Below are 143,316 nucleotides of genomic sequence, written 5' to 3' on the forward strand. Positions count from 1 at the left end.
GGCCCCTAGAGGATCTGGCGACACCTGGGGACTGTCTAACTGGCTGATTCCCACGTGGTAAGTGCTCCCAACCTTGCCCCCACGTGGTGCCAAGGGCCGGGAAGACGGAGAGCAAGCAGAAGGGAGCCGCATCAGGGGCATTTAAAGTGGCTTGACGTCACGCACTGCCAGGAACTCAGCTGAGTTTTCAGCAGGACATTCCAGTCATCTTCCCTCCCTCCCCCCGGGCTCCTCTGCCCAGGGCCTCGGTTCTTCCTTAGTTGTTGCGGAGGGAGGAGTCCTAAGAGTCGGAACAGCCAGAACGGGGGCGTTCCCAGCGTTGTATTGGCTCCGCCCTTTCTCCCAGAGGCTCTCTTCATTGGCCAGTGAGTGGGGCTTCGGATGTAGAGTAAGCTCAGCAGGGCCTCTGGGTGGCCGAGAAAACTGGTCATGTTATGAATTATACATGAGCGGCGTGCCCAGGCCAAGCCGGGGCTGGGCGGGGATTGGCTGGAGGGGCTGTAATTCAGCGGTTTCCGGAGCTGCGGCGGCGTAGACGGGGAGGGGGAGCCTGGGGTTCCGACGTCGCCGCTGAGGGAGAGAGCCCGAACCGGATCCCTGACGAGCACCCCAGCTTCGCGCTCTCCCCACTTCTGCCAAGGGAGACTCCGCGGCCTGAGGGAGTTCCGCGGCCCGCACCCCGGCGCAAACGCAGCCCCGGCCAGTCGGGCCTCAGCCCGAGCAGCAGGTGAAGGGGGTTAAGGGTGGGGCTGCCCCCCGACGGCCTTCAGGCCTGGGCATCCCGGGGGAGGAGGGGCGCGCTGGGAGCTTCTGGGGTGTTTGGGGGAGTAGTGAATGGAAACTTCAGTGGGGTCTGGGGGATACGAGGAGACACGGAGGGTCTCTCTGAAGGGACAGTTCCCCGGGATGACAGGAGCCGACCTCTGAAGGGACGGGGTGCGCTGGAAGGAAGTTTCGTTCTTTGGAAAAAGGGGAGACGCAGAGGAAGAGAGAGAATGGACTGGAGCGGGAGGACCGTGGGGCGAGGGTACTCTAGGGTGGGGGGGGGGCAGGAGCGAGGGACAGCCCCCCGACTTCCTGCTCCCTGGGGCTCTGGGGACGTTCCGGCCACGGGAGCGACTGTCACGCCGGCGGAGATCACGGAGTGGGGTGGTTGGCAAGCGCCTCCTCGCCGCCCCCCGGCGGGGCCCGGCGTCTCCCGGCTGAGCCATTTCCTCCGCCTTGCCCTGTTCCTGCTCCTTTAGGAGCCAGCTGTGCCCCCCTGGAGGAGGTAGGAATAGGTGTCTTCCCTTTACAGCCTTGCGGGCTGTTTGGTTATGGGTAGGATTATTGCATAAGATTCAAGTTTCCTGTAGGGAAATTGACAGTCTTGTACTCTTTCTAAACTCCCCCCAGCCTTTTTCTGGGGGTAAAGTCGTGTTTCCCTTCTCCCTCTTCCAAAAAAAAAATCAAAATAAAACCCCCATCAACCGAGCTCTAAAGAGAAATAAACCTTTTTCCTCCTTGACATTGTTCTTTTATAACCACCTGGTAAACTTGGCCAGAAGATAAATAATTGAGCCCTTGCGTTTACTGGATTGTGGTGTTGCTTAATTGCATAGGACAGAATGAACCAATCCAGAGTGGGAGTTCTCTGTCTCAGAGCCAAGATCTTGGGTAAATGCAGAGAGGGAAACAAAGACAGGCTGGCCTTGGCAAAGCCATGTGTGCAAACTTTACCTGTGTTTGGGGGTGTGGTTGCACTTCAGTTAGCTTAATTCAAACCGTCACCTGAGTGGTTTTTTCCATGTTTAGTCCACATCTTTCTATGTTATATCAAGTGGATGCATGGTATTGACACACTTATTCTTATTAAAAATGTATATAACGTGTCCCTGCTGGTTGGTTAAATAAATAAAGGGCATATTTATTCTATGTGTGGGTTGTAGTTTTTTGGCTGGCTGAGCTGATACAGCATTGGTTTAAATAAATCAGAACCGTAAATTATCTCAATCTTCTATATGTGCATTTAGACTGTTAGGACTTGATTTAGCCAATTTTATGTTTTATATTAAATGTATGTATTCCCTGAGTCAGCACATTTATTTCCTTATTACATGTGCCAGGCTGAGCTACTAGTAGAATTTTTGCAGTGACATTTGCACAGTGGGATGGAGGAAAGAAGTCTTTAATACAAAAAAAATAAAGAAATTGTAGATGCTAGAGGCTTTTTCTGTGTGTATTTATTATTTATTTATGGCTGCATAGGGTCTTAGTTGTGGTGCGTGGGTTCAGTTGCCCCAAGGCATGTGGGATCTTAGTTCCCCCACCAGGGATTGAACCTGACTCCCCTGTATTGAATGCGTAGATTCTTAACCACTGGACCACAAGGGGAGTCCCTGAGGCTTGACCTTAATCTCTGTATTTGCTAGCATATCTACCACAAAGAACCACTAGAAAATTCATAAATCTTCTATCTTTATATGTCGTTCTTTTGGGAAGAATAGCCATCTAGAAATATGCATAATTATGACTTGACCCACAAAGGGTAGATAGTTCATGTAACTTTAACTCTGTTTTGAAGATAAGGAAATTGAGGTGTGAGGAACAAGACATTTGCCCCGGGGCAGCAACATACCATAGTGGTGGAGCTTGTACCTTCTGTATATTTTGTTTGCTTTTGACTATCTATGCTTAAGTATTAGGTCGTAATTTAGAGTGACTGTAGGCCCTACTGGGAAAAGTGTCAGTGAAATTCTAACATATACCTAGACAATGAAATACCATCAATATCCTATAAGACTCCAAAGGAGATATTTAAAATAAACAGGTGAGTCCCATTTAGGTTATTACAGAATATTGAGCAGCATTACCTGTGCTATACAAAAGGTCCTTTTTGATTATCTGTTGTAAGATAGCAGTGTGTACATGTCAATCCCAAACTCTCAATCTCCTTCCCCTCAGGTAACTAACTTTTTAGTCTGCATAATTTACCATCAGAATTTAGCTATTTGCTAATGGAAAGAGAGATTTACTGAGGCAGGTTTGTAGGTGAAGGACAGTCATGACCTAAATGTCATTTAAACCAAAGTGTCTTGTGGCTTGATCGGTGGTCATTTGTATCTCCAAATACCAATTGCTCTTTCCTCCTGCCTCTGCACGTCATGACTTTCAGATGGTGAGATGGGGCAGAGGTGGTGGCCATCATTCCAGAGGCCGAGTCCAGCACCTTTTAACTTTATGGCTTTCTCAGAGGTTATATACAGATCAACAAATATTTACTTTTTACACCTTTGTGAAAGTTGCTATGAGGAACAAGATGCCTTGTTGACAGACCTTGCAGTCTACTGTGACAACTTCATAAATTTCTTATCCATGTAATGCAACTTGATTTCCTCAAAGAGATGGTGAGACTGTAAGCCCATGCTGTCCAGCAAGGTAGCTGTTATAGATATATAACATAGATATATAGATATGCACAGATATAGAACATTTCCATTATCATAGAGTGGAATGCTTCGCTGTTGGACAGTGCTTCACTAAGCACTACAGGTCTTCAGAAGGAGGAGAGGTTATGAGTCTTGCAGTTGTCTAGAAGTCTTCTTGCCAGAGGAGAGATTTGATCTGAGACCCACATAATGGTTGGCATTTAACTGATGTAAAGAATTCGGGGCGAGGAGGTATGGTGATATGGCACAGACCCAATTCTAGTAGATTAGCAAAGTAAATAGAGGAGTAAGAGGTCTTGAATGCAAGGTCAAGGAGTTTAAAGATTTTTGAAGCCAAATATTGATGTTTAATTATGGAGTGCCTACTACATGCCTGACGTTGGTTAATTTGTATAAAGTAAATGGGTATGTGTGGCTTCCACCCCAGGGAAGTTGTCATTGAAGATGACCATATAAACTGGACCAGCACCCAAAAAGAGGGGTCCTGACTTTGCAGATTTGTGTGGTTAAGTGCGAAGTGGGTTTGTTTTCTTTTTTTTTTTAATGAGGATTTTAACTGGCTACACATGTCCACTCACATTTTCTGTCTTCCGTATTTAAAAAAATTTTACCTTAACTTTTGGGTCATGTGTGACAACTAGCCAAAGAACACTTGAAGGACATGTCCAGATCCTGGAGAACTCCTGGTGTCCTGGAGCAGCCTTGGTGAGGTCCAGCAGAATGACATCCCTGGGCTACCTCAATCTGTGATGGTTAGGGTGAAATTAATATTGTGGTTACACACTTGTTGCAAGGAACCTTGGGTTACAGTGGGGCCCTTTTGTCAGGATGGTTTTATGGTACTTCGGTAGTGAGTTGTTTGAAATATCTCCAGATTTTGAAAGGAATAGCATATGCAAGAAAGGATTTCTATTATGTTCAGTTTTCCTATATCATATTATTAATATCACAACTCTAGTTCAGATCAACAAGCATGTTATGTAATGAGAGTCGGTTATCATGCTAGGCAGGATCCAAGGATAATGCAATATGGTCCCTGTTTCATGGAACCGGAAGTGGTATTATAGGGGCCAGGGTATGTGCTTCGTCAGTAGGGACTTAGGAGTGGGAAGATGACAGCACAGTGGTTCAAAGGTCAGACTCTGGAGTCCAACACATTCTGGAATTGGATCCTATATCTGCCACTTCTTTGTCAGAATCTGAACCTCAGTTTTCTTATCTTGGAAAGGAGAGGCTAACAGTGTATATCTCCTAGTGCTATTGAAGACTCCAGGAGATGATGCTGGTAAAATACTTAGCATAATGCCTGGTGTAGTAAGAACTTGATAAATCTAAGTTTTTATTAAATGTCTAAGAAAAGAAATTAATTTTTTTAGGGATGAGAGAGAAAGGCTTTATTATAGAAGGGTATTCACATGGGAACACATGATTAGGGTTTTATAGGATGATTAGGAATTCTCCCAACAAAGTTGAGTTGGTGAATAGCTGTATTCAAGGCTGAGGGAACATGAGCGTGCAAAGACTTAAAACAGTGTAGTGTGTTCAGGGAGCTATAAGTGGAAGTTCTTAATTTAGGAGAACTGAGGAGAAAGGAAGCTGACTCTCAGCCCTTCTGTTAATAATTGGGTTCAGCTGTTATTAAGTTGTTTTTTTCTTGTTTATAAAAGTAATGCATGCTCTTGTAAAGAAATTTAAATTTGTCGAAATAGAAACTATAATTTTTTATACGTGTCTTATTTGGTGTGTGTTTCTCCAGCTATTTTGCAGCTGCTTCTACCTACCGATTTATCTTGGACAAATGTATTGCAAATTCCTTTCTAATAGCCTAATAAAAAAGTAATAAAAAGGCAGACCTGCCCCCAAAATAAAGTTTAGATTGCCTAGTTTCCTTTCTGCTAAAACCTCCCCCCTCCATCCTTAAGAATAAATGACTTTCCTAATCACTGAACTTTCCCCTGACCTTTGACTTTTTAACTATATCAAACACGAGCTTTCCTAAGGTAACTGTTACTGTAGTGTTGAAATGTTTGGGTGAGGTGAGTTTGAGGATTTCATGATCCACAGCTGTGATAGGAGTCAAAAGAATGGCAATGAGCTCAAACTTCCTGGGCTTTCACCCCAGATCCAACACCCCTTAGATCTTGGGTCAGTTGCTTAACTTCTCCCGGTTTCACTTTCTCTGTCCAGAAAGTGCAGATACCAGATCCAATTGTAAGGGATTTGTGAGGATTGAGCAAGATAAGGTATGTGAAGTACTTTGCACAGAACCTGGGAGATAGCTAAAAGTGGAGTGCTAATAATTGCTATTATTAAAAACCACAGTATCTAACTATAAAGTCACACCAGTTATGATTTGCGGTAGCCTTTCATGACCCAAAGGAAAGAAGGAGTAATCAGGAGCTTCTAACCTAATAGGAAAAAAACTAAATGAATAGGGAGCAGGGGGATTTACACTGTGGTGGAGGAGACAGAGGCTATCACGCAAAAGGAACAGGGCATGTTTACACGGATGCCTTTGTCAGACGTATGTGTCTCTACATCTTCTGATGGTGGCCCATTTATTTGAAGTAATATTCAACACATTAGATTTTTATGGCCACTTAGGAATGTAAACAGTCCCTTGGAGTTCTTCTTGATACAAAAAGTACAGATAATACGAAAGGTTTGAGGGGTAGGGGACTCAAGCAAGGAAGGTGGGCCAGCACACAGCTTGGGGGTGAGGTCACAGCTTGGGGGTGAGGCTGCACCCTAAGTAGAGTGAATAATCGTATGAGGCCAGGAAGGGATTTGTTCTTTCACATCTGTGCTATGTGAGTGCGTGTGTTTTCATTGGAGAAGTCGAGCTTTACTTTCCTGTCCTGTAACTTTCCTTTGCAAACGAAAACTCAAAACAGCCTTGTGGTTTAAGAACAGCCACTCAGCACCTCCATGAAACAGATTCTCTTGCACCAGCTCTCCGGTTTGGGGTCAGAGAAGGCCGAAGAGAAAAGGCCTGCCACTGTTTCTTGGCTGAATGTGGGGCGGGAGGAAGCCAGCAGAGTTTGAAAGAGAAAGTAAACCTTCTGGTAAATAAATGGCTTCCCTATTGTGGAGGAGGAGTGCAAATTATTAGGGGGATGTTTGGGTAGTTTTTGTAGAAGCCATTTCTGAAAACTGATTGAGATGATTGAGGGTGAGCCCGATTTAGGGAAATCCTGCCTGGCCTGCTGTGAACCCACTGTTATTCCCACTTTGTTGATTGATTTTATTCGTTTGTGGCAGCCTGACTTCCCGTTCTTGTTAGAATTGGAGGATCTGAGTGTGACTTTGAGCACCTGCTTAGTAAAAACTTCTTGAAATGCTTGTTTTTTGCTTCTTTTCTAATGTTCATTTTGTCTTTACTTTTAAGCAAACACTTTTTCTGACAGAAGCTAAAATCATGAGACTTTCCCTTTGTTCTTTCCTCCCCCTCCCACCTCCAGTCCACCCAAATGTCATCCTCAAAACCTCAAAACCCAGATGTTAGCTGTGTAATTACCTCTCCTCTAAACCAAGCAAAGTGCAATCTTGCATTGAGTTGGCATTAAAATCGTCAGCCTTTGAATTTCTTTCTACTTGTGGTTTAGATACGATAAATATTTAATCTCAGACTGAATTTGCCTGACAAATCAGTCTTGTATTTGGGCCTTTTTTTATCAATAGGTTTAGAGAAAGCAAATTTATTGAAACATTAACCAAAATAAAATGTAATTAGAGTGGTCACTGTCTTATGCATTGGAGCAGGTGGAATAATCAAAGCCAAATCTCAATATTTATTCTTTTTTATTATCTCATATTTAATTTGAACATGCATATATATCAATATTTATTCTTAATTCCGTGTGTTATTACCCTTTCCACTCGAGTACGTAAATAAGTAGATAGAAGCACCTGGGACGCTTTAGGGGCTTGATTACGATGTTGAATCCTAGGTTCATGGAGCCGTCTAAGATTCCTGTTTCTCAAGTGTACTTGCGGTGCTGGATGTTAATAGGGTGGGAGTGGCAAGGGCAGGCTGTCCCTACAGGGGGAAAGGGGTGGGGGATAGGTGAACTCTGTACTTCCCACTTAATTTTAATTTGAACCTAAAATGGCTCTTAAAAGTAATTTATTAATTTCAAAACAATCCTGCAGAAATGACTGTGTCCTGGGTCAGAAGTGCCCTCTATACAGCTGTGTGATTCCAATGACTTCTACCACTGGATTCCCTAAACTTGGCAAAGAGAGTGACTTTCTTTTACCATTATCTCCCAAGTAATGGAGAATGCGACTAGAAGTGGGGCATCCAGAAAACCCGTATAGTCTCTGGATGAACCTGCTTCCCCTTTCCTTAGGAGAGATGAATGCTAGTCTGAACTACAGATTTTCAGCAAGAATGTATCAGTTTTGTTTTTCAGTTCCAAGCTAGTTTTTTTTATTTTAGGGGGGAGGGGAAGTTTAATCTGTACAGTAAATGGAAAGCCTCCCCTTCATCTTATCCTCTGAACTTTCTCTCCCAGGGACGCTAGGTACCTATTTCTTTATCTTTCCAGAATGATCATGTGTGATATATAGGCAAACATGTTATTCTTTCTCTTTTTTTCTTCCTTCCACAGACAGTAGCAAATTATACCTGTAACTCAGTATCTTTTTGAAGACACTTTGTTTATCTTAGAAGATACTCCGTGTGAATATGTTTGGCACCCCACTCCAGTACTCTTGCCTGGAAAATCCCATGGATGGAGGAGCCTGGTGGGCTGCAGTCCATGGGGTCCCTAAGAGTGGGACACGACTGAGCGACTTCACTTTCACTTTTTCACTTTCCTGCATTGGAGAAGGAAATGGCAACCCACTCCAGTGTTCTTGCCTGGAGAATCCCAGGGACGGGGGAGCCTGGTGGGCTGTCTCTGGGGTCGCACAGAGTCGGACACGACTGAAGCGACTTAGCAGCAGCAGCAGCAGCATGTTTTTAAGATCTGTATAGTGTGGACTTAGGGTGGGATGAAATATTCAGTTTTGTGATCTCACATAGAAGAACTTGGAGGAAGAAAAAAAATTACAATTTATTTATTTATTTTTAAATCATTTTTGAATCATCGTAGTCTTCTAGGCTACGGATGTCATAATTCATCAGATGATAGGCAGAGATTGCAGAATCTAAAGACAAAATGATGTTGTGGTAAGTATCATCATGTTTGTCTTTAGACACAGATAAATAAATCTGTACCTGTTTACTTTTAGTGGGCTTCCCTGGCAGCTTAGCTGGTAAAGAATCCATCTGCAATGCAAGAGACCTGGGTTCAATCCCTAGGATGGGAAGATCCCTTGGAGAAGAGAAAGGCTACCCACTCTAGTATTCTGGGCAGGAGAATTCCATGGGCTGTATAGTCCAAGGGGTCGCAAAGAGTTGGACACGACTGAGCGACTTTCACTTTCGCTTTCATAATTTTAATGTTTTAATCATAACGTGCATACTGCTTATTTATTTTTTTGGTTGCGCCAAGTGGCTTGCAGGATCTTAGTTCTCCAAGCAGGAATCGAACCAGCACCCTCAGCAGGAAAGCTTGGAGTCATAACTGCTGGGCAGACAGGAAACTCCTATACATACTGTTTAGAAATGTAGCTTTTCAGTTGACAGAGTGAACATTTTCCCCTTTAAATGTAAACTTTGTTTTGTTTCTGGCCGCATTGTGTGGCTTGCAGCATCTCAGTTCCCCTGACCAGGGGTTGAATCCGGGTCACGGAAATCCTCACCACTGGATTAGGAATCCTAATCACTGAAATCTTAACCACTAGGCTACCAGGGAACTCCCTAAACGTAAACTTTAATTCTGGGGAGAAGTCTAGCTACATCATTAAATATGAAACTCCAGTGTGTGCCTGTCACTTGCACAGGTAGAAATTGTTGCACACTTTCACTCCCCAGATTTTTAAAACTTGCTGTTCATATACCTATGATACCAGGACCCAGCTTCCATTACTCTCAATCACTCCATCCCTAAATCACAGCAGACTTTTGTCTAAGTTCCCCTTGTTCCTTTGTCAAGTGAAGACATAGTTTTTGTTTTTGTATTGTTCCTGGATGGGTCAGGAATATTCCCTGGAGGAGGGCATGGCGACCCATTCCCTTATTCTTGCCCACAGAATCCCATGAACAGAGGAGCCTGGCAGGCTACGTCCATAGGGTTGCAAAGAGTTGGACGTAATTGAAGTGACGTAGCCCACACACATGGATGGGTTGCTCCCTGATCCTTCTGTTTGAGTTGCCTAGCAGCAATTTGCAGAGTGTGGTCCACAGTGGGTCTCTGAAATCTTTTCAGAGTGGGTCTTTGAGATTAAAACTATTTTTATAACATTATTTTTATTTTTTAAATTAGTTGGCATTTGTACTTATACTATTAGTCCTTGTACTCACTGCACTTTCAGGGGGAAAAAATGTCTGATTTCACTTAATGCCCATGATAAAACAGTAAACAATATTAATTTCGTTCTCTCTCAGCTCTTGATGACTTTTTTTTTTTAATGGCTTTTTGATACTCTGTAGTGAAATGGCCCAGAGAAGGCAATGGCAACCCACTCTGGTACTCTTGCCTGGAAAATCCCATGGATGGAGGAGCCTGGTAGGCTGCAGTCCATGGGGTCGTGAAGAGTAGGACACGACTTCACTTTCATGTTTCACTTTCATGCATAGGAGAAGGAAATGGCAACCCACTCCAGTGTTCTTGCCTGGAAGATCCCAGGGGTGGAGGAGCCTGGTGGGCTGCCATCTGTGGGGTCACACAGAGTCAGACACGACTGAAGCGACTTAGCAGCAGCAGTGAAATGGCAGGGCTGCAGAAAGCACTTCTGCTGCCAAGAAGTCTGGTGGAAAAGCACTTGTGGAATTGTTTGAGTTGTGATCTCAAACTAGCTGCTTTTTTCACGAAGCACCATTCTTACTTGAAAGAATGATTGACAGACCAACAGGGATATTGATATTTTCTCAAAAATGAAAGGAGGGAAGCTTTTTCTTCAAGGAAAACAACTGGCATTATTTGTTGCCGATGCTTTAGAGTGGAAATTAGAGTTTGAGAAACTTATATCCACTACTGTGTGTTTGACAGCTTCTCAGTATTAATGTGATTTTTTGATAATGTGGTTTTGTGATAGTTTATAATAAATTATGTTGGTATTTGAAGGTCTGCATGTCTCTGAAATAGTGTTTTACAGATACTTGATGCATGGCATTACAAAATCATGCATGAAAACATTCCATTCAAAATGCAAGATAGACTAATGGATTTTAATGTAACTGTGTATGAAGAGTTCATTGCTATGGTTTCAGAATCTACACTGCCTCTAACCTTGAAGAAACTAGTACTTGTCAAGTTTTGATGTAGTATTTAATAATATCCAAAGTTATCTGCAAAGATTCTTCATATACTGTCCTTTCTTTTCCAGTGAGTGTGAGGCCAAAATTTCTTCCTACATTTCAACCAGAACAACATACTGCAACAGGTTGAATGCAAAAACAGAGCTGTGAGAATCCAGCTGTGTTCTAAGCTAGAGATTAGAGAAATCGTTAGAGAAGCTTCCAAAACTTTAACAATGTCACTCTTTCCACTAAATTTTTTTTAAAATAAGTTGTTTTTCATAGAGATGTTATTTATGTAATAGGTTTATTTTTAAAATAAATTAATATAAATGTCTCAGTTTTAGTTTGTAATACAGTAAAATTGATATATGTCCATAAACAAATGCTCCTTAGGATCCTCAATTTTTAAGGGGGTCCTGACAATAAAAAGTTTGAGAACTGCTGATTGACAAGTTTTAGCATAAGAACTCCTTGAATAGCTGTTGAAGAAAGAAAAAAAAAGAGTCTATGGTTCTGTTCCAGAGAGTCTGGGTTAGTAGATCTAGGGTTATTTTTAACAAACAGCCAGTGTTCTGTTATTGGTGGTCCTTGGTGTGAGAACGCTGCTCTGAAGGATCATAAGCTATAAGTCTTCAGATTCATGAAGTCATATCCACAGGTTTTAGAAATCATTGTTTTGGGGATAAAAGTAAATGGTAGCCATGTGGTCTTCCAAGGAAAAATGCTTTGTAGATTTCTTTTTATCCTGTTTGTTCCTAGTATTTATGGATCTGAATATTAATCAAGGGGGGATTACAGTCATAATAAATAGTCATAAAGAATCACTTTGCCAAATTAGAGTTCAATTTGGTTTTATTGATAGGCCACCCATGAACATATTAAGATACTTTCTGAAGACTCGGGTTAATTTCTAAAGACATTTCTGGCTAAGAATTGTCCTTAAATTCTATAAGAAGTGTTCTATTTCAGACAGGTCTTTAACTTTAGTGTATACGTGTAACATAAGTAAAGCTGTCATTTTCCTTCTTATAATTGCTTGTATTACAAATTCAAAGAGAAGTTTACTTGTCAGAGATAATACAGCAGAGATAAAACTTCAAAACATATAATATGACTCCATTCAGTTCAGTTCAGTTCAGCCGCTCAGTCGTGTCTGACTCTTTGCGACCCCATGAATCGCAGCACGCCAGGCCTCCCTGTCCATCACCAACTCCCAGAGTTCACTCAAACTCATGTCCATCGAGTCGGTGATGCCATCCAGCCATCTCATCCTCTGTCATCCCCTTCTCCTCTTGCCCCCAGTCCCTCCCAGCATCAGAGTCTTTTCCAATGAGTCAACTCTTTGCATGAGGTGGCCAAAGTAATGGAGTTTCAGCTTTAGCATCAGTCCTTCCAATGAACACCCAGGACTGATCTTCTTTAGGATGGACTGGTTGGATCTCTTGCAGTCCAAGGGACTCTCAAGAGTCTTCTCCAACACCACAGTTCAAAAGCATCAATTCTTCAGTGCTCAGCTTTCTTCACAGTCCAACTCTCACATCCATACATGACCACTGGAAAAACCATAGCCTTGACTAGAACAGACCTTTGTTGGCAAAGTAATGTCTCTGCTTTTCAATATGCTATCTAGGTTGGTCATAAGTTTCCTTCCAAGGAGTAAGTGTCTTTTAATTTCATGGCTGCAATCACCATCTGCAGTGATTGTGGAGCCCCCCAAAATAAAGTCTGACACTGTTTCCACTGTTTCCCCATCTATTTCCCACGAAGTGATGGGACCAGATGCCATGATGTAGTCTGAATGTTGAGCTTTAAGCCAACTTTTTCAAACTCGCCTCTTTCACTTTCATCAAGAGGGTTTTGAGTTCCTCTTCACTTTCTGCCATATGGGTGGTGTCATCTGCATATCTGAGGTTATTGATATTTCTCCCGGCAATCTTGATTCCAGCTTGTGCTTCTTCCAGCCCAGCATTTCTCATGATGTACTCTGCATATAAGTTAAATAAGCAGGATGACAATATACAGCCTTGACGTACTCCTTTTCCTATTTGGAAGCAGTCTGTAGTTCCATGTCCAGTTCTAACTGTTGCTTCCTGACCTGCATATGGGTTTCTCAAGAGGCAGGTCAGGTGGTCTGGTATTCCCATTTCTTTCAGAACTTTCCACAGTTTATTGTGATCCACACAGTCAAAGGCTTTGGCATAGTCAATAAAGCAGAAATAGATACTTTTCTGGAACTCTCTTGCTTTTTCCATGATCCAGTGGATGTTGGCAGTTTGGTCTCTGGTTCCTCTGCCTTTTCTAAAACCAGCTTGAACATCTGGAAGTTCATGGTTCATGTATTGCTGAAGCCTGGCTTGGAGAATTTTGAGCATTACTTTACTAGCATGTGAGATGAGTGCAATTGTGCAGTAGTTTGAGTATTCTTTGGCATTGCCTTTCTTTGGGATTGGAATGAAAACTGACCTTTTCCAGTCCTGTGGCCACTGCTGAGTTTTCCAAATTTGCTGGCATATTGAGTGCAGCACTTTCACAGCATCATCTTTCAGGATTTGAAATAGCTCCACTGGAATTCCATCACCTCCATTAGCTTTGTTCATAGTGATGCTTTCTAAGGCCCACTTGACTTCACATTCCAGGATGTCTGGCTCTAGGTGAGTGATCACACCATCGTGATTATCTGGGTCGTGAAGATCTTTTTTGTATAGTTCCTCTGTGTATTCTTGCCACCTCTTCTTAATATCTTCTGCTTCTGTTAGGTCCATACCATTTCTGTCCTTTATTGAGTCCATCTTTGCATGAAATGTTCCCTTGGTATCTCTAAATTTTCTTGAAGAGATCTCTTGTCTTTCCCATTCTGTTGTTTTCCTCTATTTCTTTGCATTGATTGCTGAGGAAGGCTTTCTTATCTCTCCTTGCTGTTCTTTGGAACTCTGCATTTAGATGCTTATATCTTTCCTTTTCTCCTTTGCTTTTTGCTTCTCTTCTTTTCACAGCTATTTGTTAGGCCTCCTCAGACAGCCATTTTGCTTTTTTGCATTTCTTTTCCATGGGGATGGTCTTGATTCCTGTCTCCTGTACAATGTCACGAACCTCTGTGCACAGTTCATCAGGCACTCTGTCTATCAGATCTAGTCCCTTAAATCTATTTCTCACTTCCACTGTATAATCATAAGGGATTTGATTTAGGTCATACCTGAATGGTCTAGTGGTTTTCCCCACTTTCTTCAATTTAAGTCTGAATTTGGCAATAAGGAGTTCATGATCTGAGCCACAGTCAGCTCCTGGTCTTGTTTTTGCTGACTGTATAGAGCTTCTCCATCTTTGGCTGCAAAGAATATAATCAATCTGATTTTGGTGTTGACCATCTGGTGATGTCTATGTGTAGAGTCTTCTCTTATGTTGTTGGGGGGGGGGGGGGGGGGGTGTTTGCTATGACCAGTGCGTTCTGTCGGCAAAGCTCTATTAGCCTTTGCCCTGCTTCATTCCGTACTCCAAGGCCAAATTTGCCTGTTACTCCAGGTGTTCCTTGACTTCCTACTTTTGCATTCCAGTCCCCTATAATGAAAAGGACATCTTTTTTGGGTGTTAGCTCTAAAAGGTCTTGTAGGTCTTCATAGAACCATTCAGCTTCTTCAGTGTTACTGGTTGGGGCATAGGCTTGGATTACCGTGATACTGAATGGTTTGCCTTGGAAACGAACGGAGATCATTCTGTCGTTTTTGAGATTGCATCCAAGTACTACATTTCGGACTCTTGTTGACCATGATGGCTACTCCATGACTCCACTAGCCTGGGAGTTTCAAGACTCCAAGTTTGTGTTCTGGTTTTATCTCTGTCTTTTGTGATCACTTAACATTTTGATAGAGTTGTTACATTATCTTGGAACCTCAGGGTTCTCTTTGGCTGAGTGGTTGACTGGAAAGTCCAATGTAAATTTATGCTTCAGGCCAGGTTCTGTTTGAGTGTAATTTTTAGGATTTAGATCATAAGCTACTTCCAAGGCAAGCTTCAATAGGGTTTCTAAATTATATGTTACTATGTTCTAAGTATTTATTCTTTTTCTTTCTAAGCCATGTCCACTCTCTCACTTACATTGTGAGATGTAAGCCATGTCTCTCAAATTGTCAGATTTTAATTTCATGAGTAATTGAGACTTTTTCTTAACCTTCTCTTGTGTAGATGCTAATGGATAAGATCAGCTGCTCTCTGAAGATTGCCCACATTATGCTAAACTATGGTGTACAATGAGGTCACCTATTTTTCCAAGTATGCTATTCATTTTGATAAGAATTTCATAGAAAAGCTTGTCTAATTTGGGGAGATAGCTCATCTTCCTTCTTAAATATAATTGAAACTCTGTGGGGTCAGCTTATCTTTTAAAATATTTTTCATAAAGCTCAATACATTTTAAACATTAGTAGATTATATATTTAAGAGCAGTCTTAGGATGCATAAAAATTGAGCAGAAAGTACAGAGAACCCCTCTATACCATCTTGTCTCTGCTTCCAAGTTTGTCCAATTATTGACATCTTGTCTTAGTGTGACACATTTATTACCATGGATGAGCCAATATTGACACATTATTATTAACATTAGAGTTCACTGTGTTATATTCTACGAATTTTGACAAATGTATAACAACATGTATCTACTGTTACAGCAACATACAAAATAGCTTCACTGCCCTGGAGATGCCCTGTACTCTACCTATTCATCCCTCCCCCGAACCCTGGCAACCACTGATCTTTTTTATTATCTGCATAGTTTTGTCTTTTTCCAGAATATCGTATGGTTGGAAGTGGTCATTTCAGTTTGCCTTTGTTCACTTGGCAGCAGTGATTCAGATTGCCCCATGTCTTTTCAGCGCTTGATAGTGCATTTCTTTTTATTGCTGAGTAATATCCCATTGTCTGTGTGAACCACATTGTTTATGCATTCACCTATTGAAGGACATAATAATTGTTCCTCAGTTTGAGCACTTATGAATGAAGTTGCTATAAATAATTTGTGTGCAGGGTTTTATGTAGATGTACGTTTTCAACTCATTTGGGTAAATACCAAGAAGTGGGTTTGCTAGACCCTAAAGGAAGGAGTGCCCCCAGGGATCTCTACGTTACCAGGCGGCATGGGTGTCACTGTGTCGCCATTGCTCACAGTTTTAGTGGTGTTGGCGTAGCTGAAAATCTTCTTTTAAAAAAATTCTCTCCTCTTGGCTTTTGTGATATGTTCCCCTGGTTTTCCATCAGTCTTGCTTGTCTTTCCCCGTTGCCTTTCCTGGTTCATCCTCTCCCTGAACACTAGTGGTGAAGTGCTTCAGACCACTGTCTGGGCTCTTTTTTATCTTCTTCTATAATCTCTCCCTAATTTATGTTATCCATTACTTTGGCTTTAACTCTCATCTCCATCCTGATGACTGCTGTATCTCCAACCCAAGTGTCTCCAGGCTCCCAGTTTCTGTGTCCTGATGCTTAATTGACATTTCTTCTTAGATGGTTGTACCATCCAAGGATAAATGTCAATTAATAGAATAGGAAAGACTAGAGATCTCTTCAAGAAAATTAGAGATACCAAGGGAACATTTCATGCAAAGATGGACTCAATAAAGGACAGAAATGGTATGGACCTAACAGAAGCAGAAGATATTAAGAAGAGGTGGCAAGAATACACAGAAGAACTATACAAAAAAGATCTTCACGACCAAGATAATCACAATGGTGTGATCACTCACCTAGAGCCAGACATCCTGGAATGTGAAGTCAAGTGGGCCTTAGAAAGCATCACTATGAACAAAGCTAGTAGAGGTGATGAAATTCCAGTGGAGCTATTTCAAATCCTGAAAGATGATGCTGTGAAAGTGCTGCACTCAATATGCCAGCAAATTTGGAAAACTCAGCAGTGGCCACAGGACTGGAAAAGGTCAGTTTTCATTCCAATCCCAAAGAAAGGCAATGCCAAAGAATACTCAAACTACTGCACAATTGCACTCATCTCACATGCTAGTAAAGTAATGCTCAAAATTCTCCAAGCCAGGCTTCAGCAACATGTGAACCGTAAACTTCCAGATGTTCAAGCTGGTTTTAGAAAAGGCAGAGGAACCAGAGACCAAACTGCCAACATCCACTGGATCATGGAAAAAGCAAGAGAGTTCCAGAAAAGTATCTATTTCTGTTTTATTGACTATGCCAAAGCCTTTGGATGTGTGGATCACAATAAACTGTGGAAAATTCTGAAAGAGATGTGACTACCAGACCACCTGACCTGCTTCTTGAGAAACCTATATGCAGATCAGGAAGCAACAGTTAGAACTGGACATGGAACAACAGACTGGTTCCAAATAGGAAAAGGAGTACGTCAAGGCTGTATATTGTCACCCGGCTTATTTAACTTCTATGCAGAGTACATCATGAGAAATGCTGGGCTGGAAGAAGCACAAGCTGGAATCAAGATTGCCGGGAGAAATATCAATAACCTCAGATATGCAGATGACACCACCCATATGGCAGAAAGTGAAGAAGAACTAAAGAGCCTCTTGATGAAAGTGAAAGAGGAGAGTGAAAGTGAAAGAGGAGAGTGAATGTTTTTAACATTCAGAAAACTAAGATCATGGCATCCAGTCCCATCACTTCATGGCAAATAGATGGGGAAACAGTGTCAGACTTTATTTTTTGGGGCTCCAAAATCACTGCAGATGGTGATTGCAGCCATGAAATTAAAAAACGCTTACTCCTTGGAAGGAAACTTATGACCAACCTAGATAGCATATTGAAAAGCAGAGACATTACTTTGCCAACAAAGATCCATCTAGTCAAGGCTATGGTTTTTCCAGTGGTCATGTATGGACTGTGAAGAAAGCTGAGTGAAGAAAAATTGATGGATTTGAACTGTGGTGTTGCAGAAGACTCTTGAGAGTCCCTTGGACTGCAAGGAGATCCAACCAGTCCATCCTGAAGGAAAGTGGTCCTGGGTGTTCATTGGAAGGACTGATGTTGAAGCTGAAACTCCAGAACTTTGTACACCTGATGCAAAGAGCTGACTCATTTGAAAAGACCCTGATGTTGGGAAATATTGAAGGCAGGAGGAGAAGGGGACGACAAAGGATGAGATGGTTAGATGGCATCACTGACTCAATGGACATGAGTTTGGGTAAATTCTGGGAGTTGGTGATGGACAGGGAGGCCTGGAGTACTGCAGTACATGGGGTTGCAAAGAGTCGGACACAACTGAGCGAGTGAACTGATACTGATCTATTTATCTGTCAAAAAAAAAAACCCTCTTTAAAAAAATATATTTATTTATTGGAGTATAGTTGTTTTATGCTAGTATGTCAGTTTCTGCTGTACAGCAAAGTGAATCAGCCATATGTATACATATAACCCCCCCTTTTTTGGATTTCTTTCCCAGTTAGGGTACCTCAGAGCACCAAGTGGAGTTCCTTGTTCTATACTGTAGGTTCTTAGGATCTTTTTTCTTATATTGAAGTAGTTGATTTACAATATTGTGTTAGTTTCAGGAATACAGCAAAAAAATATATGTAGATAGATAGATGCTTCCCAGATGGCTCAGTGGTAAAGAATCTTCCTGCCAGTGCAGGAGAAGCAGGAGATGCAGGTTCCATCCCTGGGGTTGGGAGGATCCCCTGGAGGAGGAAATTTCAACCCACTCCAGTATTCTTGCCTGGAATATCCCTTGGACAGAGGAGCCTGACGGGCTGCAGTCCATGGGGTCCCAAAGGGTCAAACACGACTGAGCTTGCAACAACAACAACAACATGTATGTATGTGTGTGTGTATTTTCCAGATTCTTTACCATTACAGGTTATTACAAGGTATTGAGTATGGTTTCCTATGCTATACAGTAAACCTTATTGTTTATTTTATATTTAGTGGTGTGTATCTGTTAATCCCATAATCCTAATTTATCCCTTCTTCCAAAAAACATAACTCTTAAGCTTTCTCACCACAAGCTTGTGCCCTTCTCCCTGCCTAGCTTTCCTCATCTAAGAAAACGGCATCCCCATCTAACCCGTGGTAAAAGCCGAAAACTTAGGAATAACATTAATTCCCCCTTTCTCTCAGGCTTCCCTGGTAGCTCAGTTGGTAAAGAATCGCCTGCAATGCGGGAGACCTGGGTTTGATCCCTGGGTTGGGAAGATCTCCTGGAGAAGGGAACGCCTACCCACTCCAGTATTCTGGCCTAGAGAATCCCATGAACTATACAGTCCTGGGGGTTGCAAAGAGTCAGACACGACTGAGCAACTTTCACTTTCTACTTTCCCTTTTCTCTCCTGCCTCTGTTTCTCTTCAAATCATCAATTCCTGCTGTTCCACCTCGCAAGTTTTAAAAAATTCTTTATTTGTCTTGTCCTGACTTCCATTCCTGCTCTATGGTAGGCTAGATACCCTGAAAATCTTCCCTCAAAACACCAAGAGGGGACTTCCCTGGTGGCCCAAAGGTTAAGACTTCATACTTCCAATGCCAGAAGGCACAGGTTTGCTCTCTGGTCAGTGACCTGGGGAACTAAGATCCTACCTGCAGTGCGGCTGAAAAATAAGCCAAAAAACAAACAAACAAAAAAACCACCAAGGAATATTGGATACCCTGAGCTCTCCAGGAAATTAGGGAAATCTTCAGAGGCAAAAATCAAACAGAATCTCCCAAAATAAGGGAGAGGAAGTCAGCCTATAGTAGGGGTGCAGGGGTGGGGGTGTGCATTTCCATATCCCTGTTACTGAAGACTATTTGTTTTACAGCCACTCTAGGCAGCAACCAGGTCTTGCTCTAGGCGAGGAATCTGCCAAGTCGAAAAGAATTCCTCAGCATAGGGCTGTTGATTTTAGAGATTTGAATTTGCACTCCTTTTTGTCCCAGAAACTCCTATCTGAGATTTTTAACAGAGTCTGAACAAATAGCTTATTTCCTTCCAGGTGTGGTATCTAAATTGTAACTCCCAGTCACTCACTATCCTACATCTTTATTGCTCTTATCGCAAGAGGTAATTATCATCCCATTGACTTGTCTGTCTTTATCTCCAGGGCAGAGACCTGTCTGTCTTGTTCCACACCCTATACTCTGCCTTTGCTTCCAGACCCAGGGATTTTTTTTTTTTTTTTTTTTTTAAATGAATGAATGGGTGAGTGATTTGAGTAAGTAGCTTCCTTCTGAGAGAAGATAAAATGATGTTATGTCAGTTTTGTTTTGGTACTAAGCATTTCCCTTTTAACACATTATTGACCAGAGACATATTAATACGTCTTTAGTCAGCAAACATTATTGACTGAAGAGGTATCAGTATGTTTTTAGAGAGTGATACAATTAACATCAGACTTCTCAAGTGGCGCTAGTGGTAAAGAATCTGCCTGCTAATGCAGGAGATGCCGGTTCGATCCCTGGGTTGGAAAGATACCTGGGAGTAGGAAATGGCAACCCACTCTCGTATTCTTGCCTGGAAAATTCCATGGACAGAGGAACCTGGTGGGTTACAGTCCATTGGATTGCGAAAAGTTGGACACGACTGAGCGCGGGTGCGCACGCACACACACGCAATTAACATCACCGTGCAAAGTTGTTAGAACTTAAAATTGATCAAAGCTTCATTATACAACTTTTGATTGTTATCACTCACATTTTGCTCTGTTAGATTTTTGTCCCAAACTTCTGTATATTACAAAGGCAAGTTTATTACTGTAAAAAATTTTTAAATGACACATCACAAAATTTTGAGTGAAGAATTTTTTGGTGAATTTTATGCAGATACTTTCTCTGATTATCCAAGTAACATATATACTGGACTCTCAGAATATGGTAGTTCTTCAGAATATAGTTCTGATTCAGACAGTGTGATTATTAGACCCACAAAAAGACAAAAAGTCTGAGTGATTCTGATACGGAAAGTGAAAATGAAACTCATGGTGCTGGTGAAGACTTTACAGGTGTGTCAGGTGTAACTATTGAATGTAATAACCCGCAAAGTGTTAGTGAAATGATAGAATTAATTTTGACTGGTCAAAAGAAAAATTACCAGCCACAGGTGTTAGTTTCTGCAAAAATCCCCTGGTCTGTAATGAGTTAGAACAGAATTTTAATTTTTATGCAGAGTAATGCACACAAATAAGTTAGAAATCAAAGACTAATGCAAGACATATTAAAAATCATGGTTTTCTGTTCCACCCTTTTTTCCAAGTATTGCTTCCCAGAAAAGTCTTATTTATTTTAAAAGTTATTTATATTTATTTATTTATTAGACTGTTCTGGGTCTTAGTTGCGGGACGTGGGACCTAGTTCCCACCAGGGACTGAACCCCGACTCCTTCCTTGGGAGCGCGGAGTCTTAGCCACTTGGAAGGACCACAAGGGAAGTCCCATCGTCATAATTTTTAAACCATTTTAGTTAAACCACTAAATCATGCATTTTAAGTAAATAAGTATTGTTTACTGATAAGCTGCATAGTATACTGTTACATGATTACATTTTCTTTCACATGCAGATTTTTCTCCCTGGAGTAAATATTTTTATCTTAAAAAAGAATTTTTATAAAATAAAAAAAATTCAAAATTATTTTCATAAAAAATCGATTTAATTTTCTTATACCTATTGCTAACTTTCCCCAAATATTCCAACAGGTCTATCAAATGCCTGGCACTCTTACTGCAGATACTTAAACACATTCACAATCTGTTCGTTATTTTCTGGGCAACTCTCTCCCCTCTCCAGATAGTCATCCTGCAATCTGAGTCTCCTTTCACCTGTCTTCCATATTGGATTCCCCTTTCCCTAGATCTTATGTCTTCCTCTTTCTATCTTGATTGCTTTATTTGCTGAACCACAAATTCTAGTAAAATACTATCAAGAAAAGGTGCCTGGGAAATAACTTTTTTGAATTTTTGAGTATCTGAAATCTCTTTATTCTTTCTTTGCCTCCAATGATGGTTTGGGTGGGCACTGGAAGGCATTGCTGGCTCAATTGGCTTTGAATCCTTCAGTGCTTGTGTTGAAAGGCTTATGCTGTTCTGATTTTTTATCCTCTCCAAGAGGCCTGGTTCTTTTCTCTGGAAGTGTGTATGACTTTCTTCATTCCCACTGTTCTGAAATGTCACAGAATATGCCTTTGTGCGAGCCTATTTTCATTCATTGGATTGAGTTCTAGATGGGTCCCTTTCAACCAGCAAAGGGGAATTCTTATTTTTTTGATAATTCTCACCTTCCCGTTTTCCCCTTGTTTTTTTCTGAGAATGCTCTTGGTCAGATATTGGATCTTTTGGACAGATCATCTAAGTTGTGTTGTGTTTTGTTTCCCTTCTGCTTCTATTTTCCATCTTTCTTGTTATGGATTATTTTCCATCTTTTTTGTTGTGGGTTTATTCCAGGAAGTTTTCTTGGTTGTTTCAACCCATCTATTTGATTTTAAATTCTGGCTGTCATTTTCAAGAGTCCTTTCTCAGTTGCCATTTTCATCTTGATCTTCATTTTTTTAATTGAAAAATATTTTTTTATTTATTTGACTGCACCAGGTCTTAGTTGCAACACATGGGAATCTTCATTGTGGCATCTGGGATCTCGTTCCCTGACCAGGGATTGAACTCAGGCCCCCTGCACTGAGAGCTTGGAGTCTTAGTCACTGGTTCACCAGGAAGTCGTTCATCTTAATTTTTATCCTATTCCTGATTAACGTATATAACTTGTCTCTTTGAGGATATTATTTATAGTTTTGTGAAGTTTTTGTATACTGCTAGTAATTCTCTGGAACCAGTGACAGACTTTATTTTCTTGGGCTCCAGAATCACTGCAGATGGTGACTGCAACCATGAAATTAAAAGATGCTTGCTCTTTGGAAGAAAAGCTATGATCAGCTTAGACAGCATATTAAAAAGCAGAGACATTACTTTGCCGACAAAGGTCTGTCCAGTCAAAGCTATGGTTTTTCCAGTAGTCATGTATGGATGTGAGAGTTGGACCATAAAGAAAGCTGAGCACCGAAGAATTGATGCTTTTGAACTGTGGTGTTGGAGAAGACTCTTGAGAGTTCCTTGGACTGCAGGGAGATGCAACCAGTCCATCCTAAAGAAAATCAGTCCTGAGTATTCATTGGAAGGACTATGCTGAAGCTGAAACTCCAATACTTTGGCCACCTGATGCAAAGAACTGACTCATTTGAAAAGACCCTGATGCTGGGAAAGATTGAAGGCGGAAGGAGAAGGGGACAACAGAGGATGAGGTGGTTAGATGGCATCACTGACTCGATGAACAGGAGTCTGAGTGAACTCTGGAAGTTGGTGATGGACAGGGAGGCCTGGCATGCTGCAGTCAATGGGGTTGCTAAGAGTTGGACACGACTGAGTGACTGAACTGAACTGAGTATTCTCTGATTCCTGAGTTCCTCTTTTCTTTTGTTCATCTCTCTCATATTGAAAGTTTTCTTCAAAAGTCTAATAAGTGAAGTTGAATGGTCTTATTTGCTTGTTAGGCTTCCCTGTGGGGTGGCTGGGGGAGGCCCTGACTGCCAGGCTTCTTGGAGCTGATGTATGTGGCTTCTCACCTTATTCCCATTATTTCAGTTTAGTGCATCTTCAGCCGTGCCTGGTATCCCCAAGTCTGGAGTTAGCTTTCTCCAGGCAATAAGTGTTCTTTCTGGGTTTGGAGAAAGATAGTTATCTGGGGGTCTAGATGCTCTTTATACAGGTTTTCAACCAGTTCTCCTGTTTTTATCCAAACTTTTCACCCCTCCCTTCAACCATATCTCCCATCTCCAACTTTGAGCTTTTGGGGTGTTACACAGCAGACACTTACTGTTCAGTTTTCTCGGCTGTACTAGGTCAGTTAACATCACTCTACTTTCTGAATTCTAGAATTTTATTGACATATTTTGTCCATGGTCATCTCATTTCCCATTCTTTGTCCTTGTGGGTTTGTACCCATTGCCCCGTCACTTAAGTAGGTCTGTGGGTCATGTTTAACCAGAAGATCTGCATTATGTTCTCTTAGCACCCCTGTGTTTGCACATGCTGGTCCCTCTATGTGGACTGGTTATCCCTTCCTTTCTAGCATTACCAGCTCTCCTGCAGACCCACTGTACCTTGTGAAGTAATCTCCAAGAAATGGAGAGAGGAGGAGATAGAAAAGAAGAAAGAAGAGGAATTAAAGGAGGAAAGAGGAGAGGGATTGGAGTCGAGGCTTATATTCAAGGTTTTTAGTGTGAGCACGTGCAGGAGTGGAGGTGTCATTTGCTAAAATAGGGGAGATTGAAGGAGAAGTTGGCTGGGAGAGGTTTTTAATGAAAGGGTTAGTTCAGGGTATATTAAATTTGGGATGCTTGTTAGACATCCAAGTGGAGATGTTGAGTAGACAGGGTTCTGGAGTTCATGGGAGAGGCTAGGGTTGGACAGAGGGTTCTGGAGTTCATGGGAGAGGCTAGGGCTGGAGATGTAAATTTGCGGATTGTCAGATGTTATTTTGAAGAAATTGGGACTGGATGACTCATTTAGAAAGTGAGTGCATAGGGGAAAGAAGAGATTAACTAGCGAAGTAGTTTTAACAGCAAAGCCTTTCCTTTTAAAACTACAAATTCCTTTCTCATGGAAGTTGGGCTCTATCAAGATGACATTCCATCAGTGTGTTAGTAGAAGTGTTGTTCTGGTCACCAAGGGCCATAACCCAACTGAAATTTTAGTAGCACAAATCCCCCACTATCTTGTGCTCACAGATTCTGTGGGCAGGGAATCTGTAAGGCAGAGGTGGCTGGTCTTAGCTCCGCAGTGTTGGGGGCCTCAGCTGGGAAGACTGGAACATCTGGGGGCCGTTACCATTGGGAGGCTGCTTCACTCACACATCGCCTGGGATGAATCAGCGGCTGACCTCAGCCGGGACTGTACGCCAGCTGTCTCTACGGGGCCTCTCCCGCCTTGGGCTTGTCACAGGGTGTTGGTTGGGTTCTGGAAAATGAGCCTTCTGAGGGAATCAGCACTTCTGTTATAACTCTCTTGGTTGGAGCAGTCATGGACTTAGCCAGATTCAAGGGCAAGGGACAAAGACTCCTCCTCTCAAAGGGAGGAGTATCAGAGAATTTGGAGCCATTTTTTATACCCACCCCAATGCCCTTTTGGATTTGAGGTTCTGACCCCAAACCACAGTCACTTTGAAGGAAGAGGTTCTAAGACAGGATCCACAGATAAGGATTCCCAGCCCCAGTTATCTGGTGCTCCAGGCTAAGTGTCCAGGATCAACTTATTATCTCTTTTAGGGACAGTAACCTGAATAAATTAAAGAAAAACTTCTTCCTTCTCTTTAGAAAGTGTTGAACTATATTGTGAGTCAGTGACATTGAGATTCAGAAATTTAGGTACTCTTTCTCTGTTTTATTTCAGTTGCCTATCTTAAAAGAATATTACTAACTTACACAGCATTCGAATCAGTGGATGCTTTTTGACTCTTTTCATTTGGGCTTTGGCCAAAGATAATAGTATCTGCAGGCTTCCCCCAACCCCAACCCTGCCCCGCCCCAGCAACTTGACCTTCTCCCTTTGCTGCTTCAAGCCTGGGAACTATGACATGATGATTTGCTTGCCCAATGTACAGTGTGTTTCTTGAAGGCTATACTCCTGTTTTGTTTTAAAAATATTTATTTGGCTGTGGAGGCTCTTTAGCTGCAGCATACAAACTCTTGGTTGTGGCATATGGGATCTTCCCCAATTAGGGATCGAACCCAGGCCTCCTGCATTGGGAGCTTAGAGTCTTAGCCACTGAACTACCAGGGAAGTCCCTATACACCTGTTTCTAAAAGTTGGCAGCTTGCCTCTGATTCCTGTGAGGGTGAGTCCCTCCGCATTCATTGGAAGGATGCTTTGCTTCCCTCTAGAAAAACCTCCAAATTCTAGGTAACCGGTCGTACGGGATGCAGTTGCTGTATTGTTGGCATGCTTTTCAGCACTGTAGCCAGTAGTGACTGTTAGTAGGAACTTTTGCAGTGGAGGTGGTGTTTATGTGTGTGTGTGCAAATGTGAGTAAAGGAGACTATAAAGGCACTACTCATTTGGTGTCTTAAATATGATATCAGAATGATATGTAAGGGTCAAATGGAGGAGATGGAATCAAAACAAGAAAAAGCCTCAGCCGCATTTGTAGGTGCTGTGGGCATTCAGATTTGAAGCAGTGATTGGACCCTAGGTAGGGTTAGGAACCAGGGCTAAGTTCTCCAGAGGAGACAAAGGGACGTACAATGCCGCCAAGGGGAAAACCACCTTAGGCAAGAGCACCAGCGAAGAAGGAACACAGTCTGGAGGGCGGAGGTGAGGTTGAGGGGGAGATAAGTTGACATTTTGAAAGTCATCTTGAGACCCGAGAGAGAGGAGCTGGAGGGGCCAAAGTTGGCTGAGGAGTTGGGGAACCTTAGCGGGTGTAAAGATTTTGAGTGGGACAATGTTTTTGAACTGGGGGAGTTGCTGTAATTTTATTCTTATTGAAAGGTCACTGAAGGCTCATCCTCGAATTTTTCAAACAGCAAATCTGAAAGAGCTGGTCTGCTCCTCAGAATACTTCTTACTGGATACAGGGTCCTTGCCTGGGAGAATATGTTTCAGTCCACTGACTGAGCTGTAATTCATACCAGTGGTTTATTTGTTCTATATGTCTCTCTGAGTATCTGTTGTGAGCTGGGCACCCTGCTGGATGCTGCAGGGCGAAGGGAGGAGCACACTGGTGAGCAAAAGCCCAGGCTCTTCCTGTCCTCAGGCTGGCAGCCCGGCAAGAGGTTACCAGTTCAAGTTAGGGAGTCTACAGTGCTCACTCAGGCCCAGGTATGGAGAACACCAGGGATCCTTCCCAAAGCGATGTCTTCCCAACAGCAAAACTGGGGGATTTGTAAGCTAAGGGTACATGCATATTCATGAAGGGGCTTGTGCAGAGGTGATTTCAGCATACAACTGGGGCAAAGGTCAACCATCAACCGAGACCGGGCTTTAGTTGATTGAAGTCAGGAGTGTCAACATCTTCCTCCCGTCCTTCGCCTGGGTGGGGGCCTTGTATATTGTTATGTGTGTCCCTTATGGAGGAACTAGGACTCTGCTTTATCACTTTGTTATTGTTTGCCTTTTCTCTGTTGGACTCCTCTGTTCCCTTAAGACCTTAAGTCCCTTACTGAGACCTGTTCAGGGGCAAACATTGCAACCAGGATTAGGCCAAAATGGCTTCTCTTATGTGAAGAAAATCATTCCTGGTTCTCCTTCTTTAGAGGCATGTTAAGAAAACCATTCATGGTTCTCCTTCTTTAGAGACCTCCTAAAATTTCATGCAAAGATGGGCTCAATAAAGGACAGAAATGGTATGGACCTAACAGAAGCAGAAGATATTAAGAACAGGTGGCAAGAATACACAGAAGAACTGTACAAAAAAGAGCTTCACGACCCAGATAATCACGATGGTGTGATCACTCACCTAGAGCCAGACATCCTGGAATGTGAAGTCAAGTGGGCCTTAGAAAGCATCACTATGAACAAAGTTAGTGGGGGTGATGGAATTCCAGTGGAGCTATTTCAAATCCTGAAAGATGATGCTGTGAAAGTGCTGCACTCAATATGCCAGCAAATTTGGAAAACTCAGCAGTGGCCACAGGACTGGAAAAGGTCAGTTTTCATTCCAGTCTCTAAAAAGGTAATGCCAAAGAATGCTCAAACTACCGCACAATTGCACTCATCTCACATGCTAGTAAAGTATTCTCCAATCCAGGCTTCAGCAATACATGAACCGTGAACTTCCAGATGTTCAAGATGGTTTTAGAAAAGACAGAGGAACCAGAGATCAAACTGCCAACATCCACTGGATCATGGAAAAAGCAAGAGAGCTCCAGAAAAGCGTCTATTTCTGCTTTATTGACTATGCCAAAGTCTTTGGATGTGTGGATCACAATAAACTGTGGAAAATTCTGAAAGAGATGTGAATACCAGACCACCTGACCTGCCTCTTGAGAAACCTATATGCAGGTCAGGAAGCAACAGTTAGAACTGGACATGGAACAACAGACTGGTTCCAAATAGGAAAAGGAGTACGTCAAGGCTGTATATTGTCATCCTGCTTATTTAACTTCTATGCAGAGTACATTATGAGAAACGCTGGGCTGGAAGAAGCACAAGCTGGAATCAAGATTGCCAGGAGAAATATCAATAACCTCAGATATGCAGATGACACCACCCTTATGGCAGAAAGTGAAGAGGAACTCAAAAGCCTCTTGATGAAAGTGAAAGAGGAGAGTGAAAAAGTTGGCTTAAAGCCCAACGTTCAGAAAACGAAGATCATGGCATCTGGTCCCATCACTTCATGGGAAGTAGATGGGGCAACAGTGGAACAGTGTCAGACTTTATTTTTTTGGGCTCCAAAATCACTGCAGATGGTGATTGCAGCCATGAAATTAAAAGACGCTTACTCCTTGGAAGGAAACTTATGACCAACCTAGATAGCGTATTGAAAAGCAGAGACATTATTTTGCCAACAAAGGTCCGTATAGTCAAGGCTGTGGTTTTTCCAGTAGTCATGTATGGATGTGAGAGTTGGACTGTGAAGAAAGTTGAGCGCTGAAGAATTGATGCTTTTGAACTGTGGTGTTGGAGAAGACTCTTGAGAGTCCCTTGGACTGCAAGGAGGTCCAACCAGTGCATTCTAAAGGAGATCAGCCCTGGGTGTTCTTTGGAAGAAATGATGCTAAAGCTGAAACTCCAGTACTTTGGCCACCTCATGCGAAGAGTTGACTCATTTGAAAAGACTCTGATGCTGGGAGGGATTGGGGGCAGGAGGAGAAGGGGACGACAGAGGATGAGATGGCTGGATGGCATCACCGACTCGATGGACGTGAGTTTGAGTGAACTCCGGGAGTTGGTGATGGACAGGGAGGCCTGGAGTGCTGCAATTCATGGGGTCGCAAAGAGTCGGACATGACTGAGCAACTGAACTGAACTGAACTGAACCTGTCTGCTTACAGAATTGTTTACTTCTCTTTCTAAAATCCTTCTGACCTCCCCACTCCCGTCGGGCAACCTGCCCATTCCCCTCGGGCAAGAGTTCCTGTTCTTTGTATGGCTTAGCCAAGAGCCTCTCCAGCCTCATCTCTTGCTATAGTTTCCTTATGTGGTCTCCACAGGGTTCTGCTTCATTACAGCTGCCTGGAGCCCATCCTTGGAGTTGATTATTCAGTACGGGTAGAGTAAGGACCAGCCTCTAGTGTCTCAGAGCCCTTCAGGTGACTGAGATGTGCTTGCTGGGTGAGCCCTGATCTGTGCTTTTGTTCTGAGGTTCTCAATCTGGCCACACCTTAGCATCATCTTAGGAGCTTTCATGTATTGAAACCTGGCTCCTTCCCATCCTCAACAATTCCCATTTGGCTTCTGGTTTGGTTGCCAGGCATCTCTCTTTTATTTTTTATTTTTACAAAAATATCTGCCCTCGTAATTCTGCTCTGCAGCTAGTGTGGGAGAAGGAAATGGCAACCCACTCCAGTATTCTTGCCTGGAGAATTCCATGGACAGAGGATCCTGGTGGGCTACAAGTCCATGGGGTTGCAAAGAGTCTGACACAACTAAGTGACTAAACGACCACTAACACACCACCAGCAGCGTTCTTGCCCAGAGAATCCCGTAGACAGAGGAGCCTGATGGGCTGCAGTCCATGGGGTCGCAAAGAGTCAGATACGACTGAGCAGCTGAACACAGAGCTAGGGTGGGGAACCTCTGCACACCAAGGGCAGAATCAGGGAGTAGATGTTACAGGAAAACAGATCCTGATTCTGGAGTGACTTATCCTTTTATGTACAGATCTCCAAGTATTTGAAAAGCTACTATTCCATAAGTTATCCTTTTCTCTCCTGACCTTATTTCCTGCTCCCCAAGTCTTCTTCCCGGGTGAAACGTTGATGTTCTTGGACTGCTCACACCCTGATTGCCCCTCCTCAAATATGTTTGTTTTCTAGTGCACCATTAAATTGTGATACAGTCAGAATATCACTATGGGCCAACTGGACTAATCCTTTTATTCAGACAACGTATATGTCTGTTAAAATATCATTAGATCACATTGACTTTGTATTATGATTGACTCATGGTTGACTTAAAATCAATGAAACTCCCACTGTAGCATAGTGGTTAAGAACTGGAATTCTGAAAATGGACTTAGTAGGGTTGGGGTTCCAGTTTCATACCTTTACTACCTGTCTGAACTTGGGTGAATCACTTAAAATTCTGTACCTTATTTTCCTCCTCTGTAAAATGGGTATAAAAATAGTGTCTATCTCACAGGATTATGAGGATGAAATGAGTAAATAAATATATGTCAAAGAGTGCCTGGCACACAGTGAAAGTTAAAGTTAGTCACACAGTCGTGTCTGACTCTTTGCGATCCCATGGACTGTAGCCCACCAGGCTCCTCCGTCCATGGAATTCTCCAGGCAAGAGTACTGGAGAGGGTTGCCATTTCCTTCTCCAGGGGATCTTCCTGATACAGGGATCAAACCTGGGTCTCCTGCATAGCAGGTGGTGCTATATAAATATTAGCAATAATCATTAGTTCTTTGGACTGCTCTTAAACCAAGGTTCTTATTTTTCATCTTTGTCTTTCATTTGGATATCACTTAGTGTTTCCACCTTTAGTCTTTTTAGGGCCTGGAGTTGTCCTTGGGTGAACTGTGTATGGAGATATTTGATCAGGGTGCCACCCAACCCTCTCTTCTCGATTCTTCCCCTTCACTTACACCAAATCACTACATTACTAACTCCCTCCCTCAGGCTACGTTACAAAGACCCATTAAAATGCATGTATTTTATGTAGAAGGGAAAGTTAGCTTATCATTTAACAGGACTAATCTGATGACAGAGGATGAAATCTGATCACACAGGCCACAGTATTGTCTAACTCAATGAAACAAAGCCATGCCCTGTGGGGCCACCCAAGACCGGAGGGTCATGGTGGAGAGGTCTGACAGACTGTGGTCCACTGGAGAAGGGAATGGCAAACCACTTCAGTTTTCTTGCCTTGAGAACCCCATGAACAGTATGAAAAGGCAAAATGATAGGATACTGAAAGAGGAACTCCCCAGGTCAGTAGGTGTGCAGTATGCTACTGGAGATCAGTGGAGAAATAACTCCAGAAAGAATGAAGGGATGGAGCCAAAGCAAAAGCAATACCCAGTTGTGGATGTAACTGGTGATAGAAGCAAGGTCTGATGCTATAAAGAGCAATATTGCATAGGAACCTGGAATGTCAGGTCCATGAATCAAGGCAAATTGGAAATGGTCAAACAGGAGATGGCAAGAGTGAACGTTGACATTCTAGGAATCAGCAAAATAAAATGGACTGGAATGGGTGAATTTAATTCAGATGACCATTATATCTACTACTGCGGGCAGGAATCCCTCAGAAGAAATGGAGTAGCCATCATGGTCAACAAAAGAGTCCGAAATGCAGTACTTGGATGCAATCTCAAAAACAACAGAATGATCTCTGTTCATTTCCAAGGCAAACCATTCAGTATCACGGTAATCCAAGCCTATGCCCCAACCAGTAACACTGAAGAAGCTGAACGGTTCTATGAAGACCTACAAAACCTTTTCATTATAGGGGACTGGAATGCAAAAGTAGGAAGTCAAGGAACACCTGGAGTAACAGGCAAATTTGGCCTTGGAGTACGGAATGAAGCAGGGCAAAGGCTAATAGAGCTTTGCCGACAGAACGCACTGGTCATAGCAAACACCCCCTCCAACAACATAAGAGAAGACTCTACACATAGACATCACCAGATGGTCAACACCAAAATCAGATTGATTATATTCTTTGCAGCCAAAGATGGAGAAGCTCTATACAGTCAGCAAAAACAAGACCAGGAGCTGACTGTGGCTCAGATCATGAACTCCTTATTGCCAAATTCAGACTTAAATTGAAGAAAAGTAGGGAAAACCACTAGACCATTCAGGTATGACCTAAATCAAATCCCTTATGATTATACAGTGGAAGTGAGAAATAGATTTAAGGGACTAGATCTGATAGACAGAGTGCCTGATGAACTGTGCACAGAGGTTCGTGACATTGTAAGGAGACAGGAATCAAGACCATCCCCATGGAAAAGAAATGCAAAAAAGCAAAATGGCTGTCTGAGGAGGCCTTACAAATAGCTGTGAAAAGAAGAGAAGCAAAAAGCAAAGGAGAAAAGGAAAGATATAAGCATCTGAATGCAGAGTTCCAAAGAATAGCAAGGAGAGATAAGAAAGCCTTCCTCAGCAATCAATGCAAAGAAATAGAGGAAAACAACAGAATGGGAAAGACAAGAGATCTCTTCAAGAAAATTAGAGGTACCAAGGGAACATTTCATGCAAAGATGGGCTCGATAAAGGACAGAAATGGTATGGACCTAACAGAAGCAGAAGATATTAAGAACAGGTGGCAAGAATACACAGAAGAACTGTACAAAAAAGAGCTTCACGACCCAGATAATCACGATGGTGTGATCACTCACCTAGAGCCAGACATCCTGGAATGTGAAGTCAAGTGGGCCTTAGAAGGCATCACTATGAACAAAGTTAGTGGGGGTGATGGAATTCCAGTGGAGCTATTTCAAATCCTGAAAGATGATGCTGTGGAAGTGCTGCACTCAATATGCCAGCAAATTTGGAAAACTCAGCAGTGGCCACAGGACTGGAAAAGGTCAGTTTTCATTCCAATCCCTAAAAAGGCAATGCCAAAGAATACTCAAACTACTGCACAATTGCACTCATCTCACATGCTAGTAAAGTAATGCTCAAAATTCTCCAAGCCAGGCTTCAGCAACATGTGAACCGTAAACTTCCAGATGTTCAAGCTGGTTTTAGAAAAGGCAGAGGAACCAGAGACCAAACTGCCAACATCTACTGGATCATGGAAAAAGCAAGAGAGTTCCAGAAGAACGTCTATTTCTGCTTTATTGACTTTGTCACAATAAACTTTGGAAAGTTCTGAAAGAGATGTGAATACCAGACCACCTGACCTGCCTCTTGAGAAACCTATATGCAGGTCAGGAAGCAACAGTTAGAACTGGACATGGAACTACGGACTGCTTCCAAATAGGAAAAGCAGTACGTCAAGGCTGAATACTGTCACCCTGCTTATTTAACTTCTATGCAGAGTACATCATGAGAAACGCTGGGCTGGAGGAAGCACAAGCTGGAATCAAGATTGCTGGGAGAAATATCAATAACCTCAGATATGCAGGTGACACCACCCTTATGGCAGAAAGTGAAGAAGAACTAAAGAGCCTCTTGATGGAAGTGAAAGAGGAGAGTGAAAAAGTTGGCTTAAAGCCCAACATTCAGAAAACTAAGATCATGGTATCTGGTCCCATCACTTCATGGCAGATAGATGGGGAAACAGCGGAAACAGTGTCAGACTTTACTTTTTTGGGCTCCAAAGTCACTGCAGATGGTGATTGCAGCCATGGAATTAAAAGATGCTTACTCCTTGGAAGGAAAGTTATGACCAACCTAGATAGCATATTGAAAAGCAGAGGCATTACTTTGCCAACAAAGGTCTGTTTAGTCAAGGCTTTGGTTTTTCCAGTGGTCATGTATGGATGTGAGAGTTTGACTGTGAAGCTGAGCGCCGAAGAATTGATGCTTTTGAACTGTGGTGTTGGAGAAGACTCTTGAGAGTCCCTTGGACTGCAAGGAGATCCAACCAGTCCATCCTAAAGGAGATCAGTCCTGAGTGTTCATTGGAAGGACTGATGCTGAACTGAAGCTGAAACTCCAATACTTTGGCCACTTCATGCGAAGAGTTGAGTCATTGGAAAAGACTCTGATGCTGGGAGGGATTGGGGGCAGGAGGAGAAGGGGACAACAGGGAATGAGATGGCTGGATGGCATCACCGACTCGATGGACATGAATTTGGGTGAAGTCCAGGAGTTGGTGATGGACAGGGAGGCCTGGCGTGCTGTGATTCATGGGGTCGCAAAGAGTCGGACACAACTGAGCGACTGAACTGAATCTGATGACAGAGGATGAAATGGTTAGATAGCATCCCCAACTCAAAGGACAGGAGTTTAAGCAAACTCTGAGAGATAGTGAAGGACAGGAAGCCTGGTGTGTTGCAGTCCATGGGGTCCCAAAGAGTGGGACACGACTTAACAATGAAACAACAATCTGATGATTTAATCTCTTTTTCCCAGGGCATTGAGGAAATGGATTTAGCACAGGAAATGCTGATGAAAGGGATGCCATGAGGGGAAGGAAAAATACAGCTGTGAGGTACACCCAACACAGACAAGAGGGATGCAATACAATTTTTTTTTTAAAGGCGAGAGTGGCCCCTGAAATATAAGGTGGTTAATTTTTTGTTGTTGTTTGTTTTGTCTTTTAATTAATTAATTTTTGGCTGTGCTGGATCTTCGTTGCTATGTAGGACTTTTCTGTAGTTGCAGTGAGCAGGGGCTATTTGCTAGCTGTGGTGTATGGGCTACTCATTGCGGTCACTTTTTTAGTTGCGACACACAGGCTTAGTTGCTCCGAGGCATGTGGAATCTTCCCCAGCCAGGAATCAAACCTGTGTTCCCTGCATTGATTGGCAGGCGGACTCTGAACCACTGAACCACCAGGGAAGTCCCCATTATTTTCTTATTACTTACATAACAGTCCTTCAAAAGAGGGCTACTTCCCTATTTTACTAAAGGAGAAGCCTGTTCAGTAGTCAAATTATGTTCCCCTCCTCCCAAATAGCTGATAAATGACTGTCAGGGCTTGCACCCAGGCCCATCCAAGGTCAAGTCTCTTGGTCTTTGGCTTCACACCACACAGCTTCAGGGGAGGGTGTCTGGTTGGGGGAGGGGTCATGTGACAGTGGGAAGGCCATGTGACACTCAAATTTGGTCTCTGTTGTGGTTTTTATCTGGAGCTCAGACCTGTTCTCAGGCAACTTTAACCATAAACTTCACATTGAGTAATTGACAAAGCATGTCTAGTTGTGTTACTTTCAGTTTAGAGAGAATTTATTTGTTCTGCTCTTGTTTAATCTGAAATAGTTGTGATCACATGTGGTGCCTATCCCAAATGCAGTATGGGGAATACATTGCGTTAAAAAAAAAAAAATTACTTCCATAGCACTATTAGATTTGAAATAATAAGAGGCCCTGGTAATTCATAGTTTTCAGAATCTTTTTCTCAAAGGTAGCTGTTTGAGCACTAGATGTTCGTTAGTGCTTTTGGTTTTGCTTTTAACATCCTGATTGTCCTTCATGGACCAGGGCACTAGGTTTTCCTTCCTTTTTGCTGTTCACATTCCTGGTCGTCTCCACCTCTTACATTTAACTGTAAACCTGATACATTTTATTCTCTAAGTTTCTGGATTTAAATTAGATAACTACATCAAAGTAGTGCTAGTGATAAGACCTTACACATGTCAGGATTTGGAATGGAAAAAAAAATCATGTGCTCAGCACAAGAGTCTTGAACTTTTCCAAGAATTAAAATGGGATAATGGACTTCCCTGGAGACTGCCTGCCAATGCAGGGGACACAGGTTCGATGCCTGGTCCAGGAAGATCCTACATGCTGAGCAGCAACTAAGCTTAGTTGCTGAGTGGCAATTGAGCCCATGCATTGCAACTACTGAAGCCCACTTTCTAGAGCCCAAGAACCACAATGAGAGAAGCCACCACAATGAGAAGCCCATACACCACAGCCCCCACTTGCTTGAGCTAGAGAAAGCCCTGTTGCAGCAAGGAAGGCCCAGCACAGCCAAAATAAATAAAGTTGGATAAGAAGAATGAGGGATAATAGAATTTGGGGGGTTGCATGTACTTTAGAGTGTCATTAAAACTTATTTCCCTCACTTCTCCAAGCTCTGCTGCTGCTGCTAAGTCGCTTCAGTCGTGTCCAACTCTGTGTGACCCCACGGACGGCAGCCCACCAGGCTCCCCCATCACTCCATCACTGGGATTGTTCAGGCAAGAACACTGGAGTGGGTTGCCATTTCCTTCTCCAGTGCATGAAAGTGAAAAGTGCAAGTGAAGTCACTCAGTCATGTCCATCTCCAAGCTCTGCTCCCCAATAATTTAGTAGTACTTCTTTCTTATAATCAGTTTTGCCCACATTAGTAGGGAACTATAATTCAAATTCTCTTATATCTCAATGTCCATTTTTTTTTCAAGGAAGTGTTGGTTTCTAACTTTAAAACAAATATTTTATTGTTATCTATAATTGAATGTATTTGATTATTACAGTGAGGTTAGTTCAGATTGGGCACTCAAGTGTTTAATATTTTGTCTTTTTAGGAAACCAAAACTGGGTGTCTGTATAGACATCTTATTGTGAAGGCAAATGTCTAGTCTTTTTTTTAAAAAAAAATTAGTTTATTATTCTTGGTTGTGCTGGGTCGTTGCTGCTCACAGGCTTTCTCTAGTTACAACAAGTGGGGGCTACTCTTCCTTGCAATGCTTGGGCTTCTCGTTGCAGAGCACGGGCTCGAGGGCTCACAGACTTCAGTATTTGCAGCACACAGGCTCAGCAGTTTCAGCTCCCAGGCTGTAGACTGCAGGCTTGGTAATTATGACACACAGGCTTAGTTGCTCTGCAGCATGTGGGATCTTCCTGGGTCGGGGATCGAACCCATGTTCTCTGCATTGGCAGGCAGATTCTTATCCATTGTGCCACTGAGGAAGTCCTCAACATCTAGTCTTAAACTTTATAAAGGAACTGTTTGGATTTGTAAGCAACGAAATCACATATTTACTATCCAACTGTACTTATTTTGAATTATTTTTATTTTATTTTTTTGGTCACACCGTGCAGCACGTGGAATCTTAGTTCCCTAGTCAGAGGTCGAACCCATGCTGCCTGCATTGCAAGTATAGAGTCTTAACTATTGATCCGCCAGGAAAGTCCCAACATGATTACTTTTATAGTCTTGTAAAAATGTCTTCTCAAAAGGACTGGTTTCTGTAGACCTTAGTACCATTTGCTGCTGCTGCTAAGTCACTTCAGTTGTGTCCGACTCTTCGCGACCCCATGGACTGCAGCCCACCAGGCTCCTCTGTTCATGGGACTTCCCAGGCAAGAGTACTGGAGTGGGTTGCCATTGCCTTCTCCATAGTACCGTTTATATGTTACTTTTTACTTGGGTTGCCTTAGTCACTGGGCCTTTCCTGACAGCAAAGAGGAGCTTAGTGTAGACAACAGATAAAGTACAAGTATGAATAAATATGTTGTTTTAAAGGTAGGTATTTCTACTACAGAGTATGGCTAACATCCAAATAAAAATCTTGTGACGCACTGCAAAGTGGAACAGAAACTATCTTTAGATCTCTTTATGTTCGTGGACACCTGGTTTTCCTCCCTCTCCTCACTTTCACCCCGATTCACTCACCCTTTGTCGTAAATCCACTGGTGCATGGATGCAAAGAACAGGTGTTAATTTTAAAAATATATTTTATGAAATGATGTAATGAAGCCTTTTTTAAGTGGTCTTGACTCGTGGTTCTCAGTACATCCCTTGGTTTCTTTAGATCAAAGTACGTAAATGAAAACTGTGACTTAGTGGATGAATCTTTTCAGCGATCTTTACAGTAATAAGTTCCCCATTAGACACTAGTTGTTTGCCTTTTGACTTGTTGTTGGTAAATTATCCCCAAGAGGCTGAGAAATTCCTGTTCTGAAAAGTCCAGAAAGTCTTTGGTGACTTGCTGTTTCATTTTTATTGTTCTTTTCTCTTCAGTTATAGAAAACAGGATCAAACTTACCTTTCCTTTATCTGCTAACATTTGATATATGTGAACCTTAAACAGAGTTAAGTCCTGGAGAGGGGCTTCCCTGGTGGTCCCATGGCTAAGACTCCATCCTCTCAGTGCTGGAGGGCCTGGGTTTGATTCCTGGCCAGGGAACTAGACCCCACATGCCCCTGCAACTAATGATCCCTTGTGCCACAACTGAGACCCAGCGCAGCCAAATAAATAAATGCTTTTTTTTTTTAAACACACCTGAAGAGAATTAGAGACTGTATTGCCCTAAGCCAGCCACTGTATGGAATGAATTGCCTTCTCTCCTCTGCCTGGAGTGGTACTGGGCACTCACATTGTTGTGCAAATTTCTGTCTCTGTTTGGGGTTCAGTGAAAGTGGTTTTTAAGTCACGTTTAGAATTAGATTTAGAATCATTCCATAGATAAATACTTTAGCTAAAATTTAGCGAAGTCCTTCAGATTAACTTGCAATTCAAAAAGCAGAATTGAAATTGTGAAATAAAGTGGACCTGAAAAAACTTTTTTTGCAGTTAAGACAGTTACCATAAAGCTAATTGGCCATGGTTTCCTAGACAATTTGGCTAATGATCTCTGTCTTTATATAACATTTATTTGGTTGCATCAGGTCTTTGTTATGGCACGTGGTTGTCTTGTTGAGGTGTGTGGGCTTCTCTCGAGTTGCAGCTCATGCGCTCAGTTGCCCCAGGGCTCAAACCCAAGTGCCCTGCATTAGAAGGCAGATTCTTAACCACTGGACCGCCAGGAAAGTCCCAGCTAATGATCCATTGAGGATCCACAGTTCTTATGAAGAGCAGTTGGCCTGTGGCTCCTGTTAGTTAAATATGGTTAGTAGCTAAGCAGCTGGTAAGGAAATCACTGTTTGACCCTTAGCTGAAAATACTACCTGTTCTTTGGCTTTCATTTAGAATGATTTTTTTTTTTAATATAAGAGAGCTAATACACTATTACCTACAGTGATTAGACTGAGACATAGAACATAACATTAGTCATTTTTGGTCTTTTAATTTTATGGAAAATAAAATATTGTTAGCTCGTGTCTGGTTTAAGAAATAGCCCAATTATTGTACTAACTAGCACTAAAATCACTGCAAATGGTGACTGCAGCCATGAAATTAAAAGACGCTTACTCCTTAGACGGAAAGTTATGACCAACCTAGACAGCATATTAAAAGCAGAGACATTACTTTGCCAACAAAGGTCTGTTCTAGTCAAGGCTATGGTTTTTCCAGTAGTCATGTATGGATGTGAGAATTGGACTATAAAGAGAGCTGAGCGCCGAAGAAATGATGCTTTTGAACTGTGGTGTTGGAGAAGACTCGTCAGAGTCCCTTGGACTGCAAGGAGATCCAACCAGTCCATCCTAAAGGAAATCTGTCCTGGATGTTCATTAGAAGGACTGATGTTGAAGCTGAAACGCCAGTACTTTGGTCACCTGATGTGAAGAGCTGACTCATTTGAAAAGACCCTGATGCTGGGAAAGATTGAAAGCGGGAGAAGGGGATGACAGAATGAGATGGTTGGATGGCATTACTGACTCAATAGACATGAGCTGTAGTAAACTCTGGGAGTTGGTGATGGACAGGGAGGCCTGGCGTGGGGCAGTCCATGGGGTTGCAAAGAGTCAGACATGACTGAGCAATTGAACTGAACTGAACTGAGCACTAACTAAAACCCAAACAACAACAGCAACAAAAACCTCTGAGTAATGAATTAGAAATGAATCGGCAAACTTTCAACAATTTGAAATTTTTTAATGATGTAAGAGTTTGAAAATGCAACTATTCAGGCATGAAAGTGAAAAAGTGAAACGTAGTCAACTCTGACTGTTTGCAACCCCATGGACTGTAACCCGCCAGGCTCCTTCCTCTGTCCACGGAATTCTCCAGGCAAGAATATCTGAGTGGGTAGCCATTCCCTTCCTCAGGGGATCTTCCTAACTCAAGGATCAAACCCCAGTCTCCTGCATTGCATGCAGATTCTTTACTGTCAGAGCCACCAGGGAAGCCCATGACTCCATGGTTAATCCAGAAGCGAGCAGGGATAGTGGGATGCTGCTTCATAGTTTTAATTTGGACCTTCAAGGATCAGACTGTAATGGTTCTGTATTTGTATCCACGATCAGCAGTTAGTCTATTTTTTAATTGACTTATAATACAGGAGTTTATTATGAAAAGATGTCTATTTCTTTAAGTACTTTATTAGAACCACAGCTTTTGGATTACATAATCTGCAGTAGTGTCCAGCAAAAATAGAATACAAGTCACATATGTAGTGTTAAAGTTTCTAGTAGCCACAGTAAAAGAAGTAAGAAGAAATAAATAAAATTCATCTTAACGGTGTATTTTATTTAGGGACTTCCCTGGTGGTCCCATAGTTAGGACTCAGCACTTTCACTGAAGGGAACTTGGGTTTGATCTGGGAACTAAGATCCTGCAAGCCATGCAGAGCAACCAAAAAGAAAAAAAAAAGATAGTAAAACTTAATCCAGTATATCTAGAATATTAACATTTCTATATTAATGAGATATTTTACTTTTATTTTTGTACTGAGTCTTCAAAATTTGGTGTGTATTTTACAGCCTATCTGGTTTGAAATGAGCCACATTTTCAAGTGCTCAGTAACCACATACGGCTACTGGCTGCTATATTGAATTATGTAGATCTACAGTTTTGACATTCACATGAGACAGAAATCGATATAAATTGGCATATTACACAGATTTCTATGCAAATCATGTCCTGAGAAACACAGGGCAGATCCTGATGGTTTTAGCCTAGGAGGCATGACTGAGTGACTTCACTTCCATGCATTGGAGAGGGAAATGGCAACCCACTCCAGTGTTCTTGCCTGGAGAATCCCAGGGACGGCGGAGCCTGGGCTGCCGTCTAGGGGGTCGCACAGAGTCGGACACGACTGAAGCGACTTAGCAGCAGCAGCAGCAGCAGCAGGCAGATTTTAATTTGGTCCTAATGTGACTATTGTAAGAGTGTTCTAATGGCCTTTGATTTTTTTTTCTTTTTTTAATTTTATTGGAGTATAGTTGACTTATAACTGTGTGTTAGCTTCAGCTCAGTGATTCAGTTATACATATATATATTCATTCTTTTTCAGATCCTTTTCCCATATAGGTTATTACAGAATATTGAGTAGAGTTCCCTGTGCTATGCAGTAGGTCCTTGTTGGTTATCTGTTTTATATATAGTAGTGTGTGTGTGTTAATCATAAACTCCTAATTTATCCCTCTCATCCACATTTGCTTTTTGGTAACCATGTTTGTTTTTGAAATCTGTGAGTCTTTCTGTTTTGTGAATAAGCTCATTTGTATCATTGTTTTAAAGGTAAATTCCACATGAGTGATATCATATGATATTTGTCTTTTCTGTCTGACTTACTTCACTTGGTATGGTAATCTCTAGGTCCCTCCATGTTACTGCAAATGGCATTATTTCATCCTTTTTATGGCTGAGTTGTTCTCCATTGTGTGTGTGTGCGCGCACGTGTATTGCACACAAATGCTACATTTTCTTTATCCATTCCTCTGTTGATGGACATTTAGGTTGCTTCCATGTCTTGGCTGTTGTAAATAGTGCAGCAGTGAACACTGGGGTGTGTGTATCTTTTTGAAGTAAAGATTTTCTCTGGGTATATGGCCAGGAGTGAGATTACTGGATCATATGATAGTTCTATTTTTAGTTTTTTAGGGAACCTGCATACTGTTGTCCATAGTGGTTGTAGGCCTTTGATTTCCTATTGAGAGTAAAACTCAGCATGGTCACAATGCTTCAGCAGTAGCATGCGCTTCCTTGCTGTTTCGCACACACGTATTACTGCCCAGGTAGCATTGCACTGGTACTGTGGCAGGTAGTCTTGGGAGTGAGCAATGCTTGGACAGGGGGTAGCGGTGGGGGAGACTGCAAAGGAGTGGTAGCTCAAAATGTTCAAGACATGCCTCAGATATTGTTTTTTTTTTTTAAATCCCAAGCAATGAGAAAACTTAACTTATTCCCCTCTAACATTGTTGGAAGATTTAGCTTATTTATTAAAAAGAACTAGCCTGATTGGGGCAAGTACCTCATTCCGACGTTCTCATTTCTTTGCTTTACCGAAGTTTTCACTAGTGGAACTTAAGCCTTTGGTACTTAAGCGGGGAAATACCTTAGATCTGTGGTGTAAGTGTAAAGCACACATTGGGTTTAGAAAACTGTGTGTGAAAAGAAGAATGTAATGTATCTCATGAAAAATTTTTGTATGATCACACGTTAAGGTGCTAACATTTTGGATGACTTAGGTTAAGGAAAATGTATTTTTAAAGTTAATTTTACCTGTTTCTTTTTACTTTTTAAAATATGGCCCCTAGAATATTTAAGATCACCTATGTGGCTTGCATTACATTTCATTGGATAATGCTGCCTTAGATAGTTATTTGTTCAATGTAAAGACTGCTGGGTGGGGCCAGCCTCTGCTCTCCTGAATATATGCTTGAAAGTTTGATCCATTGACATTATCTTTGTAGTAGCAAGGGGGTCTGCTGCATCTGTCCCCCCAAGAGAGGGGAGGAGAACAGCAGCACAGCTCTCTGGAATTCTATAATTTGGATTTGTTCAGCTTGAGTTGCTCCTTGGCATGTGAATATTCCCAGACCAGAGATCGAACCCGTGTCGACTGCATTGGCAGGCAGACCCTTAACCACTGGCCCACTAGCGAAGTCCCGCCCAGTTCTTTTTATGAAAGGACCAGTAATTAGGTGCTTCTTCATGCCTTCTCTGAGAAATCAAACACTCTATATATGTATTTGTATATATTCTATCTCTCAGTAAATGTTCTCACTGTCCCAGAGAACCATGTCAATATACTCTGACCTATACATAGCTTAGTCTTTGGCTACTGCTTGTAGTTAGCCTTTACAGCTTCTTAAGATTGTTGTTGTTACGTTAGTCGCTCAGTCGTGTCCAGCTCTTTGCAACCCCATGGACTGTAGCCCACCAGGCTCCTCTGTCCTTGGAATTCTCCAGGCAAGAATACTGGAGTGGCTAGCCATTCCCTTCTCCAGGGAATCTTCCCAACCCAGGGGTCAAACCCAGATCTCCTGCATTGCAGGCTGATTCTTTACCGTCTGAGCCACCAGGGAACCCCAGTTCTTAAGATTACTTGGTCTCTATTGCTATTTCAATGACCCAGGCTATTCAGAAAGAGGATTTAAGGTGGTTAGCTGGCTTGCCTTCTCCTTCCTGAACATTTCTCTGGGGTATTCATGAACCTGGGGACAACTCGAATGCCTTGTCTTTAGCTTCTCTTCTTTCTCACCCCAGACTGAGAAATTTTAAAAACAAAATTACTCTTTTTTGAGTGGGAGAACCCCAGGCAGATCCTTGTTTGTAGGTTAAAATCTGTAGTCCTTCTTAACATTTTATTTTATGTTGGCGTATAACCGATTAACAGTGTGGTAGTTTCTAAATCCGTAGCCTTGGAATTAGCTCTCTGTCCTCCCTGAACACCCACATCCCACATTTTGGTCTTAGTTCAGGTTTACTGTATTCATATTTCCCAGTCCACCTAAAAGGAGTGGCAAGTGGAAAGAAAGGAACTCATATCTGTTGAGCATCTGTTGTGTGCTGAGCACTGAGCTGGATGCTTTAGAAATATTATTTCAGTAGCCCAGAGAGCTGGGAATTATAATCTCTGTGTAATAAGAGGAAGAAATGAAATCTGGAAGTGAAGTAGTTTCTCAACTTCACATACCTCTGGGAGATAATGGATTCTAGAACTTGGCACCATGCCCACATTGTCATCTTGGTTTAGAAGAAAGAAGCTGTGATGTGGCCCCAAGGGTAGAGATTTGAATGCATATGTATTGTTCTAAACTGGGTGGAACAAGTGAGAGCCTTTCCACAGCACCTTTTATCCCTAATCATAGACCTGATCCCTGTGTTGGATAGACCATTTCCTCTTACTGGGGCTGGTAGTGACCATATGAACCTTTGGTTTGCAGTTGTGACCCCTGATTCCAGCAGAATGGCCCAATGGAATCAGCTCCAGCAGCTGGACACACGGTACTTGGAGCAGCTCCATCAGCTGTACAGTGACAGCTTCCCCATGGAGCTGCGGCAGTTTCTGGCCCCTTGGATCGAGAGTCAAGATTGGTAAGTCCTTCTCAATAAACTCCCCAAATTGCTAGGTGTTAGTTTGAGTCAAGAGACATGATCTGCTCTAACTTAACTCTTTGCTAACTATTTCATCTTAAAGCTTATAGTTGCAGGTGACGGGGCAAAAGAGATTGGAAAGTAAAGAGGTCTTTTTAGTCCTGAAAGAGATTTTTACATTAGAAGGGCATCTGGACAGCTGTCTTTTGGCACACTGAAACATCCTGCTTGATGGTTCAGTTCAGTCCCTCAGTCATGTCCAACTCTTTGTGATCCCATGGACTACATCACCGCAGGCCTCCCTGTCCATCAGCAACTCCTGGAGTTTACTCAAACTCATGTCTATTGAGTCGGTGATTGCATCCAACCATCTCATCCTCTGTTGTCCCCTTCTCCTCCTGCCTTCAATCTTTCCCAGCATCAGGGTCTTTTCAAATGAGTCAGTTCTTCGCAAGATGTGAAATTGAAAGTAAAAAGTGTTACTGGTTCAGTCATGTCTGACCCTCTGACCACATGGGCTGTAGCCCGCCAGGCTCCTCTGTCCATGGAATTCTCCAGGCAAGAATACTGGAGTGGGTTACCATTCCCTTCTCCAGGGGATCTTCCCTACCCAGGGGTTGAACTCAAGCCTCCCGCATTCCAGGCAGATTCTCTACCATCTGAGCCACCAGGGAAGCCCATTTTAATTTCATTTGCTTGATGAGATTCTCTGTGTGTTCTGATGCTTCAGGGACATGCTACAGATACATTTTTTTAATCTGAATGAGAATTTTGTCATGGATAAAAAAAGGTTTGGGTTTGTACTTCTGATTCCTCTTTCATTAAAGAAAAGAGATACAGAGTTAGAGAAACAGACTCAGTCATAGAGGAGATAGGGGTTCCCTGGTGGCTTAGATGGTAAAGAAACCGCCTGCAATGCAGGAGACCTGGGTTCGTATCCCTGGTTCAGGAGTATCACCTGGAGAAGGAAATGGCAACCCACTCTAGTATTCCCGCCTGGAGAATTCCATGGACAGAGGAGCCTAGAAGGCTACAGTCTGCAGGATCGCAAGAGTTGGACACAACTGAAAGACTAACACTTGGTCATAGAGAAGATAATGGTACAGAAGCCCAGCAACTTTTTCCTTCACTTGAAAGTATTCAGATCCACCTTTTAATTTTGGTTTAATTCAGGCCCATGACCTAATTTTTCCAGTATTTGATGAGGGGCCAGGGAGGTAATTCAGAGATGTTGGAAATAGGCCATCCTAACCTGGGATTGGTTATTTGCTTCTGAAAATCTGACCATTGAGTTGACTGAGAATTTAAAGGAAAACAGCATATCTGATCATTCAAAATTTGATAAATATAGAACTATGACAGTCACTTAATAGTATCCAAAATAATTGTTGGTAATTTTAAAATCAATGACATTTATGATTGCTGAGTAAGATGCATCTAAAAAGGTGGGTGGGTTAAAGCATCAGATTTGCCTTGTTTTTCCCTCCTTCTTGATGGTGATTTCGAGTGCATGCCTGTGCGTGTGTGAGCGTGTGTGTGTGTGTAGGTTTCAGAATCATTCTTTGCCTTTATCTTCCTTTTTCTAGGGCATATGCGGCCAGCAAAGAATCACATGCGACTTTAGTGTTTCATAATCTCTTGGGAGAAATTGACCAACAGTATAGCCGCTTCCTGCAAGAGTCCAATGTTCTCTATCAGCACAATTTGCGAAGAATCAAGCAGTTCCTTCAGGTGTGATGAGAAACTGAACCTGCAGAGAAGGGTTTTAGCTTTCTTTCCTGAAAATGTTTCTTTATTGCTTGATTAATTAATAACCTATCTTGTACTTTAAATCCAAGGAGAAATTACCAGCCCTTTGAGTATTATTGCTTGAAATTTACTTGGTTGGTTCATTGAAATAATAATGTGATTTTTATGTTAATTATATTATGTTAGTATGCTAATAACATGATTGTAACAAGTTCAGATGACTAGGAAGATGGCTCTTACTTTTCAGTGTCAAAGGCTTGGACACCATAGTTGGATACTCCTTGACAAAGTCAGTCACCCCCCTGTAAGACCAGGATAACTCACTGTCCAAAGACAGGCAACCAAGCCTACTCTCACTGCAGTACTGCTCATCGTGACTGCCTTTCTTCTTCTCTTCGTCACTTCTCCTACTGACTGTAGCCAGGCTCTGATGCTCTGTGGTTCCATGTAGTAAATATAACACTTTCCCTAGTTTATGAGGAAGTTAGCTTTAAGTTAGCAAAGTTCAGTCCACATCTCCTGAGTCTGCTGCTGCCTTTCATTCTCTTTGTCTCCCCACTTACAGAGCAGATACCTTGAGAAGCCAATGGAGATTGCCCGAATTGTGGCCCGTTGCCTGTGGGAGGAGTCCCGCCTCCTCCAAACTGCAGCCACTGCAGCCCAGGTGAGGCCTGGGAAGAAACGAGCGCTGTTGACATGTGCTTCCTTCGTGTGTACGAAGATGTCCTTGCTTTTTGACCTCCAGAGTAGTGGGTGTTTGGGGGTTTTGTACAGTAAAAATAACTTTCTCAGCATATAAAATGCATTCTCCTTTTTCAGAAAGACTTTATTTAATAAAACATTACAGAAAATTACAAGGAAGAAAGTTTTAAGAAGAACTGAAAGGTCACTGGCTCCTCTGTCCATTTTGTCTTCCCAGGAAACCAACATTAATAGTCGGGAATATATCCTTTCATAACTGTCTCCAGGCTCCTATAAACTATAGAAAACACATGCACACACAGGATATTTAAATTGGTTTACTTCTCCACATCTTGCATTCTTTTAATTACATCATGTAAATCCTTCTAAGTCAAGCAGTTTAAAGCTAACTCACTTTATTTGCTGCATAATATTCTGTAGTACATATTTGCTACATATTCTGTAGTATGTAATTTATTATTGTCCCTTCAATAGACTTCATTTCATTCTGTTTTTTTTTTCTCCTCCATGAAAAACACTAGTGCAGTACCTCCCTATATATCTTAATATATTTATGCAGTGTTTTCTCTACTATAGATTTCTAGGTGTGGGATTGTTAGATCAAGGGGGGTGTGTGTGTGTGTAAAATATATAAAATTTTACAGATAGTTCTGGGTTGCTTTCCCCAAACGCTGTGACTGTTCACACTTGCACCAGGAAGAATGAAAATGGACTATTCTTGGGAGCCACCTTGGTGGTGGTTTAGGATTGAGTCATTCAGGTTCATATGTATTTCTCTTTGTGGTTAAGTTTGAGGATAACCTCCCTAGAGCTAAAGATACAGTTAATTTAGGGAATAGAGATTATATGACCCTACAGGCCCATTGAGGGACCACATATTGATATATGATAGTCATATCCATCTCTCTAGATCATCTAATCTATTATATATCTATGTGTGTCCTACTGTGTGCTAATTGTTATGACCCCCTGCTCTAGAGGAGGTTGTGGTGTGAAACAGAAAATCAAACTTTATAATGCAGTGGATTTTCCAGGCAAGAATACTAGAGTAGGTTGCTATGCCCCCCTCCAGGGGATCATCCTGACCCAGGGGTCGAGTTCTCTCCTATGCCTCCTTCATTGGAGGCGGGTTCTTTACCACTAGCGCCACATGGGAAGCTAATGAAAGATATACAAATTATTAAAATATATTAAAAAAAGATGAAAAAAGTTGATTTAGCCATAAAAAATATATTGACAAAGACTTAAAAAATTACACTCTGTATCCCAGCAAAAAAGCCAAAAGGCCAGATAGTTTAGAAGTTTTAACAAACTTTTTTGGTACAAATTGTTCCATTATCATTTAACTTCTCCAAAGTGCAGGAGAAAAAGAGATAAGATTGAAATAATGCTAATATCAAGACCTAAACTACAGTGTAAATAAAGCTTATTTTATGAGGTTGAAATAATGCTAATATCAAGACCTAAAAGAGTAAATTTAAAATGGTTAGGATTTTTTAGGGAGTCTGTTAATGTAATTCATTAAATTAGTAAATTAAAGAAGAAAAATTGTATTTTTGTTAGATGACAAAATTTAGTGTCCATTCTAGATTTTTAAAAGTAAAGAAATAAAAGAAAAAAGAAAATTTATCAGAAATGTGATACACAATGGTGAAACACTAAAGTAATATTGTTAAAATAGTTACAAGATTGAGGGTGCCTCTTGCCATTGATATTTTTCTGAAAGATCAAGCCAATGTAATAAGACAGAAAAAGAGAGAGTAAATGTTGGAAAGTAAGAGACAAACTTTAAATGAAACAAAACAACACAACTATTAGAACTAACGAGAGTTCAGAAAGGTTATTATGTTCAAGGTAAATATTTTAAGAATCAGTGGGTCTCATAAATAGTAACAGTAACGTTTCATTACATGAAGATGTAATGGAAGATCAGCTTCATAACAGGAAAAATAAATTATATGCATATATTATTGATACATGTGAAAAAATGTCTGGAAGGATATATGTGTTATTATAACCCCATGGACTGTAGCCCCGACAGGTTCCTCTGTCCATGGGATTTCCTAGGCAAGAAAACTGGAGTGTGTTGCCATTTCTTTCTCTAGAGGATCATCCTGACCCAGGGATCAAACCCGCCTCTCCTACATTGACAGACAGATTCTTTACCGCTGAGCCACCTGGGAAACCCCAGAAAGATATGTGCCAAAGCATTGATATTGTTGGTTACAGGAGACTTTCTTATTTTCCCCGAGGGTTTTTTTGTTTATTTGGCTGATTGTTTGGTTTTTTTGGCCATGCTGCCTGTGGGATTTTATTTCCCCAACCAGGGATTGAACCCACACCCTCTGCAGAGAAAGCACAGAGTCCTAACCACTGGACTACCAGGAAATTCCCCTGAGGTGTTTTCTTTAATAACCTCTAATTGGGGAATTTTTTTTTTCTTTATCCCTTCTTTAAAAAAAATTATGGTAGCATACACACAACATGAAATTTACCTTCTTAACCATTTTTAAATATATAGTTTCATTAGTGTTAAGTTCATCACATTGTTGTACTTCTCCAGAAATTTGTTCATCTTGCAAAATTAAAACTCTGTACCTATTAAACAATAACAGCTCATCCCCCTGGCATCACCATTCTACTTTCTGTCTCTATGAATTTGACTGTTCTTTGTTGTTGTTGTTCAGCTGCTAAGTCGTGTCCGACTCTTTACGACCCCGTGGACTGCAGCATGCCAGGCTTCTGTGTCCTTCTCTGCCTCCCGGAATTTGCTCAAACTCATGTCCATTGAGTTGGTGATACCATCCAGCCATCTCATCCTCTGCTGCCCTCTTCTCCTCCCGCCTTCAGTCTTTCCCAGCATCAGGGTCTTTTCCAACAAGTCAGCTCTTCACATCAGGTAGCCAAAGTATTGGAGCGTCATCATTAGTCCTTCCAGTTCAGGGTTGACTTCCTTTAAGATTGACTGGTTTAATCTCCTTGCTATCCAAGGGGCTCTCAAGAGTCTTCTCCAGCACCACAGTTCAAAAGCATCAATTCTTTGGCACTCAACCTTCTTTATGGTCCAACTCTCACATCCCTGCATGACTACTGGAATAACCATAGCTTTGACTATACAGACCTTTGTTGGCAAAGTGACGTCTCTGAATTTGTCTGTTTTAGGTACCTCGTTTAAGTGGTAACGTACCGTGTGTGCCTTCCCTTAACATAACATCCTTAAGGTTTATCCATGCTGTAGCATGTTTATCCAGAATTCCCTTCCTTTCAAAGGATGAATACTATTCACTGTGTGGTTATATCACATTGTGTTTATCCATTCGTCTTTATCCAAGTGTCAGTGGACACTTGGGCAGCTTCTGCCTTTTGGCTGTTGTGAGTAATGCTGCTGTGAACATGAATGTGCAATTTTTTTTTTTTCTTTTCAAAGACAAAAACAGGGACTTCCCTGGTGATCCAGTGGCTAAGACTCCAAGCTCCCAATGCAGGGGGCCCGAGTTCAACCCCTGATCAGGGCACTAGATCCCACATACTGCAACTGAGAGTTTGTGTACAACAACAAAAAGATCCAACGTGCTGCAACTGAGACCATGCCATGTGCCAAGTCGCTTCAGTCGTGTCCTACTCTTTGTGACCCCATGGATGTGGCCCACCAGGCTCCTCTGTCCATGGGATTCTCAGGCAAGAACACTGGAGTGGGTTGCCGTGCTTCCTCTCCAGGGAATCTTCCCGACCCAGGGATCAAACCTGCGTCTCACATCTCCTGCTTTGGCAGGCAGGTTCTTTATCACCAGCGCCACCTGGCAGCTAAGAACAGGCACAGCCAAATGAATAATTAAAAAAAAAAAAAAAGACAAAAATATAGCAGGAACAAAGAAGAAAGAATATCTAAGTCTAATTGAGAATATAAGAGAAGGCATCGAGGAGAAAGGAGAGGTCATGTTTGAGCTGAGACTCAAAGCTTATCAGATGAGCATCAGGCAAATGGTAAAGAGAGCACACCGTAGGCAGAAAGATGATCATGTTCAAACAGGGAATCGGAAGCATATGTATTCTTGGGAGAAGTGTAGAAAGTTCAGCATCTGACTGGGTAAAGGAAGATAAGGTGGTCAGAGGGCCACATCGTGAAAATCTAGTTAGTCATGCCTCAGTTTGGCCTCAGAAGAGTAGTTTTACCACAGGGGACTTGGGGCCAGATTGCCTGTATGTGAACCCCAGAGCTCTGCCACTGCTGTGTAACCTGAGGCAAACTGTTTGCTCTCTTCTCCTCCACTGGGGAAGATAATTGTACTGACTTCATAGAATTAAATTAATTCCTACATGTAAAATGCATAGAACAGGACCTGACACATGAATGCAAGATAAATGTTAACTGTTTTCTGTTGCTGCTGCCATTGTTATCATCAAGTCTGTACAAAATGGGGCCCATTGAAGATTATTTTTTTTGGCTGTACCACACAGCATGCAGGACCTTCGTTCCCTAAATCGGGATCCAACCTGTGCCCTCTGCAGTGGAAGCACGGAGTCTTAACCCCTGTACCACCAGGGAGGGCCCCCCACTAAAGAATTTTACATAGGAAGCTGGTATACTCAGGTGCAGGTGAGGGGGTAATACTCATCTTTCAAGACTCTGGAGTAAGGGAGGTTAGAAGATGGCACTTGTTTGTGCATCACTAGGGTTTGCTGTTTGTGGAGAACTTTTATATTTGCATTACTGTTCCATAGGATAAAAATAATCAACTTAAGCCAATTTGCATAGAGGCGCCAGCTTACCATGGGAGTTAGAAAAGCAGGAAGTGTCCCAAGGATGTTCCCAATTGTGTTGATCGGGGCTGGCAACCAATACCCGGGGCCCAAATCCAGCCTGCTGTGTTGTTTGTTTTTTTTCTTTATTTATTTAAAATTGAAGGCTAATTACAATATTGTGTTGGTTTCTGCCATACATCAGCATGGATCAGCCATGGATTTACATATGTTCCCTCCCTCTTGAGCCTTCCTCCCACCTCCCATTCCATCCCAGCCCTCTAGGTTGTCACTGAGCCCTGGTTTGACTTCCCTGAGTCATACAGCAAATTCCCACTGGTTATCCATTTTACATATGATAGTGTATATGTGTCCCTGATACTGTCTCCATTCATCCCATCCTCTCCTTCCAATCCCCCTCCCACCCCATGCTGTGTATTTTTGCAAATGAAGCGTTTTTGGAACACAGCCACACTCGTTCACCTGTGCCCTGTCTGTAATTGCCTTCATGCCGCAATGGCAGGGCTGCATATTTATGACAGAGACTGCGTAACTGACAAAGCCAAAAAAAAATTTACAGTGTGGCCCTTAGAGAAAAAGTTTGCAGCCCCATGCTACAGAGCTAGCTCAAGCCAGGTCTCACTGTTGTTTTGTCTGTTGACATCTGTGGCATATTCCCACCTGTCTTTTGTGGGTAAAGCCCTGGGGGACTAGTGGGCTGTGGTCCCTTGTCTCCCAGGGCTCTCTGTCTAATTGGGTAATAGGTGCACAAACACTTCAAGTGAGAAGAACATAGAGGAGGATGTTGAAATTGAGTAAGGGTTCAACTTCGGGAAGTTGAATAAGGTTTCACAATGGAGCAAAAACATTTGTACTGAGTTTGAAAGTGAATGAGTTCAGGTGTGCCAGTCCGAGTGAGGTGGCTCTAGTGGTAAAGAACCTGCCTGCCAATGCAGGAGACATAAGAGACTCGGGTTCGATCCCTGGGTTGGGACAATGCCCTGGAGGAGGGCATGGTGACCCACTCCAGTATTTTTGCCTAGAGAATTCCATGGACAGAGGAGCCTGGTGAGCTACAGTCCAGAGGGTCACAAAGAGTTGGACACGACTGAAGCAACTTTGCACTCATGCACACAGTTAAGCTGAGTAGACAGGGTGTGGGGAGTCAGTGTGGAAACCTGCTGTGTGCAAAGGCTGGGGAGTTTGCTGTGACTGAAGCACAGGGAGGGAGGGTTTAAGTTCTTCTTGGATTGTGTGAAACAGCTGTCTGTGCTGGGCTGAGATGCTTATATCTGGAAGCAGTGGGGCACCATTTCTGTGGGTGATAACTGATCGCATCTGTTTTCCTTCTTTAAGTGCAGTACCAATTTAGAAATAGACCTAGGAGGACTTCCCTGGTGATCTAGTAGTTAAGACTCCTCGCTGCTAGTGCAGGGGGCACCGGTTCAATTTCTGGTCAGGGAATGAAGATCCCACATGCCATGTGACACAGCCAAAATATAAAGAAAACATTTTCTAGAAAAAGAAACAGACCAGGAAGTTGACACCAGATGAAACAATCAGCTGTATTGTTGGTAAACTGGACTGGAAAGCATGACTTGGATGGATGACTGTGGGGGCTTTATTTTTATTTATTTGTGTGTTTAAATTTTTTTTAAACATATTTTTATGTCAGAGTATTGTTAAAAAAGTACAGCAAAGTGATTCAGTTATATGTGTGTGTGTGTATACATACATGGAGCTTTTCAGGTGGCTCAGAAGGTAAAGAATCTGCCTGCAATGCGGGAGATGAGGGTTCAATCCCTGGGTTGGGAAGATTCCCCTAGAGAAAAGAATGGCTACCCACTCCAGTATTCTTGCCTGGATAATTCCAGGGATAGAGGAACCTGGTGTACTATAGTCCATGAGATGGCAAAGAATTGGACATGACTCAGCAATTAACACTTTCACTTTTCACTTCATACATGTATCCTTTTTCAAGTTCTTTTCCCATTTAAGCTATTACATAATATTGAACAGAATTCCTTGTGCTGTACAGTAGGTTCTTGTTGGTTATCCATTGTAAATATAGCAGTCAATCCCAAACTATTTATTTATATTGAAGTATAGTTGATTTACTAGAGAAGGCAATGGCAAGCCACTCCAGTACCCTTGCCTAGAAAATCTCATGGACGGAGGAGCCTGGTAGGCTGCAGTCCATAGGGTCGCAAAGAGTCGGAGACGACTGAGCGACTTCCCTTTCACTTTTCACTTTCACGCACTGGAGAAGGAAATGGCAACCCACTCCAGTGTTCTTGCCTGGAGAATCCCAGGGACGGGGGAGCCTGGTGAGCTGCTGTCTATAGGGTCTCACAGAGTTGGACATGACTGAAGCGACGCAGCAGCAGCATAGTTGATTTACAGTGTTTCAGATTTATAGCAGAGCAATTCAGTTTCTTCTTCAGATTCTTTTCCATTATAGGTTGTTATAAGATATTGAGTATAGTTCCCTGTGCTGTACAGGAGGTGCTTGTTGTGTAGATGCCTGTTGTCTGAGTCAGGTGTTGGGGTGAGAGACTGGATTTGCAGAACAGCACTGCCCAGCCATCCTTTTGGAGCTTTAGAGAACACACACTAATACCCCCTGAACTCAGACACATAGGCCCCTCGAACTGCTTCTAGAAACCAGGCCCTGGCTCCTGCCCTAGGTGTGCCCCTGGAAGGCAAGAGTGGGAGAGAACCACCAGCTTAAGGGCTGGGCCTTCAAAGATCTCTGTGTGGGCAGTCTTTCTCCTAACCTCACTAATTCGATGAGTCACTCCTCCTGTAAAGAGAGTTATGTAAGGGTGGAGGTCGCCTTCCTGGGACTTCTAAGGGAAGTTTATATTCTGTGGGCTTGGACAGGGTCCAGTGGAAAAGGAGAGAATAGGTCCCTCTAACGGTGGCGTGTTTCAATCTACTTCGGAGACTTGTAGCAGTGTGGAAAGCAGATTGGAAGTGAGGGAGACTAGAGGCAAAGGGATCAACTTTGGGGCTTGAAGGGAGCCAGGAGCACTAGAGATCCATTGGAGAGATTACAGAATACAGAGCCAGGAAGATCTGGCAGCTCAGTGTGAAGTCAAAGACAACTGAAAATTTCTAGCTTGGAAAACTGGACTCTCAATTCTTTTCTGCCACGCTGTCTTGGTCACTGCAGCTTTTATATGGTCTTTAATGTCCTATTACTTTGACAGAACTTATTTGTAAGTTGCATATGCTATTCAACCTTTTTGAGGCACCAGCCATCACCTTCCCTTCTCCCCCTAGATGATATCTCTTGATTAGGAATTTTATTATTCTACCGAAATGTGCTAAAAACCTTCATGCTTTTTTTTTTGTGGCTGTACCGCATGACATTCGAGATCTTAGTTCCCCAACCAGGGATTACACCCTCGCTTCTGCAGTGGAAGTGTGTATACTTAACCACTGGACTGCCAGGGAAGTCCCCCTCCCGCTATACATTTAAACAGGCATCCAGCATCTGCTTTCATACATTGTCCTGATTATATATATATATGTATGTATGTATATATCCTTACCTAGAATGAGGTTTCTGAAGGCAGGGACTGTGTCTTAGCTCAACATATGGTCTCTGAGTGCAGTACATAGAGTGAGTTTATAGTATGGCTTCCCTGGTGGCTCAGTCAGTAAAGAATCTGCCTGCCAGTGCAGGAGATATGGGTTCGATCCCTGGGTCAGGAAGATCCCCTGGAGAAGGAAATGGCAACCCATTCCAGTCTTCTTGCCTGGGAAATCCCATGGACAGAAGAACCTGGCAGGCTACAGTCCATGGAGTCACTAAAGAGTCAGACACAACTTAGCGACTAAACCACCATGAGGTTAAAAAGCCAAGGACACAAGGAAAAGTGTGAGAGCTTTCTTGGCCTGCACTGACAGCCCCTGGAGAGCAGTGGGTGTCGTGGGACCGCTTCTGTCCTCACAGTGGCAGCAGCAGCAGCTCAGGCCAAGCAGGAAGGGTCATGGAGGAGATGGAGACCAGACAGGGATAGTCTTCTCCTGCTATTTCCGGCTTTCATGTGCACATGCTCCCTGTCTTGGCAGCAAGGGGGCCAGGCCAACCACCCCACAGCCGCCGTGGTAACGGAGAAGCAGCAGATGCTGGAGCAGCACCTGCAGGACGTCCGCAAGCGTGTCCAGGTGAAGCAAGTCTTGGGCGGGAAGCCTTTTCTTGGGGAAGTGGCCTGTGGGTCCCGTGTGTAGCTTTTGCGAGGTTGTGGCTTTATTTTAATCCTACTCAGAAACTTTCTTTTCTCTTTCTTGAGGGCAGTCCTTTTTTTTACTTCTGTTTTGGTTGGTTTGTTTGAAACAGGATCTAGAACAGAAGATGAAAGTGGTAGAGAATCTCCAGGATGATTTCGATTTCAACTATAAAACTCTCAAGAGTCAAGGAGGCAAGTGCATGTTAGAGACATTAAAATCCCCCATATAAAGTGAGTTTGTGTTACTGGAGTCTCAGAGCTGGCTCATCTTGACTCTGAGTTCAGACTCAGGGGAGGGGGCGCTCAGGGGCTGCTGGCAGTTAAGGGAGCCCAGTTACTGAAGCTAGGCGTATTCCCTCATCTCACGGAGGTTCTCCTTCCTTCTCAGACATGCAAGATCTGAATGGAAACAACCAGTCGGTGACCAGGCAGAAGATGCAGCAGCTCGAACAGATGCTTACTGCCCTGGACCAGATGCGGCGCGTAAGAGCAGTGGACCCCCTCCCCGTGCCTGGCTCACTCACCTTTGGGAATCGGGCATCTCTGGGAAGAACTTGCCTGTTTCCTAATCAGTTCTTTCTCTGGAATTGACCAAAGGGAGACGGTCTGTGGTTAGAGACGGTCTGGGGGAATGTTTTCTGACTTTGTTTTTTGGTTTCCAACCAGAGCATCGTGAGTGAGCTGGCGGGGCTTTTGTCAGCGATGGAGTATGTGCAGAAAACTCTCACGGATGAAGAATTGGCTGACTGGAAGAGGCGACAACAGATTGCTTGCATTGGAGGCCCTCCCAACATCTGCCTAGATCGGCTAGAAAACTGGTATGACAGAGAAGAGAAGTTTCCCCTTTCTTTTCGGAGAGCTGTGGTAAAATATGGTCAGAGCTGCATAAAGAGTTGCTACTGCATTTCAGTAGAGAAGGGCATGGCAACCCACTCCAGTATTGTTGCCTGGAGAATCCCATAGACAGAGCAGCCTGGCAGGCTACAGTCCATAGGATCGTACAGAGTCTAACACAACTGAAGCGGCTAAGCATGCACATACTGTATTTTAAGGGTGGGGATTTCAACATACTCAAATTTAGTCCAAGGGTTAAAGCTTTTTACTTTATTTGGACAATTTTTTAAATGAAAATGTATTTATGTTTGCTATATTTTACATATATTTTGCTAAAGTTTTTGGTTTAAGTGTTTTTAAACATGTAGACTAAATTTTAAATTTTAGTTATTCTAAGACTCTCAAATGACATCTGCTCTTTATAAGAGAAAAGAGTTCAAATACATAAAGTTAATAAAGAGCCAAAAAGACTTTAAAAATCAAATCATGCAGAGGTACTTAGAGTTAAACATTTGGTGACCGTCACTCCAGACATCTGTTATTATATATACACATACAAAGATAAAAATCTACATGTTTATTACATATATATACACACACACATATAAAGTTAGAAATCTATACATTTCATATTTGTAAGATCATTCTTTATATGCTCTTCTTTTACTTTGATTCACTCAGAAAATCTTGATTGAGCACCCTTGATGTCCAAGGCCCGATACTCAGTATGTTGTACCAGCTTGAACTGGGAGAAACTTGACCTTGACCCAGGATACACAGAGCGTGAAATTGGAAATTTAGGATAGCTCTACATGAGATGCCTGTTTGTTCATCTAACTAACCCTGAGCTTTGCTCATTGATTGAAAGCAGTTTTAAATGCTTTCTAATCAGGGAACCAAGTAACTTATAAGTTCTAGGAATGTATTGAGATGTTTCCATAACATCTTATAGGAAAACCAAGCAAACATTTTAGCCAACCCAGTAGGTGCCAGAAAGGAGTCTGTGAGCTCAGGAGTCCTGGTGCTGTCCTTCTCCACCCCTTGCCTTCCACTCTGTCTCTTTGGGGTCTTCACTAAACAAGTGGGGGGCCATCAGAGAGAGCCACTGATATTCTCCCTCCTTGGGGGCAGACTTAATCAGCCTTTGTCTCCCCATCTACTTTTTCTGTATGCATGTTATCAATATTTGGAAACATAATGTCACATCCAGTCATCCAAGAAGACGAGGTTTAAAGGGCTCCTGGGGATCGTGCAGTTCAACCCTCTGAGGCAAGGGGACATCAAGGCCCACGAGGGTGAAGGGACCTGGCCAAGCTTGCATAGACAGTGCGGGACAGAGCTGTTCAAACCTATCTTTTTGGGCTGCCAGATATCCTGCGTTTCCCCAGTCCTCACATTTGGTACAAAAATAAGTTAGGCTGAAGAAAGTGAGCGCCAAATTCCATATTTCGTGTTCTCTGTATCTGGGTTCTAACGTGTTAACTTTCCATTGGTTACCTCATTAATGCCTCCTAGTGGTATAAGTTTTGGCATGTCTTCCTCTGTGTCTGCCTCCTTCTTTGAAAAGTAAACTTTTGGGAAGTGAAGTAAAGTAAACTTTTAGGAAGTGAAATGAAGGTTGCTCAGTTGTGTCCAACTCTTTGTGACCCCATGGACTGTAGCCTACCAGGCTCCTTGTCTATGGAATTCTCTAGGCAGGAATACTGGAGTGGGTAGCTGTTCCCTTCTAGCAGGCCAAAGTTAGGACTTGGCGCTTTCACTGCCAGGACTGGGGTTCAATCCCTGGTGGGGATCCTGCAAACTATGCTGCATGGCCAAAAAAAAAGGGCAAAATAATTTTCCCTTTTCTAATCTAGTGCCACTGAACTGTGTATTTAGAAATGGTCAATGTTATGCTACTCATATATTTTCATAATGAAAAAAATGCTCCTTTCTTAATGTTGGATGACTGCATGAGAGTACCTGTGGTCTTATTCCCTTCCCCTTCTCCAGCTCATTTATATACAACCACTTAGGTAACCAATGGCACCCCACTCCAGTACTCTTGTCTGGAAAATCCCATGGATGGAGGAGCCTGGTAGGCTGCAGTACATGGGGTCACGAAGAGTCGGACACGACTGAGCAACTTCACTTGCACTTTTCACTTTCATGCATTGGAGAAGGAAATGGCAACCCACTCCACTGTTCTTGCCTAGAGAATCCCAGGGACGGGGGAGCCTGGTGGGCTGCCGTCTATGGGGTCACACAGAGTCGGACACGACTGAATCGACTTAGCAGCAGCAGCAGGTAACCAAGAACATCCTTATCTTATTGGCAGGATAACCTCATTAGCAGAATCTCAGCTTCAGACCCGCCAACAAATTAAGAAACTGGAGGAGCTGCAGCAGAAGGTTAGCTACAAAGGGGACCCCATTGTACAACACCGGCCAATGCTGGAGGAGAGAATCGTGGAGCTGTTTAGAAACTTAATGAAAAGGTAACATAGAGACTTCCGAGGAAGGGGACAGGGACCAGCCCACTGCATCATGTGTGACCCACTGCCCTTCTCTGTCCCCTCCAGTGCCTTCGTGGTGGAGCGGCAGCCCTGCATGCCTATGCATCCTGACCGGCCATTAGTCATCAAGACCGGTGTCCAGTTCACAACTAAAGTCAGGTGGGCTGTGGCACCTCCTCTTCTGGCGGATGTTGTAGCAAGGGACACCCTCAGGGCCAGGGTTGTTCTTTACAGCCATTGCAGGCAGTACTGTGATGGATAGGGAATTTTTTGGTATAATATTAACTTGCTCTTTGATTGTCCTATAAAATGCTAAAGAACCGGAATCTTTCTGAGGTTACCTGGATATATTCCTATGATTCGGTCGCACTGAATCATTAGGCCTGATTCCAGGCCTAATGTCTTAGGTCATAGCATTTCCATCTACCATGCAAAAGGGGCAGAATAATGCCAGTTATCTTCTGTTCTTTGAACCTGCTTTTTCCTGAGCATTTGAAGGGGAAGAGTAAAGCTTAGTGATAATAGACGCCAAGAGGTCACAGGGCAGGTGGGTGGGGGACCTGCAGGTAGAGCATTACTTTCACATTCAAGTCAGAGCAGGTAAGCTGGGGTTTGCCCTTCTGCAGTGAAATTTCCCTCCTCAGAAAGGTAGTACACTGTTGGGTTTCCAGTCTAATAGAAGGAGTACCAATTTCAGAGCATGTATTCCTGTAATGTTTTTCATGATAGGGCTTTCATTATCCTTTTGTGTGTCTCTCACAACTTGGTCCAAGTTCTTAGTTCTTAGGCTTTTTTTTTCAGTCCCTTTTGGCCTGAAGCGGGTGATGCTTGAGTTAAAATGAAAGGAAGCACTGGCAGGAAGAAAAATTTGGGATTATGACTCATCTCTTTAGAATTGAAGAGTTATGAGTTTTGGATTCAACTAGAAGTTGCTGGGGGAGCCTAGTGGCTGTTTTTTAAAACTGGATTTTTTTCCTTTGCTCTGAAACTTTTTTCCTTTTTTTTTTTATTTGACATAGATTGCTGGTTAAATTCCCTGAGCTAAATTATCAACTTAAAATTAAAGTGTGCATTGACAAGTAAGTACTCTATCTTAGCTCCTTTTTTTTTTTCCCCTTTTCTTCAAATGAGGGACAGAGAAACGAGAACTTTGATAGACATCATGTGAACTTAGAGGCTTTATCTATATTCAGAGATCTTTTTTTTTTTTTTTTAAGTTTTCAAAAGCCTTGCTGTGCATTGTCATTTACGTGCCTGAACAAAACCACGAAGCTGGCGGTAGCGATTTGAGTTGTGATTGGCATTCTGACCTCAAGTCCCTCTTTCTTTGTTTTTTTTTTACTTATAAATGTAACTTGTGCATATTATGTAAAATTGAGAATATATGGGAAAATTGATTTTAGTAGTTGTTCCACACTTTACCACATAATGGAATCCTCTTCCAAATTTGACAGTACCTTTAAAAAAATTAAAATGCACTTACCCTCTGAAGACATTAGAAAAGAGAAAAGGTAGGTGATATAATTATTCATCTGGAAATTCCATGAGAATGAACTAGAAAATAGTTATGCAGCCAGGGACTCGAGGAAGGTGGTAGGTTTCATAAATGAATAAGCAAAAATTAATGACTTTAACCATAAATTAGCGAAAAAAAATCACCTTCTCACTAAAAAAAAACTGACCATCAGAATAAATTCTAGATGTACCTTAAAAGCATAGTCAAGGATTTCCCTGGTGGTCCAGGGGTTAAGAATCTGCCTTCCAGTGCAGGGGACACAGGTTTGATCCCTGGTCTGGGAAGATTCCACATGCTGAGGAGCAACTAAGCCTGTAAGCTACAACTCTAGAGTAGCCCCTGCTCACCACAACTACAGAAAGCCTGAGCACAGCCAATAAATAAATAAATAAGTTAATTAATTAAGATTTTTAAAATGAATAAGCAAATGTGTAATGTAATGGTGGTAGAATGGCAACCACTTTTGGAGAACAATTTGGCAGTTTCCTGAAAAGTTAAACTTGCACCTATCCTACAACCCAACCACTCCACTCCTAGGTGTTCATCCAAGAGAACTGAAAGTGTATGTCCACACAAAGGGTGGTACAGGAGTCTTCACTGATAGATGAGTGTCCATAAGTTTGTGGTATATCCATGCAAGGGAAGTCCTACTCACCAAAAAAAAGAAATAGAGTATTGAAATACGTAATACACGGATAAATCTCAAAATAAATATACCAAGAGGGAGAAGCCAGACCCAGAAAAAAGAGTACATACTTTTATGTTTCCATTTATATAAAATTCTAGAAGTGCAAATAAATCTATCATGACCGAAATCAGATCATTGGTTGTCTGGAGACAGGGATGGGTGGAGTGTGGGACTGGGGAATGGGTTGCATAAGGGAGGTGGGAAACTTGGGGATGAGGGGTTGATGAATACATTCAGTCTCTTGATTGAGTGGGTGTCACAGGTGTGTGTGTGTGTCACAGGTGTGTGACATCTATCAGACCTCATCAGCTTGTGCATTTTACATATGCAGTTTATTATTCATCAATTATACATCAAAGCTGTAATACAAATAAAGAATATAAAATAAATAAATATAGGCTAGACATGAGGGAAAACTTTCTCATAACGGGGGCTTGATTTAAGTTCTAAAATGTGATATATGGGAGGTTCCCTCGTGGTCTAGTGGTTAAGACTCCAAGCTTTTACTGCTGAAGGCCCAGGTTCAATCCCTGGTTGGGGAACTAAAGTCCCACAAGCCAAGTGGCCCCCAAAAGACATAAAATTAATGTATGGAAAGATATCTTCTAAATGGTTTAAAAATTGATCCATTTTAATCTATAAACTCCCATGGAATGCACTATCTAATAAGTAGTAGATATTATTAATTCTAAAAGCATAAGTGGATATATAGCAATGGAGAAGGACTTTTAAAACAGTACTAAAATAATGTTAACAAGAAAACACTGAGAAATGGTGACTATGTAAAAAATGAAATACTCAAAAACATAGTTAAAGGACAAGGAACACGCTGGGAAGAATATTTCCGGCGATATCAATGGGATACTCTGAGTTGCAGGTAACAGTAGACCTTTACAGAAAGCCCAGTGTGGCTTCAGTAATAAGGAAATTTGCAACCCAGTATAACTGGAAATGCAAAGTTAGAACAAGTTCCGGGTGGTGAAATCAGTGACTCAATTCCTGTCACCAAGGATCCAGAACCTTCCATCTCTCTTCTCTGCCACCATAAGTAGCACGGGCATTTGAGGGTTCCCTCTGGGTTGCAGCATGGTTGCTTGTAGTAAAGGCCACGTGTCTCCTTGCTGATGTGCAGCTGAAGCTACAGAATGTAAATCCAGCCTGAGGGAGAATTCCTTCCCCGTCGGATTGAGACAGTGTGGGTCCCATGCTCGGTTCTGTGGGCTTAGTGAGCAGGATCCCCTGGAAGTGGGGGTGGGAAAGATACTTGATGGAGTCAGGGTTCTGTTAGGAAGAGGGGAGTAGAGGTTGGGTAGGCAACCAGCTGTGTCTTATACTTGAGCATGTACAGGGATGTTAGATTTCACATATACCATGTAATCGAGCCCTTGACAGAAATCCCCAGGAAAACAGCAGTTTTTCCATCCAAGTAAATGATAGGTGTTCAAAGTGGACTCAAAGAGACTCGAGGCCTGTTTTATTAACACTGGTTTATATTCTTAACAGAGACTCCGGGGACGTTGCAGCTCTCAGAGGGTAAGTTCAGCATACAGGCTTCCTTCTGTTCTGTATAATCTAACTTTGTCCCTGGCCATTCAGTCACGTATGTGGTTGGTCTTTTCCTCCTGTGATTCAGGTCCCGGAAATTTAACATTCTGGGCACAAACACGAAAGTGATGAACATGGAAGAGTCTAACAATGGCAGCCTCTCAGCGGAGTTCAAACACTTGGTACATGGGAGAAGCCTGGGCTCCCTTTCTGCAGGGCCTCTGGCAGGGGGAGGGACTTGGGGAGAGCCTTACCTGACGGAGGATGCTCTTTGTTTTTCTTACAGACCCTGAGAGAGCAGAGATGCGGTAATGGGGGCCGAGCCAATTGTGATGTAAGTTTTGTTGGAGATGATAGCTGAGCAGGAGAGAAAAAGAGCCTCCATAAGAACTTCCCTAGTGGTTAAGACTCCATGCTTCCAATGCAGGGGCTGTGGGTTTGATCCCTGGTCAGAGAACTAAGATCTCACATGCCTTGCAGCCAAAACACTGAAACTTTTTATAAAAAGAAAAGAAAAAGAGCCTCCTTACTGTCCAGAAGTAGAGACACCTACCTGCTATTTCAGCTGCAGTCACCGCCAGCCAACACATGAGTAGTCACACATGCCTTGGAGGAGTTCTGTGGCTCAGCGCATTTCCTTGATTGTCCGGAGAGTTAGCTCATCTTTAAGGAGTGTAAAGTCCCTTGCCCACACCCATTTGGTAGAAAAGGAGCCTTCCGCCTTGCCTGGGACTTTCCAAATTCCCCTTCCAACTTCTATGCACTGACACGGCTTGTCTCAGCTTTTGGTGATCTGTTTTGGTCACTGAGGTGGGATGGGTTTCAACACATCCAAGTTAAACATTTTACCAAAAGAGAAACAGCAAACTCTCTTGTTCTTTACCCACCTTGTTTCTTCTCTGTCTCCCATTGACTCAGGTTCTTGGATTCTTAGTGTTAAGAATAAACTTAAGGGAATTCCTTGGTGATTCGGTGGTTAAGACTCTGGGCCTTCACTGCCATGGGCCTGGGTTCAATTCCTGGTTGGGAAACTAAGATTCCACAAACTATATGGCCCCCCAAAAAAGAATAAACTTTAAAAAAGAGAAAGTATATATGACCAAGCACTGGTTTTAAGTCTTTTTTTATAAAACTGTGACACCCCATTCTTTTTCTGTTTGTCTCCTGAGCCATTCTTACCCTCTTCTCTAGAATGTAGCAGGCCTTTTAAAAAAACAAACTGAATCTATAAGACTTGACAGCAGTTAAGGAGTGAGGTTGTTTCTATGCAGTGATATGGGAAGATGTATGTGGCATATTTATTGAGAAAAAAATGCAAAGTAATTTGAGCAGTATACTAGTATAATTGTTTAAAAATTCACTGTTTTTTCTCCATTCATGTCTGATTACAAAATTCTAGAGGAATGTCTACCAAACAGTGCTTATATATTTGTGCTGCTGTTCTCACCCAAGCTACTCTATACTATCTCTGTAATATTTGCATTTAAAATTGAATGTGTATTTCTTTTGTTATGAGAGAAAGAACATTTTAAAATATGAATTGGAATTTCTAATAATTCATTGACAGTTCTCATTCAAAATAGTTGCTATGTTGCTGGTGTATCAATTGTTATAATCACTTTGAAAAACAGTTTGGCATTATGAAAATAAATATACCCTACATACCAGCAGTGCCACTCTCAGGATTTAACAATAGAGAAATCTTTGCTCATAGGTGCCAGGAGACTGGCGCCAGGAGACATGCATTTCATGTCCCAACAGCCTAATTGTAAGCCCTAAATACAACCCATATGTCAACAGCACTAGAGTGGATAAATGGTCTGTGGTATAGTCAGGTGATGGAATACTATACAGCTATGAAAATGGATAAATTGCAGGTGTACACAATTACATAGATGTGAAAAGCGAGTCACAAAAGAATACACAGGGTATAATTCCATATGTATGAGATTCACAACCCCCACCCCAAATTAAACACATACATTGTTTAGAGATATAAATGCAGGAAAACCATAAAGAAGGGCTAGGAAATGACCAACTCAAAAGACAAAATAGCAGTCACTTCTGAGGTAGGAGGCTCAGGGATGGATGGAGTTGGGAAGGGCACCCAGAGAACCTCCATGGTGATGGTCTCTGCCTTAAACTGGGGGGTGGGTACACAGGTGTTCACTCTTTTGCCATTATGCTGTTCGCATTTTATCCATGACCAACTGGATCTCCATAGTATCGTAATAAAGCCGATAAGAGATCAGGTTGTAGGTCAGAGCACTGGAGAGTTGTAGAGTTGGAAAGACTGTGTGCTCCAGTTGTACCCATGGCCACCTGGTGGATTGCGCTTCAGGATGGTGTAGTGATGGCTGTCAGGACTCAATGCCATCCTCTCTGAGGAAGAGCATCCTTCTCATTCTTGTAGGCCTCCCTGATTGTGACCGAGGAGCTGCACCTGATCACCTTTGAGACTGAGGTGTATCACCAAGGCCTCAAGATTGACCTGGAGGTGAGTTCTGCGCAGAACTGGATAGAACCGCCTGCAGGATGATTCAGAATGGGGCTTCTTCTAGTCAGGGTTTTCACTCTAGAAGGTGGAATGATGGCTCTTTACTCAGCACTGTGTTTACATTTGCTTCTTTTTCTCCAAAAATTTGTTAGTATCTTGCCTGAGTGCTTAGAAGATACATGTCTACTCAGGTTCCAGCGAACTTGATGTAAAAACTCGTATTTAGGAATTAATTATAGCCAACTTTATACAGTTTGGACAAAACAGTCTTTCAACCACCAGTGTTTTTAGTATCCAAACAATCATGGTATTTACCTGCTCTTTCCCCAACTTTCTTGATCTTTAAATTAAAGATACACCTGAAAAAGCAGGAACCCTAGTCTTTGATTCCTGGGACCTCCCTATTAAATAGGCAGATACAGCTTCAATACAGCAATGCGGGAGACTTGGGTTCGACTTCCCTGGGTTGGAAAGATCCCCTGGAGAAGGGAAAGGCTACCCACTCTGGTATCCTGGCCTGGAGAATTCCATGGACTGTATAGGCCATGGGGTCGCAGAGTTGGACACAACTGAGCAACTTGCATTCTTTTCACAGCTCCAATCCGTGAAAGCCTTCCAAGTTTTATAAACGGGGAGTCCGTGGACTGTGAGTCCACTGCGAGGAGTCAGCTTTGTAAATTCCGCTGATACTCAGGCAGCCCCTGAGTTCAGCCTACTCTCCACGCTGGGTGTCAAGCTGACCGGGCCCCACAGCTTCCTGAGGGTTGGCAGCAAGTGTACTCCACGACCTCTCCTTTTATTCCGAACCCTGCGAGATGCGGGTGAAGAGGTTTCTGGAGCCTCAAGGGCCCTCTGCCTCCCCAGCTCATTCCCTGCTCCCTCCACAGACCCACTCCTTGCCAGTGGTGGTGATCTCCAACATCTGTCAGATGCCCAATGCCTGGGCATCCATCCTATGGTACAACATGCTGACCAACAACCCCAAGGTGAGTCGGGGGCCCGGGTTCTCCGGAGGCTCCTTGGGGCCTCGGGGCTGCCGCCCAGCAGGCGCCACCCTCTCATCTAAAGGAGCCAATGTGTCATTTCCAATAGAACGTGAACTTTTTCACCAAACCCCCAATCGGAACGTGGGATCAAGTGGCCGAGGTGCTGAGCTGGCAGTTCTCCTCTACCACCAAGCGCGGGCTGAGCATCGAGCAGTTGACGACGCTGGCGGAGAAACTCTTAGGTCAGCCCTTGACCTCTTCTCCCTTTGCTCTCCTTGCAAAAGGAATCTGGCCCATGGGGCTGTTCGTTGAGGAAAGTTGACTGAGCAAGGCGCTGGGCAGAATACACGTGCTCCAGCAGGCCCTGGAGTCAGGACGCAGAGCAGGTTTGCGCCTGTGATCACTTTTATGAGATGGGAGGCAGATTTCTTCTGTTGGTGGCTGTCTCCCTGGGTACTTTGTCCAGCCTTAGGAAGGTATTTTAAATGTATGTTCAAGCTAAAGGCTTGGCATCCCTGTCTGTTTCTTCAAGAAAATGTAGCTTGTTTTTAATTTTTTTTCCTGGAAGAAAAAAGTCTTAGAATGTCTTACGTGCCGTCTAGCTTTGTCCTGTGCTGCCATGAAACATGGGCTCTCCAGGTGCCTCAGTGGTAGAGAATCCACCTGCCAGTGCAGGAGACTTGGATTTGACCCTTGGGTCAGGAAGATCCCCTGGAGGAGGAAATGATAACCCACTCCAGTATTCTTGCCTGGGAAATCCCATGGAGAGGAACTTGGTAGGGCTGCAGTCAGAGATGACTGAGGGACTGACCATGCATGACTAAACGTGACCCTGTAACTCAAGCTGTCAGCTTCTTAGTGTGTTCTGCTGATCCCCAGACTGCCACACGAGGCTAGAAAGGGCAGCAGGGACTTGATACATCACCCACCACCTCCGCTAAACAACAGCTTAGGGGGCATCAAACGATGGGATTGGGTGGCGGGGAGGGGTGCATATGTATGCACACAGCAGTGCCAACATTCAAATGCATGAAAACCACGTTTCGGGGCATGTTGTGGGACAATTGTCTGTGTTCTGTTTGAAGAAAGATCTGGATTTAAAACTGCAAATTATATGACTTTTTTTTTTTCTTTCAGGACCTGGTGTGAACTATTCAGGGTGTCAGATCACATGGGCTAAATTTTGCAAAGTAAGCCGCCGTGTGAACTCCATCCATGAGGCTGCCTCATAGGAGGAGGAGGGGGCAGGGACACTTAGCTGTGGGGATGTCGTGGAGGGCGTGGGCCTGAAGGCCCCGGACTCTTGGTCTGGCGGCCAAGAGGACCCGCCTGAGGGTAGATGGGCTTGAGGATTTTGGTCGCACCTCACCCCCTTAAAGGAAGAGCCCAGGGAGGTGGGGGACTGACCTTTCCCATTACTCTTTTCTCCAGGAAAACATGGCTGGCAAGGGCTTCTCCTTCTGGGTCTGGCTGGACAACATCATTGACCTGGTGAAAAAGTACATCCTGGCCCTTTGGAACGAAGGGTAGGTTGGAATTCTTGTGTCTGACAGAACGCACAGGGGTGACAAGTCCCCTACTCTCCCAGCAGGTTGGCTGCAACACAGAGGTCCCTCAGCCCCAACCTTGCTGTTGCTCCTCTCTGTCTCCAGGTATATAATGGGCTTCATCAGCAAGGAGAGGGAACGGGCCATCTTGAGCACTAAGCCCCCAGGCACCTTCCTGCTGAGATTCAGTGAAAGCAGCAAAGAAGGAGGAGTCACCTTCACCTGGGTGGAGAAGGACATCAGTGGTAAGCTTAGCGATTCCCCACCCCAACTGGTGGCCAACACTGCTGTGGCTGGCCATGGCTGCTGCTAGTTTCAGGCACTTGCTGCCCCCTTGTGGGCAGGGATGGCCTCGCACTCCCCTGCCTCAGACTTGGAAGGTACCCGGTGATCATTTTTATGAGATGGGAAGACTTGGCTTCTCTAAATTCTTCCAGCTGGAGGATTGGTTTGCCAGTTTTATTTTGCTCCCCGCAAGGGGTTAATCAGTTCAGTCGCTCAGTGTCCTACTCTTTGCGACCCCATGAGTCACAGCACGCCACGCCTTCCTGTCATCACCAACTCCCGGAGTTCACTCAAACTCATGTCCATCGAGTCAGTGATGCCATCCAGCCATCTCATCCTCTGTCATCCCCTTCTCCTCCTGCCCCCAATCCCTCCCAGCATCAGGGTCTTTTCCAGTGAGTCAACTCTTTGCATGAGGTGGCCAAAGTATTGGAGTTTCAGCTTTAGCATCGTTCCTTCCAATGAACACCCAGGACTGATCTCCTTTAGGATGGACTGGTTGGATCTCCTTGCAGTCCAAGGGACTCTCAAGAGTCTTCTCCAACACCACAGTTCAAAAGCATCAATTCTTCGGCACTCAGCTTTCTTCACAGTCCAACTCTCACATCCATACATGACCGCTGGAAAAACCATATCCTTGACTAGACGGACCTTTGTTGGCAAAGTAATGTCTCTGCTTTTGAATATGCTATCTAGGTTGGTCATAACTTTACTTCCAAGGAGTAAGCGTCTTTTAATTTCATGGCTGCAATCACCATCTGCAGTGATTTTGGAGCCCCAAAAAATAAAGTCTGACACTGTTTCCACTGTTGCCCCATCTATTTCCCACGAAGTGATGGGACCAGATGCCATGATCTTAGTTTTCTGAATGTTGAGCTTTAAGCCAACTTTTTCCCTCTCCTCTTTCACTTTCATCAAGAGGCTAATATTTGCCTAGAAATTGGTAATTTTTTTTGAAATTTGAAATTTAAATTGTATTCTTCATCTCCTTTCTTACCCACTCTGTTCATATATCTTATAAAAGTAATTATTCAAGTATGTTACTTGTGGCCCAGCTGAATAGCTTCTCTCGAAGCCTGCTGAACATTTCCACAGTGCCAGACGACTGGGCAGAATATTCAGGGTCTTGATCACTAGGTTGGCATAAGCCTTTCCCCCTCAAGGGAAAATCAATCAGGTAGTCTTCTGTAAGATTACCCGAGTCTTCTCTTTCCGTATCCCATGACAGGCAAGACCCAGATCCAGTCAGTGGAACCTTACACCAAGCAGCAGCTGAACAACATGTCATTTGCTGAAATCATCATGGGCTATAAGATCATGGATGCCACCAATATCCTGGTGTCTCCGCTGGTCTATCTCTACCCCGACATTCCAAAGGAGGAGGCGTTCGGAAAGTACTGTCGGCCGGAGAGCCAGGAGCATCCCGAAGCTGACCCAGGTAGTTGTTGATTTTCCACAACAGCCACTCGGTTCTGGGGAGAAGTGGGAAATTGTAGGATCCTTGGGGGACAGGTAAGGTAAATGCCTGGAGAAGCTGGTGATCTGTTTTTTTCTTTCTTTCTTTTTAAGGAATTTTCTCTTTATAATTTTTATTTATTTATTTTTATTTTTGGCTGTGCTGGGTCTTAATTGCTGTATGGGCTTTTCTGTAGCTGGGGCAAGCGGGGACTACTCTCTACTTGCAGTGCGTGGGCTTCTCATTGCGGTGGCTTCTCTTGTTGCAGAGCTTGGGCTCTAGGCACAGACTTCAGTAGTTGCGGCAGATGGGCTCGGTAGTTGCAGTTCCCAGGCTCGAGAGCCACAGGCTCAATGGTTGTGGCACATGGGCTTAGTTACTCCAAGGCACATGGAGTCTTCCCAGACCAGGGATCAAACCTGCATCTCCTGTGTTGGCAGGCAGATTCTTTACCACTGAGATATCCAGGAAAGCCCAGTCTGGTGATCTTTATTCCTCTTTCTGGGAAAGAACTTAATAGAGAGTGCCTTCAGGGGCAGCTGATGGGGTTAGAGAGAGGAGAGGAATCAGTCACCAGGCTCTGCCCCACTGGAGGCACCGGTCTAAAGGGGAAAACAGCTCACACATACCCAGACATACCTAAGACACTACGAAGAGAAACCGAGGGCGGAATTCTGTAGAAACAGGATGCCCAGCCAGCACAGCACTTCTTGCAAAGCATATGCTGGAAGGTTTGCGACTCAGACTTCAGTCTAGAGTGTTTCCTTTCCCCATCACTGAACAATGTAAGCAGCCCAGGTGGGATGAAGAAAGGCTTTCTGGAGGAAATGAGTGTTAGGCACGCTGGAACATGGTTTAAGAGAGATTCTCAGGAGAGTGGAGATTGAAGGGGAAGACGGTAACTGGTGGGAGGGGCCTAGGCTTGGTGCTTTGAATGTGCAGCTACTGAAACTCAGATTTTTTTTTAGTGTACTCGAGCCCATGTGCTTATGTAAGTTACACATACATTTTTTCATACTAAACCCTCGCTCTCTGGTGCTATCACCAGCATGGAGGCCGGAGCCCTCTAGCCTGTTTCCATGGGTGTTTGAGGCTCAGACTCGTGGTTCTCTGGCCAGATCCTGAGGAGGAGACTGTAATTTGCCATCCTTTGTTTTTATTGAACTTTCCTTAATCATAGAGCCAGCAAGGGTTTAAAGTGATCCTTTTGAGTTAGCCTCCCTACCCTAACTGCTTTGGGAAAAAAACTGTGTTTTGAACAAATAGTTCCCCCACACAAACCCACCACTGCCTTCACACACTTGTCACAGTAATTCCCTGTGAGGGATTTCTGGGGGCGAGCAGATTGAGACTTGGAAGAGGGAGCTGGGCCTCACTGGCAATTGACTTTCCTTTCTCCTTTGTTCTGGGTTGAGTCTTGGTCACACTCTAGGCGAGCATAACTCTCATTTCCTGTCTGCTACTTATCTCTCTTTCCACGTTGTGCTTCGGTTGGTAGATCTGTTTATCAGCCCCCATCACACTGCCCTGTTCCTTCTGCAGAAGGCAATTAGGTCCAAGTGCTGGGCCCTCAACTCATTTCGCCTTCAAGGTCCAAGTTCCTGGTGTGAGGCTGCACCCTCCCTCACGGCTCCTGTGTGAGCAGGAGGCCAGGCCTTTTCCTGCCTGGGGACTCAGTGTTTCCTCAGGGGCAAGACGCCAGTCATGAGATAGAACTAATTACTCAAGAGCTTTGTCTGTCTCCTGGGGCAGCAGGAGCCTGGTGATGGCGTCAGGGGGTGTCGGGGAGGCCGGTGGGCGACCTGTGGGTTCCTCCAGAGTGGAGCAGCTGACCGTTTCCTCTCTGTTCCCATCCTGAAGGTTTTATTGTCTCTAGGAGATGGCTTATCTTCCCTGGACTCTTCCCTCCTTTCTTAGAAGCTCACATTACTTCCTCATGGCTTGAGGGAAAGACTCCTCTGTAGAAATGACAGATCTCTTATCTTACAAATTAGATGAAGCACATTTACAACCTTGCACAGAGCCATAAATCAACTTCTAATCTTCATTCTCCTTTGCTTCTACTGTGGCATCTCAGAGCTGTTTTTCTCAGCAACATTGATCACTTAGGAGAATTCAAACCCTTTTGTGTCTGGGAGTCAGCTGGAGTCAGCTCCCCTCAAGCCTGGGCCCAAATGGATTTATAAGATAGCAGAACCTTGCCTTAGTAGCTTCTTTGGACTCTGTACTGAGTTAATCTATTTCTTGGTCCCAAATAAACTCTGATGGCAGTGCCCTTTCTCAAATTGTCATCATTCTTTCTGATCTCTCAGTTTCTCTGTAAGCCCCAAGCTTTTCCTGGCCCACCTCACCCTTCCTAAGCGATCTGTTCACCTGAATCCCCCAAATTCCATGCCAGTGTCTCTGGGGCCCCTTGACCTCTTGGTATAAGCATTTAGCAGTTAAAATTCTTAAATCTTCATGTTTCTAACTATAGAAGAAGAATCACAAATGACAAAGATGGGCCCCTCCATCCTCCGCCTCCCTCTTATTTTATTATCTTGTAAATATAGTTGATTTAAAAAAAATTTTTTTAATTAACTTTTGGGGGCCACCCCACACCGTATGTGGGATTTTAGTTGCCCGATTAGGGATGGAACCCAAACTCGCTGCACTGGAAGCGTGTTTTGAAGATGTAACGAGGCCCCAGCCTCCTATCTCCCAGTCCAAGGCCAGTTGTACTACACCAGAGACATTCTCCCCACGGAGAGGCTCTTCTCTGTGATGTAGTTATCTAATGGGGGTTACTAATATCCTCACTGAAGGATGTAACAGGCAGATCAGTGCTAATGGGAACAGAAGATGTCACCCTCAGCTTTGGAACTGCGTTAGCCACTTCTGTGTTTTCATAAAGACCCCGTGACTTCGGTGTCTGAGCAGGACGAGATGCCCGACTGGGTGGGCTCAGTCCTGCCTACAGGGAACTCATCTAAGAGATACAACTAGGCCAGGTTACAATCCTCAGTCCACATACAAGCAGTGAAACTCTTCACCCTCATCTAGGGGAAGAATGAACACCAGGCTGGCACTTGTCTGAGCTCAAGTGAGTCTGCTGAAAAGCTTTAGGGAAAGAACTGAGCTTCCAGTTGCAAGCGCTGGAACGTCAGAGTCTGTAGTGGAGGGGAGGGCAGCCCAGTGGGAGATGGAGGTTCCTTCAGACCGTCTCTGCTCAGGGATCGAGTGAGCTTCACATCGGCCCTGGGGAGGCAGCCAGCTTCCCCCATCCGGTACCCAGAGTGGGAATCATAGTCGCTAAGGCAGAATTTTCATCTCCCCAGGCGCTGCCCCGTACCTGAAGACCAAGTTCATCTGTGTGACACCGTAAGTGGCTTCCCTCCCCGATTTTGCCTCCATCTCTAATGTCCTCAGTTATCCCTGGGAACAGGACACTGGGTGAGAATTCTCTTGTGAAGCAGGGTTGGAGCCCTCTGAGTATGTTCGGTACTCATTTAAATTCACAGTGACCTCGTGTGTTTAAAAAGCTTGAGCTTTTATTTTTTTTCTGTTGGAGACCAGAGTTTGATGGCTTGTGTGTGTGTGTTTTGTTCTTTTTTTTTTCCTCCATTGTGTCTTGTCAACCCGACCCTTCCCCCTCCTGCTGCTCCCCCTTTCCTACAGAACGACCTGCAGCAATACCATTGACCTGCCGATGTCCCCCCGCACTTTAGATTCATTGATGCAGTTTGGAAATAATGGTGAAGCTGCTGAACCCTCAGCAGGAGGGCAGTTTGGTGAGTATCCGGTTGCTGGACTGTCCCCCTGAGCTGATGCTCCCGTGTACAGAACCAACCGAGGGGCACCCAGATGGGCAGAAGGAGTTCTCGAGCAGCACTTTCCTATAGAAATGCACTCCCCGTGCCAGTGTAAATTTTCTAGGAACCAGGTTAAAAAGCAGTGAAAAGGAACAGGTGAGGTTAATTTTACAAATGTATTTTCTTTAGCCCAACAAATCCAAAATAGTAGCATTTCTGTGTATTAGAAAAATAGGAATGTATGACATCCCTGGTGGTCCAGGGGTTAGGACTCTGAGCTTGCAGTGCAGGGAGCCTGGGTTCGACGGCTGGTCAGGGAACTAAGATCCCTCAAGCCAGTTGGCTCCCATAATATTTAAAAAAAAAAAAAAAAAACAGTATGTATATTATGATTAAAACATTAAAAGTATACAGATACAACTACCATATGACCCAGCAATCCCCCTGCTGGACATGTACCCTGCTGCTGCTGCTGTTGCTAAGTCACTTTAGTCGTGTCTGACTTTGTGTGACCCCATAGACGGCAGCCCACCAGGCTCCGCTGTCCCTGGGATTCTCCAGGCAAGAACACTGGAGTGGGTTGCCATTGCCTTCCTGCATATACCCTGAGAAAACCATAATTTAAAAAGACACATGTACCCCAGTGTTTGTAGCAGCACTATTTACAATAGCCAGGACATGGAAGCAACCTAGATGTCCATAAGCATTTGAATAGATAAAGAAGTTGTGGTACGTACATAGGTACATACATATATATGTGTATGCAGTGGACTCACCCATAAAAAAGAACTCATCTGAGTCAATTCTAGTGAGGTAGATAAATCTAGAGCCTGTTATACAGAGTGAAGAAAGTCAGAGAAAAACAAGTTTCGTATATTACCATGAATATAATTTCATATACATGGAATCTAGAAAAACAGTACTAATGAACCTATTTGCAGGGCAGACATACAGAACAGATTTTGGACACAGCAGGGGAAGGAGAGGGTGGGACGAACTGAGAGAGTGGCATTGCCATACATCCTTTACCACGTGTAAAGTAGATAGCCGGGGGGCAGCTGTTGTATGGGCACAGGGAACTGAGTCTGGAGCTCTGCGGCAGCCTAGAGGGGTGGGTGCCCTTTCAGAAGGCAAGACCCCGTAGGGAGGAGAGAGAATGTGGATTCTCTACCCCTTCTTGATGACTGAGGGGCAGGGGCAGGAGACTGGATGGCAGTGGTGGTCTGAGCCCCGTGCCCCAGAAAGCTAGGGCTGTGTGCCCTGCCTGCTGTGGGGCCCAGGCGATTGAACTGGCTCTCCCCGTGTGTGTCCCCCTCTGCCAGAGTCCCTCACGTTCGACATGGAGCTGACCTCGGAGTGCGCTACCTCCCCCATGTGAGGAGCCGAGGACGGAGGCTGCAGAGAGATGACGGATGCGCCAGCCCATGTCCCACCAGCCCTTACACAGCCCAAGCCCAGATCAACTCAGCTCCCAGCTTTGCGGTTCCAGATTTTTTTTTTTTTTTCATCTCTCACTTTAGCTATCTCTGAGCAATCTGGGCACTTTTTTAAAATAGAGAAATGAATGAATGTGGGTGATATGCTTTTATCTACATGCAAATAAGAATACACGCTCCACGACTGTGATCAGGGGATGTGGAAGGGGCGGCGAGAGGGAGAAAGAGGAAACATCTTTTTTTGCCCTCCTCCCCCACCCCCCGGCCCCCTTTCTCAGCAGCTTGTTGTCGTTGAGTCAAGTGCCTCCTGGTGCCAGCTGCGTCCTTCTGCCTATTCTGTAAGCTGATGCCATGGGCAGCCTCTCGCCTCATCCTCCCGGCACCACACTTTCAACCTTGCTAACGTCCAGATAGATGCTAGGACTTTCAAAGCCCCTAGGTTTCTTTTTAATCTTCAGTAATTTTTTTTTAAGGGCAAAAGACACTGACTGTATTGGCATAGCTTCCTCTGTATTTAAGAAAACTCAGTTAATTTCCTCCTTGGTGCTTCAGGTATTCAGCTTTCTTCAGGCCGATAATTTATATAACCCCTGACATGAATTTTAGATCCAACCCTTAAAAGATATCTTCTGAAGATGCCTTTGGTTTGAAATAGGAAGGTTGAAGGAGACCCTAAATATTTTAGGATTTTTTTTTAAATAAAGTTTTTATTTCCCCCTTTAGCATGTTGGCCTGTTTGTAGGTAAGGCTGGGCAGAGGGGCACTTACAACCTGATCTCTCTTTCTCCCTGGGCTTCTGTTGCCAAGCGTGGGTGGGTGTCTTAGAAGGGACAGGACAATTCTTCCTTTTCCCATCGACCTGAGCCCCCCTGCTAGGTGGCTCCTTCCAGTGTCTAAAGGTCCCTTGTCCTGTTTGCTTTACGCACCTGGTCTTGGGACCTTTTCGGATAAGAGGAAGACACAGGTTGAACATGAGTCAGACTACAGACCCCCAGTCAAGGGTCTAGTTGAGCTCAGGGAATACGGTTCTTATCCCAGTTTCTTGGAGATTTCCTGCTGCACCTGTTATCATAAGCTCGGGGTCCGTCTGTTGTGTGAGGGAATGTACACTCCCACCTCCCCCCAGCACTGGTGACTGTCTCCTCCCCATAGGAGCGCCACAATTAGGCAGAACAACTGCATGTACTGTGCATCTCAGAACATAGGTAGCATGTGGGATGGTCTCTGATACGGGGCCTCCCAGACCCAGAAGCACAGCTAGATTGGGTCGGCTACAGCCATCTTGTCTCAGTTGACCAGAGTTTCTAGGGATGCTATGCGTTACACCGAAATTTGCCAATTTTTGAAGGGGATAAGACCTTCTCTCCAAGACAAACAGGGGTTGACAGGTAATGCAGAGAGATTCCCCTCCAACTCTCTAGATGGAAATAAGCTTAACATGAGGGACCTGGGGCAAGAATCCTGGCTTTGCTGGAGCAGAAATCGTAAGATCCGTGGCTCTTAGGTCGTATAAGTATCTAGTTTTAACCCTGATATTAGCAAAAGCCCTGAGAGGAGCTGAGACCCTCCCTTAAAGAACCTGCCTGCATTCTCTCTGCCAGCCCCCTGTCTAGCCAAGGGATTCCCAAGGATGCCTAACCTACCCACAGGGTGGTTTGTGAGATGCTGTCCTGGCCACTGCATTCAAATTCCAATGTATACTTACTTAATAGTGTAAAAATTTATATTATTATGTTGTGGGTTTTTTGTTTTTTTTTTTTGTATATTGCTGTATCTACTTTAACTTTCAGAAATAAAAGTTATAACCCTCCCATAGCATGGCAGTTCTTTGGCTGGGGGCTGGGTTGGGAGGGGAGTCCCTCTTCCCCTGCTTCAGTTCTGAGGGGCCTCATAGGCTGAGCCTGGGTCTTGCAAGATGGTGGCTACCGCATTCCTGGCCTGGTGGTCTTAGCTTCTCATGCTGGAGCTGATGGGGCCCACCTCTGGAGCACGGAGCATCTACCCCGCACCCCATCTTACATTAGCCACCAGCCTCCAGCTCAGGGGTACCTGGAGGAGCCAGGGGTCCTACTCCTGGTGCACAAAGGCTGCAGAGTGAGGCCTCCTGTCTCCCCCTTCCTACCTCCCTCCTCTCCGCGCCCTTCCTCCCTTCCGGGGCCTTCACAAGCCGCGGTGTCCTGTCTGGGGTCAGATAAGCCACCTCAGGGGGTTGGGGGGCAGACACTCCCAACCCCTAGGCCTCTTCCACAGTTGGTTCCATTATCACTTTCTCTTCAGTTCGCTCCATGGGGAAGATCGTCAACACTCAACGGGTCTCGGCTACGGGCCCCGGGCCGTGGGCGGTGATAACTCACAGACCGAGGCGCCCACTGGCCTGACTCCGCCGCCCCCGGCGCCGAGCACCATGGAGACGAGCGGGTGCGGGAGATACGCGCCGCCTCCCGGGGTAGAGATGCGGCTGCAGATTAGATGCGATCCGGCCTCCGCGGCTGCCTCCCCTCCCGCCCACCCGCGCCGGGCTCCTGCGCCTCTCCGGGTGGGCTGCGAGCCCCTCTTCCCTTGCTTTGAGCCCCGAAGAAACCTTGTCGTAGGCCCTGGCTCCCCCGCCCCCAGGCCCTGGCAACAGTCCCTGGACTCTCGGTGCCAGTGGGTCCAAATGGGGAGACCGTCCCAGCCTCAACCAACCACTTGAAAACGCAGTGGCAGTGGAATGGTGCCACCTGCTGGTCTCTGGAAAGGGACCCGGGGAGAAGGGACTGCGGGGAGGCTCCTGCAGCGCTCCCCGCTCTCCATGTCCATCCAGCGGGGTTGCCGGCCAGGTTGAGAATGGTGGGCACTGGCCTTCAGCTGCCACCCTCCAGACTGCTTATAGCAGCAGCTGATAAGGGCAGGAGGCGGGGACCAGAGTTCTACCCTGCTCCCGCTCCCAGTAATTGCTGTCCTGGCTTTCCCCAAGACAAGTTCTTTAGTCTTTGGAGAGGCACTGCAAGTACTGGGGCGGGGAAGGGGGGTGGAGTGTGGCACCCTTAAAACCACAGAAAAGGGAGCAGACTGCAGGTTACCGCACCAGCTATGCAGGAGGAAAGGAACAAGAGGACTCCAGCTGTCCCCATGACCCAGGAGCCTTACCAGCAAATTTACGAAAAAAAAATTTTTATTCAAAAACTGTTTACACAAATGTGTAGCCTATGTACAAAGTACAAAAGAATCCTGCTTCTCATCCCCACCTTCCTTGAGAGATGTTTCAACTTGGGACCCCTTCCAGGACTCCGGCTGTCAGCTGCCCTGGGGCTGCCTGTGGGCGGCAGCTTCGGCTGGAGGGGCCTTCTCAGACCACAGTCAGTTATGCAACTGCGAAGAGGCCCTATTCCAAGTTCCCCCTCCCAGCAGAGTGGACCGCCATCAGCTTTTACCCCTCCCTCCTCCAGACTCCACAGGCGCACAGCAAGTCGCTGGTGCTGCCTCTTGCTGCAGGTTTTTTCCAGGAGAGGGGATCAACCCTGCAAGCCCTGGACCTCTCTCCCCCTCCCCCAACTTCTTCCATAGTGAGCAAGGTTGGAGACAGAGAGGCAAGGAAAGGCTGGGGCCAGATGGAGGGAATGGGATTGGGGTCGGGGGAATGAAGAGCAGGAATGTGGGCAGCAGCATTATACACATGAAGCCGGAGCCCCCTAGCTGGAGGCCAAGAGGCCAGGGAACTCCAGGCCCGAGGCAAAAGACACCTTTCTGCTGTGTTTAGGGACATAACCACAGCCTAGATAAGCTCTCAGTTCACAACAACTCTGGAGTCCCTATTCAAGAGATAAAGTATAAAATATCACTCGTCACCTCCCTCCTGAGGGGAAGAAGCAAAAGACCAACACTGTACCAGAGCAGATCCACGCACACAACTGAGAGGTGAAGCTGCTAGCTAACTCAGGAATAAAACTTGAGCTTAAAGAAATTACCTGTCTCCTTTCCCTTCGCGAATAATTCCATTCAAACAGCTGCTGAGCAGACTAAGGCTCTGGCAGGAATAGGTCTGCCTGCCTGGCGTACCTGTGACCACAGAAGCGGCTTGGTCTCTCCCCACAGACAGACCCAGTGAGCTCTTGGAATGCCTTCATCTGAAGAAGAACAAGGCGGCCGCACACCTAAGACTGTGGAGGCGAGGTGGGCACACCTCGTACACAAACACGCGCGCACGTCTACACGTGTATGTGGGCTGCCTGCAAAGGCATCAGGATGCACAGAGATACAAACACAAAATCACAATGAATAGGACCCTGCACACTGGGGATTGTTTCCAGAGGAGTGCAGTGTTCGAACAAACATTCAGGACAGCGAGCCTCTGCCGGGGGTAAAGAGACCAGTGGGCGGGGGGAGAGAGGGGTCCAGACTGTCCATTGGGCGGCGGAGGAGTTCTTCCACATGCCGGGCCACATCCATGGTCTCGTCCAGGTCGAATTCTCCATCCTGGTCGAGCACCGGGTCAGGGCTGGGAGGGGGAGAGGGGTATCAGAGGGAGCTGGCCTGCCGCAGAGCCCCAGGCTCCTGGGGGACAGCGCCCAGCCTGATCCCCGTTCAGTCTCATGGGAACAGGACCTGCTCTGGCTAGATGCCCGCACCACCAAGCTGAATCAGTCAGTCACTAGTTTGTCGGAAGATACCCCGGTTCTAGTCTCATCACTCACAAGCTCACTGAGTGATCTCAGGGAATTCATTTCCCCTGTCCCTGCCCTCCTCTGTAAAACGAGGTGGTTGGGTGAAGGAGCTCTGCCCATGAGATCTCAGGCACCAGACACTGAGCACCTATGAAGGCCTGGGCCTTTCAACCACGTTATGCCAATCCCCACAGCCACTGAGGAAGAAACTGAGGCTCAACCATGTTAGGAAGTTTGTTCAGAGCCACCTGGTAGGCAGGTGGAGTCAGGACTGGAATTCCAGTTTTGTGACTCCCAAGCCTGTGGTCGTCCAATGGCAGCAGGCCACCCCCGGCTAGAAAGAGAATGAATCCCCTTCTCTGGGAACTTCAGAGAGGAGAGACATGTCCTGTTTCCACATGACTCCTAAGAACCACCACCACCCAGAGATACTCTGTATCAAGCCCTTACAACAGCCTCACCTGTGCTAAATGTGTTACCTGCAGTCTCTTGCTTGAGCCTGACCCCAGTCCCATGTGGTAGGTACTCTTGCCTCCATTTTACAGATAAGGAAACTGAGCATCAGAGAGGCTCCATAATTTCCCCAAGGTCACACAGCTACTCAGCACCAGAGCAAGGGCCCTGCTATTTCACAATGCTCTGTGCTCCTGGTTGGCTGATCTCATCCACCCTGCACCTGGGCATATGCCCAAGCCCACCTAGCCTGGGTGGTCTCAGACGGAGAGGAGCTCTGGTGTCCTTGCCCATTAGCCCTCTGGGTTCCTCCCCCCAGAGCTGCATGAGAACACAACCTACTTCTGCGGGTACATGTTATAGTGAGGCTGGGGGCACACGGCTGGGGAGGGAGCCTGGTCCATATAGGTGGCGTTGCTTCCAGCAGAGTCTGCAGAGGCGCTCACAAACCTGTGGGAGGAAGCGGAGCCTCAGCAGGGAGGGGCTCGGGGGCACCTTCGTGTCTTTCTCAGGTGTGGAAGGACAATGGGCCCACTGAGCCTAGGGCTCCGGGTGCAGGGGCGGGGCCCTGGGTACCCGCCCCTTGTGACCACGCCCAGTTCTCCTCCCCAGGGCTGGGCCAGGTGGGGTGGGGGAGGGAATAGAAGGGGAGGCGGTGGGGGTTGAGGAGAGCCAGGTGGAGGCACAGGGAGGAGAAAAGAGGCAGCAGGAGACCAGCGCTGGGCCCGGACACTTACTCAGGGACCACTTGCTTGATCTGTGGCTTCACGTATCCGTCCACTGCTTTAGCTGCCGAGGGTGGTGGGGTGGGGATGGTGATGAGAACCAAAGTCACTGAGAGCTCCCAGGGGAGTAGACACTGCCCTATGCAGTCGGCCCCCCCTCCCCACTCCCCACAATGCCACGGGGCTCATCAGGGATAAGATTTCCCACAGACTCCCATTGAACACCTGCTGACAGTCACCAGGTGACCCCCCAGACCCCTGGTTTCAGTCTCATCCCATTTCCCGCTTCCTTTCCTGGCCCTTGGCTTCCTCTCTCCCCGTCCCCACCCCTGCCAAGGAAACAGAGTCCACACCGAGGAACAAACTCAACCAATGGAGTGGGGCCAGGTTGAAGAGAAAAAAACCTGTCCATTTTGCTTCCTACCCTCAACTGTGAGGGCAGGTTTGAGGGTGGAGAGGGGTGAGAGCAGTTGATTAAGATGGGAGCCGTGCATTATCTGTGGGTCTGCGTGATCCTGCTCCTCCCCCTACACTGCAGCCGCCTCCTCCTCCAAGGGCACAGAAGGGAGTCCACTCAGTGCTTGCTTTGCAGGGAAGAAAGCTAGGTCGGGGTTTCCACTTCATGGGCCTGTTGCTTGTTCACAAAACCTAGGACGGCCCTGGGTGCTCGGAGCCCTGAAATCCCCTCTGCGTGCCTTGTGCCATCCCATGGACCAATCCTCACAGGGGAAATGGCCCCTGGGCTCTTCCTGGGGTGTATCCGCTGCTTAGCCCTGGGAGTGTGTTGGGAGGTGTGTTGGGCAGACGCACCAAGCACAGGAGTATAGTACTTGGAGAAGACCTCATCCTTGGGCCGGTCGGGAAACACGTAGATGAGATAGTTCAGGTCCCCCAACCTGTCGGCCAGGGATCGGATGGAGAAATCCCGCGTGGTGAATGGCTTCAGATTCCACAGGTTACGGTCAGCTGTGAAAAGGCCAAGCTCATTTTCACAACCCACCGCCCACAGGAGGAGGATTGGAGCTGTAGGGCTGGGGGCCAGGCTTGTGGAGACATCCAGGTAAAAGCCTGCACTGCTAACCCACCCCTGTTCTCAGCACAGGGCAAGGAAGTGACCACGGGCGAGCAGATACCAACAAGTCTGGGTCAGGACAAAGAAGGACTCGCTCAGCAGTTCTGGAGGCTGTGGGGGGTAGTGATGTTAGGTTCTCCCAAGAGGAAACCAATAGAAAGAGACCGGGTATTTGAACAACACTCCAGCCACCCTCCAAGCTCAGTTCCCATCTTTCCCACCAGACCCCTTCTAAGGATACAGGCCTGATGGAGAATGGGAATGAGGAAATGAGAAACAGAGCCACTGGGGCGGGAGTGTGGGCAATGCAGGGAACTCACGAGAGTCAAACTTCCAGGCAATGGTGATGCCCCCAATTTCTGAGTCGCTGAAGCGCAACAAGAAGGTGCCATCGGGCTTGTTGATGAGCAGGTCATGGGCCTGTTGCTTGTTCACAAAGCCTAGGATGGCCCTGGGTGCACGGAGCACACAGAGTCACTGCTGGGCCACCAGCCACTGTCCCCTGAGCCCCGACCTCCCACCCGCCGTGCCTCACCCATCATTCCAATGGGGCTTGTGATGTTTCTTCAGCACCTCCATGACCCCGTCGAACCACTGCCAGAAGGTGTAGTTCCAGCCAGGCAAGTTCTCCTGAGGGTGCCCGGGAAAGCCCAGGTTAGGGCTTGTGTCCCCGTCATCTCAGGTGGTCCAGGGAACACTTGGTGCCCCTGTGTCCTCACCCAGTGCCTGTGTGCCAAGTCGCTTCAATCGTGTCCGGCTCTTTGTGACCTTATGGACTATAGCCCACCAGCCTCCAGTCCATGGGATTTTCCAGGCAAGAATAGTGGAGTGGGTTGCCATGCCCTCCTCCAGGGGATCTTCCTAACCCAGGGATCAAACCCACATCTCTTTTGTCTCCTGCACTGGCAGGCAGGTTCTTTACCACTAGCGCTACCTGGGAAGCCCATCCTCTCAGACACAGGGATCTGGGACAATCCCATGGAGGGGGTCAAAGGTGCAAGAAACTGTCCAAGCTGGATGAGACTCCAAAGTCATTCCTGCCCAACCCCTTCATTCTACAGATGGGAAAAGTGCGATGCAGAGAAGGGAAGGGGCCTGGCAAATGAGGAAACACGTTGAGGACCAGAGCCCGGGGACCCTGACTTCCAGCTCCGGGTTCTTTCCAAAGTCTTGCCTCAGGTCTCATGGCTGTCTGCACTCCTTGGGGTACCAGCCCCCATCTCTCCTGGTTGTAGGAGAGGGGTCTGGGGGTGGGGGGGGCCCATGGACCAGGTGCCTGTCTGTGAGGTGGGGAGGGGTGGAGGTAGTCCCAGGCAGGCAGCAGGCAATGCGTCCCTTACCCGGTTGAACTGGGACCAGGACACGGACATGCCATTGTAGTCCTCGAGATGGCTGCTGCTGCTGTTGAACAGCTTCTGCGCCAGGAACACCAGGTTCTCCTTGGTCAGGCCCCGGTTGCTCTGCACCTCAGCCTTGAATTTCATGTTGAGCGCCTCGCACAGCTGCGGCCACAAGACTTTGTCGGGCACCGCAAACGGCACCCTGCCCTGAGAGGGAGAGAAGAAAAGGGAAAAGATTGAGGGAATAGGAGATATTTACACACACACACACACACATGCACACACACACAGATACCAAGAGGCAGAGGGGAGTGAGAAAGATCCAGGAAAGGAGAAAAAAGCACAATGGAAAGAAAGGTGGGGCAGGGACAGAGGGACGGGTATATAGGGGTAGAGACCCAGACCGGAGCCCTGGGAGCAGAGATCAGGGGCCAGATTCCAAGCACCAAGCTCACAGACCTAGGAGACCCCAGTCCCATGACCTGGAGCCCAGACAGAGCTGAGGTCGTGCTGAGGGCAGGGCGCTCACACCAGCTGCCCCCTGACCACTGGTTTGGCCCAAGGGTGGGAGAAGACCACTCAGCAGGAGCCCTGGGGTTGGGGCTGGCCCTGGGAACCTCTGAGGGGCTGGGGCTGAGGTGGGGGTCCCACGGGGACTCACCGGCTCAGCAAAGGCATTGTCCCACAGCACTGTGGCGGTAGCATTGTGGTCCTGGCTGCCGTGAACGATGACAACCACGGGAAGGGACAGGGTCTACGGGAATCCAGGGAATGAGGGATGAGGGCCTAAGACCCTGGTCTTGCCCTCCACTTGGGGGAGGCACCTGACCTCCATTCCTCAAGCCCCTTCCAGCAAAACCAAAGCAGAAATAAACAAAAAACACAGCCCATTTCTTTTTGGCCATTGCCTCAATCCTGAGGGTGGGTGCCAGATTGCTGTCTGTGCTCAGTCACTCAGTCGTGTCCTACTCTTTGGGACCCCATGAACTCTAGCCCTCCAGGCTCCTCTGTCCATGGTGATTCTCCAGGTAAGAATACTGGAATGGGTTAACTCACAGGGGATCTTCCCAACCTAGGGATCAAACCCAGGTCTCCCACATTGCAGGTGGATTCTTTGCCATCTGAGCCACCAGGGAAGCCCAGGTGCCAGATTACAATCTAGCAAATAAGCACCAGCAGAGTGAAATTAGGTTTTCTGAGAGCATCATGGGGTAACTGGACTGAGCGTATGCAAGGATTCCAGTCTCTGGCTTTCCCAAGTCAGCTGGGTGGCCTGCAGGGGACAGGGGAGCCAGGCCTCACCTTCACCTGGAACACAAGCTCATTGCTGCCAACACTGAACTGAGACTCAAACAGGACCGTGAACTTCTCTTCCGTCACAGACTCTGCACCTCGCCGGTCAGCTCGCTTGATCCTCTTGAGGGACTGCAGGGTGGGAGATCAAAAGGGGACGAGGAGAACACAGCAGGTTACGAGGACTCAGGACTCAGCTCTGGACAGACCTCCCACCTCGGGCCGGGCCCTGTCCTTACCATGTTTCTGAAGTGGGCGCTGAGGGTGCCTGTGGCCTGGTGATACTCCATCACACAGCAGTTGTTCAGGATCTCCCCGCTGCACTCACTGCCAAGCAGAGGGGAATCCGTCTCCGCTGGGCCCACGCCCAGAGCACTGTCCTGTATGCACCCTGGGCCCCAGCTTCTCCAGAAGGCCCCACAGCAGCCCCTGACCCCTCCCCTAAGAGCATTCCTCTGGGCTGACTTTCCTCATCAACCTGAGAGCATCCGAGCAAAGCCCCAAGGGTGGGGCCAATGTTAAAGTTCCTTGGGCGTCAAGATTGACGTGGGGGCCTTTGGCAGCTTCTAGCCCACTTGACACAAAAATCATGACCTCAGCCTAACAAGATCCCTGCCATCAACCCCTGCCCTGGCCTCACTGGGCTCCCCTCCCCTCATTCAGAACAAGCAAGCCCACAGTATCTTGTCTGTTTGCTGAACACACAAGCTCAGTGCTGCCTGGGGACTCCTGTACTTGCCTTCCTGTTACATTCTTTTTTTAAGTAATGCATTTTACACTTTACTATTTTTTAAATTTTTAAAAAAGTTCTGGCTGTACCCCGAGGCATATGGGACCTTAGTTCTCCAACCGGGGATCTAACCCATACCCCCTGCATTGGAAGGTGGAGTCTTAACCAGTGGACCACCAGGCAAATCCCCCTGTTGCATTCTTGACTTTCTCATTCAGGTCTCCACTCAAATAGATCCTCAGAAAGGCCCTCCTTGGCCATTCATGTGCTGTTGCAACATCTATCCAGGCGCTGTGATATTGCTTGGCTTTAATTTTCTGTCTAGACTCTATTGCCTTCTGACGCGGCCTGATTTCTAAGAGTATATGACTGTCTTGTTCCCAGCCCAAAGGCAGGCTCTAAGAGAGTGAGAACTCTTCGTCATCTACGTCATCCTAGCCCCAGAGCACACAGTGGGCCTCAGTACTCAGGACCCAGTCTCTCCCCTCACTCATTCCCACCCTCCTTCACTCACTCCCACGCCCTTCACGGGTGGCCTGGCCTAATTCCAGGACCTCACCCCGGGTTCTCCATCCACCACACCCCTTGTCTGCTCCTCCTCCAGACAGGCCCGTGTTCTCTCTGCCCGAACGTCTGCCCTCTCCACGCCCGTTCACCATCTCCTCCTAGTCACCCCGCAGCCTTGAAACTAGCTGTCATTCTGTCCCACCCCCTCCATGACCCACTTTCACGGTGCCCCAGTCGTCTCTCTTGTCACATGCCAGCAAGTAATCAATTCTCACGTCTGCTGCCTGCTAGCCTAAAGGTTGGGCCGTGATGGAGCCCAGTTTGGTGTGGATCCCAGTAGTGTGCCAGTGCTCAGCACAGGTCCTGGGACACCCTAATAGTGAAGTCCTTGATTTGCTCTGTGTGCGAGGAGTACCCCCAGACGAGGGCCCTGGAGAGACATGGGACCACATCGCAATGCGAGACAAAGAGTGGGAGGCCCCGTGTGTCCTCATCACCTGGGACCCCAGCTACAGAGCAGAGGCTGAGCTGGGGGAGGGCAGATGAAGGAGCGGGCAGCGTACTTGCGGGTGTTCTCGTTCTTGAGCAGTGACTTGGCCTGCTGCTCGCTGATGATGGTGGCCTTCACCTGGGGGGGGTTCATGTGCACGTTCAGCTTCCCGCCCACCAGCAGGCGCACGGTGGCCGCGAACTTGGTCTGGGTCTTCAGGACCTGAGGGGGCTGCTTCTCGATGATGAATGTGCTGCGGAGACACAAGGGACAGGAGCTACTTCAGGGGACAGGACTCTGGCCCCACCTTCCACGTGGGGAGGCTGCTCTGCACCAGGCTGAGCAGGTGAAGGGAGGGTTTGCGGACAGTCCACCCTCCCTGGGGCCACTGTGAGTCAGGGGAGCTGGCGGGAAGGGAGGCAGTGAAAGGAACTCAGCAGCTGAAATGAGTTGCAGGAGACAAACGCCCGTGTAGTGTCCACGAGAAATACTGGGCGAGGTCGACAGCAAGAGGCCACAGCAACAGGGGATGGAGAGGGATGGGAGGAGGGTGTGAGGCAGAAACTGAAGGATTTAAGCCAGAGCTCCCCATCTGCAAAGACCCTCCTGCCCCCCACCCAGGGCAACCAGATGGGAGTGGGGCGTGGCCAGGAGTCACCTGGTCACCAGGGCGGAGATGATGTCAGTGATGGTGGCGTTGACCTCAGCCAGCATCTCCTCCACGGGGCCGGGGATGGGCAGCTGCTGGCAGAGGTGCTCGGCTCTGCGGATCTGCTGCCGGTTCTGCCAGATGATCTCCGCCAACTTCTCACACCTGAACGCGAGCCCCAGGGCCCAAGGGAAGGACACGGGCTTCACCCCCATCCTCCAGGCCAGAAGCTGGCAGGCGCCCAGGCGGGGACCAGGCCCACACCCAGCTCCACCCCCAGGAAGGCCTGGCTCCCGAGCCACCTCGCCTGTGCACTGGGCACAGCAGAGATGCCCTGCCTTCCAAAAAAACCAGAGAAACACCCAGGAGGAGCGACACTGACTGGGGTCCAACCTGCCTGAGCGCCACTTTGCCACCTGGCCCCACCCCAGCATCCTCCCAGGGGAAGGGGCACAGAAAGGGACACCAGCGTCAGCATCAAACCACACCACTGGTGGGATAAGACCCGTGCCCAGACAGAGGGAGCCAGCTGCTCATGTAGACGTGGGCACAAACAGCAGCTGGCAGCACCACTCTGAGCCCTGCTGTCCCTCTCTGCCCCCCACCGCTGGTACCAGGACTGTAGCACATCCAGGCTGCCCTCGGGGGGCCCTCCGTTCCCCGCCAGCTGCTGCCGCCGCTTCCACTGGATCAGCTCGTCATCCAGGATGATGGTCTGCTGCTTCCGCAGCAGCTGCAGGGTCTTCTGGTGCTTCTCGGCCAGCTCCTGAGGGTCGGGCGGTGGCTCAGCCGGCCCTTCTGGGCTCTCAGAACAGCCCTGCAGGGCCTCCTCCTCCCGGACCGACTCTCCCCCTCAGGCCCCATGGGGAAGAACGCCCGGGCCTCCTGCTCTGCTCGGTCCCGCTCTCCTCCTGGCTCTCTGCCTCCCTCAGGGTCCCCAGGACAGCTCAGGGTGTCACCGCCCCTGCGGGAGGGGAGGGACGCTGAGCCCACTCACCACGCGGTACTGCTGCAGCGTCTGGGCCTCGCGCTGCAGCCAGGCCTCCAGGGACACCTGCTTCTGCTGGAGGGCCGTCTCCCGGCTCAGTCGCTCCTGGGGGTTCAGCTGGGCCAGCTGGGCAAACTGAGCTGGAGGAGGGGACAGGACACCACGACCATGACCTCCCCGGTCCAGTGGGGAGCCCATCTGTTCTGGAGGCAAGACCCTCGAGGGGACATGTCTGACCCGCGGCCAGTCAGGTTCCACAGCAACGGGGCCTGGAGATGAGAAGACTCTGGCCCCTGTGCCCCGACTCTGAGCTCCCCTCGGGAAGTGGGGAGATGGAAGCCTGGGGGACAGCTGAGAAGCCTGCCCTGGCCAACCCTCATGAGCCCTCCTCACCCCATGCAGGGTCTGGCTTGGAGCCACCATGTCTGGTCTGAAGTGAACCCTGCCATTCACCAGGTGCTGAACTTGGGCAAGTCACCCCGCTCTCCTATGCCTCAGTTTTCCCATCTGTAAAAGGGGAGCATCATGAGGCATCTACCTCAGCAGCTGGCTGCTAAGTGATGAGACAGAAAATGCTCAGGAAGCTGCCCGGCACCATTGGCCCCAGAGGGAAGTCAGTTATGGTTAATGGGTTACATGAGGGGATGAAAGGCAGATGGAGCAGCTCTCAGCCCCAACCTCACAGGCACAGCCTCGTGAGAAGCCTCTGGTCCGTGGGCTTTGTCCTGCCTACCAGGCTTGGCAGCCTCTCCTCAGGGAAGAGGGGTTTTTTTCAGGCGGTGAAGGTCCCTAACATGCTTAACCAGGTTGGTCACTGTGAGCTCAGCTAACCAACCGGAAAAGAGACACAGAGAGAGTTGGGGCCACTGGGGACACGAAAGCAGTGAGATTCTCTCAGGAGAGAGAGGCAATTTCTCTCCACACCAGCTCTCAGGCAGCTCATCAATGGCAGGAATAGGTAACCAGGCCTCACTGACTCCCTCTGCAAACAACCTGTGATGAAATACTTAAGACACAGGAAGTAGAGAGGATGATACAAGGAACACCTGTGTATCAAGAAGCCGCTTAAGAAATCAGGCACTTCCATGGTGAAGCACCCGTACCCCTCCCCTGCTGGTAACCCCATCCCTCCCTCCACAGGCAACCACTGTCCCCAGTGCTGGCATCCGACCCTCGCCAATGGCCTTTCTGAACATCCCAGGGGCCTCACTGGGGCTGAGTCTAGAAGACGTGAGCGTCAGTCAGCAAGTCTTGGTCAAGCTCCTGGCAGGCCGCTAAGGGCCATGTCACACGGCCAAGACCCTGTCCTATGGACACACAAGGCTGGGACAGACTAAAGCAACTCTATTCAAGAGAACTTAGAAACATGGCTCCATTCTGACTGCAGGGGACTGAGCAGGCAAGGAACGGAGCAGAACAATCTGGACAGCCACTCGGAATCCTGCCACCCACAGGGAGACAGTGATAATCCCAACACTGGGACCTGACTTCCTTATGCAAGTGACCCACTTAAGTCTCTCCTGGCAAATTGCAGAAGCTTCTGGGAAGGACGCCAGGAGACGTGAGGCAATTGTCTGCTCCACTGGAGGGAGCTGAGACTGCCCTCACACAAACAGATCAGTCATCTGTGTTTCTGATGGGTGCACCTGATAAATGAGACTGAACTGACATTGCATGATGGGGACAAACCCAACCTCACAAGTAGCAAACAGAAAACCCAAGAATAGGATCATCCATTCTGTCAGCCAGTCAATGGCCTTGGGTAGAAATAAGAGCCTGAATCTCCTGTTCCCTAATCTTGGAAAAGGGCTATCTTTTCTTTCATGTTAATCTGGGATGGATTCAGATATAATGAAGACCTGCTTGAATCATCCCCCCAACTTTTATTCAATGCCTGCTACGTCTCAGGCAATGCGCTAATCTCAAGATACAGAAAACACCCATAGGGTAGGGTAGGAGGAAAGCTTAAATGGTTAAGTTAAAGCAGCATCTTTAAAAATTTAAAGAATTAAAAGGAAGAACAGAGGAACAAAAAACCAAAAAGGGACAAAACAAAATAAATATTAAAATGTGGACCTCAGTAGACGGGTATTTAACATTACATTAAATATTAATAAACCAAACACCTCAATTAAAAGCAAAGATTTTCAGAATAAATACAAAAAGACTCAATTATGTGCTGTCTACATTTCAAATTTTAAAAAGCATGAATAAAAAACTGGAACTAGAACTGCCATATGACCCAGCAATCCCATTGCTGGGCATACACACCAAGGAAACTAGAATTGAAAGAGACACGTGTACCCCAATGTTCATCGCAGCACTATTTACAATAGCCAGGACATGGAAGCAACCTAGATGTCCATCGGCAGACAAATGGATAAGAAAGCTGTGGTACATATACACAATGAAATATTACTCAGCTATTAAAAAGAATGCATTTGAATCAGTTCTAATAAGGTGGATGAAACTGGAGCCTATTATACAGAGTGAAGTAAGTCAGAATGAAAAACACCAATACAGTATACTAATGAATTTAGAAAGATGGTAATGATGACCCTATATGCGAGACAGCAAAGAGACACAGATGTATACCACAGTCTTTTGGACTCTGTGGGAAAAGGCGAGGGTGGGATGATTTGAGAGAATAGCATTGAAACATCTATATTATCATATGTGAAACAGATCCCAGTCCAGGTTTGATGCATGAGACAGGGTGCTCAGAGCTGGTGCACTGGGATGACCCTGAGGGATGGGATAGGGAAGGAGGTGGGAGGGGGGTTCAGGATGGGGAACACATGTACACCCATGGCTGATTCATGTCAATGTATGGCAAAAACCACTACAATACTGTAAAGTAATTAGCCTCCAATTAAAATAAATAAATTAATTTAAAAATAAAAAATAAATAAAAAGCATGAAAAAATACATTGTGTTAATATAGAATAAAAAGCCTGGAGGCATTATATCTGATAGACCCCAGACAAAGAGGGATACCAGAGATCAAGAAAGCTATTCCATAATTATTAAGGGGTCAATCAATCAGAAAGACATACTAATTATAAGTAATTATAAATAACTATAAATATATATGCTTCCCTGGTGGCTCAGACAGTAAAGAATCCGCCTGCAATGTGGGAGACCTGGGTTCGATCTGATCTGGTCCAGGATCTGGGAAGATCCCCAGGAGGAGGGCATAGCAACCTACTCCAGTATTCTTGCCTGGAGAGTCCCCACAGACAGAGGAGTCTGGCAGACTACAGATCACGAGGTCACAAAGAATTGGATATGACTGGGAGACTAAAAGTGAAAGTAAGTGAACTCGCTCAGTTGTGTCCGACTCTTTGCGACCCCATGGACTGTAGCCTACCAGGCTGCTCCATCCATGGGATTCTCCAGGCAAGAATACTGGAGTGGGCTGCCATTTCCTTCTCCAGGGGATCTTCCTGACCCAGGGAATCGACTGAGCGACTAAGCATGGCATAAATATATATGCATCAAATAATAAAGCTTCAAAAAACATAAAGGAAATATTTACATAAGTAATTGGAGAATTACACAATACAGTAAATCTTGATACCTCTCTATCTATAGGAGCAATTAGGCAAAAATAAATCAATAAAGACATATACCTGTGGTTCTCAAAGTGTGAACCAGGGACCCCTGAAGGTTTCCTAAAACCCTTATAGGAGGTCCACAAAGCCAGAACTGTTTTTGTAAAATCATAAGACTTTATTATTATTTTTTTAATCATAAGACTTTATTTGCCTTTTTTTCTTTTATTCACTTATAAGTATACAGCAGAGTTTTCTAGAGGCTATAAGATATGTGATATCACAACAGATTGAAAGCCAGATCCAGCTATCTCCGACTAAGCCTAACATTAAAAAGATTTGTAAAAATGTAGAAAACAATGCCACTCTACTCGGAAAATATAGATGTTATTGGTTTCTCAGTTTGTTTGTTTTTTTAGTTCATTATGTTAACATTATATACAATGTTAAATACGTTAACATTATTGAATTTATTTTTGCTACCTTTAAATGAAACAACTTCAGAACATACATTCTTTTCAAGACCACAAAATACATTCATTAAGATAGAGCACATGCTAGGGCACAGAACAAGTCTTCATAAATTTAAGAGAGGAGATCATATGCATATGTTCTCTGACAACAATAGACCTCAGCCATGAAATGAAATCAATAATGATATGACATCTAGAAAAAACTCAAATATTTGGAAATTAAACAATATACATCTAAATAGTGTATGGGTAAAATAAACAGAAGAGAAATTAGAAAATATTTCAAATTGAATGATAATGGTATAAGCATATCCAAGACGATGAGATGCAGCTGAAGCATTAATGAGAGGGAAATCAGTAGCTCTGAATATATACATTAGAAAAAAGAAGGGTCTAAAATCAATGACCTGAGGTTCTACCTTACGAAGTCAGAAAAATAAGAACAAGGAAAAGGTGGCTTCCTGTTCTCACTTAGATGGGGGTGATACAGCTCTGGGGTCAATTTGAAGTGGAGGAAGATGAGTCATGTTTCAAGGCTCCTCAAAGTGTACCGTAAGGACACTTAGTAGGGTTAATTCCTTCTGGGTTAATTTTTTCCCCCACACCCTAATCATGGCAGCTACTAGAAAATTATAGACCTGAGAGACAGCAGAGTTTTCCACTGTCGCGTCCTCCTCCCATCATTACCTCCTATTAGTGAAGCTCAAGAAGGGGCATTCCTGGGGTTCCACCTCTCCCCAGCCTGGTTCAACCAGGGGACTCCCAACCTAGGTTTTCCCTCTGATTGGGGAACACTGTCCACATTCATTCATTCATTCACCGAGATACAGAATACTGGTTAATAAAATATAGGATTTTATGAATATCTCTAGGTTAATATCCAGTTCTGCAACTTACAAGAAGCCCAGGCCAAATTGCATGTTCTCTTTGACCATCAGTTTTATTATTTGCAAAACAGGAATAAAGAATACTGAAGTGGGGAGCCATTCCCTTCTCCAGGGAATCTTCCTGACCCAGGAACTGAACCTGGGTCACCTGCATTGCAGGCAGATTCTTTACCATCTGAGCCACCAGGGAAACCCCACTTAATTCTTAGGGCTATGGTAAAAGTTGTATTGAATAACATAGTCGTATTGAGTAAAGGTTGTATTGAATAAGGGTTTAGCCTAGAGCCTGGCCCACAGCAGGGGCTCCATCACTGGAGCCATTACTTGTTCCAGGCTTTGGGTAAGGCTCTGGGGAGACAGACATGGACCTAGCCCCAACCCTGCAGGAGTTCACAAAGTGGTCTCACTCTGGTCCTCCAGACATGCACTGCCCTCCCACATCAGGCTCACCCTGGATCCTCAGGCTCTCCTGATACTGGATGATGAAATACTCTTGAGTCTGCTGCAGCTTCTTCAGCTCATTCTCTGTGTCCTGCGTGACCAGTCGAAGTTCCTCAAATGTCTGGTTGATCTGAAGGTGTTTCTGGGACATGGCATCAACCAGGATCCCAGCAGAAGAATTACCCTGGAGACATATCAGGGGAGGGTGCAGGCAGCAGTGAGCTGGGCAGTGAGGATGGGAGAAAAACCTCAGGCCTTGGGGAACACCAATACTACAGACCCCAGACACCAAATCTAGAATAAGAAGGAAGGGTACTTTGAGTCAGAAGAAGAGTCATTTGCCAAAATAGGGGTGTAGGGGGTAAAGGAGGAGAAGTAGGTGATCTGGCAGGCTCTGGTAGAAACTTCTGTTGCAGTTCTGACCTCCATCTAAGTACCCCACACAAGGTCCATTTGAGTTCTCTCTGGAGAGACTAGAACCCAACCCATCCCAGGAGTTACCTGAGTTTTCCTACTAAGGATGATGGCCCCTCATTTCAGAGTCATTCACTGACCCCATGCCATGATGCTAGATGCTGGGGACATGATGGGGAACAAAGCCATGTGAACATACGTCATCTGTGTCCTCACTAAGACCTCAGGACTGAGGGAAGAGTGTGAACTACTCATGGGTGGAGTCCTGAAGACCCCCAGATGAAGGTACAAGGAGGCATCAACAAAGGCTTTGTGGATCCAGCCATTCAGCTAACCTGGTTGGATCTATTCCTTCGACCAAGTGCTGTTCTTGTTTTTAATTTTACTTACTTATTTTTGGCTGTGCTGGGTCTTTGTTACTGCTCACGGGCTGGCTACTCTCTAATTGTGGTGGCTTCTCGTTGCAGAGCACAGGCTCTAGAGCTCAGTAGTTGTGTCCCACGGGCTTAGGTGCACCATGGCATTTGGAATCTTCCGGCACCAGGAATCGAACCCATGTCCCCGCCATGGGCAGGCAGATTCTTAAGCACTGGACTCCCAGGGCAGTCCTCAACCAAATTTTTAGGGCCTCTCCAGTAAACTGCTCTCAGAATAAAACCCAAACTCCCTTCACAGCCTCCACGGCCCTAGCCAGGAGCCTCTGCCTACCCCACCCCCAGCTCCCTTGTTGCCAAACCACACTGGCCACTTTCTGTTCCTTGGATACGCAGGGAGTTCCTGCCTCAGGGCCTTTGCATGTTTTGTTCCATTACCCTGGAACATTCTGGCACTAAATCCTCCTGAGGCTAGCACTTCCACTGGCACCTTTTCAGAGTGACCTCTTCTGAAGAGTTACATTAAAATAGGACTGCCCTACTGAACGTGTCATGTTCCTGCATGTTCTTTCTTGTCTGCCTCTCTGCACTAGAAAGTGAGCTCCCTAAGGACCAAGATTTTGGTCCCGCTTGGTGCACAACAAAATCCTCAAGGCCCAGAACATCAGAGGTGTCCAAGAACAGCTTGATGACTGGAGGACTATTTTTCCCCCAAACATAACAGCACCTGCCTTGTAGGCAGGTATTTCTAACTGGAACCAGACTCATTCCTATGTTTACAGATAGCTCTGTAATTGCACCAAGTCAAGAATTGTACCAGTTGACCCTTTGTGACCTGGCTTCTGCCCAGTTGGCTTCCTTCTCCCCAGTAGCACTAAACACTTAAAATTCTTCAAATGTCATAAGATGGCTTGTGCCTTCCTGCCCTCATATATACTGTTGCTATTTATTTATTTTGCATTTTCTTTATTTCTATTTTTGGCTGCACCTTGTGGTATGTGGTATCTTAATTCCCTGACCAGGGATCAAACCCATGTCTCCTGCAGTGGAAGGTGGGGCCTTAACCACTGGACCACCAGGGAAATCCTACTGCTGCTATTTTTCACTAGAAAACTCATTCCACCTTCTTCCTCTCTCTTTCCTCATTACAGTGAGGCATCTTTTTCCTCTGGACACCCTCCCCACTACTGGCCAGCCTGCCCCAATCTGAGTTGGGTCCTTTTTCCATATAGGCTGACTTAGCACTCAACAGAGTCCTAAAGAATCTATCACAGCCTGAATCCCTTTTAGGTGGAGGCCAGGACTTTATCTGTTTCTCCCATCCTAGTCCAGTGTCAGACGCACAGCAGGACCTCGATAAATGTTTACTGAATGACCTCTCAAATTCTTGATATCAGTGTCCACCACAAGTAAATAATAACTATGACTTCACTTCAGGCATTATTCTGTGGTCATTACCTAAGGGATATCATTTAATGAAATTCATTTTGCTTTACTGCGGATAATTTACCATTTGCACCATTGTCCAAGCATATGTCCGAGATCTTTATGATTTCAGAACCTGGGGAACAGGTCCCTGCTCTGCCTCCCTGCGCCTTGCTTCTCTGAGCTTGCCCAGGTTAATTCTTCTGACACAGACCTCCATTTCTCCTCATAGACCCCACCAGAGGATATTTCTTCTTTCGCCCCAGCCTCATTTATTCAATGACAAATCTTTTCCCTAGTGATTTGTAATGCCATCTCTGACATAGATTGAGTTTCCAGATGTGTATATGTTTTTAGGGCTTCCTCTTCTTCATTTGTATATGTCTGTTCTTTGCTCTGGGCGTCCCAGGTGGTGCAGTGGTAAAGAATCCACCTGCCAAGGCAGGGGACACAAGAGATGTGGGTTTGATCTCTGGGTCAGGAAGATCCCCTGGAGTAGAAAATGGCAACCTGCTCCAGTATTATTGCCTGGAAAATTCCATAGACAGAGGAGCTTGGCAGGCTACAGTCCACAGGGCTGCAGAGAGTCAGACACGACTGAGCGATTAAACACACAGCACACATCTTTTGCCCACATGGTATCTCATTTAATCCTCGAAATAGCCCTATAGGGTAGATACTGTGACTGCCCTCATTTATAATAGGAAAAAATCGGAGGCTCAGAGAGGTGAAGTAACTTGCTCAAGTCACACAGCTAGTAAATAGTAGAGCCAGGGAGTGGGGGCTCTGTGTGTGTGTGGGGTCAATCTAAACCTGCATGTAATATGGCCTCTCACACTTGCCTGTGTATTTTATTTCTTTGGTGCTCTCTCTTGCCAGTATTTATAAAACAGAGCTGTGTCTGGAGAGGAGAGCAGGTGAAAGGACTTCTCAAAATCTTTCCCCAAACCCATGGGACACTCACATTGTTGGCTTCTCGGACCAGCCTCTGTTCATTGTACAGAATATGGCGAATGCAGCGCACCAGCTCCATGGGGCAGCGGTCGTACGTGTTCTGAAAGAATCCAACAGTGGCTACCAAAGGCCACCCTCTGCTCCCACCATGCCCACTGCAGTGCCACCCACTCCTTCCTCTCCTCCAGCCTATGCCTCAGCTTCCACTCGGAAGCCTCAGGAACTGCCACCAGAACCTCTATCTCTCCTTGACTTGATTTCCCCTCCCAGATCTTCACATTTGGTTCACACTGCATTAGAAAGCCACAGGTTACAAAGTACTTCCAATCTGCCATCTCCTTTGACTTGTGCATCATAGAAACCCTATGACACAAGCAGAAACCATTATCCTCATTTCACAGATGAGAATACTGATGCTCAGGGAGATTGAGTACTTGTCCAAAGGCAAACAAGTGAGTGAGCAGATGACTCAAGACTCGGGGCATCTAATGCCAAGGTCAAGGTACTTTCCATTATAGTCCTGGCCCTGGGTTCCTATTTTACTTCCCTTCCCACACCCCCCACACCCCAGGTTTCTCCTGTTTCCTGCCTCCTTTGGGATGGACTTTTTATTTCCTTGGCACCTTGCTGCTTGTATTCAAGAAGGCTCTCTAAAACTTCAAGTGAGTTCCAATAAATGCTCATCTATGATTACCATCCACATCCCTTTCCTATTTCCACAAAAGTTTCCTCTTTCCCCTTTACTCCTTCCTCCTACACCCTCATCTTACATTAAACCCTTAATTCAAGGCTCCAGGACACCCCGCTCCTCTCGCACGCCACTTGCCCCAAGAGGGCTGTCTGGTTGCCCCATCCCCTCCTTTCTAGAACCTGTCGGTGTTCGTTTCTCTCACAACAGAATTTTGACTCAGGCTACTCCCATCCCTTCTGCCTGATCTACCCAGAAAGTGCTTTCACCCATCCCCCTTCTCTTGGGGACAAACATGCCCCATCTCTTACTTTGTCATAGGCTAAGGGAATCTGACAGGTCTGATTTAGAAAGAGGGGGTGGGGGAAATTGAAGCACAGATAAGCTCAGGGTCATACAGTGAGTCAGTGGCCAAACCAGGAAAAAACCCAGGGGTTCTGGTGCTGGAAAGAGAAGGCCGACAGTTTCCCTGCAGATGGCTTGCAGCTCACGCCCACCTGGAGCTGCGTGGCATAGTGCCCCAGCTTGATCTTCAGTAGGAACCCGTCTTCCCCGACTTGGTGCTCTGCCTTCTTCTGCAACTCCTGCACCAGGCCCTCCAGGAGCTGGGTGGCCTGGGCCCGGTCCTGGGGATTGTCCAGGTCGATGGCATCCCTTAGCGCAAGGCAGGAGAGAGAAACCTGCTATGGTGCCTCCTCGGATGAGGAGGTCAGGTACCAGGAAGGAGGGGAAAATCCCAGGCTCCTGCCCACAAGACTTGCTCCCTGCAGCTCCACAGGCATCAGAGTCTAGAAACATCCCCTCTCCCCTCCCAGACTCCCATTTCCCTGTTCCCCTTTCCCTGGGACACCACCCCTTCCACACAGTGAGGGACAGCCAGGATCAGAATCTCCCCAAACCACCAAGAGGAGACGTAAAGGCCAAGGGGCCTGGATGGTTAGGGACCAGCAGGGCAAGGCGCCGGGCAGGGGCACCTACCACGGCTGGCTCTCAATCCACTGCGCCAAGTAATGCCGGACCTCGATGGGGAAGTGCTGCCCGTATAGCACCTGCATCTGGCGCAGGGCATCTCCCTGCAGCTGCTGGGCCTGGATCCAGCCCGCCATGTCCGTTCACCTAGGGCGAGCAGAGCGCTGAGGAGGTGCCTTCTCGTCACAGGCGTGGACTGGGCCTGCCCCTGGCCCTGTCGTGCCCACCCATCCCTGGACCGCGGTCAGGCCAGGCCCCTCCCCTCCCACAGACACGCTTTCCTGTGCGGGAAGAAAGACGGTGAGGAGGGGAAGGCCGTCCTTCCCTCCAGCGAGGAACCCGCTGAGGCTTGGGGAGGGGCTCCCGAAAGTCAGGTGCCCTCCCCTTCTTCCTCTCCCCTCGCCCCACCGGGGCTTCCCGGGGTGGGGGTGGGGGTGGGGGGAACAGCTAGAAACTGAAAGAGAAACTTGATGGCGGAGGCCCTCGGGCCCTCTGGGGAGGACTGCAAACACCCCCTACCCTGCTTCGAACCCCGAGTCTCAGTTTCTGGGAACGCGGGGATATTCCAGCCCAAAGCTAGGGCAAGGCCACCGAAGGTTTCCCCTGGACGGCTCGGCCACCGCTGGCACGTGGCTGGGGTGTTTAGGAGGGAGGGCTGGGGAGACAAGACACTCCCTCTCTCGGGCTGCGCCCCCCGCACCTCGCTGTGCCCCGACGTCTCCCACTGTCCAGTCCGACAGCGCCCCCTGCCCACCGAGGGCGAGGACGGCGCCCACCCTCGGCCTCCTCCCTCCATCCGCGTCCCGCGTCCCTAGTCCACGCGGCGCCGAAACTCCCTCTGGGTCCCGGGGACCGTCCCCAGCGCCCCTCCGTCTGTCGGGCTCCGGGGCCTGCGGGGCGAGGACCCGGGCAGCAGCAGCAGCAGCAGCAGCAGCAGGGTGCCCCCTCTGGGCGCGCGTCGCCGGGGACGCGCTGCCGGGGCCACCCACCTGGTCGTGCCGGGCGGTCCGGCGACGGGGCCGATGCTCGCTCCCGGCCGGGGCTCCTGGCGGCGGCGGCGGCGGCGGCTGTTACTACAGGAAGGAGCCGAGAGCAGCGATTTCCTCCTCAAAGGTCAGCTGCCTCTGACAGACCATACACAGCGCGCGAGCTCTCGCCAACACCCCTCCCAGCCTCGGTCGCTCTCTCCCCGCCTCCGCCCTCGGTGGCTGGCTCCCCGGCGAGTGCACGGCGGCGAGGCGGGGCGGCGCCGAGCGCGGGGGGCTGCTCCGACGGCGGGGTCCCCCGGGAGTCCCAGCCGGCCTCGCCGGCGACCCCGCGGAGCTGCCGCAGACCGTGCTGGGCAAGAGGGGCGGGAGTGGCTGGAGGATGGGAGTGGGAGGGCTGGGAAATCCCGGGCTCTGGAAATCCCAGCGCGGGGCCTCAGTTTTCTCATCTGTCAAAAGGGAGGAGGAAAGGGTTGGAGCAGCTGGAGATGCGGGCGTTTGTCATCTTCTGAGCCTCTAGATTAAAGAAGTCTAACGTGTGTATGTGTGTGTGTGTGTGTGTGTGTGCGCGCGCGCGCGTGTGGGTTGGGGACACAGCTTTTGTGATCTCAGAGGCAAAGCCGTATTGAAGGGAAGGCCTGGGGATTCCAGAGATTGCCAGCTCACCTAGAGGCCCCCCTGCCCTGCCCCTCCTTCCACGACTTTTCTGTGCACTCCCCTGTGCAGCAGAAACAGGAAAGAACCTTGGCAGTCAAATGTTTCAAGCCCTGGAATTTTGCAGATGAGAAACGGAGTCCAGAGGGGTGAGGGGGCCTTGCCTAGGGTCCCACAGTGGGCAGTGGGCCAAGTCGGCAAACCATGGTCCATACAGGATCCTACCTGTCCATTCACCCCCAACCCAGTCACATCCGAGGCTGGTCCTATCTTCAGAAAGTCCAGGGAGAGGTGACGAGAATGCTCACAAGCTCACCACTGCCTACAGGCCTTGCCGGAATAGGCAGCACCTTCTCCAAGCCTTGCCTGGGTCACAGCCCCCTCCCCAAGAGCCCCCTGGGGGAGTTGGGCAAGGCTGCCCTGGAAGTCTTCCATTCCCTTTCCCCAGCTTCCCTCTCCTCTGGGGCCTCCCCTCTGCCTGGCAGCTGGTATTGGCAGCACCAAGGGAGAGGCCCTTCTGGCTGCCCACTCACAGCTGGCTGGGCCAAGACTGCTATCCTGGGGGCAATCATTCTCCTCTCCCTCCCTCCCTAATTCCTTCTTGGATTTGCCCTTTTCTCTCCATTCCCTCCCACACCCCCCACCCCATCTTCTTACCACTCACTACTTCCCCACTTTCATTCTTTTATTTCAGAAAAAAAAAAACAAAGTTTAACACGGCCAAAGCTGGATCGCCTCCCCCCGACCCACTTCCACGTGTAGTCACAGTCTCTGTTGGCAGGATCACGAGGAAAGGAATCGAAAACTGTGAAGGGGTTCAAGGGAGGGGCAAACCTTGCTCTAGGGAGGAGGAAACACAATGCCTCTCTCTCTCTCTCTCCTTCCCCTACTCTGTGCAAAGGGTTAAGCAGGGGAGGGTCCGACGCACAGCTAAGGGGTCACCTGGAGTGATTGCCAAGTGTCAGAGCTGGAAACAACCGTAATGATGATTTTACAAATGGGGAAACAGAGGCCGGAGGGGGGAAGTGACTTGGTCAGTGTCACAAGGGCTGTCGGTGGCAGATTCAAACCCATCACCACACAGTGGGTGGGTCCGAGGTGGCACCTGTGCCCTCTAGCCTCTTACTGTGAGCAGGTCAGTCAGTGGGAGCAGATCCTTTGGGCTTCCAAGTCTTCTGAGTCACATCTAGAAGGCAGAGGACAACCCTTGCCAGACACCAGCATCTGGGCACCTGGAGAGGGTGGGATGGCAGAGTGGCTTCAGACTGCGGGTCCTGCCTGCCCACTTCCAAGCAGCCGCCTCTCCAGCTTCCTCCCCAAGGCCTGTGGGGGCCTCCTATTCCAGCTGGCAGCCACACCCACCAAACATCTGGCTGGGTTGGACTGGGCTTGACTAGGGGGTGGGCCCTCCTGGGTCCTAAGAAGCTAGCATTGGGATACCCATGAGCAAAATGGAAGGGATTGGCCTCAAAGGGTGTGCCCCAGTGCCTTCAGAGCCCCCACGTGCCTCCCTCCTCCCCTTGTGTCCAACAGCAACAGCTGTTTCCCCCCACCTCTGGATCTTTCCCCACTTGGCCTCTCTCTGTGAGGCCCTGCATCTGGGTGTCCTCTGTTGCCTGTCTTCATCCTCTTGCTTTGGGATTCTCTGCCTCTTGATTCGTTCTCTGTAGGACTCCGTCTGCATTGCTCTCTCCTTCTCTGTGCCTCTGTTCTCCTTCTGAGATGCAGTGCAAGGGGAGGAGCTTTGGCACTTTCCCAGCATGGGCAAAGGCCAACCGAAGAAGAGTGGAAGATGGAAGGGTGTCAGAGTTGGGTTGGGGGCAGAGGTGACTGTGGTCGCTCTGGATAATGCAACTACCCGGAAATGTCAAATTTGGGGTTTCTTTCTGCTTTCAGTCCGCTGGTTTGGTCTCTGCTATTTCCCACCACAAAGCAAAGCAGGCTGGTGGTTTTAGGGGCCCAGACGACAGAGGAGAAAACTGAGGCATAGGGGGTGGGGTTCAGAAAGATCAAAGCCTGCCTAGCGTTTGGATGAGCTGGGGTCCCAAGGCTGCTGCCCTTAATTGCCCCTCATCGCCAACTCCAGGTCACAGCATTACATGGGGAATGATTTAAAGGAAGGATTTAAACAAAAATTCTCACAAGAATACATTCCCCAAAAGAAGACTGGCCATAGTTTGATAGGAATCAGAATAATCCCTAGCTGAGCCAGTAGTTCACATGCTCTGCATGTATCCTGAACTGAACTGTGGCACACTCGTGTGCAAACCTGGTTGAACTCTTCAACTCAGTTGATCTTTGTGACGACCTTGAAGGCAGGCAGAGCCAGAACCCTCCCCTTTGATTAGTCCAGAAAAGAGTCCCATCCACGGCAGTCTGGCCAGTGAGTGCATAGCTGGCACTGGGATCCAAGTTGCTCGGCTCTGTGGGCAGTGTCCCTATACAACCTTTTAAAACTTTCCCTATCCTGAGCACACGTGTAGTCTTCACTCTAGCCCATGGGTGTTTTGTTTTGGCCATGCAGTATGAGGGATCTTAGTTCCCCGACCAGTGATCGGACTTGTGCCCCCTGCATTGGAAGCACAGAGTCTTAACCACTGGACCCCCAGGGAAGTCCCACCTGCCCATGGTTGTTTTGTGACACCAAGCGTGGCACGTCCATCCCTGTGCTGGTCCCTGCCCCGTGTGGATGTCCTGAGCAGCCCCGAGCCAGGTCTGGCTCCCCATCCTTACGCGGATGTGGGTTCGAGTTACACAGGAAAGGAACAATGATCCCAAGTCCTCTTTCTGGTCCTTGGAGACCAGGTTAGCCGTGAAGAGGGCCCTGCTGATGCCCCTACCTTAAGGTCGCCTTGACCTAACCGTCCCTGGGGGCAGGGGGAGATGGTACAGAGATGCCTTTGTCTCCTCTGCTCCAGGTCTCTTCTTCAAGGAGAGTTCCTGTTGTGCAGCAGCCAGAGGGGAGGTGGGGGGTGAAGAGCCTTCCCAGGAAAGCTGGAGGCCTTCCAGGAAGTATCTCCGTGCCCCAGCATAGCAGTCACAGCAGAAGCCGAAGCCCATGGGCTCTTAAGCGTCCCGTTTCACCCCCACCGTGCCTCTGCGGGGGGCTGTCCACCTCCACTCCAGCCCCTACCTTTAAGGCTCCTGGAAGTGGGGGAGCCACAGGTCCACACTCAGCATACACTGCACCCCTGAGACCAGTGTCTCTTCCTCTCCCAGAATTTCCACACTCTGTTACCCCGCTGTGAAAATGCTGCCCATGCCTGTCCCCGAAGACAGAGTGGTACCTAAGGAGGGGGCACATGCGCCATGAGAAATTTGGTGGGAGTTTGGGGGAGGGAAAGGAACTGCTGGGTCCGCGCTTCCTGCCCCTGCCCCCTGTCCTCTACCACTCTTCAGGGAAGTCAACTTACAGTGAAGTCACCAAGGGAACACAAGGCCTTCCAGCCTCAGGCATAGTGACTGTCCTCTGTTTCTAGGAATGGGGTGAGGGGAGGGTAACCCAGTGGGTAGGAGGGGGGGAAGTCAGCATTCCTTTGCCCAGCTGCCCTGTCCACCTGATTTGGGAGAGAAGCTCACAGGGCAGAGAGAGCAGGGGCGTGCAATGTCTGGGCTGAGCACACGGGTCCGAGCGCAGAGAGGAGCCCACCCTCCTCGCAGCAAGGGTAGGCCTGGGAGGCTGGAGGGTGAGAGGAGAGGTGGGCCACGGGCACTGAGATGGGCAGCTGATGGGCCTGGTGATTGTCCTGAGCAGCCCCGGGTCAGGTCTGGCTCCCCATCCTTAAACCCACTGATTACCAGTCCCCTCTTCCCACTGAGCTAGTTTCTCCTCCTTCTAGCCCAACGAGAAATCTTTTGTGTCTCAGCCAGCCCAGTATGGACCTCAAGCCCTCAGGGCAGTACACGAGAGAGGGCTGTGCATCTCCTTCTCCGCCACCTCCTCACCACTTTGCCTGTCCTTTTTGTTATGACCCGAGGAGGTTCCTTGCTCTCCAGCTCTGTTTTCCATTGTTCTTGGCTTATGGCTGGCACCAACCCACTGATGCCTTCCCTGCCTGCTCCCAGCCTCCAAAATCAGCTCCCCAGAGCCAGGAGCCAGTGTGGGTATAAAGTCAAAATGAAGGGTGGTCCAGCGCTGCATCCCCTCCTCACTGGCCTGGTCTTCATTTGCTGCTAGAATGGACTCCAAGCACCCGTGTCCCCTTTGCTCCAGGCTTCAGCCGTGAAGTTCGCCCAGTGTACTGGCCTCTCAACTCCAATGCATCTACCTGGAATGTCATTCCTCCCTTTCCTGCCTGGGGACGTCCTCTTCATCTTCCACACAGTCCATGTGGCAGAGAGGAAAACACAACGACTTTGGACCTTGGACACTCAATAGGAAGGCAGAGACCGCAGAATGGAAGTTTGTCACAGTCAGTGATTCCGGGTAGGGAAGGGGGTGTCTGTCGGTGCCAGGGCTTGATTCTGCCAGAACATGGGCAAAAAAAAAAAAAAAGAGCTGAGTTAGATCTGCTTCCAAATCCCAACTTCGCCAACTTAGCAACCGGGTGACTTGAAGCCACTTTCCTTCTTTGTAAAGCAAGCCTGGCTCTGCTGTGTGACTCCAGGCACATGAGTCTGCCTCTCTGAGCTGAGTGGCCCCTTTCGTAAAAGGAGGACAGCAAGGCTTACCTGCCAGGATTGCTGTGAAGACTCACTCACAGAGCCGAGCACACAGTAAGTAGGTGCTCAGGGACTTTAGCCAGTAGAGCCAGGTATTTTCTCCTCAGCACCCTTGAGCCTCTCAATCCTGTATTGCAAACCTCTGCTTTCTTTCTTAATATTTATGTAAGTGGCTGTGTGGGGTCTTAGTTGCAGCACACAGGATCTTTAACTGAGGCATGCAGACTCTTAGCTGTGGCATGTGGCATCTAGTTCCCTGACCAGGGATTGAACCTGGGCCCCTTGCATTGGGAGCACAGAGTCTTAGCCACTGGACCATCAGGGAAGTCTCCGGAAGCCTCTTCTTAAGGCCCGAACTAATTGCCTAAAGGGCTGTGTCTCACTGCTTGACTTGTAATCTGTGAAAGAGTGTGAGTTGCTCAGTCGTGTCCAACTCTTTGTGGCTCCATGGACTATAGCCCACCAGGCTCCTCTGTCCATGGGATTCTCCAGGCAAGAATACTGGAGTGGGTAGCCATTCCCTCTCCAGGGGATCTTCCCAACCCAGGGATTGAACTCCAGTCTCTTGCATTGCAGGCAGATTCTATACCGTGTGAGCCACCAGAGAAGCTGGTGTTTCAGAAATATGTGCTGGATTAATAAAGGTCCCTGTCACAGCATAGTGCTTCCTCAAGCTCTGATCCCTTTCTCTAGAGCAGTCCCCGCTTCCCATTTATTAAGCCCACTGATTACCAGTCCCCTCTTCTCGCTGAGCTAGTTTCTCCTCCTTCTAGTCCAACAAGAAATCTTTTGTGTCTCAGCCAGCCCAGTATGGACCTCAAGCCCTCAGGGCAGTACACAAGAGAGGGCTATGCATCTCCTTCTCCGCCACCTCCCCACCACTTTGCCTGTCCTTTTTGTTATGACCCGAGGAGATTCTTGATTCACAGCATCCCGAAGGCTCTCTCCTCTGCTGCCTTGGCTTCTGCCTGCTCTGGTCTTACTGATCTGCTTTCCCCCTCACAGCAGTAGTAGCCTCATCTTTGCCTGGTGCTGGGCTGTCTTTCCCTGGTGCTGGGAGTTCTGAATTCACCTGCCAAGCCAGCAAATTACCTGGCTGGAATGGCCCTCGGCACCTTCTTCTGTGTCAGCCTCACCCTCTCTGGATGATAACACTGACCCAGGACTCTGAATGGAAAGGGCATGATGACCCTGTCCCAGGAGGAGGTAGGGGCCCCTAGGGCTTTCTAGAGAGCCATCCCTTTAACTCTGGCTAGAAGGGAGCCCAGACAGGTGAGGGAAACAGGAGCAGGACAGGGAGGATGTAAGAATCTCCAGGTGGCAAGGTCTGCATGGACCCACACATCCATTGCCCACATCCCACATACTGACTACTGCCTCCCCTGCCAGCTGCCTCTTGGCCCCGCAGGCTGACTGGGGTTGAGCTGTGGTTGGGGGTGGGGGTGGGGAGACAATACTCATGTATCAAGCTAGGCAGGATGCTTTGACAAACCCTCTCTCTCTACTTTTTCCTTTTATTAACAAAAAATGTTCATGTTCCCCATATTTAAATAGGTAGCACAGGACATGATACAAAAACTCAGAAGACTTAAAAGGATAAATGGTCAAAAGTTAGGGTTTCCCAGGTGGTGCAGTGGTAAAGAATCCACCTGCCAATGCAGGAGACACAAGAGGCGCAGGTTCAGTCCCTGGATCGGGAAGATCCCCTCTAATAGGAAATGGCAACCCGCTCCAGTATTCTTGCCTGGAACATCCCATGGACAGAGGAGCCTGGTGGGCTACAGTCCATGGGGTCGCAAAGAGTCGGACAGGACTGATCCTGTGTGTGTGTGTGTGCCCGCACGTGCTCACACACACACAGTAAAAGTTAGTCTCTCTCCTTTCCTGTCCCTTGGGTCCCTTCTGCAGGGACAACTACAGTTTTAGTCTTGTGCCTATACATTTATAAACATAACTTACACCTCCTATGAGTCACACCGGAGGGAAACTGAGGCCCTCAGAGAAGTGAAGTACTTTGACTAAGGTCACACAATTGTGAAATTGACAGAGCTGGGATTTGCAAACAGATCTAACTGTAAACCTCGGCTCTTTTCACTGTCTGTGCTCTGGCAGAAGCAAGCCCTGGTACCAACAGAGCCCCCACCCCCACCCCCGCCCACCATGAACCACTGGCTGTGACAAACCTCCATTCCGAGGCCTTGGAGATGCAGGGGTCTTTGGTGAGTGTCCAAGGCTCCAGGGACCTGTACTGACTTACTAGGGAAGAAGCACTCCGGTATGGAAGAAGGAAAGTTCCCGCAGGTGTCCTTTCGTGGCTGCTGTGTGGTCAGGACCAGTATGACTCCCAAGTACAGAGAGTTCTGGAGAGAGAAGCTACATGAGTGTATGAGCGTGGGTCTCTGGCTAGAGGGAATTGTGGTTGTGGTTTCAACTACAGTTCCAGAAAATACCCTCATGATCTCCCTGTGGTTGGGCAGGGCTGAGCGGGGATGGGAAGCGTGGGGGCTATTCTCCATGGAAGCTATGTGCTGGCGCAAGCAGGTGAAGGGAGGAGGCTGGGGCCAGTCCCTGGTGGAGAGCAGGCAGGATGCCTGAGCTGGGCTGCCCACCAGACTTCCAGGTTCTCAAGTCTCTCTCTCTCCTTGGTCAGGGTGAGCTAAGAGAGGCCCCCAACTCTCTTGACTAGTAAACACCTGTACACCTACAGCTATGTCTCAGGCAGCTTCCTATGTGAGCTCTCTGTAGGGTCTTTCTGGATCCTGGCTTTCCATTCAGTTTCTTTGTTTCTGTGACTCCCTATGGGTCATGTCTCAGTCGGGTGTCCGCTCAACTTAGGGTCTATGTCCCCGAGGCCCTGTGAGAACCAGGAGACCCAGGTAGCGTCTCACCTCATCTGCAGTGAAAGGAGGGAGAGGTAGGTAGTGAACATTCCTTCCTCTCTCAGGTTGACAACATTCTTGTTTTGCAGAGGTAGTAGCCAGAACATTCCGTCCTTTATGTCTGTGCACACAGCCGGCCAGATCTAGCTTGGTGCCTAGTGGTCAGTCAGAGATGTGCTACGAGATGCAAGAGTCAAGAGACATACCTGGCCCGCCCTCCCAGCATTCAGACCAGCACCTTCCACGCTGGTGAACAGCCAAGGCAACTGCATTGAGTCCTAGACTTGACCAGTCCTAGGAAGAGGAGTGTAAATCTTAAAAACAGCAATAATGGTTAACAGCCCTATAGTGCTTTACAGCATTCGAAGCACTTTACATGTACTCACTCACTAAATTCTCCCCACAATGCTTTCAGGTAGGTCCTATTACCATTATTATATTACAATGAGGAAATCAAGGCAGAAAACTTGCTCCAGGTCACACAACTCAAGGAGCTGATGGTGAATCTGGTTCTAGATTGTGTTTTTATTTTTTTTAATAATTTTATTTATTTATTTTTGGCTGTGCTGGATGTTCGTTGCTACACGGGCTTTTCTGTAGTTGTGGAGAGTAGGGGCTACTCTCTAGTTGCAGCGCTCGGACTTCTCATCGTGGTGGCTTCTCTTGTTGCGGAGCACAGGCTCTAAAGCTTTCAGGCTTCAGCAGTTGCAGCACGTGGGCTCAGTAATTGCAGTTCCCGGCTCTAGAGCACAGGTTCAATAGTTGTGGCGCATGAGCTTAGTTGCTCCAAGGCATGTGGGATCTTCCCGGACCAGGGATTGAACCTGCATCTCCTGCATTGGCAGGCAGAAACTTTACCTATGCTGTGCTTTTAATTTTGTGATTCTGTGCTTTTAATTACTTTGCAGTCATCCTAGTTTCCATTTCTATTCCTAGAGGGTAGGGTTTGTTCCTCAAATATTTACTGAGTGTCTGCTCTGGGCTGGGACAGCGTGGGAGCATTTAAAGGTGAATGGGATATTGTGTGTCACTGAGGGTAGAAAGGTGTGTAAACAAGAAATTGTCCTTCAGCATGAGGTGCCCTAATACGAGCGTAAATGTGTGGCTGGAAACAGGGAGGGTGAGGTGTATACTGCCTAGAGCAAGTGTCACCGAAAGGCAGATGTCAAGTGGCAGGAGGACATTCCAGGCAGAGGGAATGGTGTATGAAAGCTTACAAGAAAGAGATATGGTGTGCCTAAGTGTTGAAACCTCATGGACAATAACTGTCAGAGAGGTTGCCAGAGAGCTCAGGGCTGGCACTTCCGTCCAGCTTCCTGCTCCAGCCTGTCCTCCAGCTCTGGCCTCCAAGCTCTCAGTACCTACTCCATAAGAAGCACTGTGCCAGGTGTTGGCCCAGAATGTGGGAGAAAAGCAGTAGCCTGGGTGGCGGAGAAAGAGCTGGTGATCAGCTGCAGACAAAGATCTTTGTGGCTGGTGTTATTCAGGAGGTGAAGGCAAGGCTGCTGGGAAGAGCTGCCAAGGGAGGATTATGGGAGGACGTGGGGACTTGCAGATCGTGGTCATCTCTGGACAGGAAGATTTTCAGACTGTAGGGAAGGGACATGCTCTGTGCGTGTTGGGGGAGGGGGTCCTTCTCCTTTCTGCTGCTGCAGCTGGGTTTCTGGAGATCTGACATGCCTTGCTTTAGTGCTGGCCCTTGGAGGGTTGCCAGGGAAACCGTCGGCCAGCTCCAGAGATGTAGCCAGAGAGTGGGTGACTCAGGCTGCCTTCTCAGATACTGCACCCCCTCCCCATTACATGGAAAAGGCTCTCAGAGACCCTTTCTTCTGGATCCTACACAGCTGATCCTGTCTATTCTTCTCTCTCTGGATACAGAGTCCCTCCTGTAGTTCCACTGATGGGACTCCCCAGAGAGGGAAATATCTCGGACACCTCCGGCCCCCATAGATTCACTCTGGAACAGCGGATGGAGCGTCGGTGTAAACTCTTGCTATGTCCCTTAGGTTTTCCTCTTGCCTGTCCTCTGTGTGGTAAGCGGCAGGAGCCCAGGCTGAAACGCCCTCCAGGGAGCAAACCCGGGATAATTATTGATGGGGCAGCAGTGGACTTCTGACCTCGGCCTGCGAGGGACAGGACCCAGAACGCGGGCCCCAGCCGGGGCAAAGGAAGGTGGGCGGGCCGCAGAGGGGGGCCAATCAACACGACCACAACAGGAGACAGCCGACCCTACCCAAACAAAGCAGCATGTGCTCGCGGCCCGCGAACCCGCCTGGGAGTCGAGCTGCAAAGCGGCTCCAGCACCGCGAAGAGGGGCTGCCAGTGGCGCCGGCGCCCCCGCACTCGCCCAGGACACGCGGAGGGGGTTCCGGGTCCCTCCAGGGCGGCCGCGGAGGTGGGGCGAGGGACCACGGGGCTCGCGAGCGCGCGCCGGGCGGAACCAGGAAGCGGCGCGCGCCGGCGCGGGGCGCGCTCGGGGCTGCGGGCGACGCGCGCGGTCGGGCCTCCGCGCGCGACAGGCGCGCGCGCCCCCGTGGGCCCCGGCGCGAGGAGAATCGTCGGCTGGAGCCGTCACCCCGGGCGGGACCGAGCGCAGGCGACGACGCGCGGCGGCCCGGCCGAGGGAGGGAGCGAGCGAGCGAGCGGGCGGGCGAGCCAGAGAGCGGGTAGGAGGCAGCCGCTGGCGCCCGAGGGGCCGAGCGAGGTAGGAACTGCGGGGCCGGTCTGAGGATTGGGGCCCGCGGAGGGAGGCCGGGGAGCTTGCTCGGGTGGGGCCCCGCGCCCCGGCCGCCCAGACGCCTGGCAGGGCCTCGCCGCCGCCATCGCTCCCTGGGCCGGGAGGGCGGCCGCGAGGACCGCGCAGTGGGTGAGGGGAGCCACGCGGGGCGAAGGCTGGAGGGCCGCGCGAGGGGCGTCGTGCGGAGGCTGCGGCGGGCCGGGATGGGTAGCGGGCAGAGACCGTGCGTGCGCGGGTGTCTGGGGGGGCTGCTGTTGGCCGCTCACACCTCCGTGGTGCAGTTACCCCCCGCCGGCTCCTCGCGTTTCTCCTTATTTCAGGAGAGGTATCAGCGACTCCTGAGGGGGTGGGATGAGCACGGCGGGGGGCGGTGGGGCGGGGGGTATTTAGCCAAGCTTCAAGGAACAGCGCCTTATAAGGAGTCCAGACAACAAATACGAGCGTTTCGTTCAGGCTCGGGGGGCGGGGGGGTTGCAGAATCCCCCATCAGGACCCGCCAAGCCCCAGCTGGTGCGTGTGGCGGTGGGAAGCTGCGCGTTCTGGTTTTCTAGCCGGGGATAAAGAGTTTTTTAAAAAGTGCTCTTGGTGTTGGGGGCAGAGATGCAGCGTCGGAAGGGTAGTCCGTTGTGTCACCCCAGCTGGTCTGAGGCTAAAGGAATCTGGCAAGATGGTCAGGCGGATCAAAGAGGAAAAGAAGTTGTGTGGAGCAAGAGGCGTTTGCAGACACTTGTAGCCAGCAATGATGGAAAAGGCGAAGACTGGAAAACAAGCGCCAGTTTTAGGATGATTAATGCGAACCACAGGAAATTTAGGGGCAAAAAGAGATAGCAATCCTCTCTTTCCTGAAGAGCCATGCCACATCTTTTTTGTTCTTGTTTTTCTTGTCCCCTCTGATCCTGTCATTGTATTTGATACCGTCGTATCAAGTAAATAGTGCTCAAAGTGGGTCGTAGAATGTTAGAGCTGGAAAGGACCCCCGCGGTAATGCTGCCTTCTTTATTGAACAAATGAGGAAACTGAGGCTAGGTACGTGGAAGGATCGGCCTGCTCCGTTCGCACAGCTGTTTAGAACTTCAGGAACTGAAATGTCGGTCTGAAGTCTCTCAGATCGGTGCTCTTCCCGAAGCATAGAGAAGTAATAGATCTTTCCCTAAATACAGTTTCATAAATTGTCTCTGGAATGCCCTCGGGGAATGCCCCTTGAAAGGGCCAGTGTATCACCTAATTATTAAACTGAGCTTAGGTCCCTTTTTCAGTCTTCAAATGGTGTTTATCGTCCGCTTGTATCTTCGATTTCCAAAGTGGTTGGATAGCCTCCTGGGCCATAATAAGCTTTCAGCTGTTGAGTATATTATCTCAAATAATTTTGTTAGCGTTCAGCAAAGATAATAGAACTCTGCCTCTTTGCTCAACGTTTTTCTGTGATGATTTATTTGTTTACATTTTGTTGATCACATTATTGGTGTTCATTGACTATGTGTTTTATTTAGCGTGCCTGTCATTTTTAAAATTTCATTCCCTAACACTGGGAACACTAGATCGGTTTTGATAGTGTTACATGGTGGAATTCTGTCCCTTGACTTTATTTCAAGGCTTCAGGGTTCTTGTTTGTGTTGCTACCAGTTTCCATCTCTTGGAAGATCACAGTTGTTAGAATTCATAGTGTAAGGGGTAGAAGGGGGCTGCTGATTTTAAGAAAATGTATTATGTGACAGTTTGTGATGTCTGTGGGTTTAACCAAAACAGCACCACACTTTTGGTCAGGTTGGTGTTATCTAGTAGATTACTTGTTTTCTGTAGCCTTTGGAAGATGGAAAAGTCAAGCACCTGGTTGAGACACAGGGAGAGAATGGAGAGATCTTTTTTTGAAAAAGCAAAACATTAAAAAAAAAAAAAAAAAAGAGTCGATTTCTATCACCAGCAGTTTGGTTATTGCACAACTGGGAGCCAAACTGCACAAAATCTTTGCTGTACACCCAACTAAATAAATTATCCCCTCTTCTCACTAGTCAGGATGCACATGTTTGCCCACAGGCTGTTAGTATGAATTGTGTTAAGATATTTAAGGTGGCTGTGTTTCTTAATCGGGTACTTCATGGTATACATGATAGGAGGGGGAGAAAGTGCTATCATTGTTTGGAGTGTTACAACATGAATATTTTGGTCAGCACTTCCTATTGTGCCCCAACTTCTCATTTCATCTTCATTTTCTTGCTCTCGATTGTTGTTTTTTAAACAGTTTTATTTACATATGCAAAACCCACATCAGGACTAGTAAAAGGTATCATTTGTTTGTTGCTCTTTGGGTACTTAATGTCAAATTGTTTCAAGTTATATCATTATATTAAAGTTATTTCATATCATATTCAAATTATTTGTGATTTGTGTCAGGTTAGGTTTATGTTAATCAGTGTGCTTGTGGTAGTTAATTTGACTTATTTTTGTATAGGTAATTGATAGAGATAGTCTATTAGAAAAGGATGATGTTGTAAATAGGTAAGTAATATGCTCAAGATTAAATTGCACGTTGAAGGTAGAAGCCAAGGAAGCTTAACTCTTCTAGTGCCCTACAAACATGTGTATCTCATGAATTTTCATAGATATCTGGATGTTCTGACCGCCAGTGACATGTATTTTCCCCTTTCTATTAGAGTGTAGATTACCTACACTCTAGTGTACATTATTGTGTACATTATTGTGTATTCCATGTGTACAATAGTGTAGTGTACATTATTCCTACAAAAGGAAGCAGAAAATCTCCTGTTTTTTATTAGTTTTTTTGAAACTTATTCTTTGAAAAAGTTATCTGACAGTTCTAGGTTACTGAGTTCTTCAGAAAAATATCCTTTTACTGCATAATAAAGTGTCAAAATACTTTGATACTTCTTAATAAAAATAATGTTTAAAATTTTGTTATAAAGTATCATTGTCTCTGATTCTGTGTGGTATTTAAAGGAAAAGATATTTCTTTAAATCTGTGCTTTGTTAATAGAACCGTTCTAAAATCGGAAGTATTTTTTCCCCTGCCATGTTGGAAATAACAGTTTTGTGCTTATTTCTGGGAATAGGAAAGTCAGATTTAACAATCTAGTTTCCACTCATCAGTTTTTTTGTACATTTAAATCGTGATAACAGCGATTAAAAATGTTTTTACTTTGCTTTCTCTTAATTGTCATGTCCTTGTTTGAATTAAATAGCCTGTTTACATTGGATGTTTTCTTATGAGTGGTGATCCTTTACTAGTAAAAAACCTAAGCCCATTTGGAGAAGATTTTACATATCTAAATCTAGGCTATGTTTACTAATCAAAGAAAGGAGTAATTTTATAGGCGTTTGACTTTTAGTTGAACGAGACCCTCACTTTTAGTGGTTTTAGGGTTTTGGATGACGTTTTATTACTTTTGTTAGTTTTGGTCACACCCATGACTTCCTTGGAAGGTATCTTTGAGGTTTGGTTTCCTTTTTTTTAAATGGCAATATTGGGGTGGGGGTGCTTCCTGTTTGTATTTTCAAAATTAGGTCCACATGGTAACCTTTTGGTAGTGTCACATTTTTATTTTATATGCATAAAGATGAGCATCAGATGTCATGTGGTTTGTCTTTGACCCATCATACTGCCTCATGACAGCTGTACCGAGTACCCAGTTGGAAAGACAAGACATCCCAGATCTTCCCAGCTCCCTTCAAGGTTTAGCTGCCTTGGAAGAAGTCTTAACAACAACTACCACAACAAAGGTGCAATTAACAGAAAAATGGGACTGCCCCTTTGTGTTTTCCTGCCAGGTACCTAGAAAACACATAGCGCTAAGATAGAGGGAAAATATGTTATGTGTAGCTTTGACTGTCAGAGCTTTCAAGGGGGGTTGCCATAGCTTTGTATGATATGGAACTCCATGTATCTAGCAGTGACTATACCAGTTTTTCTGACCTCACCTAGAAGTTGTACAGGGTGTCATGGAGGAGTTAAATAAGAACAAGGAGAAATTTAGTGTGGTGATGGTAGAACTTTGGAGGAATCACCCTCAATCATAAAACTCTTCCTTGACCCTCCTGGATAACCATTAACGTGGTAGGTCACTTTTAATATAAATGTTGGACTCTGAGTTATATGGAGCGTTGCAGAGAAGAATATCCTTGAAAGAAGTACATATAGTATTGTTTCAGTAGTTGAAGCAAGTGGCCTTTTCCTTGCCTTCAACTAACTTTATTATAAGAAGTGTAATGACTTAATAGACTGCTGATTAAATTGGCATTCAAACATGTTTGCAGTTTAGGGAGTTTCTGTCTTGTAAATTTTCTTTTAGATCACATCACTGAAGGCAGTACTATATTAGTGTGTGGCATGATTATGCATAATGCAGTTTGCAAATAAGGTTGATGAGTGTCTTGACCTCCCATCCCCCCCCCAAAGTCAATAAAGAAGTATGAGTTTGTCACATACTGGATATTTTCTTCATTGGGTTTATTCATAATAATTACTTCCATTTCTCATGTATTATAGTACTACTAAGATGAAAAATACTTATATTGATTGAACATTTTTTGGAAACTAGCTTGCAGAATCCAACACTCATTCTCCATTTGTTCTTCCTTTGGCACTCTGATGAACTCTTCAAAATTGTTTTCCAGATTTATTTCTAGTATGAAGAGAAATATCTCCATATTCTGTGCACTACTAGTTTTTTGAGGTGCTTATGCTGACTCATTTTTTAATTTTACTAAGATATAGAGTATGGTTTGAGAGCAATAATGAGATTCTCAGAAAATATGAAAACTTTCCTTTCTGACTACTTAGAGAAAGGTTGGGGAAGACAAGGGGAAATACATCAATGAGCCGATCAATTATTGTTATTTGTTGGGATTAATTTGGTGACTAATATTTTCAATGCCCATCAGGCTAGTAAAAGTGACTTTGGCTTTACCCTGCAATGATCAGGACAAACCCAAGTGTTCTCTAATGTTGCTTGTCTTTTCCTGATAGGGGATTTTCTTTTGCATATGGGAAATCAAGCTGAAGTTACCAGTAACAGCCACGTCCAAGATTTGTGTATGAAAAAAGAAAACCTCTTTAAAAAAAAAAAACTTTTTACCCCTCTGGGCTATAACTCTACTTACCCTGGGCTCATTTGAGAAGGTATACTAATTATTTGCCTAATGATCATTATGCTATCTTTCAAAAAGTGATCAGAAAATTAATTTTAAAGTACTTTGAATTATGCCCCAAACCTAAAAGTGAAGATAGTAAAAATAATACCTAACACCATTCATTTAGAGTGCCAAGCAGACACTGTTATAAGCTCTTGGAATGTTTTAACTCATGATCCTCAGAGAGGTGGGTTCTATCCTCAGATGAAAGAGGAAGAAATGGCCACAGAGAAGTTAAGTAATTTGTCCACGGTCACACTGCTGCTAATGGCAGGGCTGGATCCAGACACAGGCCAAGCTGAATCCAGAAGCTGAATTGTTACCCACTGCACTTGGAAGAAGAGCGGGTAACTGTCACTTTGCAATGAGACGTTTGGTTTCTTTAGAGGTTTATGGTTCTTTGTGTTCCAAAATGGAATTTCTCTTTTTTTAATAGAAAATTTTAAATGTATATTTGGAATTTTTTTTTAAGTTTATGAAGGCAATGGTAGGTGTTTTCCAACTAATTTATATATTCCTGATAGAAGTTAGATTAAAGTAGAGAAAGTCTTCATTTTAACTCTTAAGTTGTCCTTTGTTTCCTTTCTTCTGACGTTACCATGTACATCATAGGGGAAGAGCTATAAGCTGTCTCTTTGGCTTCTGTTTACAAACAAAAAGATCTTCTGTGTCAGTGTGGTTTGAGACATACATGTTTGTTGACTGAGAATGCAAGTATCCATCTCATTTTATTTGCAACTTTATTTTGAAGGGATTTATGGTCCTATTCTTGTTTTAAAGCCAGTAATTGTGGTTTTTGAAATAGAAAGACTTAAGAATTTTAATTTGAAGGGATAGTTTTTAAGGCAGCTGAACTTATTGCATATGTTTCTAGTTTAGTTGTGCAAAGGCCCTTAGAAAGTAGTCTTAGAATGTATCCCTTTTCATATCTGATGCTTATATTAATCTCTCATCTCTTTTTTTAGAGGTGGATTGTAAAGTTAAATCTTGGAGACAGAATTCACAACCCTAAAGTGTAGTGATTTGAACTTGAGAGATCAAGTCAGGGATGAGAAAAACTTCAGTTCCCTGAGCAGACAGTATGGACTTGTTCAAATAAACAGAGGATGTTAGCTTCCAGGGTTGTCAAACTGTCACCTTTGACCAGGGTTGAATTTTCTTTGAATGTTGACAAAAGTTACAATGTCAGTGGAAAAAGCTTAATGTGAAGTATGTATAACTCAGAATTTCCTTATGTTTGTGTCAGTGAGATCCTACAATTAAAGCTTTTTTTTTTTTAAGTGTATATATATGTCTGATGAGTTTAAAAAGCTTTCAGTGGGGGTTTCCAGCCTTTAGGTGAGAGTCAATTAGAAAGTTTGTGAAAAACTATTTTGTGTTGTCTAAAATTCAGAGCCTAAAGCTGGTAGCAATCAATATGTTTTTATAAAGAATGGGATTTTAAAAAATCCAAACTGGAAGAAATTTAAAATATCATTGTAGCAAATTATATTTAAAATATCATTGTAGCAGAAAAAAAGAAAAGAAACTGTTGAGTACTTAATTTGTTAGAGTACTAAAAATTAGGATTTATCAGCTTCATGATATAGCATTATATATATATTATATATATAATATATTCATGGTTTAAACTAGGCAAAAATATTCTCTCAGAAATAATGCTGATTCTATTTTTCCTTTTGTTTCGTGTTTCTAAAAATCATTTGGTCATCTTTTAGGCTTGAAAAAAGTAGCAACCAAGGTATCTACAGAAATATATAGCTCTTTACAGAATAAAACAGTAACTTCAGCCTGTGGATTTGTGTTTTTAGGATTTGTGATGTTTCTGGTAGAAAGTAAGAGAGAGTGCTGGTCAGAAGTGAACTTTGTAGAGTCTTACTCCAGAAGATACAGAAGGTCCAATGCATAGGAATGTAGTGCAAATATTCCTTGTTCTTTTATTGTTATTGTTTCAATTGTGTAATGATATATTAAACCCTGAATGTGAGCATATTTTAAAGATGAGTTTATCCTTCAGTGAGTTTAAACATCAAGTAAAAATACTAATGCGTCGTAATGTGTAATAGAGATTGGCCTTCCTCCTTAACTGTTTAAGGTACCAAAACAAAATAGAAAATGTTTGGCTTCCTGAATGACATGGCTGCAGTGAACATGCTGAATTGGTAATGCAGCATAATCCTTTGATTTTGCAATACCAGAGTAAAATGCATACTTTTAAAGGAATGGGTCCATAAGATAACTTATTACCTTACTCATGTATTTTAAAGTTTGTCCCAGAAATGTGACATCATCAAAATTTATGGTTTTGAAGTTTTATTCCTTAAGTGTAAGAAGTCTCGTTGGGACAGAACATATTCCTGTTATATTGGTAAATTTCAACAGGACAAATATTAAAACACTGGCTTTTAGGAAATAACTCCTCTAAAAGAAATATATAGGCCCAGCATAAGAATAGGCACTGAAAAAAGATTTCTTCTGAGTTGTGGGATTCTGGGTGTATGTGTCCACTTTCTAGTAGCTTCCCATTTTTCTACAATAAATAGATGATAATAAATAGGAACACTGGAGAAGGAAATGGCAACCCACTCCAGTATTCTTGCCTGGAAAATCCCATGGACAGAGAAGCCTGGCATGCTGAAGTCCTTGTCGTCGCAAAAGAGTTGGACAGAACTTAGCAACTAAACAACAACAGTAAATAGGAAATACATTTGTAAACAAGAAAAGAAAGTTATTTTTAACGAATCGGTGAAGAACATGTGAGAGAGCTCTATAATAATGGAAAATTGTTTAGCCATAAAAAGAAGGAAATCCATTCCTTCTTTTTATGTGGATGAACAGTGTGGATGAACCTTGAGGGCATTATGCTAAGTGAAATAAGTCAGACAGAAGAAAATGCTGTCTGACCTCACTTACTTGTGGAATCTACAAAAACTGAACTCCTAGAAACAGCAGACTGGTGGTTGCCAGGCGAGCGCAGTGGGGAAATGAATGAGGGTGGTTAAATGGTACAAATTTCCAGTTATTAAGATGAATAAGTTCTTGGGATGTAAATTACAGCATAGTGACTGTATTACTATATACACAATACTATATTGTGTATTTTAAGTTGCTAAGAGAGTAGATTTAAAAGTTCTCACCAAACAAAAATTGTAACTATGTGAGTTGATGATGTGTTAACTAACCTTATGGTGGTAATCATTTCACAATATATACTTATATCAAATCATTTCATCTACATCTTAAGTTTGCACAGTGTTATATGTCAGTTATATCTCAATAAAGTTGGGGAAAAGTTATTTTTAAAATGGCTTCTGTATATTGACTTATCTCAGAATGAGAAACCTGTTTTTATTTTCAGTTAGTGTTTCCTTTTTAGGAGCAGAAAAACAAGTAGATTGTGATGTTTGTGTTAAATATTTGGCATGATGATATGATATCTTTTTTTGATGAATGATATTAAAATCATTTTATTGTATTTAATATTCTTAAGAGTTAAAATAACTTGAGGATTGAGTTGTTTCTTATATTTGATGGAGTGCTTCATATTTTTATATATAAGCTGATGGAGAATTATAATACTGTTTAATAATAAGGAAATTATGCTATTTTACATGTGTATATGCCCTACTAGGTTGCCAGTCATTTCATACTGAAGGTATGTGTTTGTTTTTTCAACTTTTGGGGGGAAAATGGTCTTATTTAACTTCTAGTAATACTGAACATTATTTCAATATATTTTCTGCATTTGCTTTTGTATTGCTTTCTCATTCATGATGATACCTGCAAAGGTTGCTAGGTGTATAGATTTCTTTTTCTTGTAATCCCATTAGTCATGCTTAATGACTTCTCTATGTTTTTTATGATATTCATTTGGGAATATCTGGTAAAGGAAACCTCTGGTGAAAGACTCTTTTGGGTATATGTCATTGCTAATACAGGAGACTTGTGTTTTGCCTTAATTAAATTTGCATTAAATAGTTTATTTGTAATGAAATCTAGTGTATAAAAGCATTCGACATTTTAAGGCGTTTAAGGAATAAAAATGAAAATAAATTACAGGTTTTAGAATTGTGAAACATAGCTCTCTAGGTCATTCACTTTGCAGCAAATAAAATTACAGCCTTAAAGAAAATATGTACTATTGAGCCCAGCAGAACACCTACATAATTTATGTAAAATTCAACTCGGTAAAAATCTACCTTAACTTAGATTGTACCTTGTAATTTATTATAATGGAATTTCCAACAACAGAATTTTAAGTCAGTTTTGGGAATAATAAAACATAAAAGAGATCATATAGTACCTTTTGGTTTTTTTAATCCTAAATCCATACATAGTTAATTCCAATTCATGAAGATAATAATTATTATTATTTTATTTTTATTTTTTAAGTAGAAGTTTTTATTTTATCTTTTTGGCCCTGATGCATATGGAATCTTAGTAGTTCCTGACCAGAGATCGAACCTATACCCCCTGTAGTGGAAGCATGATGTCTCCATCACTGGACCACCAGGGAAATCTGATGGGTATTTTGAAGATAATTATCTTTGTGTATTAAAAATAATACTGTAAGTGTATATTGCCCAATATGCCTTCATAAATAAATCCTGTTGATTTTATTACTTTTTTGCTTATCACTTCTTACCTCCTCTGCCTCCTGAAAATATGATAATCTCATTTAATCCAAAATTATGTTTTCCTTTGGTTTCAATTCACTTATAGTTGCTGATTTCCCCTGTAATCTATTTTATCACTATGATATTATTGTGGCCAGTAGATAATCTTTCTTCCCTTAAATATCTGAATCATTTTTACCAAGCCATGAGATACTTTAAAAATTACATAAATTGGGGCCTCAAATTTAGTATTATATATTTCATAATACGGCATCAGTAAATTATTGAACATTTTAAAATTAATATATGAAGTGATTTATTGCTTTCTTCATTTAGAACTAATTACTTGATAGTGTTCTAGTCCTTATTTGATTTTGAGAACTTGACTGTCCTCACAAAGATAAGTCTTTTTCTAAGTCCTTAAATCTCAAAGTTATCTCTTTAAAGGAGCTCAAATGGACGTAAGATTCAAATGACTGTGAAGAATAATTACTTCTTTTAAAAGTTAATATTATAATTTTGTTTGAAACTTTCTGATTCACTTTTTGTCTCCTAGCTGCCAGAGAGCTTTTGGGGATTGTGTGTGAGAGTATGTGCGTGTGTTTGAGTATGTGTGTGTGTTTCAAATACTTTCAAAGTGTGTAAAGAAATCTATTCCAAAATTTTACAATAATTGGGCTACCAATCAAGGTAAGACTTAGTAAATACTAAGTAAATATTGACTGACAGCTGAGCTCATGCACTGTACAATCACATATGCTTTTGAGAGCAGTTAGACAACAACTTGGCCCATTAAGCCATATACTCCAATGGTTCTTAACCAGTGGTGGACTAGGGGGCCTTTTGAGGCACTAATGAATCCATGGACTCTCTTCCCAGTAAAATATACACACACACAAAAAAATTTGCATATGTTTCAAGAGGTTTGTGGACCCAGGTTACAACTCAGCTGTAAACAGCAAGCTCTCAGTTAACACAGGTAATGGAGATGAGAGACTATGGAGAAGAAATAACAAATCCTCCGAAGTTTATTTTTAAAACAAACCTCTAGCGTACCTTGTTATCTGGGAGCTCAAGGGGTACTTGTTTCCCCAGGGAACTAATAGATAGCAATATGCTTAAACATTTTTAAGATGTGTATTCCATTCTATAACTGTACCATAATTTAGTTAATCCATTAATAATTGATAGCTGTTTCTAGTTTTTCACTTTTATACACAACACAGTAGTACAGCTCCTTAGGCAGAATGGATTTTTTTCACATTTACTGGACCAACTCCTTAATGTTAAGTTCTAGAAGTGGAGTTGCTGAGTCATTTGATAGTCATAGACAGTACCAGACTGCCCTCCAAAAAGACTACCCCGGTCGACATGCCCACCAGTAACTAGTGCGTGAAAGGGGTGGCCTTTTTCCCACGTCTGCTGGTTACTAAGTGTTGACAACCTTTCCATCTTTGCTAGTCTCTCATATTCGTTTGTATTTCTTTGATTTCTACCAAGGCTGGACAGTGCTTCACAAGTTTGCTGGCCATTTGGTTTTCTCTCTGTGATTTGCCTCTAAGGAATGATGCTAAAGCTGAAACTCCAGTACTTTGGCCACGTCATGCGAAGAGTTGACTTATTGGAAAAGACTCTGATGCTGGGAGGGATTGGGGGCAGGAGGAGAAGGGGATGACAGAGGATGAGATGGCTGGATGGCATCACTGACTCGATGGACGTGAGTCTGAGTGAACTCCGGGAGTTGGTGATGGACAGGGAGGCCTGGCGTGCTGCGATTCATGGGGTCGCAAAGAGTCGGACACAACTGAGCGACTGATCTGATAATTAGCCTGTCTTTTCTGTTACAGGTGCTTGAGTTTTCCTCAGAGATCTTTCTGTCTTACATATTACAAATTATTTCCTTCCTGTTTTTTTCTTTTTTTTGGCTTTCAACTTTGTATACTATTTTTATTGTAGTACAAACTCGTTAAATTTTTTTGTAGTCTAATTTGATAAATCTTTTCTTCTCTCATCTGACTATTAAGACATACTTAGAAAAACCATACCTAAACCCAAAGATGGTAAAATTTTCATTTGTATTTTCTTTTAGAATATTTTATTGTTCTAATTTTTTTTAATTAATGTATGTATTTTTGGCTGTGCTGGGTCTTCATTGCTGCCAGGCCCTTTCTCTAGTTGTAGAGAGCAGGGCTACTCTCCAGCTGCAGTGCTTGAGTTGTAGCTCACAGGCTTAGTTGCTCCGAGGCGTGCGGGATCTTCTCCAATCAGGGATTGAACCCGTATCTCCTGCATCGGCAGGCTGATTCTTTCCCACTGAGCCACCAGGGAAGCCTGGTTCTAATTTTTTTTGCATTAAGTTACTCAGTCCATCTAGAATCTATTTCTGTGTAAGAAGTGAGGTGGGACTGTAGCTTTATTAGTTTTCCTCAAGGTAACAATATTATTTACTGATCATTCACTGTATGCCCAGCACGGAGCTAAGTGTTTCACAAGTGTTAACAGTTTCAACCTAAATCAATTCCAAATTGATTGCTAGTTATCCAGAAAAAGCCACCACGTCCCATTAGCTTCCTCTTTTCCCCATTGATAGGAAAGTCCCTCTTAATGTTTACCAAATCCTCTATATGTTCAGATCTGCTTCTTGTCTATCCTGTTTCATAGATTAATGTGGTTCTGAATATATCATGTTGTTTTAATTATTATACCACATTGTTTATTTGGATCACTAAATTTTTTTTTCAGAGAATAAATCAGGTGAGAATTCACATGGACTTCCTTTAGAATGTGCATTGGATTAGGTTTTTAATATGATTCAAAATGAATTACACATTCTTTGAACAGATGGTGGATAATCACCAGTAGTTTCATTAAAGAATCACTAGATTTAGTCTTCTTAAACATATCTTTTTATAGAGATTATGTAATAGAATGTAATTTTGAAAAACAATATTCTGAATTCTTTCAATTCAAATAGTTTCATTTCATGCTAACATTTCAGTAAGTATAGTAAAATTACATATTTAAAATTTTTAATTTAAAACCTTAGGATTGCTTTCAAAATTTTTCCTTCTAAGCAATACATAGAAGCAGAGTTATAATTGTTACTGATAAGACAAGTATGAACTAGAAAATTGTTAAGAGTTATATAGGAATATGTGAAATATTTTGGTTATAGACAAGAAGCTTGTCCAATATAAATGTAATTTTTTAGAAGTAACTTTTTAAAAAAGCAAAAAGAAAACAGGTGAAATCAATCTTAATAACATATATTCTTTAACCCAGTATACCCCAAATATTATTATTTCAACAAGGACCACATACTCACTGCACACTTAATCGCTCAGTCATGTCCAGCTCTTTGTGACCTTGGGGATTCTCCAGGCAAGAATACTGGAGTGTGTTGCCATGTCCCCTTCCAGGGGACCTTCCCAACCCAGGCATCAAACCCAGGCCTCCTGCATTGTGGGTGGATTCTTTACCATCTGAGCCGCCAGGGAAGCCCAAGAATACTGGAGTTGGTAGCCTATCCCTTCTCCAAGGGAACTTTCCGACCCAGGAATTGAACCAGAGTCTCCTCCATTGCAGGTGGATTCTTTACCAGCTGAGCTAACAGGGAAGCCTGTGTAATCAATATATGAACTAAAGAGGGACTTCCTGGTGGTCCAGTGGTTAAGAATCTGCCTCCCAATGCAGGGGACCCAAGTTTCATCCCTGGTTGGGGAACTAAGATCCCACATGCCCTGGGGGCAGCTAGTGAAAGCCCACTCACCTCAATGAATACCCAGCACAACCAAGATTAATTAATTAAAAAAAAAACTACTAAGGAAACATTTTACATTCCTTTTTGCTGCTGAGTCTTCAAAATCTGGTATGTGTTTTACACATACAACATATCTGAATTTAGATGCAAAGTTTCTACTAGAACTACATGAAGTGTTCAGATTTCACAAAACTTTTAGTCGATAAAGTAGGTTCACATACTGAGGTCATTCGAATAACCAAACATACTTGAAAGTCTTCCAGTAACCAAGCTGAGCCTCAGTTTTTAAGTTTAACATTTGAGTTGATTAAAAATGAAATGAAGTAAAAATTTAGTTCCTCAGTCACACTAGCCACATTTGAAGTGCCCCAATAATAGTGTATGTGGCTTGTAGCTGTCATAATTGGACAGTGCAGTTACAGGCCTTCTAAAGAAGTAAAATAAAATACAAGCTGTCTCCTACTTTTAACATCCAGTTTACATATAGTTCACAAACAGATAGGGTCTCTTACCCTCAGGGAACTGAAGTCATTGCTCTCCAAGGGAGCAGAATTTACTCTTACCTAAAAAAACATGATACCCCTAAAACTTCCCAACAGACCTCAATCCCAAAACGCACACAAACTACACAGATGCACTTTTTTTTTTAAACTGCTGCGCTGAGGCCTGGTTGAAGCTTTACCCACATCCCTGGAGGCCCTTTGCTTTGTCGGGATTAGAAGAGCGGTCTTTGCTGGGAGAGGTGTGGCAGACAAGAGTAGAGGGATTCCTTGGTTACTCATGGGATCTCTGACTAGACATCCTAACATCTTTTCCTTCAGAAACAAAATTATAAAAGGTAATTAGGTTTTTTAGGATTGTAAATCAGTTGGGGTTTGGGGGCTTACCTAGGAATTTTTCATCTCTTTCATCCCTTTGTTTCTATGGGAAAATGTTCAATGTCATGAATAACAAATATGCAGATACATTTAGATTATGATTCCATTTGTAACATGGCCAAAAAGGTGGGGGAAAGAGGTTGGGAGTTGCCTGTTGTTTTTATTACAGAAGGTGCAGGGGTCTGGGTGTTGAATTTTGATGCAACAGCCCAAATTGTCTCTTGTCACCTATATGACCTTGCTTACAACTCTGGAACTAAAACAACCCATACTGTTTTAGATGTAACTCAACTGTCAAAATCACTTTTAGGCAGAGTTGGTTTGTGTTTGGCTTTTTTTTTTTCCAGTGTGTGTCTGTGGTTTTTTGTTTTTTGTGTGTGTTGTTTGTTCTTAATTTGTATGCACCGAATCTTAGTTGCAGCACATGGGATCTTTAGTTTTGACACATAGGATCTAGTTCCCTGATTAGGGGTTGAACCTGGGCCCCCTGTGTTGAGAGCTTGGAGTGCTAGCTACTGGGCCACCAAAGAGGTGTGTGTGTGTGTTTTAGAAACCAGGTTTGCCTGGAAAAGAATCTTATTTATCTTTTGGTCTTAGTTACTCTTTATGGTGTACATAAAGTTGATGCTTGAAATTGAGATCTAGTTACAAATGAAATTTTCCTTTGAAAAGAACCCCCCACCACCATGTTAGTTTAATCTTAAGACATGTCTTAAGGAGGGGAGTAATTTTGAGTTATCATCCTGAGATGGTGATAACTCTACCTATTAATGTATGTGGAAGATTGAAGCAACAGCTTCAGATGGCCAACTCGACCCTCCAATCCTCAGGCCTTCCTTCTTAGTTTATCTTAATGGGTATTTTTTAGATCCCTGGTTCTAGAAGGAACCTTTGAAGAAATGGATAGAACTGTGCTATTTTGAACATTAGCTGACACCTAAGCCAAATTCAGTTGGCTTTTTATTTATTTATTAAATAATTTTTATTTATTTACTTGCTGTTTTTGGCTGTGCTGGTCTTGATTGCTGCATGGGCTTTTCTGTAGTAGCTGCGAGCGGGAGCTACTCTCACTTGCAGTGCTAGGGCTTCTCATGGTGGTGGCTTTTCTTGTTGGGAAGCACAGGCTCTAGGACTCTTGGGCTTCAGTAGTTGTGGCTCCCAAGTTGTAGAGTACAGGCTCGATAGTTGTTACGGACAGGCTTAGTTGCTCCCTGGCATGTGGGATCTTCCTGGATCAGGGCTCAAACTCCATGTCTCCTACATTGGCAGGCAGATTCTTTACCGCTGCATTCTCAGTCGTGTCCAACTCCTTGCAACTCTGTAGACTAGCCCGCCAGGCTCCTCTGTTCATAGGATTCTCCAAGCAAGAATACTGGAGTGGGTTGCCGTGCCTTCCTCCAGGGGATCAAACCCACGTTTCTGTATTGGCAGGTGGGTTCTTTACCACTAGCACCACCTGGGAAGCCCATTGAGCCAACAGGAAAGCCTGGTTGGCTGTTTAATGTTAAATAAAATACTTGGTAGCTTTTACTGCCAGGCAGCCTTTTGGAAACCCTTAAGTTTAATATGGTGTCCAAAGTAGGTTAATTATAACTCAAAACATCCTGGTATACTTTACTGATTGTAAATTATTCCTCAATAAAATTGAGAATTATTTCCATAAAGGAAAAAAATCCCTTTTTCCCCAAATATAATATAACCTATTTTAGAATATTTGAAATATTTCCTTAAAGGTGAAGATTTGAGCATGTACAAAAATCATGGTGTTCCAAGGGGAAATCTGACTCTTTTTGTCTTGAAATTTTTTATATTCATTATATTGAACAAAAAGATTGTTGTGTTGAGTTGAGAAACAGGGCATTTTCAAATATTTAAAAATATTTTTATTATACCTAGATTTTCACTGTCATAGCATTTGTTATTATAGTAGAATTGTACATATATTTTATTTTTGGGAAAAAGAAGAAGGCAAATGTTTACAGGCCACCTGCCACCTTGTGCTGCTGTACATTGGTGAGGAGAAACTTGAGTCCTATTGTAAATTTTAAACTCTGTGCTCTGTATTTTTAGTATCTTGTGGAGATTGAATCTGCAAATCGCCGCTGAGAGATAAATGATTTGATTTGATTGTGACAAGCATGAAAATTATTCTCTATATAAAACTGTATATTTTTCTCCTGGGAAAAAGCTGGACTAATACCATACTGAAATGACCTTAACGGTGGAATCCTTGATTAGATCCACGTTGTTATGTACATACTACAGCTCCATAAAGTTGATCAACTTCCACCAGGGATGAGCAGATGTCCTGGCTTTATCAGAAATTGCTTTCCCATTGCCACGCCTTTGACGAAAACCAGTCATCGCCCTTTTTGTCTGATTTTGTTGAGACACTTTTAAAACTGTTTTTCCCCCCCCTGATATTGGTTTGAATGCACAGACTTTGCTATTTACTTATAAGATGTTATGGTAATCAGATATGGTACCCTTCTCCTGAAACAGAAATAAAAAGAGAATTAAAATAAAAAAATAGAAAGCACAGCATAGTCTGTATTTATTTAAACTTTAAAGTGTTTCATATCAGATACTAGAACCTAAGTTCCCTAACAGGCATGTCTGTTTTTTTCACTGCTGTATCCTCAGTACCTAGAATAGAACTTGGCATGTAACAGATCCTCAGAAAGGACTGTTCCTATGACTGGGTTGGTCTGCTTACTTTTGTTTATAGCAGGAAGACCCTCATCTCTGATAGTAAAGATTGGTTGATGTTGAAGGTACCGTAATTCCATCTATTAATCTCAGTGTTGAGGGTGTGTCCAGAGAGCTCTTCAACCCTCAGTAGGGCTGAAGTTCTGCCTATTACTCTGGAACAAAGAAAAGAGAGGGGAAAGCCAATTCTCTTTGTTTCCTTTGGATTTCAGAGTTTAAAATGGAAGAAATTTGAGTGTACTAGGAAGGAACTGGCTTTTCCCCCTCCATTTAAAAAAATTGTGTTCATATGTGTGTATTACCATTTTAACTATTTTAAAGTGCACTGTTCAGTGACATTAAATATATTCACATCCTCTTACAGCTATCACTATCATCCATCTCCAGAAATGTTTCATCATCCCAAATCTAAATTATACCCCTTAAACAATAATTCCCTATTTCCCCACTCTCCCAGACTCTGGTGACTACCATTCTACTTTCTGTCTATATGAGTTTGACTACTCTAGGTACCTCATGTAAGTGGAATCATGTAATATTTGTCCCTTTGTGTCTGACCTATTTCTTTTTTTGTTTTTTTAAATATGACCCCTTTGCTTAGAGACTTGGCAGTTTTTTTCCCCCTGATTTGTTGTTGTTGTTGTTAGTTTTTGCTCTGTGCCTAGACCTAGCAAGTGATGCATACACTGTTAGTGTCCAAGACAAGTTAATTCAGCAGCTTGTTTCGTGTCATTAGGGGGTTATTAAAGTTTTGAAGCTTTAATAAGCTGTGATTCCTAATCTGTATGCCTGTAGGCTTAGCTCCTCCAAGTCTTGCTGATAAACCTGCCCTGACAATGCTATTGGAGATTAGTCTTTCTCCTTGTTTCATAAAGCAAATTGTTCTCCTTCTTATGGCCTGATTATGGACTGGAAAATTACTGGTCCATTGTTGTCGTTGTTTATATGGGCATGAAGACAAACTCTACACAAGGACAATAGCGACGTGAGAAGTTTGATTGCGGCCTCGTTAAGAAATTACACGCTCCTGCTCATTACTTTTCTCTCTTTTTCTATTCTCATTAGATCCTCCTCCCTCCCTTTCTCCATCCCTTTCCTTCCTTTCTAGTCTGTCATCCCTCCTTAACATCTCTTTCTTCCTTTCTTTTCCATTCTCACTTTCCTGAGTAGTTGCCACAGAGGCAATCTGACCCCGTGATCCAAATGTAAGTAGAATAGTTGTGGCTCTCCCTCAGTCTCTTGTGGGGTTCATGGTTCCTGATGCACACAGGTTTTGTTTGAACCCTCTGAGCGTCTCTGGCGGGTATGGGCTTTGATTCTAAACACAGTTTCGCCCCTCCTGCTGTCTTGTTGGGGCTTCTCCTTTGCCCTTGGATGTGGGGTATCTTTTCTTGGTGGGATTCAACATTCTCCTGTCGATGTTTGTTCAGCAGTGAGTTGCGAGTGAGTTCTCACAGGAGAAGATGAGTGCATGCCCTTCTGCTCCACCATCTTAGCAGTACTGATCATAGCAAAAAAAGCAAACACCCTCTTCCAACAACACAAGAGACAATTCTACATATGGACATCACCAGATGGTCAATACCGAAACCAGATTGATTATATTCTTTGCAGCCGAAGATAGAGAAGCTCTATACAGTTAGCAAAAACAAGACCAGGAGCTGACTGTGGCTTATGTTATGAACTCCTTATTGCAAAATTCAGACTTAAGTTGAAGAAAGTAGGGAAAACCACTAGACCATTCAGGTATGACTGAATCAAATCCCTTAGGATTATACAATGGAAGTGACAAATAGATTCAAGGGATTAGATCTGGTAGACAGAGGGCTTGAAGGACTATGGACAGAGGTTTGTGACATTGTACAGGAGGCAGTGATCAAAACCATCCCCAAGAAAAGGAAATGCAAAAAGACAAAATGGTTGTCTGAGGAGGCTTACAAATAGCTGAGAAAAGAAGAGAAGTGAAAGGCAAAGGAGGAAAGGAAAGATATACCCATCTGCATGCAGATTTCCAAAGAATAGCAAGGAGGGATAAGAAAGCCTTCCTAAGTAATCAATGCAAAGAAATAGAGGAAAACAATAGAATGGGAAAGAATAGAGATTTCTTCAAGAAAATTAGATACCAAGGGCACATTTCATGGAAAGATGGGCACGATAAAGGACAGAAACAGTATGGACCTAACAGAAGCAAAAGGCATTAAGAAGAGGTGGCAAGAATACACAGAAGAACTATACAAAAAGATCTTAATGACCCAGATACACGATGGTGTGATCACTTACCTGGAGCCAGACATCCAGGCATGCGAAGTCAAGCGGACCTTAGGAAGCATCACTATGAACAAAGCTAGCTATTTCAAATCCTAAAAAATGATGCTGTGAAAGTGCTGCACTCAATATGCCAGCAAACTTGGAAAACTCAGCAGTGGCCACAGGAGTTTTCATTCCAATTCCAAAGAAAGGCAGTGCCAAAGAATGTTCATACTCCTGCACACTTGTACTCGTCTAACACACTAACAAAGTAAAGCTCGAAATTCTGCAAGCTAGCCTTCAACAATATGTGAACTGAGAACTTCCAGATGTTCAAGTTGGATTTAGAAAAGGCAGAGGAACCAGAGATCAAATTGCCAACATCCATTGGATCATAGAAAAAGCAAGAGAATTCCAGAAAGACATCTACTTCTGCTTCATTGGCTATGCCAAAGCCTTTGACTGTATGGATCACAACAAACTGTGGAGAATTCTTAAAGAGATGGGAATACCAGACCACCTTATCTGCCTCCTGAGGAATCTGTATGCAGGTCCAGAAGCAAGAGTTAGAACCAGACATGGAACAATGGACTGGTTCCAAATTGGAAAAGGAGTATTTAACTTATATGCAGAGTACATCATGCAAAATGCCGGGCTGGATGAAGCACAAGCTGGAATCCAGATTGCTGGGAGAAATATCAGTAATCTCAGATATGCAGATGACAACACCCTTTTGGCAAAAATGCAAAGAGGAACTAAAGAGCCTCTTGATGAAAGTGAAAGAGAGTGAAAAAGCTGGCTTAAAATTCAGCATTCAAAAACAAAGATCATGGCATCCGGTCCCGTCACTTCATGGCAAATAGATGGGGAAACAATGGAAACAGTGACAGACTTTATTTTCTTGGGCCCCAAAATCACTGCAGATGGTCACTGCAGCCATGAAATTTAAAAGATGCTTGCTCCTTGGAAGAAAAGCTATGACAAACCTAGACAGCGTATTAAAAAGCAGAGATGTTACTTTGCTGACAAAGATCTATCTAGTCAAACCTATGGTTTTTCCAATAATCATGTATTGATGTGAGAGTTGGACTACAAAGAAAGCTGAGCGCCTAATTGATGCTTTTGAACTGTGGTGTTGGAGAAGGTTCCTGAGAGTCCCTTGGACTGCAAGGAGATCCAACCAGTCAATCCTAAAGGAAATCAGTCCTGAATATTCATTGGAAGGACTGATGCTGAAGCTAAAACTCCAATACTTTGGCCACCTGATGCAAAGAACTGACTCATTTAAAAAGACCCTGATGCAGGGAAAGATTGAAGGCAGGAGGAGAAGGGGACAACAGAGGATGAGATAGTTGGATGGCATCACCGACTCAATGGACATGAGTTTGAGCAAGCTCCAGAAGTTGGTGATAGACAGAGAAGCCTGGCATGCTGCAGTCCATGGGGTTGCATAGAGTCAGACATGACTGAGCAACTGAACTGAACTCCACCAGTCTACCTGGAGGAACAGGGAAACAGAGGGTTCAGTTCAGTTCGGTTCAATTCAGTTGCTCAGTAGTGTCCAACTCTAATAAGAGAACTAAATTCTTATTTTTTTAGAGGATAGAAAATAACTTGTTGAGAAAAGAGAGAAATACACTGGGAGGTGTGATTAGCAAGAAAGCAAAGAAAAAGAGAGAGGGAGTATCTTGGAGGATGATTTAAAAAGTAACCCGTGCAGTCGAGATTTCAAGCAGAATCTTAATCCATGGACTGTTTTCCTTGGGACTTGGGGCCACTACTCCCATTTAAGGCAGAGTGAGTAGTAGTGTCAGTTGCTTAGTTGTGTCCGACTCTTAGTGACCCCATAAACTGTAGCCCACCTGGCTTCTCTGTCCATGGGATTCTGCAGGCAAGAATACTGGAGTAGGTTGCCATTCCCTTCTCCAGGGGATCTTCCCGACCCAGGGATTGAACCCAGATCTCCTGCATTGCAGGCAGATTCTTTACCATTTGAGCTACAGGAAATCCCCAAAGGACTGTTCTAGAGCCTCTTAAAACATCAAACATAGAGTTGGTTCTCTCTCTGTATCCCCTGCTCATTGCTCTGAGCAGATCACTTCTGCCTTCTCTGATTCCATTTCTCAGTCTGTAAAATGAAGGGTCAGCAGATTCAGAACCATAAGACTTTGAGCCAAAGCCATGAGACTATGAAAGGTATTCTTTAAATTCAGTTTTTATGTTGTCAATAAGTGAAGGTGTTAGTATGCTAGAGACAGAAGTATTAACAATGAAAAATTACCCAACGCCCAGACTGGCTCCTGTTGGAGAGGTGGAAATGGTCATGATGGAATTCAGATAACCTCAGGGCCCTGGGATTTCTGAAGTTCAGAACACTTAGAGAATCTTCCAATCTTTCCTTCTTAAATGTGAATAGACGTCTATTGCCATTATTGCTTTGTCCCCACTTCTCCCAAATTTAGATCACCAGTATTTATAAAGTTTACCAGTCACAAATAGATTCTTGAATTTCCCATCCCTTTTTATAGGGACCTCTTTCAGTTCAGTATGCTTTTACTGGCACTGACTTTGGTTTTCTTTACAGCAGCAGCTGCTAATTACTGACAGCTTTTGAGCAAGCAGCTTGTCATTTTTGGCAGGGATAGGGACCATCCATAGCAATTCATGACTATATTTTCATTTGCTAAATTTACTTTGCTACATGAAAATACATCTAGAGTTAAAACATAGTCTGTAGTCAAAGGTGGCTGTATTTGCTGAAACATTTCCCTGAGTTGGCATTTGGTCCTGTAGTTGAAGGACTCTCAGGTGATAAAGCAAAGGTTCAGTGTCTATCAGACCAATGCCATTAGTCCTGAGTCAACCTTCTAATGTTAATGAACATTCTCGATGTAGAAGCTCATCATCTTGTTTTGTCACAATAGTAAATCTCTCTGGATTGCATTTGGTAGTAAGCATGGTAACTGAAGGAGTGAATTGTTGGTATACGTTGAGCTTTCCGTTTATATTCAGCTTCTTTCTTGAGACATAATTAATAGAAAGTTTAGTTTGCATAAAGAAGAAGCTTTCTTTGGAATTTCAGCTCATATCATCATGATCACATTTCATGTAATTTTCCTCTTTGAAATCACCGCGAGGAGGTGTTAGCTCTGTTTTACACACTTGTCACGATGTTGATAGAATGGTACAGCTTGCAATTGTATTTACCTTGGTTAGCACCAGTGATGAGTCAAAACCTCCATCACAGTTTCTATAAAGTGTGATTCAGTCCCATTATTCCTGTAATAAGGATTCAAGTTAATGACCTCCGCAGTGTTAAAAATAACATCTCAAAGGAAATAACTGACCTACCATTCTTTCTCCTAATTTAGGTTCTTTTTGTAACATGGAGGTCTACCAAAATTATATTTAATTTAAAACACAATTACTGACTGTCTACCGTGTTCCTAGTACTATGTTGAGGAAATCAAAATGAATGAACGATTCCTGCCCTGGATAACTTACAGTCTAGTAGGTGAATAACAGATAACTCAGAAATGCTTTGGTTCTTATGCCCAGAGTAGGGTAAATTCTAATTCTAGAGAGGTAAAGTGTTCCATCTTTTTTTAAAAATCAGATGCTCAAAATGATAAAAGGCATAAGATACAAGCATTGTGTTGGGTTTTTTGTTGTTGTTGTTGTTGTTTGAGCTAAATATTTTAAAGATTGTATGAAGCTCTCCTTTCATAAGACCCTGGAATTGCCAGGTGTCCCTGTCCCAGATGACCTGGTGTCACGGGAATTCAGATGTGGTCTTCCACATCAGAGCACCTCTCCATGCCTTGGCTTGGTAAACCCCAAATGATCTCCTACAGGTCAGCTAGTATCTACTGGGCACTGTGCACAGTGACGCAGTTATTTCTGCATTTGTTGTGTTAGGTTTATAATTGTTATAGGAATTTACCATTCACATCATATCTCTAACTTCAGATGCACATCAGCGTCAGGTAACTTGATGTTTTGTTATCCTGCAAGTAGTTACCAGGATAACTGACTTCAGTATCTTTTACTAAACTATCTTACCCGCTAGAATATTTCACAAGTTGTTTTTACGTCTATAATAGTGATATTGTCCCTTTAATGAGAAATGTTTTCTGCCAGTAGAAAGCCTGAGTTTAGAGGGATCTCTGGTAAATATTGGTGAGCGATAATAATGTAGCTAATGAAAGCCCAGTAAGGAATTTGGGAACAAATAGAATAAAGGTAACCACTCTGCTTCTCATAGGAAATGTCACAGTGTTGATTCTTTGTTTTATTTATCTATTTATTAGGCTATGCTGGGTCTTTGCTGCTGTGCGAGCATTTCTCTAGTTGTGGCGAGCAGGGACTACTCTCTAGTTGCCGTGCACAGGCTTCTCATTACGGTGGCTTCTCTTGTCGCAGAGCACAAAAGACACATAGGTTCAAGGACACATAGGTTTCAACAGTTCTGGCTCCCAGGCTCTAGAGCCCGGGCTCAATAGTTGTGATGCACGGGCTTAGTTGTTCTGTGGTATGTGGGATCTTCCCAGACCAGGGCTCAAACCCGTGTCTCCTGCATTGGCAGGCATATTCTTTACCATTGAGCCACTAGGGAAGCCCCACAAAGTTAATTCTGACCACTGGTGGTCAGGATCTAGGTTTAGGCCTCTTTGAAAAATCACCCACCCCCAGCACGATTCTCGTTATTCTCCCACTCCTTTTTGTAATCTAAAGCTTTTGGCTGATTTCTGATTTGATTGAGAAGAGCGAAGGTGAACCACCAGATTCCTAATACGGCTTCCTTTGTTTGAAAGCTTGGCATCCTGATGTTCTCAGGCCTTTAGGGAAGGGAGTCCTATTTAAAACATTTTGGAAAAAAAAAATTGGGAGATTGTCAAATAATTTGTTATCCGTGAGTTGCACTTTGTTAATTCGATTTGCAGCTTTTATCATAAAACAATGTTAAACCACAGGTATCATAGTCAGGAAAAGCTCACTTGATCAGGTGAAGTTTTTAATAAATAAAGCCCAGGGCTTGAGGGAGAAGGCAATGGCACCCCACTCCAGTACTCTTGCCTGGAGAATCCCATGGACGGAGGAGCCTGGTGGGCTGCAGTCCATGGGGTCGCGAAGAGTCGGACATGACTGAGCGACTTCCCTTTCACTTTTCACTTTCATGCATTGGAGAAGGAAATGGCAACCCACTCCAGTGTTCTTGCCTGGAGATTCCCAGGGACGGGGGAGCCTGTTGGGCTGCCGTCTATGGGTCGCACAGAGTCGGACACGACTGAAGTGACTTAGCAGCAACAGCAGCAGCAGGGGTTGAGAGTGTGAGCACTGGAAATGGGCAGCTTAGTGCTGATCCCATCTCCTCCACTTGTGGAAAGACTGTGGGCAAATTTTTCACCTCTTAAGCCTGCTTCCTCTTAAATAGAATGGGGATAATGGACTTCCCCTGGTGGCTCAGACAGTAAAGAATCCGCCTGCAATGCAGGAGACCATGGTTCTATTCCTGGGTCGGGAAGATCATCTGGAGAAGGGATAGGCTACCCACTCTAGTATTCTTGGGCTTCCCTTGTGGCTCAACTGGTAAAGAATCTGCCTGCAAAGCAGGAGACCTGGGTTGGGAAGATCCCCTGCAGAAGGGAGTGGCTACACACTCCAATAATCTGGCCTGGAGTATTCAGCGGACTGTATAATCCGTGGCGTTGCAAATAGTCAGACACAACTGAGCGACTTTCTGTAAGCCTGCTTCCTCTTAAATAGAATGGGGATAATAATCCTACTGCCTCATAGGATTGTCATAAGGATTAAATGAGGGTGCATATAACATGCACACCACAATACATGATGTAGTAAGAGCTCCTTGAATGCTTCTGTTACTACTGTTAGTCTTATTCTTGTTACTACTGCTGCTGCTGCTACTGCTGCTAAGTCGCTTCAGTCGTGTCCGACTCTGTGCGACCCCAGAGACAGCAGCCCACCAGGCTCCCCCGTCCCTGGGATTCTCCAGGCAAGAACACTGGAGTGGGTTGCCATTTCCTTCTCCAAGTACTCCCTATTTTTTCCTTTCCCGTGCTAATTCCTTTGTTATTTAAGATTTGGTGATTAAATGTAAAAGTCTTGAAAACTTAATAGTTTGTGCTGTTTCCAACATGAAATAGTTTCTGGTGTGGGTAGCAATAGTTAATTCAGCATATATAACAACCGAATAAGTTTCTCCTTGAACTCCAAACTGTCATTTCAAAGGAGGTATTCTCAGAGTGGGGTTATGTACCCTCCATCATCAAAGCCTAGAATCTTTATGAAAGCTTGTCTCACAAGAAGCCTTGTGTCTGTGCTGCTGACACCACCTGAGACTACTGAGTTGGACGCCACACGGAGCTGTAACATGCTGGTAGGGGTCCTTGCCAAGGAGCCTGTGACATGCTGGCAGGAGCCCTTCCCTAGGAGCCTGTGACATGCTGGTAGGGGTCCTTCCCAAGGAGCCTGTGACATGCTGGCAGGAGCCCTTCCCTAGGAGCCTGTGACATGCTGGTAGGGGTCCTTCCCAAGGAGCCTGTGACATGCTGGCAGGAGCCCTTCCCAAGGAGCCTGTGACATGCTGGTAGGGGTCCTTCCCTAGGAGCCTGTGACATGCTGGCAGGAGCCCTTCCCTAGGAGCCTGTGACATGCTGGCAGGAGCCCTTCCCTAGGAGCCTGTGACATGCTGGTAGGGGTCCTTCCCAAGGAGCCTGTGACATGCTGGCAGGAGCCCTTCCCAAGGGCCTGTCACAGTTTCTTGTAAGCTGGGTATAGATAGCTAAGCCAGGAATTGATCTGGTTCAGAAAACTTAAAAAGTCTTCCTTTTTCCTTCCCTCTTCTTCACTTTTAAACTAAAAAGATTTAATTTTTTTGCCTCTGGGAAGGTTAAATGCCTAGATGCTCTCTTGAAGTCTATGTGAGAATGCGATATTGTTTCTTTGGGGGTCAGGGGTCTTTAATATTGTTCCACAACTATTAAGGGTTGCTACCTAACAAAGATTTAAGATCATATTTTCTATCTTCTTCCCCCTTTTGTTACTAGTTGTACAGTCTTTTCACCATGTTTTGTCTAAGGAAATGTATCTCCCTTGTATATGTGCATTTGCTGATTGTCAGCACTGAACCTGGCCATTGCCTTAGCATGTTGGATAGCTGGTTGGACTTTAGTTAGAGAAGAGGAAAGCTAAAGATTTATTTTTAAATCAGTCAACTAGGGGCCTTGTATGTGGCCACATTTATTATAGACAAAATGCCACTTTATTTTTAGGTGGAGACTTCTGGAGCATTAGTATTGATATAAAGCCTAGGATGGTTCCAAACCTCGTGTTGAAGTCCACATTAAACCTGGCAGTTCTTGAGTCCCACTGCTGTTTAGAGTGTGGCTCCGTGTGATCTTATTGTCTTTAACTTAGTCAAGTGAGACACCGCATTACATAGGTTCTAGGTCTCGCATTTGCTTTGTTTTTCTCTGGAGCTTTACTGGAAACCGAATGCTGTTGCGTATTAGCTACAGAAGCAGGAGGGGAAGTTGGCAAGAATTAACTGCTTTCTGTTTGGTCTGTCTGAGGCAGCTGACCTTTTGGAAGGAAATCGCTGCTCTTTGCTTCTTCCTGTAACAGTGCAGCCTGTGAAAGAACATATACACAGAAGGGTTCTGCCGCTATCCTGGCTGCTGGCTTGGTGCATAAGCTTTTAGTTAAGATGTGGGCATCTCTCGGTGCAGCTGTGTGTGTTGTAGGAACAAGTACTCAGGTTCAGGGAGCTGAGCTGTGTGTAGATATGCCAGTAGATAGAGAGTATCTGTTTCCAGAAAAAGTAGTTTGTTTTAGCAAAGATAATTGTATTTTATTGCCAAGTCCCAGTGTTTATGCTATGGACACTTACTTTGTGTTCAGTTTTAATTCATCTTAATGTTGAATGTCTTGGTATCGGTATTATTTCTTATACTGGATCACCTGTTTTTTCCTGAGAGGCCATTTTTATTTTTCAAAACATGAGCTCTTAGTTTAATGTCATTTCCATATACAAACTGCTACATTTAAAATGGATAACCAGCAAGGTGCTCAATGTTTTGTGACAGCCTGGATGGGAGGGAAGTTTGGGAGAGAATGGGATACATGTATATGTATGGCTGAGTCCTTTTACTGTCCACCTGAAAGTATCACAACACTGTTAATTGACGTTCAGTTCAGTTCAGTTCAGTCGCTCAGTCGTGTCCGACTCTTTGCGACCCCATGAATCGCAGCACACCAGACCTCCCTGTCCATTACCAACTCCTGGAGTTCACTCAGACTCACGTCCATCAAGTCAGTGATGCCATCCAGCCATCTCATCCTCTGTCGTCCCCTTCTCCTCCTGCCCCCGATCTCTCCCAGCATCAGAGTCTTTTCCAATGAGTCAGCTCTTCACATGAGGTAGCCAAAGTACTGGAGTTTCAGCTTTAGCATCATTCCTTCCAAAGAAATCCCAGGGCTGATCTCCTTCAGAATGGACTGGTTGGATCTCCTTGCAGTCCAAGGGTTAGACTCCAATGTAAAATAAAAAGTTGAAAAAATTTTCAAAAATAATAATAAATGTCATTTCATCTCAGAATTAGAATTAACTTCTTACCATATCTGCTGCCCACTGTTGGATCCACTTTTTCTGCAGGAGTTGTTTTACTTAGACACACTGAGTATTATACCCCACACATTTGCATTTTCTTCAGGAAGCTTCAGTTGGGCTTCCAAATTGGCATATCATCCAGTGAGCAGGCCAAGGGCTTCCCAGGTGGCATTAGTGGTAAAGAACCTGTTTGCCAGTGCAGGTAAAAGTAAGAGACTTGGGTTCAATCACTGGGTTGGGAAGACCCCTGGAGGAGGGCACACCCACTCCAGTATTCTTGCCTGGAGAATTCCAAGGACAGAGGAGCCCAGTGGGCTGTGGACCACAGGACTGCACAGTCGAACACAACCAAAGCAGCTTAGCACAAGCAGGCAAAGGAACTAGCTGATGAAACATTTCTCTCTCAAAAAATTGTAGTCTTCCATCATTTTAACCCAAACATATTTAGGTTCATTTTTAAAATTTTGTTTTCTGAAAGGATTTATCGTCAAGTACAGAAATGAAGTTGATTATAATTATTGATGAGTGCAGAGAACATAGCTACCTGAAAAGGGGCAAGATACCATATTCTTCTGCCTTTAATTTGAGTTCAGTTTATAGGCATGTTTTCCCAATGTATTATTGGTCTCTTTCCAAGGTTTACTGTTAATAGTAAAGACTGTTGAGTGAGCATCAACAGTTGCTCATCACTCACCGACTGTTGAGTGTCGGTGTACAAAAAAGGCGCAGAGAGTAACCTCATGAGATTGATGTCTGGTCTCTCCTTAGCAAGGTGGCCCTGCAGTGCTGCTTTCCTGTTCTTGGAAGCTGGCCTCATCTGTTCAACCTTCCAGAGACAGTGAAGAATCCAAAAGGGAGTGCAAACCTTATTTTGGCTTTAGGTATAGGTTCTGGCACAAACTAAGTTGATATCAACAAAAGAGGACGATTTCCCCCAGCTCTGTTGGCCTTTGACTAGGAGTAAAGTTAGGAACTGGTGGCTAAGGCTTTCTGGAAGCTGATCAGGTAACTGTTTGCTTCCGGAGGCCTTGAATTGTTACCCTGAAACTGTCAAGGGCCTGCACCTAGGGCAGTTGTGTTCAGGTATGCTGCCAGGGGTAAGGGAAATCGAGTTTTTAAAAAGGAATTCTTGCACTGCTGACAGTGGTTTTCTGTGTATTTCATTCCATTTACTGCTGGCACAAGTTTGCAGTGACCATTGCTTAGTCATGTCAAAGATGAATAAGAGCTAAACATGAATCTAAGTATGTATTATTTCTTACCTTGAAATAGGACTTTCTCAAATACCCTCTTTTTTCTTTTCTCTTTGCTTTTTTTTTTCTCACAAGTCACAAGAAAACTTTTTACATTCCAGCTCTACTCCCTCTGAGATCAATAATCTTCAACCTGGTCTAAGTTCTAGTTTACTTCTTTTTTATTTTGGTATTCTAAACAATTTGATATGAAGATTTTCAAACACTCACAAAATATAGTGTGTAATGAATTTCCATAGATTCATCAGTTCAGTTCAGTTGCTCAGTTCTATCTGACTCTTTGTGACCCCATGGACTGCAGCACACCAGGCCTCCCTGTCCATCACCAACTCCCGGAGTTTACTCAAACTCATGTCCATTGAGTCGGCAATACCATCTAACCATCTCATTCTCTGTTGTCCCTTTCTGCTCCTGCCTTCGATCTTTCCCAGCATCAGGGTCTTTTCCAATGAGTCAGTTTTTCACATCAGGTGGCCAAAGCATTGGAGTTTCAGCTTCAGCATAGTCCTTCCAATGAATATTCAGGATTGGTTTCCTTTAGGGTTGACTGATTGGATCTCCTTGCAGTCCAAGGGACTTTCAAGAGTCTTCTCTAACACCACAGTTCAAAAGCATCAATTCTTTGGTGCTCAGCTTTCTTTATAGTCCCTCACATTCATACATGACTTCTGGGAAAACCATAGCTTTGACCTGACGGACCTTCATTGGCAAAGTAATGTCTCTGCTTTTTAATATGCTGTCTAGGTTGATCATAACTTTTCTTCCAAGGAGCAAGTGTCTTTTAATTTCATGGCTGCAGTCACCATCTGCAGTGATTTTGGAGCCCAAAGAAATAAAGTCTGTCAGTGTTTCCACTGTTTCCCCATCTATTTGCCATGAAGTGATGGGACTGGATGCCATGATCTTAGTTTTCTGAATGTTGAGTTTTAAGCCAACTTTTTCACTCTCCTCTTTCACTTTCATCAAGAGGCTCTTTAGTTCTTAGCTTTCTGCCGTAAGTGTGGTGTCATCTGCATATCTGAGGTTATTGATATTTCTCCTGGCAATCTTGATTCCAGTTTGTGCTTCATCCAGTCCAGCATTTTTCATGATGTACTCTGCATGTAAGTTAAATAAGTTCAAAACCTACCAAAATTTTGTTAATCCTTTTTTATATACTCCCCACATAAACACACTTTTGTTTCTTCTAGGGTTTATTAAAAGAAGAGTATGAGCAGTTATTGAGTGCAAGGTATTTTAAAAGATTTAAATAAAATAGATGTTAAAATTACAAATTAATCTTATCTACTAATAGTCTTGAACTATTGCTTGAAAACACATTGTTGCTATATATTTAAAGTGATAGAATTGTATTTCTTTTTTTTTAAATGTATAAATATCTCATGCCCTACTTAAATCTCAAGACTACTTTACTTGTAAGAAACTGCCATAACCTGGGTACTGTCATGATGGGAAGTATTTCTACCTATGTCTTTTGCACATCCCTTTATATTTAATTCCTTTGGGATAGGGAGCAGTGCCAATTGCCCATAATTATTAAACTTATATTTCAGGTTTTACATTTTGAACAAAATTCAATAAATAAAAAAAGTTACAACAAATTGTACCAAAACTTCTTCACCTAAATGTAACAGCTGTTTATAGTTCTCTCTGACCTTCCTCTGGTATGTGTCCTCTGGCAAACATGTGTACACTTTTCATTTAGTATTCCTTGACTTCTAGAAAATGTGTCTACAGCCTTATATTTTAACATAGCCTTTATATTTCACTTAAATTGTTGCACAGTATTCCATCAGATTAATATATTATAGTTTAATAACCAGTCTCTTATTTGGGACATTTAGATTATTTCTAATTTCTCACTGTTGTGTATCCTACTGTCTAACTATTGCCCTTAGGAGTTGACCTCATGCTGAGTGTTCTTCAAAGCAAATTTTGCTAAGTGGAAAATTTTTTATTTTATTTTTTCTCTTATTTGGCTGCACCATGTCTTAGTTGTGGCATGCGGGATTTTTAGTTGTGGTATGCAGAAGCTTTTTAGTTGTGGCATTCAAACTCTTAGTTGCAATATGTGGGATCTGATTCCCTGACCAGGGCTTGAACCTGGGCCCCCTCCATTGAGAGTGCAGAGTCTTAGCCACTGGGCCACCAAGGTAGTCCCCAAGTGGAAATTTAATACTGTAATTTTCAGTGGTAAGAGGGAGTCTGTGAACTTTAATGCAGAAAATATTAGGAACGTGTAGATTTATTAATAAGTTGACTTTTAAAACTTCAGAACAGAAGGGAAGGGATTATAATTCATCTCAATGGTACAGAAACTCAGTACATTGAAGTAGCTGAGGAATTTGTATGTCCTGAACTAAAGGATTTGACGTTTTCAAAAGACGGTCTAAGATGAATTGGTCTCGGTTAACAATATAAAATGGGTACAGGTATAAACCCTCATTCGAGGGACTTCCCTGGTGGTGCAGTATTTAAAACCTCTCTGTTCCCAGTGCATGGGGCCTGGGTTCGATCCCTGGTCAGGGAGCTAGATTCCACATGCCACAACGAAGACCCAGTGCAGCCAAATAAATAAATATTTTTTTAAATAAATAAATTTAAAAGCCTACATTTGAAATTCTGAGGCTGACATAGGGCTACATAGCAGCCTCAGATCATTTCTGACTTTTCTGTAATGCAGACGGTCATCGTTTGGGGGCTATAGTAAATGTTTTTAGTTACCTGAAAAATATTATTGATGTAGCTTCTTCCCAAACGGGCTGTCCAAGTTGCTTAATAGATTGCAACACAGAAATAATGATAACACGCACCCATTCAAGCTGTGGGCCAGTGTGGCACAAGGGAGCCCTTCTCCCCCCACCTCCTCCCCTCTCCCCAAAGTAGTATGTTGTGATTTCACTGTGATGTAAAGATTTAAGACTGATTGTCTTCCCAGAATTTTATCATCTCTGTGTTGCCTGGCAAATTTTTCCTTGTTTGTTTCTTTGTGAGCCAAATACTTTTATTCTTTCTGTTCTCTTCCCATCTGTTTAATAATCTGATTTTATTAGAGAATTGCCTTTCCAATGGCTTATAAAGTAGTGTTTAGAAAAAAATTTTTTTAAAGAGCAGATGGCTCCAGTGTTGACCTGCTTCTAGATGGGATAGTTTTACACTAACCTTCTTACTTGATGTTAGGCCAGTTTTAGTATGATCAAAGTCTTAATCCTTCATTGCCACGATTTCATAGTTTTCTGTCCCTCCAAGTTCCTACTACTAGGTAATCACTGCCACTGAATATATGTTTTGACAGTAAAGCAGGAAAAAACAACAGAGAACTTGCTCTTTATATTCCATCCAAAGTCCTTCAGTCATTAAGTGGTGCTGATATGATTAACAGTTTTGAATCCTAACTCCTTGCCGGATCACATTCTTTTTCAGATCAGAAGCAATGTTTATACATCTTCTGTTTCATCTGCCAAGTAGCCCAAGCCTTTGCCCAGATCAGAGCCCTGCAATATTAGGTTTCTGATTTTAATTTCTTACTCATTTTCTTCCTTTAAGTTATGAAATATAACAAACATGCAGAAAAATCCAAAACACAATATGACAGACTGCAACCACAAGTCCTGGGACAGTCAGCATGGTGCAGAGGTAGAGTACAGGCTGGGGCCAGGCTGCCCAGCCCCAGCCCAGATGGCACTCCTCAGCAGAGTGGGACATGGGGCAAGTATTTCACCCCCAAAAGAAACCCATACCCATTAAAGCCACTGCCCATCCCCCTAGCCCTTGGCAACCACCTGTCTGCTTTGTTTCTATGGGTTTGCTTATTTCTGACATTTTCTTTAAATGGAATGCACAATATGTGGCCCTTTATATCTGGCTTCTTTTACTTAGCATCATGTTTTCAAGGTTTATCCATATTATAGCATGTTTCAGTACTTCATGCCTTTTTACTGTTGAATAATATTCCATTTTATCTGCTTTATTTCTCCATTCATATCCTTATTGTCCACTCATGTACTGATGGACATTTGGGTTGTTTCTGCCTTTTGGCTATTACGTATAATGCTGCTATGAACATTTGTGTGCAAGTTTTTGTAGACATATGTTTTCATTTCTCTTAGGCATACCTAGGAGTAAAACTGCTGGGTCATATAGTAACTCCATATTTAACCTTTTGAAGAACCTCCAGATGGTTTTCCGAAGTTATTACACCATTTTACAATATTGTTTAATTTGCTAAACTTCAATTTCTTCATCTATAAAGTAGGAACAATAATAGGGCTACCTCCTAGGGTTTTTGTGAGGGTTGTATGAGTAGACTCGTAAAAGCCCTCATTGCTATAAAACAATGCAGCAAGTGTTCAGTAAATGACATTAAATGATAAATCTGGATGGTGGATAACAACACTAATAAAATGTTATTTTAATTCAGTTTTCATTCTTATTTCTCACGTTTATTTATTAGAGGAATCAAGATATTTGTTGCTGATAATTCATACTTGTAATTAGTAGGAGTCCTTCTTTGGAAGGAATAGGAGAAAGCTTTGCTCCTGGTTGCCAAGCAAACACATCTGAATGGATGTTCCTTTTTGGAGTCTAGTGTACTTATGACAGCCTTGCTCTCACTGCACTGCCCTTCACAATTCTTAATTCCTTTGTTCAGAGGTGAGGGAACAGTCCTCCCAGTGCCTTTCCACCAGCCTCCATCAGTTCTCATCCATGAAAGTCCTGGTGCCAGTGAAATTGATTAAGAGATGGGCTTTTAACAGGGGGGTAAAATTTATGGGCAGGATATTGGTTAAGGAGGAAGACAGCAAGAGCTCTTTGTGGGAGGATTGACTTTCAGAAGGTACTTATTTGAAGTGAGTTAAAATTGGAGGTGGGGAGAAGGACACCGTTTTGTCAGTTTAAGGTTGCAAAGTCAGAGTAAGATTGA

General features: G+C 44.8%; 3 protein-coding genes and 1 non-coding gene across 10 annotated transcripts in view; 2 read left to right on the forward strand and 2 right to left on the reverse strand.

Annotated features, from left to right (window-relative positions):
- Positions 1-409: 409 nt before the first annotated feature.
- On the forward strand, positions 410-75,981 carry STAT3 (signal transducer and activator of transcription 3). 4 transcript variants are annotated; one of them, XM_025280126.3, is made up of 24 exons: positions 410-727; positions 43,514-43,664; positions 45,251-45,395; positions 45,979-46,077; positions 54,936-55,031; positions 55,204-55,285; positions 55,482-55,576; positions 55,760-55,911; positions 58,245-58,403; positions 58,488-58,580; positions 59,441-59,500; positions 62,129-62,158; positions 62,259-62,352; positions 62,457-62,504; positions 64,584-64,667; positions 65,555-65,653; positions 65,760-65,895; positions 66,791-66,843; positions 67,085-67,179; positions 67,306-67,445; positions 68,714-68,926; positions 72,259-72,301; positions 72,649-72,711; positions 74,055-75,981. In XM_025280126.3, the coding sequence occupies exons 2-23, from the start codon at positions 43,537-43,539 to the stop codon at positions 72,671-72,673; spliced, it is 2,169 nt and encodes a 722-aa protein (XP_025135911.1). In that variant the 5' UTR covers positions 410-727; positions 43,514-43,536; the 3' UTR covers positions 72,674-72,711; positions 74,055-75,981. The 4 variants fall into 4 exon arrangements, with proteins under 4 accessions (XP_025135911.1, XP_006055812.1, XP_006055813.1 ...); XM_006055750.4 differs by having other exon boundaries at positions 68,714-68,923; positions 72,599-72,711; XM_006055751.4 differs by having other exon boundaries at positions 68,714-68,923.
- Positions 75,982-77,304: 1,323 nt separating this feature from the next.
- LOC102415442 (signal transducer and activator of transcription 5A) lies at positions 77,305-98,381 on the reverse strand. The gene is made up of 19 exons (XM_006055752.4): positions 98,227-98,381; positions 97,247-97,384; positions 96,766-96,922; positions 95,591-95,680; positions 92,423-92,597; positions 87,068-87,198; positions 86,685-86,836; positions 86,080-86,235; positions 85,495-85,674; positions 83,934-84,021; positions 83,704-83,826; positions 83,063-83,155; positions 82,402-82,608; positions 81,597-81,691; positions 81,382-81,512; positions 80,800-80,955; positions 80,002-80,053; positions 79,607-79,714; positions 77,305-78,645 (listed from the first exon to the last, which is right to left on the reverse strand). The coding sequence occupies exons 2-19, from the start codon at positions 97,372-97,374 to the stop codon at positions 78,483-78,485; spliced, it is 2,385 nt and encodes a 794-aa protein (XP_006055814.1). The 5' UTR covers positions 97,375-97,384; positions 98,227-98,381; the 3' UTR covers positions 77,305-78,482.
- Positions 98,382-103,791: 5,410 nt separating this feature from the next.
- On the reverse strand, positions 103,792-103,864 carry TRNAW-CCA. The gene has a single exon. It is a non-coding gene; the product is annotated as a tRNA-Gly (tRNA).
- Positions 103,865-108,978: 5,114 nt separating this feature from the next.
- LOC102400858 (signal transducer and activator of transcription 5B) overlaps positions 108,979-143,316 on the forward strand; it is a 65,936-nt gene continuing 31,598 nt past the window's right edge. For all 4 annotated transcript variants that reach the window (XM_025280122.3, XM_044938949.1, XR_006549449.1 and 1 more), the window contains exon 1: positions 108,979-109,122. The gene's annotated coding sequence lies outside the window, so the exon portion shown is untranslated. The remainder of the gene's footprint in view (positions 109,123-143,316) is intronic.

Source organism: Bubalus bubalis, chromosome 3, assembly GCF_019923935.1.
Source record: "Bubalus bubalis isolate 160015118507 breed Murrah chromosome 3, NDDB_SH_1, whole genome shotgun sequence".
Taxonomy (NCBI): domain Eukaryota; kingdom Metazoa; phylum Chordata; class Mammalia; order Artiodactyla; family Bovidae; genus Bubalus; species Bubalus bubalis.

Coding starts and splice junctions, on each gene's coding strand:
- STAT3 (XM_025280125.3), top strand. CDS start 43,537: ATGGCCCAATGGAATCAGCTCCAGCAGCTGGACACACGGTACTTGGAG. Junction 55,912..58,244: donor CTAGATCGGCTAGAAAACTG/GTATGACAGAGA, acceptor TCTTATTGGCAG/GATAACCTCATTAGCAGAAT. Junction 62,353..62,456: donor CAGCGGAGTTCAAACACTTG/GTACATGGGAGA, acceptor TTTTTCTTACAG/ACCCTGAGAGAGCAGAGATG.
- LOC102415442 (XM_006055752.4), bottom strand. CDS start 97,374: ATGGCGGGCTGGATCCAGGCCCAGCAGCTGCAGGGAGATGCCCTGCGC. Junction 92,598..95,590: donor TGGTCCGAGAAGCCAACAAT/GTGAGTGTCCCA, acceptor ATATGTCTCCAG/GGTAATTCTTCTGCTGGGAT. Junction 86,837..87,067: donor CGCTGCAGCAGTACCGCGTG/GTGAGTGGGCTC, acceptor CCCGACCCTCAG/GAGCTGGCCGAGAAGCACCA.